Genomic DNA, 144,179 nt, shown 5'->3' with positions numbered 1-144,179 from the left:
TGTTCTTCTAATAACATCTTTTGATTTATCGCCAGTCATTCAAGGAAGATATCACACAGATGCCCTGTAAGCTATGGAAAATTATACTGCACTGTAAATATTTTCCATTCTGCATAGACTTGAACCTTGTTATTTCCCATCAAGGATTCTGCCATTCTGAAAATATAATGTAATTCTTTTATTCCTGTAAGAAGAATCCTACATTTGGCACTTGTAACATTTTCCTGTATCCAAGTCACCTGCCGATCAAGGCTGACTGACCTAAGCCCTTTATAATAGCCATTACATGATTTCTCACTACATATGTTTTGGCATTCTCTTTAGCAAATAGGATTAAAATTTATTTTCTAATTCAGTGATAAAAACTTTAAACAGGTTAGGCTAAAATACTCTCAATCATGTTCAGGAAGATAAATCATCATAGTCATTAACATAGCATATTATCCCTACGTATGTTTGCATCTAAAATCCATTACTAACTGTTTTATTATGTGGCAAAGTTGGCTTTATGTTCTTCTACTTCATCAGTCAAAATGTACTGTGAAAACCAGTCAAATAACTTACAGCACTATTTTTAAAAACGTGCTTAGATTGAAGTGCACAGCTACATGTAAAGTGTATTACCCAAGATGTAATCTAAAACCATAAAATGACAAGAGGGAGCTTATAACTGAGAATACAAGAAGTGAAAGACAACTGTATGTACAATTTAAATGCGCATATAAATTCGCTTACATGGTTACATATAAGCTTCACTATATATAATGTTGCCTGAACTCATTTTACATAAATACATTGGTTGTGATATTGAAATAGCCTTATGGATGAGTTTATAATGAAGCCACCCACAGGATTACATGATTGAAAGGATCAACAATCACCAACCTAGGTTATTAAAATACTCTCTGTCATAAAAGTTGTCACTTATGCATATAATTCCAGTATTCAGTAGTAGGTAAATATTTTTGCTAAATAAGGATCAGAATAACATACAAAATGTCTGGATGACCCGAGGAATTGCAGTAAAACTTAATTTGAGGCGTTTAAACAGAATTAAATGCAAAGTCATGCAGTAAATTTTACTTCAACATTGAATCAAGACTGTCTGCACTAAAAGTTAGAATTGAAATCACTACAGATAATAAATTGAGCAACATTGAATTAGAGACTGACTGCATTCGTTTTTTAAACTGTGCTTAAAAATAATAATTTTAGTATCAAGAAACATTTTCAATAAAGAAATATAAAGCACTAAGATCTCATCTAAAATACAAAATTATAATCACCAGTTTTCAGAAAGACTAACTGAAAGTCTGAGATGATTGAAAGAATGAAAAAATATAGAAAAATAGAAGAATTTTACATAGAACCCCCCCAAAAAAGAGTGTTGAAGAAAAATATTTTTTGTCATATATATAAGTAGAGCAAATGAGTTAAACGCTATGGAGGTTTCAGAGTTACTCAAATAAAAAATTTATCTGGTAGAGAAATCAATGGCTTACAAAGAGAACAAATTTATTATGTGACTAGAAGATTACTAAGAGTAAAGCAAAATCTACATCATGATCTCTGTCCAACTGTTCTTCAATAACAGTGCCTCTTCAGTTGAGTACAAAAAAAAAAAGTAGATTTCATGTGGAATTTCATTTGTTTACAAAATAAATATTAAAATACAAATGGTCTACAGAACTGTGCGATTGGGTTTAATGAGCCAGGAGGTCCCATTCATTATTAGTTTCCTAAGCTGCAGAGTCTAAAAAAACCTCACCAGCTGTGACCCTTGTCCACTTACTGGGGATGTATTTAATTGAAGAGCAGCAGTTAATTTCCTACACAGTAGTTACATAACTACTACTGCATGATATGATAGCCAGTTATAAAGGACAGAGACTGAATTTCATCAGGCAATTTGCAAGCAAAGTATCCCACATCCCATTAAGAATCCCATGGGCTATTTTGCGGTCCATTGTCAGTCTTTTTCCCCATTGTCGTCAAAATCTTAAAGCTTCCCAAGAGCTGCGTATCATCATATTAGTGGAGCAATTAGCGACTTAGCATTGTGTTTTCCTGGTTAATTTATGTTTGACTCCTTTTTAAAGTTGGAGTTTTAGATATCTTCAAAATAGTTGTAGATCAGCATTGGTTACATCCATTGCAATTCCAGTTTTCTAATATTTGTTGAACGGGAACTCTTTCACAGTTCCATGGCTATAGGGATTTGCTTGTGTTTCCCACCACGTTAGGTGCTTAAGTTCAATCAATCATATGCTACCTAAAGCTTAGGGCTGTGAATGACAGGCAAAAATAGTTTCTTACATTGATTCTATTTCACATTTTGAGAGCTAAGGCCCATTTAATTGTTTTTATCTCTCATATACACAACAAAATAAAATGAAGTTCAGGAAAGCCCATCTGGGAAGAAAATGTTAGTTGTTTTTTTTCCTGATCAAGAAAAATTCTATCACTGTCTGTGTCACAGACCTTTTTTCCACCATGATTGTTACAAAGCCAAACTCAAACCTGATTTAAGGAGAGTTCAGTAGACTCAGCCTTTTACAGAATCGCATTACTGATATTTTTGTTACCCAGTCTATAAACTATGCTTGTTACCCAATCTTTAAAATGAATTTTAATCTCATGACTCAGACTTGTAAGATCATACCAATGTTTCATTCATTTTGAATTTTGTAACTAGAGTTTAAATATTGATTTAAAATAAGATCATTTTGAACTACATATAAATTCTTTATTGCTTGTCAGAAACGTGTTATGCTATATACCTCTTGGAGCTACTCAGGCTTTGGAGTCAGTAAAACTCTTAGTTTTTCTGTAACATCTTTCAGATATGTTCTGGGACAGAGAAATCCTTGTTTGCACCTGAAAAACACTGTATACAACACACATGATCACAGAAAAAGGGTTGCTAATTGTATAAAACCAAAACTCAAATAACCTAGTAGACCACAACACTTTTTTAATCATTACTGTGCTAAAAAGCCAAAGTAAAAAATTTTCATGACAATTCCACCAGGAAATACAATATTCACCTAGACTATTTTGGTGTCAAATCTCACAGAATTTGTTCAGAGGAAGGGACAAAAATCAAACATGAAGCTCAATTTTAACCAAGTAGGAGCTTTATATGCAGAAAAGATCTCACCATTTTTTGGAATATTTTCCACATTATACTTTTAAGGACCATCATGGTATTATAAATTCTTCAATATTGACACATCAGGGAAAAGAATATATTTATTTTAAAAATTCTTTACAAGATGTAATTTGCCTCTAAATCTTGCCATGCAGAGAAGTTTATAGCACTAATGAAAATATAAGTGGAATAATAGTCTAGAGTTATGATCACTACATGTAGGATTTTGTGACTAAGCTACACCTACTAGTTAGTCAGTCTGGTTTTTTTAATATCTTTGAAGGAAAGAGACAGATATCTGAATTGCAAACACTTTTACATGTCTCCCAAAATACTTTTAGCTCCAGAAAAATTTCTGTAGTACAGTTTATACTTTTCAATTGCTTGATAGAAATGTAGCTGTTTTTCTTTCTAACTTCTCGCTCATGTAAAAGAAATTCTAGTGAAAAAACCAACCGAACAAACAAGAAATGACTAATAACTTCAATACATAGTACCTGCCTGGGATTGGAAAAAAATGCAAAATGTCTGTTTAAAGAAATAAAGCCTAAGAAATATTTTTTTTTCTATTAAAAGACCCCTACAGAAAGGGCTCATCAAGTGGAAAATTATCAGAAAAAGGTTGATACTTTTTGCAAGGTTGCAGCTTTTGGAGGTTGGTAAGACTTAGTAAGCATTCTATATTACAGCAACATTCATAAGCACAGTCAAATTTTGGGTCCCAATCCACTCAAGCATTGTACATGACTGAATTCCTTATGGTATGATTCTTCTGCTTTCCACCCAGCTGTCTAGACAAGTAAAAATGTGGATACACTTCTCAAATCATCATAATGCCGCTAGAAGATATGATGAAATCCTGTAGAACAGTGGCAAATAAGACTGAATATTTTCCCCCCAGTAAAGGAATTAGTGATACTGATTTTAAACTACAGTAAGATCTACTATTTACATAGGACTTTGAGAAAAACACACAGAAGGGTCTTAAAAAAAAAAGTAGTGAGAAGATAACCACAGCTTTAAAATTCAGGGCCTGAATTATCTAATTTTATCTTATAATGGATGGAGAATAGTATAGCCCTTTGCTAGCACTTGATTTGGAGCCATATAATAAGGCCAGAAAGGATATAGCTAGTGAAAATCTAGTTTTGCCATCAGTGGGGAAGACATGACCAGACCTCAACACACTGAACTTACCTTGTTTCTGATATAGGGAAGATTTCCTGATTGCTGGCAAAACATGAGTCAGGCACTCCCAATTCCTCCTACTGTGGACAAAGGGCACACACAAAACAAACACTGGTGGTATAATTTGCTCTCTTGTTTCGTCAACAGTAGCAAGTAACTCCTACCCATCCACATGTGTCTGGGCAACTACACGGTGCTCACTGAAAGTGAAGAGAGGGAGACCCCATTTATCTGTGCCCTTTGGCAGATCCACAAAGACTGAGGGGGAATTTCCAGAGCAATGAAACAGGAGCCTAGTCAAGATATTCCTCCAGGAGGCATAAAAACATAAAGGCTAAACTTACACAATTAAATACAACCACATACTTGAGGGAGAAGTCTCAGCTCACTCGGTCACCTGTAAGGAATAGGCTTGCTCTACAGTAACATTCGTCAATGGACTTCGTGGGAGTCATCCAACTACAAAATCCTACCAATTAGTAGGAATTAATCAGCTGGAAGAATTCCCTTGCCAAACAAGCTCAGCTGCACCATCAGAGTGATATGAGGCCAGAAGAGTTGCTCTAGATAAGCATCTGTGCAAGGCTATTTTTAAATGAGAGAATTAACAACATCTAGAGAAAATAATCCAGATAAGATTTTTCACATAATTATGAGATAGCCATTTCTCCTTTTATGAAGTAGATCTGTCTTCCTCTAAGCTTCAAAACTTTTCTTCAGTACCCAGTCTTATAACAGGATCTTTCAGGCATTTTCCAAGCCTTAAAAGAAGTCTCTTCTCAGTTTCAACTTGAAGAAGCAGAATATATTGAAAATGAAGTGAGACAAGATGATAAGGTTGGTGCTGCAGTTGTCTGCAATTGCTTGCAGTCTCTCACATTTTATTTTTTAACTCTTTGGAACTCTACCACAAAAAGCATTTGCTTCACAAAGCCATTTGTGAGCAAATTTAAAACAGTAAAAATATATAGAAGCCTCAATCACAGATGTCATCATGAGTATAATACATAACTACACTCTGGAATTCACTGTCCCAAAACATTACTCTGGTGCATTCTTGAAAGTAATTATATATTTGCTAATAAAAAAATCAACTTTTACAGATACCTACAGGTACAAAACTACAAGGCTTGTCAGTAACTGTGTTCCAAAGCATGAAATGGGGTCAGAAGAAAATAACGTGATGAAGTATTGCAATGAGGTGGATTGTGAGAGTAGGAGTAGAAGGGAGTGCATAAAAGTTTTGATTTCTACCATTATCCATAACATGAGACATAGCTCTAGGACTGATAATTCCACTAAGACAATTCTTATATCCCTACAAAATAAAATTTGTAGAATTCATTCTGATAATGAGAACTCTGGGAAGGAGACAGGTCATGATCTTTCTTAATGTGTGTGAGGGAAAAGTGTAATGTGAAGTAAATGGTTATAAAAAGTCTTAATAATAATTCAGTATTTAAAGATCTTTCATAGACTTGCCAATTTAGGGCTAATTTTGTACAAAAAGAAATTAAATAATACATAAAAAGGTAAGTTAGTGTCATAACCAAATCATTTTATAGTCTTCATATAAAAGATGTTATAAATCTAAGCATACTCTTACTGACAAATGATCAGAGTGATAGCTTTACCATTTGTGATTTTCTCACATGCAGCTCCTCAGTCTGTATCCTCTAGGTCATCATGCTGCTCTCACTTAGGAATTCCAAGTAGGAAACACCTCACTGTCAATAGTATTTGTATATTTCTGAAGGATTTAAATGTGGGGTTTCTTTGGTCAGAAATGCTCCTTTTTTTGTTGGTGTATTTATTTACTCTATGAAATGAACTGAATATCAGTACTAGTTTCAACTAGAGATAACGTCATCAAACTTCTTCCTAACTTTAATTCCATTCCCTTATCCATTTAAGAACCTTCCAAATAATGTTGGTACCTCTGTCTGTCTGTGCCTAAGACTGCCAGTGATCAGTCATTCATTTGCTGAGGGTTGTAGATTTTCATAGTGAATAAAGTTCACAGGCTTTCTCATCCATTTTTCTATTGAATGAAGTTTATCAGATAGATGAAACAAAGTCACTTGCACAATGCTTTCCAGGAAGCTATGTTACATTGGCTGTTTTATGATAAAAAGTGATCAAGAAATGCCTTGAAGCATGGAATTTTGTTACTGTCAAGCGCAGAAGTAACCTTATATAACACATCAAATATAATTAATACAGTAACTACATTACCTTCTCTATGATTTATACGTAACTGAAGCAGAAAGAGGACAGAGGAGCAAAGCCTTTAACTGAAGATCAGTCTGACCACTGGCACTTCCCAAAAATAAATATTCAGGACTTGATCTTGGGGGACATTTGAAACATTAACTGCAGTGTGAATCAGACCTATCTTTGAACAGAAGTTAAGCATGTTTGTCACATTTTTAACTATTATATGCAGTTTATAAATTTTTGCCTCATTTGAAAGAAACAACTTTTTCTCCAAGAGTCTTAGTGACCAAAAATTCATATCAAGTGCCTCAATACCATGATATTTAGTAGTAGTAAGGGTCTCCAGATATTTTTCCCACACCTTCACTTGATAACAAAATACTGAGTACACCCAGTAGTTCTCTGCCATGCCTAGTTAATTTTGGCATGTCAATAAAAATCATCACAAGTAAAACACTGGCCCAGAAGTGCTTTTCATTGGGAAATTTCTTCCAGTTCTATGTCAGGACTGAAATAATTACTCTATATTTTAATAATCAGGCTATACTCCTTATTGAGCAGAGTGATTATAAATAGAGAATATTTTGTAATTTTTTTCATTTATTTCATAAATAAAGAAGGTTTGTATCAAAAGACCTAGACTATTATTGTTAATTTCTCATCTTAAATGAAGGAGGGATTTTTTTGCTGAGAACATAAAGCAAATCAACAATAGCTTCATCATTTTTCAAAGTCTCTGAGCCGGATCCCAGCTCAGAAGCCTTCATCCTCTTCCTGTGAGGTCATCTCTGGACAGTCCTGGTTTTCTGCTTCTCTGAATCAGTTTGAACCCCCTGATTCCTCCCACAAATATATTCACCTCCCTACTCAAAATACTGCCTTTCAAGGCTTCCAAACCGCATAGTTTCAATTCCCCAGGAGTTTTTCATGTTGCTGTTTTAGTGGCACTGTGCTATGTTTGGGTGGGTTGTTTGTTGATGGTGTTTTGAGGCTTTTTTTGTTGTTTTATTTTTGGGTTGGGTTGGTTGTATGGGTTTTTTTAAATTAGCTTCTTTGTTTTCTTACATTTATATAAAAGAAGACTTTGTTTGCAACTGCATTTAATATAGTTTTGAATATTTATAGTACAATATCATCATAAACAAAAGGGGCTAAAAGAGACCTGAGGAGGAATTTCTTTGTGCAGTTTAAACCCCTTACTTCTTGCTCCACCCATCATGTAAACAAATAACAATTACACCCTCCTTCTCAGCAATCTTTCATGTCCTTAAAAATTGTTGACATATTTATCTTCATCTTCTATGATGTAAAATATAGCCGTTTCATTCCTGCTTTGTAGGTTATCTCCTAAGCTGTTTTCTTTGCTCTTCAACTGAGCCAGCAATCACTCAAGCAATGAGCTCAAAAGTATTCATGGCCAAAAGCCTAACCCTCGAGTTTACACTCATGCCCTCTAAACTACAGCTTTGTTCACATGTCCAGTTGGAGGCTTGCTTTTTAGCAATACCATGAGTACTTTTGACTCAGTTTGTCATCTATATTATCACCTTTTCTTGCTGATCTTGTACAAGCCTGAGGGTTTTCAGACCCTCATTGTTTTCACCTAGAAACATTGTTTTCCCTGTAAAACGGTCAAAAAAATGTTTCAGACATTATCAGAGAAAGCTCTACTCACTAAAACCAAGTATTTTCCAGAGAAAGACTGAAAAATGCTGTTTTTCTGAGTCCTAGAATTAAATCCATCACTTCTCCCAAGACTCAGAAGTAAAAATTACTTGATTTATTGACAAAAAAAAAAAAGAGTAAAAAAGTATTAAGGAACAATGAGAGACATGGCTTGTCCAACAGGACTGAACAGAGACAATGCTAATCTTAGTCCCAGTTTAATTAGGACCCAGTTTTTGTCACTATGGATATCATCTTAGATGCCTAGAATGTCCATTACTTGGTCAGGGTAAGTATCACAGTGACAATGATATCCACCTGTCTTTACGTTAAACCACTTTCAGGTGTAATAAACAGTGACAGTTGTTACAGAATTGTTTATTGCCCAGACAGTTATTCTCTACATCCCCTGTCAAAAAAGCACAATTTCGATGAAACATTTGGGTCTGTTCTGGCCTAGAGACTGACTTTAGGACTATACTGTGACGATGAACTAGATTCTAATCTTAATTGTACTCAAAACAACCCCAGAGATTTCAGGGATGTCAGCAGATTCATAGAAGCAGCAACATAGGAACCAAACCACTCCACCCCTCCCCCTGGAGCAATCTGGCTATGGCGTTCTCAGTTCCATTATCACTTGTATTCTTGCCAAAAAAATGCCAAAAATTCTTTTTTAAAAAATCACAGACATTAGTTCTCCGATAATTCCAGATGGAGTTTTGGCTCAACATCTGAAATACTTATTAACTGACCAAAACATTCTCCTACAAGACAAATATTTTTATTTTTCAATTGTAAAATGAAGTATTAAAGAAGTTTGGGATTAATGTTACGCGCTATCACAAGTTAATGAAGCAGACAAGATTTAAAATCATCCTTACTGTGAAAACATATTCATTAGTGCAGCTAAAGAAAACACATCATCCTTAATTCAGGAGTCAATTTAAAAATAAATTGGCATAACAGTTAGAAAAAATATTTCAAGCCTTAGAGGACACTCTGTTTAATGGTAGGTGTAGAAAAGAATATATTTTTATAGCAATATAATGTTCCCTAAATCTTCTAGGTTTGCAACATCAGAGAAGTAAAAATGATCCAATTAGCTTTGACACAGTGCTAGCTACACATGTACAGACTCCACTTTACTAATCCTGACCTTCAGGATGATCCAATAGCAGAAGTCCTGGGAGCTGGAGAAAATAATTCAGTTGACTTTTTTCCCAGAAGATAGACTACTGCCTACCTAAAACTCTGGAGATACTCTATCTTGTTAGTAAACAAGTTCAACCTTGCTTGTAATGAATGAAATTACAGTAGGCAAAGACACAGAAAGCATAAATGCCAAAGTTGGAGCAATGGTCTGTTAGTCCAGGATCCCAAAGACTCCACAACAATATTAGCTGGGTTTATGTTTTTAATGCTTAAAGGTCGCAATCAGATTTGCAGTTTTCATATGAAAAGATGATGTATAAGGACAGTAGCTGTTCAGCAAAACCTGCTAGAAACAATGCTCAGATGACCCTGCCTAATGACTCTGTTTCACAGTCACATCCCTCCTTTCAGCTCAGAGGAATACAACCAGAAAGGAGGATCCTTAATGGCTACAAACTATTAAACTATAAAAAAATGATAAACTGTAAGACTCTAACAAGCACTTCTGGCAAAGCAGCATCCTATCTACTTCACAGGTGCCAACTCCTCTGAAGAGGAAATCTAGGGGAAATCTAGTACTTGTGTTTTTATCACCCCACAGGTTAATCTGTGTGACGTTGTAGCACATTCATGATGTGCTACAATTCATAATTCCTCCAAGAACTGGTCATTCTTATCCTTGATTAATCACATTTCTCCAAAACTAGCTAAAATAAGGGTGGATGCTTGACTTCCTGTTGACTTGGAGGGATCACAGGAAGTCACAATGTGTGTTTCCTTCAGGATTTGAAGACACTGGTAAAATGCAAACCTCATTCAAGAAATATAGTTTTAAGAATATTAAACCAGCAAGCTACACATTAGTCCTTTAATACACAGTCAATAGCCCAAATGAGTGAGAGGAAAAAAACCCACACTTTTAGTTATTCAGACAAGCCATGACAAAAGTGACTAGGAATGAAAATATCCTCAAGTGAAGCCTCTTTCTGAAGTAACTCCAGTGGTGGCTTTTTGTAAGGGACAAGCACTACTGAACATCTCTTAAACAGAGGCCAGGAAAATCATTCTGGAAAAGGAGTTTTAAATCCTACAAATGAACTTGTAATGAAATTAGATTATCCTTCCATTTATGTTTAATAATCAATGAGGGGATAATTCACACCACTGAAACCTCAACCTGCCATAATTTCATTTGTAGTCCTTAGTGAGCCAATTACATATATTCTTTCTTACTTTTTTTCTTTAACTGACTGCCTTTACTGCATATTGATGTGATGGTATACAGTATATAAATCTGTCTCTCATCAGTGGAGAGGGAATGAAACGAAGTTTACAATTGACAAGATAAACTTCAGAAGTTTAACCTAATCAATCTAATCAAATATCACTCACACTTACTGACAAACTTTTGAAGCATCTCCTGCATTTAATTCATGAACAGTACTAACAGTCACCCCAAAACCCCTGAAGATAAAAGATATGTCTCAAGTTCAAACCCTGCGTATCCAAAGGACATGCAACAACATAAATGCAAGTGTATAATCAAAGAAAAAGTTTCACCCTGTTTCATATGGACACATAAAAAAACCAAAACCACCACCACCACCAAAATAAAAAACCAAAAAAACAAAACAAAAAACCAACCAAACAAAAAAAAAAAACAAAAACAACAACAAAAAAAAACACACACACACAAAAAAACCACTAAGTACTATACCAGTTTGTTCATAACATAGAACAATATGATGAATACAATTAATGCTTCTTCCCTGATCCAAGCTGATTAAAACTGAAGATAATTATTGTCTCATGAATAGCTGAAACTTGTAGGAAAACACTGTATTTTGCCTAGATTTCATCTTATTCATCTACCTACAACAAGCTGCAATTTACTGTCAGTGTCAGAGGTGTGATCAAGGAATGAGTGGACAGGGAAAGTCAATTCCGTTTTGTCCTATATTAAGTTTGGGATCAAAAACTCTGCAGATACTTGTGCTACCTAATATGTTCATTCTGTTATTTCTAAAACATTTTTTATAAACTGACACTTTTCCATATGAATTTAGAAAAGCCTGCTTGAAAGGAAATTTTATCTACATTTGCTTTCTAATTATGCCTCTACTAGGATGGATCACAAGTAGAAAGAGTATATTAAATAAATGTTTGTGTCAGTTGTGAACTAAATTACTCACAAATAATTCTTGACATTACTCAAGCAGTGTTAAGTCTGAGTAATGATAAAGATTGGAAGGACCTTGTTTTTAGCCGTCATGATCCATTGCTACAGCATGTATCTTTCCAAGATATTTAAGATTATCATTAACATCTCTTCCATGGCAGCTGCACTGTACTTGGTTTGAACCATTAGATATTTCCTGGAATGAATAATTACTAGTTAACACAGCCAACAACCATTTCAGGCTCTGTCCATAAAGCTCTGAAAAATAATCTCAAAAATACTTGAGCTGTTTGAATAAAATAGGGGCTTGGATTAGCTTTCAGGGAAAGTCAATGATCTCAAAGCAAAAACTAACCAAAATGCCCTTAAGAAGCAACTCCACATACAGCAAAGCAGTAAACAATTTAGGATTCATTAAGTTAATTTCAAGACTACACTCTCTCCAGAATGCTTGGAGTTTCAGATGACATTTCCAACACATAAGGGTTTTTATTAGTAGCTTTGTCTCAAGGTACCTCCAAACTTCTAGTCTCATCTTATTAGTGTTTAGGTGCACAAGCTCAGAGACAAGCTTCATGATACTGTCTAGATTTAGCTCTTACATTCATCTCAGTGCCTTAATTTTCCCTGTCTCCTCCACTAGTAGATAAAATAGTAGCTTACTAAAAAGTCTTGTACCTCCATAAGCATGGGCCATAATATTCTGCACCCTCATCATCATCACCATCATCATGGCTAGGCTTCGAGAACAAAGATTTGGGAACAGCTCCACCCACATTTGTTACAAGTGTGCTGGTGACTAAAAAGGCCAATATGAGATAGGCATGTCCGGTTGCAAAAAGCACAGCAGAAAGACTCCTTAGGAGGTATATTCTGCAAGGCATGATTCTTTCTGCGTTGTCTTTTCTCCTTGAGGGTGATCCTGCGTGCGTTCTCAAAAGAAGCAGCTGCGTTATAGATGGTGTGTTTCTAGACATCCCGATTGGAGGCCAGAATAGACCGGTTATGTTGATCAATATGGCCAAGGCTGAGATGTTTCAGGGAGTCCTTGTAGCTTCTCTTCGGGGCTCCTCTCTTGCGGCAGCCAGTGGCAAGTTCACCATAAAGCAAGATCTTAAGGAGGCGGTGGTCCTTCATCCTGGAGATGTGCCCTGCCCATCGCAGCTGTGTTCTCAGTAACGTGGCCTCAATACTTGTGACTGCTGCTTGTTCTAGAACAGATGTATTAGTGACATAATCTGACCAGTTGATGTTTAGGATTGTACGGAGACAGTGCTGATGGAAGCGTTCTAGGAGTCACAGGTGGTGGCGGTAGATGAGTTACAAAATCTCAAAATAAACAACTAAACCACCATAAGGACTAATATCAGCTCAGCTACAGATATTTTCCGGTGTCAGAGGAAGAAGGTTTCCTCTTCATGCTGAGTACATAACGTTTTGACTCATATTACCAGGAAGGCTGGAAGGAGAGGCCTCCCACAAGCTTCTGAACTCATCTGGTGTCTCCTCACACAAAGACATTGATGTTCTGAAATAAATTAGCCCCTGGAATGTTTTTGTTTTTAAAACCGTGTTCTGAAAAAGCAATGTTTGCCACACATCTGGAAAAAGTGTGCATAGGTTAAGGATGAAAATGGGAATGTCTTGAGAAAATAAAACATGAAAAGGAGCAGACTGGGTGGGAAAATTGCTGCAAACTAAGTGAGGAGGTGAAAGGGGACTATCCTATCAGGAGGATGTCTTGCAGAGAGGCTTACAAAGATAACATATTCTTCTGGGGCTTGGAGACACTTCGCTTGACACACATCACTCCCCAGCAGAGTGGGAGGACAGATAACTTGAGATTTTATATGAAAGTGAAATCTTTGAGATATAAATACATAGAGAGGACCACAGAAATTTTACACAGGGTTGATTGGGGTTTTTTTCTGGGTTTTTTGGTTGGTTGGTTTTGGTTTTGGTTTTGGTTTTTCTTAGGTTTTGTTTGTTTTGGTTGATTGGTTGGTTTGGGGTTTTTTTTGTTTGTTTTGGTTTGGTTTTGTTTTTAAGACATCCTTTTTTGCTAGAGAAATGGCTAAATGTCCTAGTCAAAACCTGGACCCAAAATAAGGACAACTTTCAAAAAATTGTTCATTTTAAGCATTGCTAGCAGGGATTGAACATCAGCTGATAATCCAGAGAAAAGGACCATTTCCTTAGATCTAATTCAGTCTGAATGATTGTTTCAACGTAAACTATCAAATTGGCAATATTCCTTCTTGCACAAGCACAGTAGGTTTTGCAAAATGAAAACTAGCATCTGTTAGTGGTTTTAAACCTGTGATAATAAGTAAACCTCAAATATTTACCTCAGCCTTGTTGGCATAGTGAAGAATATTTCACTTTGACCATGTCCATCAAGTGAATAGATTGATCACTTTTTCATGCCATCACAGAAAAATGCGAAGGACTTAAATCCATCCTCTAGCTTTAAATGCACTGGGATGCAATATATACTGGTGACTGCTTCAAATTCTCTTTAGGTATTAGTAGAGATTCAGACATAACAGTACTGACACAAGCAAGGTTCTGAGACATATATATCCACTCTGCCCCTTTTTCACTGCTATGCAGGCAGAAATAGGATTAAAGTCAATCTATCCTGCACCTCCAGAGAAAGTGTTCCTCCTCTAGCTTGCATACATGGAACATATATACCTCTTAATCATCTGTTTCTTTCCTCCACTATAGGAACACATCAAGAGCACAGCCCAATTACTCCATGCTTTAGTTACCTCCAAAAGGTACAAACAATTCTACAGAGCAGTCATAAAAAGTAGAGTTACTAAAACTTTTCCAAGGCTTAGGCAAGGACCTTAACATTTAGGGGGTTGAGTTGCAGAAGTGCTGAACACGGTCTTCCCCTGACACCAGCAGAAACAGCTCTTTCTCACTGTCTTTGAAAATTAGGTCACTGAACTGTAAATTATCATGTAATCCTTGATTATTTAAGAAAAATGATTCTTCCTTTCTTGCTTGAGACAAAAGTGATGCATTAAACAAGGGTCTGAAGGAAAACTTATTCCAGAATATAACATCAAAGGCATCAAGATTGCCCCGTCTTCTGGAGCACTGCATGGAGATGAAATTGCATACATGCACTGCACATTAGGGAGCAGCAAGGCCCAGTTGCACCCTCAGCAGCTGGGGCCAAGGGGAACAGCAGCCTAACTCAGCTGGCAAATCTAGTGCTGGCAACAGGGTCCAGCAGAGCCACCAGCACGGCAAGGGGAAAGCCCAGTCAGTGACAAAAAACACTGGGGACAGAGAGAAGGCTGGAGGTAACCCAATATACCTAAACAAGGGGTCTATGCAGGAATAACAGGTTCATCTCAGGAAAAGACTGAACTCACAAACCTGAGACCATTTCAGGGGTTAATGGCCCAGGACAGGCATGTCAGGGCCATTAAAGCCCATTATCACACTCACTGTAAGATACTGTTGCTACCTCTTACTGCAGTGGGAAGGGAAGGATTTTGGGAAAAAAATCCAACAACACAAAGAAATCCAAAAACTTCATTTTTGTGTCTTTTTCCTCTTAAGTTTAAGTTTCTGTGCTGTTCATCTTCTCTGTGCTGAGGACACAAGGTCTACATCTTCTTAGAGAAATTAAAAGGAGAACATAGGCTTAGTCCTTTAAAAAAAGAAAATCTCAAGTGCAAATAGTCCTGCAGGTCATCTCCCCAATGCCTAAATTATTTGAACAGCTGTGTATCAAAGCTAAAAGAATGAAATGCCTCCTTTAGTTAGCTATGAGCCATTATAAGTAAAAATCTGAAAATGTCATAACATTTATATTTAATCTATAAAAGTGCAGATTCAATGGGATATGTGGAGAAAATATCTCTTTTGTAATGCTCCTAATCTCTCTCTGTTTACAGTGAGCAGTTGTATGCACAGTGACTTTTTCTATACTTGGATTTTTTTGACAATTAATTACAAGTGAGTACAGTTTAACTGGTGATAACATCAATGGGAATGGCATTGTTGCCAAGGGTTTGGGAGCTTACAGTCTCATGTCTCAGTCGCTATGAGCAGTCTCAGATTACAGTTTAACCATAGTTATGGACTGTAGAGCTGCACTTTCTTAGGCATAAACAGACCCTGCCACAGTTCAGGCCACTGCTAATTTTTCCCAGCATTGTCATTGTTACAGGCGTGACTGCATGGGATTCTTGGAAGAATTCGTAGAACATGAGACAGTTCCCCACTACTATACTGTAAAGATCACTAATATTATCACAGGTGCTAAGATTTAAAAGAACTTTCACCTGTGTTTTGGTTTTGATGTGTTTTCTACTCTTAACACCCCATTTATAGCCCAGATGAGAAATACTGACCACAACCGATGTTCGAAATCAAAGAAAAAACCACAATGGTTATTGCTCCCTTTCAAAGGAGGGGTCTTGGTATAGTGTTGTATTGTCCTCTTCATGAAAGAAAACTGTATGACACCAAATCCCTGTCCATGGATCTGCAAGAGAGATGTCACTGTCCCAAGCCTCCTGGGAAAGGGAGAAGAGCAGTGGCAAAGGTTACTGACATCTTCCGTGAGAATCACAACTAATATCATGGTTGGTACTGAAGCAGAGAAAGGCAAAATTAAATTTAACACCTTTACTTTGAGGATTTTGACATATCTAAAGAAAGAACTCGCTTCTCTTGCAGCCATTCTGTGAATAACAAGAAAATTTCTGCATCTTTCTCACTTTCACAGTTGAAACCAGTTATGCTCTGGTATTATAGAATCACATAATATTCTGAGTTGGAAGAGACACACAAGGATCACAAAGTTCTGCACAGGACATCCTCAAGACTCACACCATGTGCCTGAGAGCATTGTCCAAACACTTATTGGTCTCTGTCAGGCTTGGTACTGTAACCACTTCCCTGGGGAGCCTGTTCCAGTGTCCAACCACCCTCTGAGTGAGGAACCTCTTTCTAATATCCAACCTACACCTCCCCTGACACAACTTCAGCATATTCTCTCAGGTCCTGTCACTGGTCACCACAGAGAAGAGATCAGTGCCTGCTCCTCCTTTTCCCCTCACAAGGAAGTTTCAGACAGCAATGAGGTCTCCCCTCAGTCTGCTCTTCTGTGGGCTGAACAAACCAAGTGATCTCAGCCGTTTCTTATAAGGCTTACCCTCAAGACCCTTCACCATTTTCTTTGCCCTCCTTTGGACACTCTCTAACATCTTTATATCTTTCTTATATTGTGGTGCCCAAAACTGCACACAATATTCAAGGTGAGGCTGCACCAGTGCAGAGCAGAGCGGGACAATCCCCTCCCTTGACCAACTGGCGATGCTTTGCCTGATGCCCCCCAGGACATGGTTGGCCCTCCTGGCTGCCAGGGCACTGCTGACCTATCTTCAGTTTGCCACTGACCAGGACCCCCAGGTCCCTTTCCACAGCACTGCTTTCCAGCATCTTATTCCCCAATCTATATGAACATCCAGGGTTGCTCCATGCCAGGTGCAGAATCCAGCATTATCCTTTGTTGAATTTCATATGGCTGGGGATTGCCCAGTCCTCTAATTTGTCGAAGTCTCTCTGCGGGGCCTACCTGCCTTCGAGGATGTCAACAGCAACTCCCAATTTTGTATCAACTGCACACTTGCTTAGTATTTTTAGGAGCCCTGCATCCAAGTCCCTTATGAAGATGTTGAAGAGCACAGAGCCTAAGATGGAGCCCTGCAGAACACAACTAGTGACAGATCACCTGTCTGATGTTCCCCCATTCACTATTACCCTCTGTGCTCGACCTATGATCCAATTGCTCACCCACTGCATAATGTGTTTATTCAGCTGTGTGCTGGACAGTTTGTCCAGAAGGATATCATGAAAGACAGTATCAAAATCTCTGCTGAAATTCAAGAAGATGACATAAACTGGCTTCCTTGATCAACTAGGTGGGTTACCCTGTCATAAAAGGAAGAAAAGATTTGATAATCAGAACTTTTTTCTCATTTAGCCATTCTGGCTGTGCCCAATGATTGTGTTGGCCTTCAGGTGGTTTTTAATATCTCCCAGAATAATCTTCTCCATAACTTTACCAGGCACTGAAATGAGACTAACAGGCCTGTAAAAATTAAACACAGCTGAGTTTTTCCTGACTCTGCTGTGTACTGTGTCTCAGAAGTAAACCCCTGAAATACTTTACAAAACCAGAGATAGATTTAGGTTGAATTTTGAAAGAAATGTAAATATAATACTTCATTATCACAGCATCACAGATTATGCTGAGTTGGATTGAGACAAAATTACCTTTCTATTTACAATGAAATAACAAAAATGGGGAAAGAGTAATGAAGAAAAACTAACAAGATAGAAATACTTGTATTTGGAGGGGAGAGTTCCTCTCCTCTCCTTTCCTTTCCTGTCCTGTCCTTTCCTGTCCTGTCCTGTCCTGTCCTGTCCTGTCCTGTCCTGTCCTCTCCTCTCCTCTCCTCTCCTCTTCTCTCCTTGCCTCTCCTCTCCCTCTCTTCTTTTCTTCTCTCTCTTCTTCCCTCTCTTCTTTTCTTCCCTCTTCTTTTCTTCCCTCTTCTTTTCTTCATATGAGATTACCAAAGGATTGAAAGAATCCAAGGAAGGCTAGATAGACTTCTTCAGACACTAATGCAATGGGTCTTACTATATTTTTTTCTATTCTCAACCAGTCAAAAATCAGGAGCTGGATGCTGACTTCACCAGTATTATGAAATGAGCTTTAAATCCTTCAGATGATCACTATGATATAATTGATGTACTTTGGTTTTGTTGTTTTAGGTGAGTTTTTTTGTTCTTTACCTAGTTTCTTTTTTATTTTTTTAGGATATGACAGAATTCTCAGACTTCTACTAGAGAAGTAGACTTCTACTACTTTTACTAACATCTACTAGATGTTTTTTCCCTCCTAAAAAAGCTGTAATTTACAAAATTTAATATAGCTCTGGAAGATAAATTTCTAGAACAAATAGCAAATGTTTGTGAGTTCTGTCATAAAATCTTGCAAGTATGTGTCAGTGGAGTAATGACAATCCAAGTACTTATAGGGAAAATTTTTCCTGCCTGAGCAGAAGATGATATAGGGAGTTGTGTGACATGAGTCCAGCATGCTGGTAGGTAGCTAAACTTAAAAGGAAGGAGGCTTTAATCAAATAAGGCAACGACACACTTGATTCTGAGAGGAACTATTAGAAATTCATCTTGCCATGAAGGTCATCTTAAGAGATTTCCTAATTTTTTTAATATACTGTATTCATACTACTTTTATGACAAGCACAAGAACTGACAAACTTGCTTTTTGTTATTCAGAAGTACTTTTGTGTCCAATTAGTTCGGTGCTACAGTTTTCTCTAATTAGCTGGGAAATACATATCATAGTTAATTACAGTGTACACCATTTGAGAGGCTGGAAATAATTAAATACATTTTCATTATTCAACTGACCTGGAAAAAGTATATACATTTCAATCACTAGTCCTGAAATTCTCTTTCACATACTGGCAGTTGGTTAAATCAAAATTTTCAATAAACCCTGAATAGGTTGTCAGAAATACACAAAAACAGTCAACACAATAAGCCATATGCATTCATGTGATATGTATTCTTTCCTTAAAGGAGGAGACTGTATACCTTGGTGGAACACCAAACAAAACAAAAAAAACAAAGAGACTATGTGAAAAATATAAATTTAATAAGAATGAAGAATATGTAACATATACAGCAGTATATAAGCAGTGAAGCTAACTGAAACTACATATACACAAAACTTTGAAAATCAAGCCAGAAACATTTTTTTTTCAGATTTGCCAAGTAGTAAAAATTCAACAGTTTCACTGCAAAACAGTGCATTGTGATATTTGGACAGGAGATAATCTTTGTTAAACAACTTCATTTTTTATAGTCCTGCCCTAAATGTCCTCCAATTCAGCTGCAGCTTTTTTATACTGAAGTCTTGAGTCTACAAAGGACTTAGGCAAATAAAAAAAGTGGTTACAGAAACCTCTGTGCTGAGCACGCAGCTCCCTGCAGAGCACATTCAGAGAGCCAGATCCCTCACAGCAGCACACTGAAAGGCAGCCAGGGGGCTGGAACCATTCAGTGTCCCCCAGCTCAGCAATCACTAGATGAGAATTAGTCAACAGGCAGACTCTGTGGTCAGGAACACATTAGAAATGTCACCCACGCCTGCTCAGGTGAGGGTCCCAGTGGCATGTGAGCACTTGCCATCTCTGATCTCCAGCCCTGAGTATCCTCCTGGAGGGAAAACAGGTTTCACAGAATCAGAGAATGGGTAAGGTTGGAAGGGACCACAGTGGGATCATCTGATCCAACCTCACTTTCCTTATGCTGAAGTGGGCAGATTTCATGTTTTACTTTAAAAATAATCCAGAGAACTGGGTCATCACTGTGAAGTGTAACTTTTTCATTAGGACAACCAGGTCTGTCCTGAAAAGCCTGAGATGTATATCTATGACATCCTCAGTTGGTCTGCTCACCTCTACTTCACGTGCACCAGTCACTGGACACATTGTGAGATACTCTGGCAGAATTATTGCTCTTTTACATGAAATCTGAATAGAACAGTAAAGAACTTTCAGAAAAATTGTTTGCACTGGAAGTAACTCTTAGAGCTGTGCAGGAGCTAGCAGTTCCATTTTGGGAAGAATTTCATGTATAACAAACCATCCAGACTCCAAACCCTCCAGGAAGGTAAGTTTTAGCAGGGGTGACAGACATAAGGGATGGAAAATTTCTGTTGCTGATTAAACTTATAATATCTGATTTACAGAGTGGGCAAAAAAACCAAAATAGAAATAGAAAGTAAAATGCAAGTGGTAAAATCAAAAACAAAATTTAATTGTCATGAAAATGGTAAAATGAGATTCCATCCCACTCCCCCCCAGAATGAAACCCTGCAAATTGTACCCACTATAAGAAATGTAGTTTTTGTAGAGTCATTCTTTTCAAGAGAATATGATCCCCTCAAGATTTCTTTGTACTGGACTAATTCTCAACTCTTTCAAGAGATTAATTCTGAATAGACACAAAATTTACATTTAAGCCTGCTTGTTGTCAGAGCATTTAAAAAGGTTATAAGATGAAACAGACAACTAGAAGAAAAGCTCTTTCTTTATCAGTTACTTCAAATTGTCTTTTAGAACCTAAATATCTCTGATGGTTTGTGAAACAAACATACTGTGAACATCAGCAGGAAATAATTTGCTTCAGCTTGCCTTTACAAATGAAGCAAATCAGATACAAAATCAGATAAAAAATCAGATACAAAATTTTCATTAGTGATTTTGTAAATTTGAAATAACCCATTCCTTTTTGAAGCTAAGACAAATGAAATTTAACTGCCTTAGAAATATTTTTCTATATAAAACTGTCATTTGTATGATCTGACTTTTTTTCATGACTTGACAGCTATATTAAACAAGAAGAAATTTAAACCTGAAACAAATATGTGTTCACTGTTGTAATTTGAACTTCAACCAGTAAAAAAATCAAATGTCAACAAAATGTTTTCAACCTAAAACAATATCAAGATTAGAAGAGGCATTTTCCTCTGTTCATTATGTTCATTTGATTTTCTAAACATGATTGTTTCAAGTTATTGACTTATACAAATTAAACATATTTTTACTTAATTGAAGTCATTCGTGAACCACAAAACTCTTTCAAAATTTTGCAAGGAGGCTAAAAAAGGGTTTAAGAAAATTTTTGTTTTAATTTTACTGAATCAGTGCGAAAGTATGTAAAAGCTTCCTGAACCAAAGGAAGCACATTTTGTTTAGTAAGTGAAAGCAAAATAGTCTTGCCTTAAAGATGATTCCTTTTGCTTTAAATACTTTTGTTTACTATCGCAGTCAAAATACACATCTCTGGTGACAAACCCAAAATCCAACTGAAAAGCCCACTGAAATAATTATTTTCATTGACCTCAAAGGTCAAAGTACTCTTATGGCCTAACCTGTTGATAAGAAAATGTGTTTGCTTTCACATGCAAAGCACACTGTCCATTTATAGTTATAAAAATGTGCAACAGATTTTACATAAGCTGCTTTATTTTTAAATGCAGTAGGTAGCAGCTACACACAAACTCATTTACATGTAGTAGATATATATTGGCTGTTATTTCTCTGTCCATTGATATATAGCCGAAAGATTCTAGAATTAATAGAAAAAATAGAGAGGATAGTTTCATTTTTGTAGAGTTTTCTATCTTAATAATGGTGTTGTGATTTACTATAGCAGGACTATAAATGGGTAATTTGGTGATTTCCTCTTAAATATGTAACTTAACCTGACATAACAATGCTAGATGACCTTGTTATAGTAAAAGTCACCCCATTGTATTTGTTTCTGTCATATTATATTTAAAACAAGCCAGCAAGTGACAAGAACAAATAAAAGATTTTCAGGTTCTAATTGTCCCTGAGTGGAAGGCACTTCACAAGACTTCAGACTCGCTGAACTAGTCCAGTAACACCAATCATAGCTGATTGGCAAATTTACTGACTGTCCACGTTTCCCTTGATGAAAGGAAAATGAGGACAAACTGAACATCACATTAATATATTCTAGACCAGCAGCAATATACAAAGTTAAAAACTTCAAAAGAGGAGGTTCAGAACTTGACCTCAGGCTGCAGATCATGATTTTTTACACACCTGGGAGTCCAGAGAGAGTCCATGACAAAGGCATTTACTAACACAAAGTCCTAGGTAAACAACAAAACTTTAACACTTCAGCATTAAAGAGTATTTTTCAACCCTTATTCTACTCTAAATAACAATCACATGAGCTTCCATATCTTTTAGTGCTATGGGAGATTTAGGCTAACAGCTTTTTCACTATTTTATGGTGGACTGAATATAGTGCTATTGATTTCAAGGAGCTTGGAGGACGAGAGGCTGCTGAACTGAGGCCTCTGCAACAGCAAAAGGTGGTGTTGCTGTTGGAACAAATAATACAGTAACAGCAATTTAATGAAGCATTTCTTTCTGTACATTAGTTAAAAATTAATTTAGAACCTGGGAGCCTGATTCTGATTTCAAGAAAATCAATGTTTAAACACCCACTGAATTGTACAAAAGAGAGATAAACTTCCAAATTATTGACTAATGTTGCTTATGTCATCTGTTTGCAATTCAGGTGTCTGGTTTCTTAAGGGATGTTAAGAATATTCAAAGTCTTTCCTTATCTCAAACTCTGAGCAAACTCAGACAGACTCAGACATAATCTGTACCACAGAAGGACCAGTCTGACAAACCAAGGTGATGCATCACTCCCATGACACGTTGGATTTGTTTAACACAGAGAATTACACTAAATAGCTAGCGCTTCAACTGTGCTCTCCAGCTGTTCAGAGCAAGGAGACCCAGTTCTGACTGTGCTGGATCATCACCGCCTCTCCATACAATTAACAGAATATCTTTACCTAGACAAATAGTCATGGCTCCAACTTCTTAGTCACCTTTCAGTCTGCTGGTCTTTCGGGATCTCTTTCTTTCAGTAGCATGATCACAGACATGATTGCTTAAGGCAATTCAGATTTTGCAGGAAGAGGAAATGTTTGTCATTTAAATGAATAATAGTCCAGCTTTCTGAGACAGAAAGGAAAGGCCTCTTTCTAAGTGAAAAAAAAAAAAACAAAAAAACAGTTTCTGTGTAAAAGGTTGTCTGTCCTTTCCAATTACAGTTGGTTTAGCTTCAGTTAGTGTAATAAAATTGCTTCCCCTTCAGGGTGGGTCATCACACCTATGCAACATCAGGAATTTTTGAAATAAAAGTAGTAATATTAGTATAAATCTGATATGTAGTAGCTAGGACCTTTTAGATGTAATGACATGAAATCAAATTTGCACAATTAGAACACCATATTCAGGGGCAATAAAGTCAGATTTGTTCCTCACATTTTGAAGACTCGTGCTTTAATTTTTTTTTTTCTTATTCAATTCTTTGGGTATGTGCTATTAGGATTAGGTGTACACAATTTTTAAAAATCAGGGTAGTTCTGTATCAATCACCAGAAAGGCGTATTTATGCTTACTAAGAATTTGAAGGAGATTGTAGAATTAGATGCAAAGCAAGGGAAGAAGAGACCATTTCATTGAAGAGCAGAGCATAATCAGAATCAAGGGGAAGGCCAACGAGGCTGACATCCTGGTGGGAATCTGTTATAGACCGCCCAACTAAGATGATAAGGGTGATGAATTCTACAAGCAGCTGGTAGATGTCTCAAAATTGCCAGCCCTTGTTTTTGTGGGTGACTTTAACCTGCCGGATGTCTGCTGGAAATTCAACACAGCAGAAAAGAGGCAGTCTAGGAGATTCTCAGAGTGTATAGAGGATAATTTCCTGCTTCAGCTGGCAAATGAGCCTACCAGGGGTGGGGCCCTGCTAGACCTGCTGTTGACAAACAGAGAGGGGCTGGTGGGAGATGTGGTGGTCAGAGACTGTCTGGGGCACAGTGACCATGAAATACTAGAGTTTTCAGTACTCAGGGATGCAAGGAACGCCATCAATAAAACCTCTACACTGGACTTCCGGAGGGTAGGTTTTGGTCTACCTAGAAGACTAGTTCAGAGTGTACTCTGGGAAACAACCCTTGAAAACAAAGGGGTTCAGGAGGGATGGACATGATTCAAGTAGCAAGTCTTGAATGCACAGAAGCAGGCTGTCCCAGTCTGCTGAAAGGCAAGCCGGCGGGGAAGATGGCCAGTCTGGATGAATAGGGAGATTTTAAAGGAAATTAGGGGGGAAAAGAGAGCTTACCAACTATGGAAAAAAGGTCTGGGTACTCATGAAGTGTTTAGGAATATAGTTAGGTCATGTAGAAAGAAAATTAGCCAGCTCGAAACTTGCACAGGAAACAAAGGCACAATTTGAACTCAATCTAACCACTTCTGTTAGGGATAACAAGAAGTGCTTCTTGTTGCAAATACATCAATAGCAAATTCTTTATTAGGCATGGGGGGGAACATAGTCACCAAAGATGGGGAAAAGGCTAAGGCACTTAACACATTCTTTGCCTCAGTTTTCAACAGTAAAACAGGTTGTCCTCAGGACAACTGGCTTCCGGAACTGGTAAACAGAGACAGGAAGTTGAATAGTCCCCCCATAATCCAGGAGGAAACACTTAGTGACCTGCTGAGCCACTTGGATTCCCACAAGTCTATGGGACCAGATGGGATCCACCCAAGGGTAATGAGGGAGCTGGCAGAAGAGCTCGCCAAGCCGTTCTCTATCATTTACCAACAGTCCTGGCTCACTGGGGAGGTCCCAGATGATTAGAAGTTGGCAAATGTCATACCCATCTACAAAAAGGGCCAGAAGGATGACCCAGGAAACTACAGGCCCATCAGCCTGACCTCAGTGCCTAGCAAGGTTATGGAGCAGATCATCCTAAGTGCAGTCACACAGCACCTACAGGATGGACAAGGGGGCAGACCCATCCAGCACAGGTTTAGGAAGGGCAGGTCCTGTCTGACCAATCTGATCTCCTTTTATGATCAGGTGACCTGCCTGACTGATGAGGGGAAGACTGTGAATGTATCTACCTGGACTTCAGCAAAGCCTTTGACACCATCTCCCACAGCATACTCCTGAAAAAGCTGGCAGCCCACGGCTTGGGCAGGGGTGCTCTGTGCTGGGTTAGGAACTGGCTGGAGGGCCAAGTCCAGAGAGTGGTGGTGAACGGGGCTGCATCCAGTTGGCAGCCGGTCAGTAGTGGTGTCCCCCAGGGATCAGTGTTGGGCTCAGTTCTGTTTAATATCTTTATCAATGATCTGGATGAGTGTACCATTAGCAAATTTGCAGATGACACCAAGTTGGGGGTGAGTGTCAATCAGCTGGAAGGCAGGAGGGCTCTGCAGAGGGACCTGGGCAGGCTGGAGAGTTGGACTGATTCCAATGGGATGAGGTTCAACAAGGCCAAGTGCTGGGTCCTGCACTTTGGCCACAACAACCCCAGGCAGCGCTACAGGCTGGGCACAGAGTGGCTGGAGAGCAGCCAGGCAGAAAGGGACCTGGGAAGCTGAACATGAGCCAGCAGTGTGCCCAGGTGGCCAAGAAGGCCAATGGCCTCCTGGCCTGGATCAAGAACAGTGTGGCCAGCAGGACCAGGGAAGTGATTCTTCCCTTGTACTCAGCACTGGTGAGGCCCCACCTGGAGTACTGTGTCCAGTTCTGGGCCCCTCAGTTCAGGAAGGATATTGAGGTGCTGGAGCAGGTCCAGAGAAGAGCAACGAGGCTGGTGAAGAGACTGGAGCACAAGTCCTATGAGGAGAGACTGAGGGAGCTGGGGTCGTTTAGCCCGGAGAACAGAAGGCTCAGGGGAGACCTCATCACTTTCTACAGCTACCTGAAAGGAGCTTGTAGCCAGGTGGGCATCGGTCTCTTCTCCCAGACAACCAGGAGGAGGACAAGAGGGCATGGTCTTAAGCTCTGCCAGGAGAGAATATTAGTAAAAAATTTTTTACAGAGAGAGTAATCAGACATTGGAATGGTCTGCCCAGGGAGGTGGTGGATTCTCCATGCCTGGAGGTTTTTAAGATGAGATTGGATGTGGCATTTAGTGCCATGGTCTAGTAACCACTGCAGTGTTGGATCAAGGGTTGGACTTGATGGTGTCAGAGGTCTTTTACAACCCAGTTGATTTTATGATTCTATGATTCTATGATAATAAAAATTCACTTTCTTTGTTTTATTAAAATATGCATCTTGTAAATTGTTCTTTTAGATGACTAGGTGGTGAAAGTTAAGTAAACTGACTGAGGCAAGGAGAGTATAACAAAATATCACAAAAACGATGGGAAAGGATTCTTTAATCTTTTCAATGGAGCTGGTCCAAAAATAATAATAAAATTTTAAACATAATCCAATATAGAATACGCCTTGCTGTTGTATTATCTGATTCTGCCTGTTTTAGTACTTTATCTACTATATTTTTAGTGTAATTATATGTTTAAATATCCTTACCAGCAGCTATGTTCTTACCTGCAGTGACTGCAAGTAGATATGAACAGGTGTGTAAAGAAAATGAGATTTTCTGTCTTGTAAATAGGTAGTTTGCCTTTTTATTGTTGCTTTTTAACCTTAATTCACTGCAACATGGTCAAAATTTTTCTGACAACCAAAATATTTAGTTTTGCTAAATTTTGGATGTTTGTTTAGATTTTTTGAATTCCAGAAAAAGAGTAACTTTGTTTGGTAGAATAAAAGATACATGTAATCCTGTTTCTTGCTTTCAGTACTGATCAAGGAAGGTCCAAGAAGAGTAGAGTCATCTACAGAGCACTATAGAAACACAGGAAAATCTATTAAAGACCTGCTTTCTTAGTACAATCTAACAGCTTCCTCTGATTATAAGTTCAAGGTCTTCCTGAGTGACAGGTTGTATCTTATGTTTATTGACCTTTCATAGATTATTCTTCTCTGAGTCTGCTTAATGAGTTTTTAAATTTATGTAAATTTTTGGCATAAGCAACACACTTTAACAGCAAATTGCACAGATTAATACTTTTTATGTAGGAAAAAAACAAACCAAAACATGTTGTTTGGTTTGAACCTAGTATATGAAAACTTAATTTGATTTCCATTGCTTCCTGTATTTAGAGAAATAGTCATTGCATATAAACATGCCTTCCCCAGGCAAATAATTCTGCTTTAGATCTCTTTAATTCCCCCTTTATTTATGTCTTTTCTGCCTTGTATAATTTTAATCTATTTGTATGTTCTTAATATAGAAGTCATTTGTTTCCTTAATCAGCTTTCTGTCCTTTCAATGCACCTCGTCTTTTTCACTGTATCCCATTTTAGGATAAGAAGACCAGAAATTAAATGATGTTTCCCTTTTCATACTTAGTCCCTTTCTTAATACTTCCTAACCGTCAATTGATTTAAGTATTTCTGTTTTTTTAATATCAGAACTTGACATGATTAAATATGTAAACACTTGTAAAAGACCTCCTTTGATTTCTAGGGAGGAGATAAGGAGGAATAAAGTTTGACATGAAATATTTAAAATTTAAATCTATAAGATCTTGAAGTAAAAAAAAAAAATTTTCAAATTAGAATCTTGCTATAAACAGTGATTTAAAGAAATATAAACCACAAATTATATAAATACTATATTTAATTAATTGATCGAAAACAGTTGAAAACCAACGGCATAAAATGCCCTATGCAGAATTCTTTAATCACACTGGCATTTTCAGACTAACTTTTCCTACCAATGTTGTATTTGGATATATTTTTCAGCAACTGTGATGTCTTTAATTTTTTTGCCTAACATAGGAAAGCCTTCAGTTCTCATAGGAAGTTACTGTAAACAATAAACAATAAAAAAAATGCCTTTTGTGCATTCCAAACTCCCATTTTGGAGACTGGAGTTAGATGAATTAGCTCGTGCCAACATTCTCACATCTTCACTGGGAAAAATTTATCTGTCTCACTATCCTGCCCTCTGGAGTGCTTGCTTTGCTCCTGGTCTGCCCTTCCCCACCATGGAATTTGCACCACAAGCCTGTGCATGGGGGAGCATCACCCAGGCTGTCAAAGCTGCACACATCACCCCCTGACACACACATCCACCCCCTCTTCCTGACCATCTGCCTCTCCACACCTGAAAACAAGAATGAAGCATTAGCCCCCTTGACTAATCACAATTTTTGAAATAATTGGTTCTTTTAAAGGGATTTTTTCCCTTCTAAATCTCATTCTGAACACTCTGACTTTGTGAATCCTACTTACACAGATGATATTTGAAAAGAACCACAAATGGCCTTTCCAATTTTATTTGAACCACACATTTAGCTGAAAAGGATAAAAAGATTTTGTGATTAAAAAGAAAGGGAAATTGGTTAGGTGACACTCAAGAGTTTTATCAGGTCTTCAATGATCTGTAGAAAGTTAAATATTTGTTTTGCAAAGCAAATTCCACAGCACATTCATCACCACTGCTCAGCTCTATGAGATAAAATTTAGCTGTGGGAGCATAAGAGAGAAGTCAGAGCTCTGGCACTCCACTGAAAATACAGATGCTGATTCTCCTTCTGACCTAGAAAATGTCACTTAACTTTGAGTCTTTCACCGACCAGATTTAAATAGGCAGCAATTACTTTTACCTATATCAAAAGGAGCTTGTGGAAATCATGTTTTACCTGGCTATTATGAGGGTGTGCAAAGGGAGGGGAGATATACTATTGTTTTCTTTCAGCTTCAGGATGTTTAGTCAAATTTAGTGGTGTGATATGATAGGGACAGAAACTATAGTAAATAGTCACTACACTTTATCTTGCTCATCTACCAATAATTATTATGATTATTACCTCTGCAACAAGCAAAGAGTACATTTTAATGCAAATTGAAATGGGACCAATTGATTTTTGTTTTAACATAATAGCATAAACTGAAATTGCTGGTAGATTCCAGCAGCTGAGGTGCTGACCTTGAGGTGGACAGTGCTTGCCTGTGCCTTCCACCGTATCACAGCCAGCATCCAACCACCTTTTTCTACTGAATGGGCCAGATATACCTGCTTTACTATCCTCTTATTGGAGAGGGTCTCTGTAGTTGCTGGCCACCTAAAGGTATGGGAAGCCGGTAGGTGTCCACACACATGTGTGTACACAAACACACACACACAGAGCTGCTGAACTGAGGGCATGCTTGAGCAACTGGGGAGACTGAGATAAATATTTCCCTTGCACAGTCAGAGTTATCCAGCAAAGTTGTTTTACCTTCATGATCTTTCTGAGACGGGAATCTCTAAAACAGGACAATGAAGGTCTTAATGGAACAAGCTGGCTTTTAGTTTGTATTTGCCCTAAAGCCTCAGCACACTGTTCCAGCATCATAAAAGACTATAAAAGTCAAATAAATTATAGTTACAGCCACTGTAAGGCCCCTTTATAGTATGAAAGTGACAGAAACAAGAAGCAGGTATGTTTGCAAAGTTCCTTGAAGGGAGACTTGTTTGATAAATTGGAAAGCATTGTAATCTTTCAACTCACTAGCTCTAGAAGATTTCTTCAGTCTTTCCTCCTTTTGTTGTGAGGAAAGGTTGGCTTCCAATCACTTTACACTTTTGGCTGACAAGAATATATGGATGGCACTGCCATCCATATGACAGTATCCCTACTAACCTTATGAGCATGCTGGGGAGGCTTGCTCTCAGCAGACCTTTCACCATCCCAAAGACTGTCAAACCTGTTCTCACTCACATGTTTTGGAGTGTAGCATATCCAGCATGGGGGTTGTATATGTGGGAAGCTGAAAAGTTACAAGAAATGGGAATAAATTAGGAAAAGAAGGGAAAAAAATATAAGAAGGTCTTTCTTAACAGTACCATGCAAAAAAATACAAATCATGATCCACAGAGTGCTGAAACTCCCTGATAAAGGAATTGGAAATGCTGTTGTAATGAACAGCTATACTTCAATCATATCTTTAACTTCCTTCCTTAGATTTAAAATTCTTTATTCAGTCATTAGTGCAGGTCTTGAAACTGATAGGATTTTTTTTTCTTTACTCCAGATAAAGAATTGTAAATTTGGCCTTTTGTGTCTGTATGATTCATTCCTGCAGTGTCAAACTGAAGTCTTTAATGTTTGGGTTTGATAACCTGCTGCATACAAGCAATTTATCAAATGTGTTATTAAGTTAAAGGCTAGTTGATTACAAAAGATTTTTCTATTTGATTTACCACAAGTGACACTGTAACTAAACACACATACTCCCTTGTCTGCAATTGATCTATATGACACTTTTATCTCAAAAAAAGGAACAAAAAAGGGATAAATAGATCGGACACTATGAGTTCTACTTTCCCATCAAAAGTTAAACCAAAGTGTTGCATATGGAATGAAGAAGTGCTCATGCAAATCTCCGGCACAACAGACCTGAATCTCTGCTTGCCATAATCACTACAAATTAGAGGGCAGCCAGGGAAGCCAGTATGCCAGTATCAAAGGCACAGAAGAAAGCACATCCAGAGTCCTAGTTATGTTAAAAGCAAGGTGCTATGTAGAAACCTCATCCTTAAAGGAAATCTGATATGTAAAATTGCATTTTCTTAAGAAAAGAGAACCTTGATAACTCTGTCAAGGAAGGCTGTAGATCTGGATGCTGGAAATAGGAAGCAAGGGTGGCTAAAACACCACAGTGTAGTGGTTCACGTTTCCTGTTTAACCTGTTTTACATGCTTACACAAGGACATGCAGTACCCAGAAGATCACATGCCCAGATCATTAGAAAGGCTATGCAACAAACAAACAAACAAACCAGCCAACCAGCTGTCCAGTGAAGCAACTGCCCTGAACATAAACTTACCTGAATTGTAAGTTTGTCAAAATTCCTTGGCTTAGAGGAAAAATGATATTTGCAGCAGGAGATCACATGATCCTCTCTCTGAGTAACAGGTATTTTCCTAGGAAATCTATGACTATGTAAAGATAGAACAGCAGTGAAAAAGCAGGAAACTTTCAGAAGTCATACCTTTAACTGTAAAAAGTTTCTCTGCTGTACTTTTTGTGAGCCATAACTTATCCCATTTTTTAATCACAATTATGAAATTACAATATTATTAGTTACTAAATAGCTGAGCTAATGTTGAATGCATGGTAGCATAGTCCATGAGGGGGATCCCTAGAAGACCCTTTTTGGGAGATAAGAGTGACCAGAGCTATTTAATAGGAAGGCAGAAGCAAGGAAGTGAAATGATTTATATGAATGCGTTGTATATAACTCGCTCTGCTGAGGTCCTTGACAAGTTAATATTTGCTGTTTATCTCTCTTTATCCATGCCATGTGCCAAAAGGAGCAACATTAGTGTCTAATAGCAATATCCTCAAAGGTGCTTAAGCAATTTTCTTCTCTTTTGCACTTCAGGATACAGCCAGAGATATGTAGATAAGCAGAGTGACTGATTCCTAAGGTTTGTTAAAAGTAATATTCAGATCCTATCTGTTTACTCAAGGGCATAAAAAGTTTTCTCTTGAGAAGAAGACAGTGCAGAGGTGACTCTTTGGATTTTACTTATAACTTAGGAGTTCAGCAATGCTAGGAAGAGGATTATCTCTATGGGATCAGACGTTCAGAGTAGTTTGACATACAGCTTTTGCTGCAGAAATACAGAGTTTATTTCATTTTTGCAGTACTTACTCACTGTCACAAGAACAAGACGTGAGAGCACAGCCATTGCCTGTGAAGGGAACAATGACTAGAATCACTATTTCCATCTATCTGTGGTTTATGTCTCTTACAACTGATCCCCTATTTAATTGTCCCTATACACAGAAACCGATGTTGCTCTGTTTGTAATTAACACGTATAGTGATGCTAAGCATTGCTCAAAGACAAACCAGCAAAATAAAAATTTGCATTCATAGCCACAGTTTATCTAAGCAGATTATAAAAATAGTGTACTAAGAAGGCAGAAATAACAACATCAGAAATACACTGAGCAGAGAGATTAACCTTTCAGGAGTTTTATAAATGTGTCAAGCCTTAAAAATTCAGTTACAAGTTCTTCGTGGAATAATTCTAATGAATAAATTTGTAAATATATTTTCTAACTTCTTCCTAAAACTCATGTATTATTTCTCCATTTTTCACAGATGCAAACACCAGTGAAATGATTAATGTAGTTAAGTCTATAAAACATAACTGGAAAAATCACTGCTGCAACAGTTTAGTATTTCTTTAGTTTCTCTTTCTTCCCTCTCGAAGTTAATCCTCATTAGCTCCACCCCAAAGAGAGAGAGCTTTCAGGGCTCTTGAAGCAGCTGTGGCTGTTCCTGCCACAGCATATGCTTTGTGCTAGCTGTCATCTGGTTTTGTCCTTGATAGGAGAGTTTTGTGCTTATCCTGTCATCTTTCTGAGGCAGCTTGTAACATACCAACAGGCAATAATCAGAGTTCAAATCCAAGTCAAGCCAAAATCTGAACTAATGATTTTCCAAAGTAGGCAAACAATGAAAGATGCCACCACTGACATTCACTTTACCCTATTTAAGTTTATCTGAATAGTCAAGGAGGGAAAGAGGGAAAGCACTTGTTACCTCTTCACCTGGATGTCCAGGATACACCCTGAAAACAATGAGAGCATGCTGAACGGATGGTTTCCATGCAATGCTATCGGGGTGGGATACCAGGCTACATCAACAGGCAGGCTGTACTCTCTGATTTCTGAGGTTCTCAACAATGGCTTAAGATCTGATTTACTTGGCTAGCCCACTAATTGTCTTTACAGGGAATTCCAAGGATAAGGAGATGAGTTTTAACTGCAAAATATAATGCACTTGCTTTATCTTTTGTAGATTGGTGTCACCTATTCTTTTTACTGACTGACTCGGTGATTCCTGAGGATGTAAGTTACTAGATTCATTTAAGGAAGTTATTATCAAGACTACAATTTGACTTTTTTACTGCAGAAACAGCGAGTTCCAAACTTCAGTCTTAAGCCCCATAACCCAGAACAAAGAAAACCAAAATATGATCTCAGAATCATGCAGTGATTTGGGATAGAAAGGACATCCAGGGGCCACTAGTCTGTGCTGCTGTGAAACCTGTGCCCCAATAGGGAGTCAGTGACTGACATATGGAGAGATTTGCTTGCAGTTCCATATATGCCTAGTCGTGTGTTGAAAGTGCTTTGATCAATCTTGATTGTTTCTTTTCATTCTGTTTAACAAGCTCTGTGAGCTCTCCAAACAAGGAAAAATTGTTCTCTTACGTGCCTAAGTGAAAAATACTTCATGGAGTTTTTAATGGGATTTGCTAATGCATATAGAAAATGCGTCTCTCCTAAGAACCATGTCATATCTTTCAAGCAGATATTACAGGCATAAAGGAAAGGGAGCTGGAGAGAATCATGTTCTTCTTAGTAGTGCACGGTCTTCCTTTGTTGCTTGAGAGATCAGATAAAAAAAGGAAGTTTCAGCAAGATCATAAGAGACATGGGCCCAAACCCAAAATACAGCCATCACAATCTTAGACAGGGAAAAAGATGGAGAGGAGGAAACTCAGGATACGACAGACTCATTGACTACTTCCCTTCCTTTGAAATGCAGACTCCTCCTGCTTTCCATTAAGGATCTCAATTTCTACTCCAAGAAGTGTTCATAAGCTTTCTCTTTGTGTGGGAGAGTTGATAACTTCCAATCAATTAGACTAGACCTTAGACTTCTCTCTTCCTGGCTTGCTGTGACTCTGGTCTAGGTATTTCCTAAGTCATTACTTCAATATACTTATCTTTTATTAATACGAATAGTAACCTTTACAGCTGAAGCCAAAGTACAGGTGGTGAGGCGTAACATTAATACTGCTGCTGTGGATTACCTTTTCTCATTCTATAGTATCAAATGTGAATTTATTTGATGAAAAAAGTAGCAAAATACTTGACCCAACCAAGACCTGTCAGTAACCAGGGAATGTGCTGTTTTAAATGCAGGTAGCAACATAAAATCAGGAATAACTGTGCTTAATATAAAGATCGAGAGGACATAAACTATTCATGAATCAATCAAAGAGGTCATAGCGTGAGTTGTTCACTGATTCATATGCCATTTTTATTTGATTTTGCTCTGCATTAGATACCTTTATCTGCTATTTTTAATTCTTCTTGGTTGAGAAAACTGCTCACTCAAATTTCATATGCTTCCAAAGCCAAATATAGATATGAATTTCTTTGGATTTTAGACATATGTATGGTGTGAAAATTCACAGTGATTCATGTTAGGGAAGGATTCTGTTCTCATTTCACACTCTGACAATCTGGAACACCTCCTTCTACTTCAGTGAAGACACAGTAGTTCAATCATAAGAGAATGTGGGTCCTTGACTTTAGTGTGGCTTTGTACCTTTTGAAGCTGTATTTTTCTTCACTCCAGAAATATGCATCCCATAAACAAAAACTTTGCACAACAGTCTGCCCTTTAAAGCAGAAGAACAAGAACAAATGCTTGGGATTATGTCAACCTATGTTTATACAATTATGTATAAACCTCAGGCATCAGATTTTATAGAATATTTCAAAACCTAAAGGTGTAGAAGTCTCTTAGAAAGGTGAGGTACCTTTGAAAATATCCTGGAAATGTATCTGCTTTTTAAAAACTGTTCCCAAGCAATTCAGGATCATAGTCAATTATCAGCTACACAAAAACAACTACAAATAGCTATGCATTGCCATTATAAAAAAGAACCGTAGCTTAAACATGCAGATGGATTTGGCTAATGTTGCACTTTTTACACATATATAGGATCTGCTTAAATATAAGGGTAATGTTTTAAGAAAAAGCCTAATTTACCCATGCAAAAGCTATTAAGGCTTCTACAAAGCAGAAAATTAGTTAATGCATTCAAAACCTTGTTGTCTTTAAATTACACAGTAATGCTAACAGCTTAAAGGCAGTTATGCACATTTACATTTCTTCCCATGCCTGATACCACTGGTGATAAATTCAATGAAAAAATGTTGAAGATGTTTACTTAAAGTGTGGAGAGATGAAGGTGGTCACAAATAGCTTTAAATTTTATTGGGTAAATTCTGGTATCTTCAAATTTAGCTGCTTAAAGTCTGTCAAACAGAAATGAAAAAAAAAACCCTCATTCTACAATTCAGATATACTTTTAGTCAAAATTTCCCAAGAAAATTGATTAGATGAAACAGGAAAAAGAAAAAGGATTACTAAATCTAGGCAATGAATTCTTTATGAAGTATTTTTAAGGCTTCCTCTTACAAGAGTTTATAGTCTCAATCTACTTCCTGAGCTCCTATCTTAGTCTGTGCCAAGGTGGATCTATATCTTCAGTGACTGTAGCCAAAAAAATCCATCAATTTGATTTATTTTCTGTCTTTTTTCATGTTAACTGTGAATCTTAGGGGCACAAAGTGCTATCCCCAAATATCCTGTAAAAAGCAAAAGTGCAGAAAAACAAAGAAGCAGAAAAGCTTTTTGTATACTCAGCATAACCATGACGAGAAGTATCTCCTTGGGCTACTGCCATTATCCTAGCTCTGCAGCTGACACCAAAATAGTACAGTAACTGGAGACACATAAATATCATGGATAATTATATTCCCTTTAGTTAATTCCAAAAGCACAGCCACACTTTTGAAATGTCACAGTGGCCCTGGTAAATCAACACTTTCATGTGTTTGACTGTGCTATGATGAGTTCCAGGTCAGCCAGGGCTACCCTGCGGCTGCCCCAGTCTCACCCTGTCCCAAGAGGTCCTGCTTATCACAGCCAGTGAAAGAGCCCCTGCAGAGATAGAGTACTGGTTCCTTTAGCTGCATCTACACATACAAACTCTTTCTAATACCTTGCTGGTTCATAGAAAATTGTTTCATTGACATTTGCTAAAATTTGGGGGTTTTTTTGCTGAGTCAGTTTCCCTTAAAATAAAGATTTGTTCACATGAACATCAGTAGTTAGTCCAAGTGACCTCATATTCGTTATCCTCTTTGGGGATATTCTATGTAAGCTAGCTTGCATATTTTCTCTTTCTTCTAGATTTAGTTCCTTGTACTTCATATTTCTTTTTTAAGAAAGAGCAACATAATAAACCCCTATTTTCTCTTAAGTTACAGGATGTCCCAAACTCCTCTTTTTATTTTTAATCTCAGACTTAGTGCTGTATTTAGTCTCAATTTTATTTTTTCTGTTAAAACATTTTTGTTTTAAAATATAATGCTTACTATTTTGAAATAGAAGCAGGTAGGATGAAATATTTTTTATTCGCAAGGTCAATATTTGTTTATCTGTGGGGCACAGTTTAACAATGAGATGAAAATGGACCATAACTGTGAACATCAATTAGGTAAATTTTTTGATGGCTTCATGTCTTTATTATTGAAGGAAGGACTTCATAGATGAGGTGGTGACACTAACTTACATAATTTTAAAACAAATATTACTATCAGGGAAATGTGTACGCACAAATTCAAGGGTGATTATAAGATTTCATTTAGAAACAAATGAAAAAAAGATGAAAGCACCTTCAAAATTCTAATCAAGATGAAGCTAGTTGTATAGAAAGTACGTTAATATTGAAACATATAATCACCTTAATAGGTAACAAAAAGCCACTTGCTTTGTCTTGACTACAGTTTCAGAAAGCATTAGTTGTATCCAGTCCTGCACCAAAAAAGCTTTTGGCTGCACTGCAAAATAGGGATTTGAATGCAAACTGATACAGTAATTTAATTCCAGAGTATGTTTTCTTATTGTGGTTAGCTACCTATTTACAGTTTAGCTGTGGGAAAAATAAAAATTAATTAAAAAAACCCCACGTTGTACATAAAATTATAGTTCACATAACTCTTCCTGCATATAAAATTTAACTGTACCTGTATATCATACTAGTATACTTAGCAAAATCTTATATATAGACCATTCTTATATGAATACCTTTATCATCTTGTGTAATAAAATATATAAGTACATCACTACAATGAATTGATAAAGGCTTTCTATCAAAATGTGGAATAAAAAAAAAATGGAAAAAGAAAAAACAAAAAAGTATAAAGAAAAAATGAAAGAAGGAAAAAAAGAAAAGCCAATGTTAGTTCTTTTAGCAACATAAATGACGCTTGCTGAAATATTTCTTGGCCAGAACAATCGCATCTGTTTTTGCCAGCATAGCAAAAGCTGAATAGATTTTTGTTTGTTTTGGTTTTTTTCACGCTTTATCTGACATATGTCACAAAACTTACCAGAGGAGCCCACTCTAAAGGCTTCACAGGGTCTTAACTAGGATAGCTTATATCTCTACTACTCCTCTTCCTTTACTCCCTGTATCTGTTCCTTATGCTTCCAATTTGTTTTAAACTTGAGTTTTGCTTATGTTATAACCATGATCTTAGGGTATGTATTTTGGTCAGTATTTTTCTTTAATTATTAATTTTTTGTATTATCAAGAGAGTTTTATAAGGCAATAGAAACTGAGATTAGTAGATTTGTGGTTCTTTATCCTGCAGGAATTGCCTCCGTACTGGTAGTGTTTCAAGAGACATGTTTCAAGTGGTACAATTCTGGGAGCTGGCAAGGTTTTACATAGCTCACTTGGCAAAAGAGCAACTTACCGCAGGGTAAGAGTGTGAAATTACAGCAACCTGGTAGCTGCCAGGTGCATGTTCTTATCCCACAGAAAGCATGGTGGAGCTTTCCTCTTACCTGCCAGCTTGTCAAACAAGGCATTGGGCCTCAACATGCAGCATGCACTGGATGTAAAAATCTTACCGATAGAAAGAAGAGCAAACACCGTAGATGAGAAATCTTCAGTTATTACAAGCAACTACAAAATTGCTGGGTTTGTAGCTAACTACAAAGAGGAATGTGAACCAGACTCTTTAGTTACTTACTTATAAACCCTATACTCACCTCTCAGCACACAACTTTTATCACACTTCTTATGTTTCATCAGTGCCTTTGGCCCAGAAAGTCTCCTGAATGCACAGCAGCTTAAGCAGTCAAATGCAAAAGTCTTTACTCAGGGGTACAGAGAAGTAGCAAGAAAACCAGCTGAAAATTAGAAAATGCTCATACAAAGTCTATTCCCTTCTATAGGTAATACCTTCTCACTCTGCCAGCTCCTCCACATGTAAATCACATCAGTTTACACTCCATTTCACTGACTTATACTCTAGTAAGCGAATGTAAGTAGGCCTTAAGGTGTCTAACTGGGCATAAAGGACACTAAATTACACATTTTAAGTGTCACCTCTGAACTTAGCTCATAGGTTTTAAACAAAAGCAGAGTAATAAATTGATAGTTTGGAGGAGGGAGGACACAAAATGTATGTCCATTTTGGTTTCTTGAGGTTATCACTGTATTTAATCAAAACTAATAAAAAGGTCCTGAATTTTTACTTGAAACCTTATTGAACTCAAATTGAGACATGCACTAAACTCTTTAAGCAATTATCTAAGCAAGTAACAAAAATAGAAAAACATGAAGACACTAAATAAATCAGATTTTGAGTTGTTTTTTCTGTTTTTTTTTTCCGTTTTTTTTTTTCTTTCTCAATTCTGATCTACCCCTGAAAGAAAAAGTTTCAGAGAAATGTATATTATTTTCTGGTTTGGCCATTGGTCTGAAATCTCTATTGTTAAACTTCATTCTGATTTACTATCAGTTCTACAATGCAATATGCATTTAAGCAAATTGGTAATGAAATTTGTGACAAAGCTACAAAGCTATGAATAGCATCTCAGAGTCACTGAAATAGTATTTAGAAAGAGTGGAATCTATTTATTACCAAATTACTTACTCCTGAGGTCAATTATTGCTACAAACATTTAATTACATGGTGATGTAAATTTGATGAGTCTACTCAGTAGAAGCCAGGCCTGTTCTGCACTTTGAAAAGGTGAATAACAGAACTGTCCCTCCATCATTCCAGTTAAAATTAATTGGTCTCTTGGAAGTCTAGTTATACAAAATATGCAAATTCTTTGGTTCATCTTCCCCAGAATATTATCTCCATTAACTTAAAAATGTACTGCGAATGAGGTTTCTCAAAGCAGAATAAAAAAATAATGTGACTTACTTTACTAATGGGAAAAAAATCCTGAGGGTTATATCTTGTTAAGGAGGGTTTTTGGAGTGTGGTTTTTGTTGCTTTTTTTTTCCCTGAGCTAGGGGGAGAGTTTCTTTAAGGTATGGTGTGGAGCTGAAAGGGAAATAGTATTTAAGCCAAGAAAGCTGTTATTATTAGTTCTCTGCATCCACAGTTTTAAAAACAGATTCTGGTACTTATAAGAATGGGGAATTGCATTCCTCTGTGACTTCCTCCCTGATAACAAGTTAATTAGATGCCAAGTGCTAAATTCAGGATTCAATGCATTCAAAGGGGCACTTACAAAAGCAAAAGAATTTGGCATCTGAATAGCCTGTGTTTACTTCTGGAAACATTTGTTTATTTTAGGGCTTCAAAATAATGACAATCTGCAGAATACAGCACTAACATTTTAGAGCACATATTTCCTCACAAAGACCTTTTATTTCAGTTTTAATATAATTCATATATTAATGATAATTATATGCCAAGTTCACCCTGCCAGTGCCACCCTGCTAGCTATGAAATCGAAAGACTCACTTTTGTGCATTTGCTGAACCAAAAATTTTCTTGAAATCCCTTTGTTGAAAGACTGCCCAGTGTTATGAATGACAAAATCTTTTGGTCTTCATACAGGCAACATTTTCAGTAAAATAAAAGACAGCCCATTAATTTACCTTTAGTTCAAATCACTTCAGCCAGTCAGTTAAGAACAGTTAGGGGAGAGACTTTGTGAGTGTCAGAACCAGAAAGACCCAATGAATCAACTGCATTCTTGAAACACAAATGTTGCATATGTATCTGTCTTGTAGTGCCTCTAACAATAACCTGAAGGAGGTGATGAAGTGCCCTTTCTTCAAGTTTGCAGGTGACACCAAGAAGGGGGACAAACAGTTGATACGGTTGAGGGTGGAGGGACCCAGACCTGCTGAAAGAATGGGGCCAACAGGAGCCTTATCAAATTCAGCAAAAAAAATGTAAAGTCCTGTACATGGGAAATAGAGCCTCTTGCAGTGTTACAGGCTGGGAATGTACTGGTTTCAGGCAATTCTGCTGAAAAGTTCATGGAGGTTGTAGTGGCCAACAAGCTGAGTAGGAGTCATCACTCTGTACCTGCAACAGCAAGGGCCAACTGCATCCTGACCTGTAGGAATAAGAGGAGAACACATTCAAGAAATCAAGAGAATTGTTTATTCCTATTTATATTCCACTCTTTAGAACACTATAAAACTACTTTGTCCAGTTTTAGCCTACTCCACATAGTAAAGACATTGAAGAATGATAGAATTATTAAATCATAGAATCACAGAATGGTGACTCACAGAATCACAGACTAGATATCATCTAGTTCCAAGCCCTGTTGCTGTAAGCAGGGATGCCATAGACTAAATCAGATTATTCAGGGCCACATCCAGTGATGAACACTGCCAAGGATGGGGCATCCACCCTCACAGTAAAGAATTTATTCCAAACATCTAACCTAAATCTCTCTTCTTTTTGTTTAAAACCATTTGCCCTTGTCCTGTCACTATCCCCTCTATTTCACAAGCACCCTCTAAGTATCTAAAGCTTGCATTGAGGTCTCCCCAGGAGACTTCTCCAGGGAGAACAACTCCAGCTATCTCAGCCTCTCTTCACAGGAGAGGTGCTCCAGTCCTCTGATCATCTTTGTGGTCCTCCTCTGGACCTGCTTCACCAGGTCCAAGTCTTTTTAGCACTGAGGATCCCAGAGCTGGATGCAGTACTCCAGGTGGGGTCTCAAGAGAGCAGAGTAGAGGAGGACAATCACCTCCCTCAACCTGCTGGTCACACCTCTTTTGATGCAGCCCAGGATATTGTTGGCTTTCTGGGCTGCGAACATACACTGTTGGCTCATGTCCACCAGAAATTCCAAGTCCTTCTCCTCAGGGCTACTCTCCATGACTTCTTCTCCCAGTCTGTACTCATGTCTGGGATTGCCTTGGCCCAGGTGCAGCACCTTGCACTTGTACCTCATTAGGTTCTTGTTTGCCCACATCTCAAGTTTTGTCCAGGTGCCCCTGACTGGCATCACATCTTTTTGTGTCAATCACACCACTCAGCTTCTTGTTATCTACAAACTTGCTGAGGGTGCACTCAATCTCACTGTCTATGTTATTGATAAATATATTAAAAAGTTACAGTCCCAAGATGAGCCCTGAGGGACACCACTCATTGCTAGCCTCTCAGGTACAGAGGTGAGGCTCCCCAGTTCGTAGTTCCCTGGGTCTTTTTTTCTACACTTTTTAAAATAAGAGTGATAGTTCTCTTTTTCCGGTCACCACAGGCTTCACACTCATGGCTAGGCTTCGCGAACGAAGATTTGGGAAGGCTCTATCCACATTTGCTGCAGGCACGCTGGTGGCTTATGAGGCCAATACGTGACAGACAAATCCAATTGCAAAAGGCACAGCAGAAAGACTCCTTAGATGGTGTATTCTGCAATACACGGTTCTTTCTGCGTTGCCTTTTCTCCTCAAGAGTGATCCTGCGTGTGTTCTCGAAGGAGACAGCTGCGTTATAGATGGTGTGTCTCCAGGCCTCCCGATTGAGGCCAGCGTAGACCCGTTATGGTGATCACTATGCCAAGGCTGCGATGTTTTTTTCAGGGAGTTCCTTGTATCTTTCTTCTGGGCTCCTCTATGCGGCGCCCGTGGCCAAGTTCCACCGTTCTACGCACGGATTTAGGGGGCGTGGTGGGTGGTCCTCATCCTGGAGAATGACCTGCCCAACGCAGCTGTGTTCTCATCAGCATGGCCTCGATACTTGTGATAGCTGCTTGCTCTAGAACAGATGTATTGGTCACATAGTCTGACCAGTGGATGTTTAGAATTGTACGGAGGCAGCGTTGATGGAAGCGTTCTAAGAGACGCAGGTGGTGGCGGTAGATGACCCATGATTCAGATCCATATAAGAGAGTAGACAACACTATGGCTTTGTAAACACTGATCTTGGTGCTTTTCTTCAAGTGTTTATTACGCCATACTCTTTTATGGAGTTTTCCAAAAGCACTATATGCCTTTGCTAATCTGTTGTCTATCTCTCCGTCAATCTTACCATCTGAGGAGATGAGGCTACCGAGGTAATTAAACTGTTGGACTGATTTGAGCTCTGATTGACCAATGGTGATGTGGGGATGATGGGGGACATCCTGAGGTGCTGTCTTCTTTAGCATGATGCTCCAAAGGGCCACAGCAGACCTCAATGATCAGGACGGTATCTACATTCGATACCGTACTGATGGAAGTCTATTCAATCTAAGGCGACTGAAGGCCCACACTAAGACCTTAAACCATCTTGTCCGGGAGCTGCTTTATGCTGATGACGCCGCCCTTGTTGCCCACACAGAAGCAGCTCTGCAGCGTTTAACATCCTGCTTTGCAGATGCTGCTGAGCTCTTTGGTCTGGAGGTCAGCTTAAAGAAGACAGAGGCTTCACACTACCACCCTGACTTTTCGAGTATCATGAAGAGTGGCTTGGCAACTATATCAGCCAATTCCCAGAAGACATCAGGATGGATCTCATCAGGCCCCATAGACTTGTGGTTATTCAGCTTCATCAGGTGGTCTCAAACCTGTTTTTCACTTACAGTGGGAGGCACTTCTCTCCTCAGCCTTCATCTAGAAGTTCAGGGACTTGAGAGACATACGAGGGTTGACTGAGGAGAAGAACTCGTTGAGTACCTCAGCCTTCTCCGTATCTGTTGTCTCCAGTTCTCCTTCTCATTTATCAGGGGGGGTACACTCTTCTTGGGCTTTCTTGTCTTATCTATGTATTTATAGAATCTTCTTGTTATTCCTCACATCCCTTGTCAAATCCCATTCAATCCATGCCTTAGCCTTCCTAATTCCACCCCTATACACTCAGATGGAGAAGACTGAGTCTGCAGAGGGGACCAATGTGATTGGGGACTGGACCCCTTGTCCTGGAAAGAGAGGTTGAGGGACCAGGTCTTGTTCAGCCTGGAGAAAAAGGTGGTCTCAGGGTGCTCTAACACCTGCATGGAGGATGTTGAGAAGACAGAACCAACCTCTTCACAGTAAAGCATAAACTGAAAGAAGAGTGATTCTCATAATATAGGGAAAAACTTTCTTCCAAAAAATGCAGTCAAGATTAAATAGGTTGCCATTGGAAGTTTTCCTTGGAAAGTTTCCTTTCCTTGGAAGTTTTCACATTCTGACAGCATAAAACCCTGAACAACTTCATCTGACAATGAATTGACCCTATATTCATCAATGTGTTGAACTAGAGGGAAGAAGTACTGTAGTAACAGAGAAAAGAAAACCTCTGAAAGAGAAGAATTATCCCAAGTGTCGAGTTGTCAAGGATTTTGTTCTGAATGTCTATATCACTTGTTCAAGGTACTACTAGAGTTAATACACATCAATCTGAATAAAATCTACTCTTACTCTTTCATGCTAATTTCCACCAAGGAAAACAAGCTATTCAGCACATTTTGGAATGACTATGTCAAAAGCTTTTGTGCTAGCCAAGCTGTACCTAGTGGCCATGAACTTCGTAATATCTTTGTCCATCAGAAACATATTTCATAAATATTTGTGATCTCTGATCTCAGAGATCTGGTTTACTGAATTTATATTAAATGTACCTCTTTCCCTTTGGTTTTGTCACATTTGGGTTTTTTAAGTGTGAGTTATCTTAATAAGCAAGCAAATGAAATTAAGGTAAAGCCTTGTTTATGGCTTTTCAGCCTATTTCTTTTCCATTAGAATGAAGGAGGGGATTATTTAAGAGGTTAGGTAGTAATTGCTGAAAATTCGTATCATGCACCATGAGTCTACCAGGTAAACATACTCAAGAAACTCATTTAAACATCCTTAATAGTAATTAGCCTATTTCTCCCTTAATACTATGAAACTATTATTGGAATGCTTTAAGAAATGCATTTTATTCATCCAATAAACCATTATTCTACATTGTGTAAATACATATCCAGTCATGTAATGATGTTCTTCTATTTGCTCATATTGTATATTTTACACTTTTTTGAACTCTGTTTACTTTTCAGCTACAAGTCCAGTATACCTATGAAAAGCAATGGTAAACCTGGAGATTGCTGCAAACCTCCAGAAGTGTGCACAAACTTCCAGTAGGTACACAATTAATCACTGGATCTGCTGATATCACTGCAGCAACTTGTTCATAGTTCAACTTTTTGCTTACCAGTGCCAAAAATACTGGCATACTGCACCCATATGCATGTTTTTATGAGATCTAAAACTAATGCAGTTGCTACCAATGTAAACCCTTTTCTGAGATGTGGAGGATGCAGAACATCTGCTATCTGCTTTGCAGCAGGTATAACTGAAACTAAGGATTACATCAGTGAGAACAACAGCCTCGTTAAAAGAAATTCAGAATGAAAGGGTGAAGGACTATCTCTGAGAAAATATCAAACCTTTGCAATATCATTTATGTGAGTCTTTTCCAACTTTTAAGAGATGATATCACCAATTGCTCTGAAAATAGCTACTGCTCTTAAGTCAGAAACAAAACACAGGAAAAGCAAGCAGGCAATCAGACTGATGTCATTTTTATGACTTGAGAGTTCAGGGCCTTCAAGAAAACTTGAAGTTTTTGGGGTTTCAGCACAGCAAGACATCTACTGCCACCCATGACGACTTGTGATTTGTATGGAGTCTTTTGAAAGAATGGAGTCCATGAGGGTTTACCTTCAGCTAATCATTGTCTTCTGAGAAGATAGGAGAGGGGGAATTTCCATCCTGATAATACCTAGAGACTCCTTCCCCACTCAACATTTAATGATTAACCACTGAGTAAGACATCCACAGTAGATGCTCTGTGATTCACATTGGTTTAAAAAGGGCGTTGGTCTTTGAACACTGTCCAGACAGCTTTGGGATTTGTAAAAGGCTGTCATATAATTTGACAATTTCCAATAACCTCAGCAAGAGACAGTCCTGTGGTGAAAGGATCCCTTTACAGAGCACTAACACCAGGTAAGTAATGGAAAAGACTGTGTCGACATGTTCATCTGGAGTAGGACACGTCAGGAAGTGATCTTTTGTCTTCTTAGCACTTCCAAAATCATATCCCAGATGTACGAGCTGTGCAGGGTGGGATGGGAGAGTGTCTGACCTTTTCTTAGTGTGCCAGTTTTGCTTAGTTGGCAGCTAGGGTTAAATCATGACAATTAGAAAGCTGCAGACTTGCTTAATCTAAACATACTAGGATAATACGGAGCGACAAGTTGTATAGAAGTTGAATTTTGCTTAAAGATTGTATCAGCACAGGAAAATCCCTGGCTATGTAAATATATTTATTTGTGTATACATGCATTTGTACACTACAGACTATATATGAAGATCCCTGCCTATGTTAGAAAGAACTGAAGAAAAATTATTTTTATGAAATATTGCATTGCAAAAGGTAATAAAGCAAATAACCTTAATTTGCATTTGACACTGAAATAATAACGGTTTGCCCTGTTGTTTCATGATTTGAGAAATACATCCAAATGAAAATAAAAAATAAAAAATAAAGAAATTGCAGGCTGCTGGTTAACAACACACCAAATCTAGATTAGTATGAAACAGCATTCAGATACCCACTGCTTCCAAAACTTTCCTTCACCCCTCCCTCACACATTTCAGTTTTCATAACTTTTATTTTCCTTTCAGCCTTCCTCTCACACTTCCACTGAAGGTTGCACAAATAGTGTAAATTAGAGTTTTCCCTGCAGCTTTTTCTTTAGAGGATTCTTTTTGCTAAAGCTTTCAAATTAAGTATGGTGCCATGAGTCATCTTGTCACTCTTTCACTCTGGAGAAAGGAGCTGATGATAAGTGAGGGGTCACAGAAATGCAGAAAATACAATATAAGGTAGATGAATTATTTGGATTAAAGCAGTGGGAGTTGATTAACTTCAGAGGGGTTTCATAATACTTCCTCAACACACGACCAAAATATGGCCATTGCATTCCCAAAATGTAAAGTAGCTCACAGCCTTCTTTATTTCCAAAATGGTTTTGTGCTCTGGTGGATGACCAGAAGGTCTCTATTGAGTTTCAGAGATAGCATATACCAGAAGATAGGGAAGGATTTAAGATATGTGACCTAAAACACTGCTGGACCCATTCCAGTTAAAAATTCTTTCACCTCAATTTAACTCACGAGGAAGAATCTTGGTGGCAGTTCCATAGAGTGGTAGACCCTCTTCTTGATCACGAATTGTGCCACAAGGTCCCAAATGCAGTCAGTCTGCCTCTGCTTCCATACCTCCTTAGCTTACAGCTGTCTCAGGCCAGTTCCTCTCATAAATTTACCTGGCAGTACTATGGCAGGAGTAGGAGGGCCAAAAACCATTGCAGTTACAGTCAGGTGGAGAGGCTGAAGCAATAACCAGTCAAGCACACAATAGCTCTAAATGATGCTGTCAGATATACAAACTGGAACAGAGTTTTTTCTTTCACCTGCCATTACTAAGCAGAACTGCGAATGAAAACTGATGTCGTCCCTGGTATACTGTGCGCTGTGTTTAGATAGAACAAAACCCCAGTGGTAACACAGGAGGAGAAAATTTTAAAAGAAGATACAGGTTGTGAGCAGGGAAAATCAAACAAACAAACAAACATAAATATGTCATATCTAGAAGATTTCTATAAGGTATTTCATTTTATCCTCCACTTCATATTTTCTTTGCCAATGGGTAGGTTGGGGTGATGTTGGAAGTTGGCAGCTTTTGCTCTCTGTCCTGCAGGGGCAAAAGTGGCTTTATAAAAAGTGGCTTTATAAGAGGAGAGATTAATGGGGGCATTTTCCCTGACCCTTTTTCATTTTCTTTTGTAAGTTATAACAGCATAGCCACTCATGCTTATTACATTCCACTTTGTGATTTAGGGCTTGAAATTCTGTGCTAAGATAAGGGGAAGTTAAGAAATGAAAGGGCAGGGGAAAGCAGGAGGGAAAAGGAGCACAAGACGAGAAAATCAGGCAGCATGAGAAGAGTTAGGTCCTTTGAAGCAATAAATAAGTCAAAGTTAAGAACTAATACTAAGAAATAATTAATCCACAGCATACTTCAGCATAGATAAATAAAATAACAACCTCAATTACACAAGTGGCAGCAGTGGAGCAGCCAATCCATTGGCAGAGAGGAGGTATAGGCTAGCAAAGGGGATTAAATGGCAGCAAAGAAGAATCAGTGTGCTATAGCTTTTAGCATGACAAATTATATGGCAGGAACAAGCAATCTATAAAATGGCTGGACAAAAAAGTGACAGAATTTTCCACAGAACACCAGAGATGCAGAGAACATGGGAAGTCAGAGGTAAAGACTTGTCTGTAGCTCTGAGGGCCAGGAAAATGGATTTCTTCTGGCTGCAGCAGTAGGAAATCAGTTTTTCACCAGCTGCCTAGGCAAAACTACAAACTTGTTCCATTCAGATTGTGTGACTATCTGCTTCTAGTGGAAGGTCAGAAGTTTCTCCAGAGCCATGTTATGTTTTATGCTGATGAGGATCAAGAAATAGACCAGAACTAGAATTCTTCAATCTTGCAAACATGGATAGGTGACAGGAGTCTTGGCTAAGTACCTATTTCTTGATTGTTTCTTGAGAATGAGTGGCAGCATTGATAACAGGTGATGTATTCTGCTGTTTTGGATGGAAAATGAGAGAGTGGCAGCTGGGATGTGTAGGTGGGTGATGCTGTAGTTGACAAGGAACTGGTAACCAACAAAAGAGTGGAAAAGAGAAAAAAAATATTTTGTTACTTAAGGGAATTAAGGAGATGAATCCATTTTGTTTGTGATGAGAAGGTTCATAAGTCATTTGATCAAGTAGCCGCATGAAGAAAATAATATATAATCTGTAGTAGGGTTCAATAGCTGAAAATTCAGGATAGACAAACTCAAATGCATAATTGGCTTTGAAGATAATTAACCATCATGATGGATTGTCTGGTTATATTTTCAAGCTATATATTTTTATTCGCAGTTAAAACTTACTATAATATTAAAAATATTTTAAAATCAAATTAGACGTACTCTAGCAATGCTTCATAGATGCCTTACATGATTGTATTGCTACTTTAAAAATATAACACCTGTTAAAGATTGATTTGCTTAATTTCATGGTACAGAGTGTATACAGATATAAATTATTTCTAGTATTTACAAAATTAATTGCAATCAAAAGTATATAAAAAGTTAAGAAGGTTGGTGAAGTATTTTTCTCTTTTGACTTGGTTTCTGCTCTACTTAATGCTATTTAATAGTTTGCATACACTACCACAAATTTCAGTTTTAGTGAAAGTATGAAAATTAATTACACAGATATGAAAGTAAACTGAGTCTTAGCAGATTTCTTGTGGCTTGGTACTATTACTAGTCTAAAGAATACTGAGCACTAAATAGTGCGTTTTTCACCTGAGCTCAAGTAAATAAAGTTCCTAGGCCTCTGAAAGCAGCCTGCACTATGTAATGATACTACAGTTAGATCTGCCTGAATCTCTGCTAAATGCATAAACAAATAAACAAGACCATATACATATGTTTTCCTTTTATATAAACCGCTATAGTTTCATTGATTCCATTTAAGCTTACAGAGTTCACAGAATATTTTGAGTAAGAAGGGACCCACGAGGATCACCATGTCCAAACCTTAAGTGAATGGCCCATACAGGGATTAAAACTATAACCTTGGCTTTATTAGCACCATACTTATACCAATGTACAACAGCTAAGAATCTGAACCACAAAGTGTGTACCATTTTATCCTTCTACAGGAATCTTCTGTCTCGTAGCCTTACCCTGCTCATGAGAAGGATTTCCTTGGGAAGGAAAGCATGCTCCTTTGTCCCATTTTACAGATAAGGAATACAGTATCTGTACACCCCATAATTAATGTTTTGACATTTATTTCTTGCAAAGCAGCCCTCCAAAATTTGGGTTCTTCATCTAATTTACAAAGCACCCTCTGGAACCCAGCTCTGCCAGGTCTTTCAAAATAAGATGTAATGAATGATGAAACAAGTACCTAGGAGGAAAAAGATCTCAGAGATATGCATAAGCAGTTGTATGATAAGGAAAAAAAAGGGACTATTTTAATTAAATAAAAATAAAACATGATGCGTAATAAATCCAAGAAGAAACAAAAATCATCAGCAACAGTACTTACCCACTTCCGGCCACCAATCTAGTCATTATCAGCTAATGACTGATAATTTTACATCACAGAAGAAATTATTTACAACAAGGGATTTGGAATGCTTTTGAGTTTTAGTCTATGTCAAGGACAATGTCCAGAGCATATAAAATAGACTAGGAAAAAGTCTGTAAGCAACTGTGGGGTATAACAGATCCTGAATACTGATATTTATCCTGCCTTGCTCTGGCACTTTGGTCTTATAGATAAACACTAGTGTTGAGTGCAAACACTTGCTAAATGTGTTTAAAAAAAATTAAAAGCAGAAAGCAGTTAGCAAGCAGTAATGGATGATCTAGGAAGAGCAAATCATGAATAAAAATGCAGACAAGTGCGGAAAGACATATAGAGCATTCAAAATGCTGATGGATGACAGACAGTTCAATGTAGATAAATGAAATGTAATTATGACTTTGATGAGCCTTCATGGCACAAGACTACTCTTTGTTCGAGGTAAAATATGAGGAACATAGATGAAAACAGATGAAAAAAAGGGGAGACAAGTCATTGTGCATCATTAATGACTGATAAGAAAAAGAAAGAAAAAGACAAATCAATGCAATTAATGAGTCTTAGTAGTCCAATTGTATGTGTCTGTGGATTAGTATGTGCATGCTTCATGAAATATGATAATTTAGAAAAATAGTGAGAAACAAAAGGGAGCTTTTTCATATACTGTTAAATAGAAGGTGTCTAACTGAGCACTCGACTACAGAAAGATTATCAGTTTCCCTGACTTCTGCTTCTTCATCCATAACTTTTTTAATCAAGATATGTAACTTGAACAATTGGCCAGGTGGTTTATGGATTTTTTGCACATTTCTCTAAAGTGTCAAACAATGTCATGGCCAGAAGTAGCAGGGTGTTGGCACAGCTACACCAATTCTTTGATTCATGGCATCAAAAGTTGTACAGTAAGTCTGATCTGACTCAGCTGACTCAACAGAGTTTGCTCTGTAATAGCAAGAGACATTTTTTGTCCATCTCCAAGTATAGAATTCCAGATTTGTGATATTAACCAAACACATAGGAAGCAATTTCATGCTCTTTCTTTTAGTACAACTACAGAAGAGATATACCCAAAGGATCTACTCCCATGTCTCCAAGAACAGATTGCCTAGTAGATAATAAATTTGATCTTATCCCCTGCAAATCTAGAATAAGCCTAGCTAAGTCAAATAATGCAATCAGAGGATAAGTAAGTGGCAGTAGACCGCGTCCTGAGGATACGGGCAGTGAAGAGCTCACAGCTACTGACCGTGATGCACTCCTTATCTCATATATCACATGGCACAAGTATGAAACAGCATTTCCAGACATTTTAGAATATGGAAAGAAAGAAAAAAAAAAGGGTGGGGGCAGAATCAAAACAAACAATCCTAAGCAAATAAATGCAACCTTTGAAGTAACAAGAAGTGAGATAAAACCAAAGTGTTGGCTCCAAGCTTCTCTCAGTCACAAAACTGGAAATCATGAGATTCAAAATCTGCATTTCTATTGGAAAGTATAATGGCAATCTACAACATGATCTGGAAATCTAACCTGATATTGACTAAGAATTTATTTTTTCCAATAATTATCTTGTTTATTTACAAATAAACAATGTATTGGTTGGTTGGTGGGTTTGTTGGCTTTTTTTTAATTATTTTTTCTAGTTTGAGGGTTCTTGAAAGTTAAAGGGTTGGGTTTTTCATTTTGGTTTGTTTTTTGTTTATTGGGGTTTTTTTGTTTTGTTTTGGGTTTTTTTGTTTCTTTGTTTTGTTTTTTTACATTAAATTAGAGCTGTGATTAATCACTCATTTGTAGTGGAGGATCAAGTAGAGCTGGTTAAATTTATTATCTCTCCTAGTTTTCCACTCATCTCTTTCCTCATTTTCCCTCAACAGGAAGAGCTTTCTTAGACTAACAGCGACTCCTGATAGTTAGCAGTTTACAGCCAAGCATAAAAAAGAAAGCTGGAAATTGACCCTGGTCAGTGCCAGTACAGATTTTGCTGTCATCTGCAGAGGTTCAAGAATACATCTCAGTAATAACTTCTGCACAAAAAGTACCTGCAGGAGCACAGAAAAAAACTTTGATCAATAATTGCTTAAACCACCTCAGTTTAGGTGACTGCAAAAGTCTGTATGTCTCAAGCAATCACCTAACTGTGGAAATATCTCTGTCAAATTATCAACAATTATAAGGAAAATTATAAACCAATTGTTTAAAATGGTAATAGTGCATCTCCTCTGTGAGACTGTTCAATCTCATATACAGCAATGAGAACAACTATGAAAGGAGAAGCACTGATATCACCTTCAATGAGCTTGAAACTTTCTCACATGTAGATGAAACATCCTATCTTTCAAATACATAATGCATTAGACGATCCAGTATGGATTGGTAAAATTACCTACTGTCTGAAGAAAGAACTGGAGCTTCTTTGTGATCTTATGATATAGCCCTTCAGAGAGTTGATGTTATGTATTAATCAAGTATTAGATGTTCTTAGTAAGTCAAGTGTGCAGTTACTGGTGGTTACTGTCATAAATGTCAGAGTTCTGGGGACACCCATAGGCCCTGACTGGGTCCATCCTCCCATGGGAGCTCCCCCCCCCCCCCTTCTACGCTGGTGCAGGGGCTCCATGTCAGTTTGGGGTTGGCGCCTAGACCCAATCTGGTCACTGCTGGAGGTGTGCAGGTCTCGAGTCCTGTCTTCTGGATGGACCCTGGACACACATAATAGCCTTCATTCCAGACCCGTCTCCAGTCCTGAGTGACACATGAGCCTGCCTTTCCACCCTGATGTGTCTGAGACTGTTAATGGACCCTGTCCCAAGCACCTTTCTCTGCCCACCCTACCTCACTTCTGCAGGACTGGCTGTGAGCACTGCCTCTTTCTGGGGTCACCCTTGACTTCCAGCTCATCCTCCCTTGTTCTTGCTGTTCCCCACATTAAGTCTAGCAATAAGCCGAAAATTAAGAGAATTCTAAGACTGGTCATAACAGTGTTCAATAGCCAACAAAGAGCCAGAGACCAGAGAAATGCAAAAACAATGACAATAGAAGTATATAATTAGCCTATTTTGTTCAATATTGGTTGAGACAAATTGCGTTCAGCAAATGCACGGAACTCCAAAGATGTACCTATAATGAAAACCCAGCTTCTCTGAGCCTGCATAAATCTCTATGATGAACAAACAGTGAAAAACATACCTATGCTTCAAAATTAAAAATGAATGAGCCAAATCCTGAAAACTCTCCTCTCCTTAACTCACTGTGTTTGAATATACTAAAATTCACCAATAAACTATTACACAGTCAAGCTGCTTCATTCTCTTCAGGGAGGATTTCACTGTCTTCTCTAACCCTACCAAAAAGAATAGCTTAACTTCTTAGCATTCTTTTTGCCTGAGGTACAGAAAAGAAGGTCATTTTATGATGCATGTAAAATGTTCAGTTTATCCTGGAGGTACAATCTTCACTCTTCTTCATAAGTACTCCACCTAGGACATTTTAAGTATGGTATGTTTAACTAAATAATCTCGCAGTTGATTGCAAGTGAAATTTGTCACCACCAAGTAAGGAGAATTAACTGAATAGAAAACTCATCAAGAATTGAGGAAGGTTATGTTTGAGTGGAAAGCAAAGAGGAAGAAGACCACAATTACTTACTTATTAATTCTGCAAGACAATTAAATATATAAATATGATTCAAAATAACAACTTCCCATGTGCTGCTATCTTTGCATATACCTGGGGGTTTTTATGCAAAATATTCAATACTCTTTCAGAGGCTGAATGAATATGGTATATATAAAGGTGATATAGGTCATACCTCAGGGACTGTTCAAGCCCTTGAGAATAGCAAAGACTGCAAAATGGAAAACACAAGAATACCTCTAGAGGAGTGGAATTTCCTAGCAATGGCTCCAAGCTCAATCAAACTCCCTCTAAATTTGTAATCCTGGTGCAATTCTGCAGGTGGGTTTTCTCACCAGAAGGTTCCCTCAGCATCCCATAAGGGAAAAAAATTTAGAATCTTTCCCAGTTCTGCTATAGATAGTATGAATGAAATTAAGAAAAAAATCTGCTAGCACCAACCAATAAATACTCTTCATGGCAGCTGTTAGTAAGTAGCCTTACACCTTTCAGCAATGTATTTCTATTATCTCATAGCACACAACCCTTATATTTCTCTGTCAGCAGGCCATGGTTACCTGGATGGGTGCTGAATCTTTCACTGGTTCAGCAGATCTAGTGAGATCCTTGTTCCTTCTGACAACATTTCCCTTAAATGTAGAAGGCAATGCCTTCTTGTTCATAAAGAGATTATTGAAATGACATAAGCTCTCTTTTACTAGATAGTAAGAAAGAGCTTGAGGTCTGAACAAAATTAATCTGGTGCCCTACATTTTGAAACAGTTGAAGAGTTGTTGACTGCTGTGACAACTTTCCTGTCCCCTTCAGTCCATCAATCTCTGACGTCCAGTGCTTTGCACTGCTGAAGAACAAGAGAAATGGTTTCACAAGACATTTTCACTGCCTCAAAATCCTCTCAAAGACCTGAACACTTACTAACAATTTATTAGGATTCAAAACAGATACCATCTGTCTAGTCATTCTGCCTGTTCTGGTTTTTTTTCTTTCCTTTCAGGTAACTAGTCTGTACCACGTTGACATGTTTTTCTGCCCTCTAGTAATAGCCTCTGAAAATGGGACTTCCTGGTGCAGCAGCATGCAAAGATTTGCTCATATATATATGAGTATATATGGAGGTGTAATCATGTAGCCTCTGCTTCTTAACCCTGATGGTCAGGGTAATGGCTTTATATCTTCTTCTTTAGGTAATTGAAACCAATTTTCCTTTTCACCTACCTTTGACTTTTACAACAATATGTTCTAAAATAAATAAACAGAAAAATTTAGAAAGGGCTTTACAAAATGGTGTTACCAATTTATCAGAATATAGAGATTAATTCAGAAAATTCAAAAATCAATAAATTTCAATCAAAAATTTGCATTCTATTTTGTATCTTATTACATATAATTAGCTGATACTGAAATTGGAAGAGAGTTAACAACAGGCATCAGATAGAGCTCAAAGTATTTTTAAAAACTGTAGAACAGAGTTTGCTAGTCTTGTGTAAAGTCTTGCATGGAAATTAAGCTAATATAAATCTATAAAAGCTATGCCATGAGCCTGAGGTCTATATTATAAATTGTAGCATTTTTTTATGTTATCTCTTTAAATAATATTGAGAGACTTTGACCAGGCTAAATGTTTAAAAATAATTTTCTCCTGTTCAAATTTTATGTATTCTGATAATTCTAATGTTCATTCATGTTTATTGAGCTGAAAAAAACTGGCTCCTCTTAGATCATTTAGAGACACTCTCTCAAAATTGTAACCATCCCCTTGCAAATACAAAAAGTTACAGAAATGGACTCAACAGAGACAAAAGTGAAAGAATTATTGGAGATTGACGAACATGTGGATAGGAAAGTACAAATGAATCTCATTTTTTAATCAGTAGAAAATTAGAATGAGTGAGCTTTTGAGGTCCCTTGGGAGACAGGCTAGATGGCCTTGTGATCAGAAAGTGATGCTTTCTCTAGAGCAGATTGATAGTCTGCCTTCTAGCCTTCTCCACTTAGAATAGAAGAAGCACGATCAATGCATAAGGGGCAACTTATTGAATCCTGTGTGACTTTCACTGAGGTGTTTCAGCCCTACATAGTGCAGCAATAGTATGTCTGATAGAAGTGTGTGTATTTTTTTCCAGAAGCATAACAGTTCAGTGATACAACCAGAGATGGAAAATATTGTTTATTTTCAAAGCTGGCTATGACAATGAAAAGGACCTTAATGATTTTACTTAAAAAATGCAAAAGGAAAAACTTATGTCAGCTCTTTGTATGCTATTCAGAAGATTTTATTTATGCCTTCCACATTCACCATGGTAAGCAGTTAGGTCAATCATAAATTAACTTTTCTTTTCATACTTGTGTTGATTTCAGCTTTTCTCATTATTCTATTTTCCCCTTACGTTTTGCATACCTGAAAAAAAAACCACAAACGAACCAAAAACCAGCCCAAAGAAGCAATGTATAAGAATGTTTAATGACTGCTGGACTCTTATATCCTTTATAATTTAGTCACTTCAATTACCTTATCAAGTTCAATTAACTGTTTGTTGGACTAATCTGTAGTTGTATAACTGTTGTCAACACGAAAACTAAGTTGAGAAACAGCAATGTAGGTATAGAATTTTATCTTTCCTATAGATTTTTTAATTAAAATAAGATGGCATAATATCTGAAGTAATTTTTCATAGTTTGGTCAAAAGACATGGTCAAAAAAGTATAATTTTTATTGTTTAAAATATAATAAAATGTGTCAGTCCAGTCTTCCTGTCTTACCTATTTAACTATTTCTAACATGTCTATTGGCTGTCATCTGGGTAGATCTGTTTTGATTTGAACAAAATGTGACATGGTATTTAGAATGGAAGGGGAAAAAAAAAGATTTTCAACAGATTTTAAGCAGTTTATTTCCTAGTTTTATTGGAAATCAACTTGATAAATAGGGTCCAAACAGAAAACCTTGGAACATCCTCCTCAGTCTCGATAACAAAAAAAAAAATCTATAAGACTCAGAGATTTCTGTGTCTCCTGGGACAAAGCAGTGAAGGATGGCCAAAGGCAAGCCACAGAAATAGTTTATCATGACACTGTCAAATGCTAAATGCAAAAATCCCTTGGACTAAGGCAGGCTGAACCTCTACTATGTCAAGGCTACAACATGCAGCAACCCAAACTATTATGCATACTCTCACAAGGTTACACTTAAGAACATACACAACTCATAAAAAGAAGGTAACAAGGGCGGAATGGAAAGGTAGAGGGAGGAAAGAGCTAATGAGAAACATCACAAACATGAATAGCTAAGTTTTATAACTAATTTTATTCAGAGATAAAATCCAATCCCTACACTCCAAAATGGTAGAATTTTACTATTTGAGTCAGTCAACAAACTCTATCAAAGTTTGTTTCAGAAACAGTATGGCATTTTCATGTTAAACTCACCTTAGAAGTGAGAGCTCAGAGAAAGTACATATTGGGTATGAATGCTTTTCAGTCTAAACTAATTCTAGTCAAGTGCTTCATTTCTTCATTGAAGTGCAGAGGAAAGGAATAGAGGAAAAACAGGCAAAACCGTCAGCTTGTCGAGTAAGGCAATGACAAGAGGAAAAAAGAGAGGAAAGAAAGCAAGGGCGGAGAGGCGAACAGATAGAAGGAAAGGACGTACGGCAGGAAGGAAACGGAAAGGTGGTGAAATCGGGGGGGGACACGAGCGTGAAAGCGGGGGAAACAACCAAGAAAGGGCCAGGGCAAGTCGGTACTAGGAAGCCATGGGGGACTCTAGGCACGGCGCGACTGCAACAGGGAAAGGCTAAAGGCACGCCCTCACGGTCCCGTAACTGCCCGGCCCGGCCCGACGGGCACGGGCCCGGAAGTATCAGGCTACGTCCCTCCAGGACCGTCAATTGAACGTCCCGTCATAGGCCCTTCACTTTCCCTTCCATTCCCTTCCCTTCCCTTCCCTTCCCTTCCCTTCCCTTCCCTTCTTCCCTTCCCTTCCCTTCCCGAACCTTCCCTTCCCGAACCTTCCCGAACCTTCCCGAACCTTCCCGAACCTTCCCTTCCCGAACCTTCCCTTCCCGAACCTTCCCTTCCCGAACCTTCCCTTCCCTTTTCCCTGTTCTCCTTTCCCCTTTCCTTGCCTTGCCTCACCTTGCCTCCCCTCCTCTCCCCTTCCCTCCCTTCCCCTCCCCCTTCCCCTTTCCTTTCGGTCCCTTTGCATCCCTTTTCTTCCCTTTTCTCTTCCCCTTTCCCTTTCCCCTTCCCTTCCCCTTCCCTTTCCTTCCTCAAAACCTTTTTTTAAGAAGCTCATTTCACAAAATTTGATGAAGAATGTACATAGTGACTTTTTTCCTTCTGTCAGCTGCATGAACTTAAGGCCTGAAGTAAAATTTTACATTACTGACAAAAATTGAGATTATTCAGTATGACTTAGACCAGCCTTCCACTTACAGAATAATTTCCATCTCCTTTTACCCTCTCTCTTGCAAGCTTCAGAAATCATTCTAACAATATAGCTGGGAGGAAGAAAAGTATGAAAAAGACACTTCCATTTTTCTAATATATTTTAATGTTATCCCATTTCATATTCTCTTTAAAATAAGTGAGGTCATATTACAGATCAGCGGACCATCACTCCAGGCTGGCCATCTTGTATGATCACAGGCAATTTACAGACAGTATATTTCTATACTCTCAGTTTACAGGCTTTTTACTAGGCAAAGCAGTTTGCTAGCAAATAAATAAATACATGCCTGACACATTCATAGTGTGGTAATGGCGGGGGGGGGGGGGGGGGGACGACTGTCGAAATTGTTTGAAGTCGAAGTAATCAGACTATAACCACGATTAACGGGGGGTGGGGGAGCGTTTGTAAGGAGTGTGCATCAGTTTAAACAGAGAGCGTTGGAAGGAGAGGATGGGGGAAGTTTCCCCCCGCTGGCCGGCCGCCGAGCATCCTACCGCTGTGCTCTGCTGCCACCTTGGCCGCGCCGTGGGACGTGCAGGCGGCCCCGCTCCGCGACTGCGGAGCTCCCGCTGCGCACCTGCGGCAGCGCTTCTTCTGCCCACGGAACCACACTCGGCCAGGACTAGTCGCGCTCCCCACTCGCGTCACATGCTCTTACAATCAGGACAAGGATGCATGCGATGCCTAAATGGTCTGGGGGGTTTTTGGGGTTTTTTTGAGCGGGGCTGGGAGTTATTCTTCAAAGGAAATTTATTTGCCTGCTGTGCTTAAAATCAGAGCTTAGGAATGTGGTTGGGAGGAGAATAACTTTTTTTTCTGTCCTTTTTGCTTTTTGTAGGATTCTTCTCCTCCCGTGCCCAGCCTTATCTTACATATTTGATGAAGAAAGCACTCAAATTCCCATTCATACGGCACCTACCTGCCTCTGTGTCCTTCCTGCTATGTGACCACTCTGCTCTGGAAAGAACTCGCGACAGCCCAGCCCACGAATGAGCTCTCGGTGGCGTTCAACTGCAGTTAGAGGTCGCGTCCCCACTTTTTTTTTTTTTTTTGGTGGGTGGGAGGGGGGGCAGAGAAGGTGACAGACACATCATAAAGCACTGAAAAAATATATAAATTAATATTAGAAAACCAGTGGAGTTTACTAATTTTGTTTCCTCCTCTACATCTTTGTGTTACAAGTGCTAATTCATTGTCCTGACATCAGGCTCTGAGCTAGTGGTACTGACTTTGAAAAGCTTTCACGCACTTCATTTCATCTTTGAATTGCACATGCTTTTCTCTCATTTTTAAGGCTTTCTTGCGCTTTGGAGGAAACATGTTCTGACATGCTGGAGTTTGGTGATGGTAAATATTTCCTTTGACTACAAAGTGCATGTGTGAAAAAAACTTTTTTTTTTTTTCTCTCATGGAAATATGGTTCTCACTCACTCCTGTCTCCGTTGTAGTTAATAACCTGTAAACGAGCTGAATCTGGAGGTCTGAGTGAAATAGCACTTTTGGAACTGTACTTTTTGTCATAACACGCTGAGGAAAGTGCAGAAGCTCTGTATATGCACGTATGAGAGGGATTCATGCCACGCATATGACAATTTGCATACTAGACTCTGGTGACAAAGAGGGACCGCAGGTGAATCCCCAGCGATCTGCTTTGTGGAGAGGATTTTTTCCAGCCCCTAATCACAGAGAAGTATCCAGCTCTCCATCTGCTTCCCAGAGCTGGCGGTTCTGATTTGTTTCAAGTGAAAATAACCAAGAATAGAAAATGGCACGTAATAAAGAGTCCCAAGCCAAGCAGCCGCGTTGTCCTGTTCTTCTCTTTAAACCAGCACTCCCCCCCGTGCTGAGGGCTCGGTGCCCGAACGACAGAAAGGGCTGCAAAGGGTTAAGACGCTGATTGCTTGGTAGGCAAAGTTTGAGGAAGAATATGTTTGAGTCTGAGTACGCTGCAGCCCGGCGTTTGAAATCTGTCACCCTCACTTACGAGCACTGCATCTGTGGTTGTCACCCGTGAATAATGATCGCACGGCGATAAGATCGCTCTGCGGCGGTGCACCGGGGCCGTCGGGGGAAGAAAAGGAAATTACGAGGCGTTTAGCCTCTTCAGCGGGGTGTTCTTCAGTGTCATCGGTGGGTGTCAGGGTCAAATGACCGGCTGGAAAGCAGCTTGGGAAGAAAGTTTCCTTCCTCCTTTCTTTGAGAGAAACCTTCGGTGGTGGTGATCAGTGACAGCTATGGAAAACAGAGACCTCCGTGGTGAACCTTAGAAACAGTACCATGCCGGAGCCCAGCTGTTCTGTCACTTTCTCCCCTTTCAACCTGCCGGACCCAGTGGGCTTTGGGTGACCTACCAAGGAGGACCCATCTCCACAGGAGCAGGTAATGCCCGATTAAGTAATTTTCTGGATTGACATGATCTTGATTTGATGATAAAATTACCTGAGTATCTTCCACTGACTTGAAGGGTAGACTGCCTGAGGGTCCAGAGGCAGGGAGAGAAACAGGAATGATTCTGTTTAATCCCTCTGAGACTGTGGGGCAGGGAAACTTTCTGCAGTCTTGCAGAACTTTTTAACATTCCCACTTTCTTCCGTGACTGGGGGCACAGAGAGCAGAAATACCTGCAATCGACAATGGTCTGCTCTGCCTTATATGTTGGCGACAGGTTTATAAATACCGGGAGCATGGAGAACGGAGGGATGGGTGGATTGAGGATAAGAAAGTGGGGTTTTTTCACTAGAAAATGCACTGGTTGTCCATCAGCTTCAGGAAGGAGATATGAATTATTGTCAAATAAGTGCTCTGAAAAGTATGCAGAGGCTTAAAGAAAGAAAAAATAGAAAGAAAAAGAACAGATTTTAAAAAGTAAAAAAAAACAAAAACAAAAAAACCAACAACAACCTAGAACAGTCTTTGGAAAGGGGTATTCATTTGCCTTTGGACTCTACGGGGCTCCTGGTCCTTTCATCTCTCGGAACCTGCTGGGAGTTACAGGCAGACTCCACTACAGGGTAGCCCCTGCTCCAAGCCAGGGATGCAGGCTCTCCCCGCGGGTCTGACCCGTGCCAGACCTGCTTCTTCCTGTCGGCTAAGACCCGCAGAGGGCCCCCGGCTGCCTCCCCTCCATCCCGGGGGCGCAGAACAGACCCCGGCCCCCCAGAGGGGAGCGGGGTCTCGTCCTCCACTCCTTTCCGTTCCCTGAGTCTCCTGAGGAATGTCGGGCTACCTGCGCTCCTCCTTCCACGTCCACCGCCCCCCCCGCCCCCTTCCCGCCCCCCGCCATCACTCCGCGTAGGTGAGGACGCAACTCCTTTTCCGAGCGGGCAGGCAGCGCGGCGCAGCTCAGTTTGGCTCCGGGCAATCCATAGGCGGGGGCACTCCGGAGCCCCCTTGGAGGGCAGGGGGAGGAAGCCAGGGCGGGTGCGGCGGGGCGGGAGCTGCGCCGGCCTGACCCTTGCCGGGGTTCGGCGGCTGGCTCCTCGGTACGGCTTTATTGAGCCTTTGAAGTCGTGAGTAGTTTAGCCCCCCCAAGCGAAGGGTGAAGGAGGCGCGGAGCTAATGGCGAGTGATTCAGCTTTTGAGGTAGGGCTGAGCAAATACAAGCCACTGAGCAGCCAGGGGTGAGGGGGAAGCAAACCCCGAGGCATTTCGGTTGCCATTTCTGTTTCCTCGACACATGGCATTGATCAGCTCCCTCTCGTTCATCCCTCCCCAGCCCGTCTCTTAAAGTAACTCGCAGCAAAAGCCATATTGTGAATGTTTTTTACTAATGGAGGAGTTTGAGGCAAATTCTCTTCGCAAATTCCACGTCCTATCTTGACGCTCAAGTATCCTATCACTCAAATGCTCCTCAGTATTAAACAGTCTTGCCTGTAAGTGGACTTGTCAGGACACGGCAGTAGCCTACTAGGGAGCTTGGCGGCGGGGGAAGGGTTACCCCGAAACAAGCGCAGACAGCCCGGGATGCACTAACACACACACACTCATACGGACACACAGTGAATGTGCGTTGGAGACATGGGCGGAGGGGGAGGTGGGGGTGGTGGGGGAGTTGTTACCGCTTTAGGGCAAAAGGCGGTTTCTCCAGCGGTTTTAAAGTCTTTCTGACTGATGATGGAAATCAGAATACTAAAGGAGGTCCGTCTCTTCCCTGAGGGTTGGAGATTCTTTTATTTTGTGTTACATTTGTTGCGCACTGTTACTACCTACCTAAAAGTTCGCAAGGGAGGGAGGAAGGAGAGGGAAAGGAGAGGGAAAGAAGAGGGTGGGGGAGGCGGGCTTGTCGACGGCTGCACATGAAATATCGCCATGTTGGTGGAGAGCACGGCTGTAATTACTGCCAGCGAGGGCATCTCCCAGGACCGCAGCTCGGGGAGTTTTTCAGCTCACTTCCCGGTTTCCCTTCCGATACACCCTGAGAGTCCCCGGAGCGGCGGTGCCGGGGCAGTCCCACCGCGAAGGGCGGCGATACCCCCACCTCCCTCTCCCGCAGCGCCGGCCCGGCGCTGAGGCGGGGCGGGGGTCGGGGGTCTGCGCAGCCCACACACACCCTCGGGCAGAGCCGCCCGCTTGGTTCCCCTCACTGAAAGCAGAGACGGAGGGCGAGTCCAAAGGGACGGAGCTCGCTAAACTGTCCTCAGCAAGCAAGGGGTTAAAAGCGGGCAGGGGGACAAGAGGGGGGGAATAAGGAAGAAAAAATCTAGCCTGACTTTGCCTCTTGGAAAGCTTTAGGTTGCAGTCCTGCCTTCCAAGCATTCTTTAAACTAGAAATGTGGGAGGGACTCCAGGAGAGAGAGAGAGAGATGGCTATCAACTGAATTCATTACTGTAAACATCTCCCTGGGGTGTCAGGCAGGGAGGAAAAAAAGGCACGACTTACATTAGCAGGGAATAGTGAGATCTGAGGCATCATTACTGCTAAGATCAGCCTGCAATCCCGGCTGGAGGCAGGCTCAGGACTTGGAGAGAGCCAGACACATACATACACACATACTCACATATATGTGCCCGATGCCTTCTCCGACTTCGGAGGGTCCTGGGTCGCCGTGCCTGCTCCTCATGTGATCCTTTCATCATTTCCAGAGGACAGAAAAAAAAAAAAAAGGAAAGAAAGAAACCCCAAGACCAAGCGTAGCCGCGGTCCCTTCTGGTTTATTTTTTTACCGGAGAAGGAGGAACGGCAGGGGGAAGAGAGAGCGAGGAGAGGAGAGAAAGTGCGTTGGGGATGCCAGAGCCGTGGGCTGCGCGCCGGAGGAGGAGGTGGCGGATCAGGGGGGAGGACGATGCCGCCGCCTCGTAAGGGCGGAGGAAGGCGCGGGGGTCGCTCGGAGCGGAGGCTGCCGGTGGGGCACGGGCCCACGGGGCCGGCCGGGAGCGGCACCGGGCGGAGGGCGGTGAAGGCTACCACCGAAGAGCGGCGGCGGCAAAGTTTTGGTGTGAGGGGCCAGAGGCGCAGAGGGGGAGTACGATCGGTGCCGCCGAGGGATTCCCAGACGCCGCCAGGTACAGTTGGGGTTTCATTTCTCTCTCTTTTCCTTCCTGGTAATTCTAGCCCCGGGCGATTTAAAGCCGCGGTGCCCTTTGCCTTCTCCGAGATGGCAAAGTTGAGGAGCCAGGATCAGTTTGTGTCAAAAATATCGCCTCCGCCTCGTTAGAGCCCCATATCCGCGGCGCCGGGCACGCACACGCATGGATTTATGAATGGCCGGCGGCAAGTGCTAGGAGGGTCCCCGGGATATTTTACGCCAGCGTGTGGCTCAGAAGCGGGACGCGGAGCTGGCAGCTGCAGCCGGGTCCCGGGTGCCCGCGTTCCTGGTCGCATTTCAGTGGCGAGCGAGAGGGTGCCGAGCCTGGCCCCCACCCCGTGGGGAGGGCAGAGCCGAGCACTACCCCTGCGGCAGGGGGACCGGCAGGGCGCCTGTGTGAGCACCACCAGCAGTACTATTTGGGAGGTGGTTCGGAGAAACGGGATCTTTAGAGGTGAGCGTTGCTTGGAAGAGGCGGTCGGCTTAGCTCGGCGCTGCCAAGTATTAAGGAACCTACGTGGAGAGTCGGGAGCTGCGCCCGGCGGGAGGATCCATCAGATCCCCAACAGCAGTCTCCGGAGCGGGGCTGGCGGTGAGTGGGTGGGGGCGAGGTTAAGAGAATCGGATCAGGACTTCGGAATACAAAGGAGCCACTCAGAGACCTGAGGAGTTACATGGTGATCTGACAAAATAAGGACAAATACTGCGGGGATTGGGGTGTGTGTGTGTGTGTGTGAGTGGGTGGGTGGGGATGGTGTATGAACAAAAAATAACAGGTCGCAAAAAGAAGTCAAGCAGCTGAAATGACCTCTCTTGAACATGATATAATACCCTATAAAAGATAAATAAACAATCAGCAAAGTAGGAGAATAATACTCTCCACCTTCTTTTTGGAGTGGGAATCAGTCAACAGGAGCTTTTAATTAATTTTAATGGAGGAAATCTGTTTTAAGGCTTACAGTAAGCTAATAAATCCAAGGCACAAATCCGTGTAAATTCCTGTACTGTGTATGGAAGGTACTGATTAGATTTCTTCATATGCTACTTTTTGCAATGCAGAGCTCAGCTAAATAGAAAGGGAGAGGTTCCTTGCATGAGGAGCAGGAAACGATACTAAAGCAAGTCAGACCTCTCCTTCTCTCTCCCCCTTGCTCCTCTCTCTCTCTCTTGAAGACACGATGTATATTAAAGAGAGGTTTATTTCCTGCATCTAACTTTACAGTGCTTGCAGGGAAATTAAACCACTTTAGAGGTTGAGATTGATCACTGCTTGGGTTTAAAAAACCAAACTAACCATACAAAAACTCCTACAAATTTCCATGGACTTAATTCCTTGCTTCATTCATTGACACGGTCTTTCACCAAGAGCAATTTTATAAATTTGTAGTTTTAGAGGAAACTAGTGAATTGGTTTCAGATATGTGTATTTTTGGGAGGAGAAAAATATGTCCTGGCATTTTTTCAAAACATCTAAAACATCTCTATCTACTTTTCTTTCCTTTCTTCCCTTAAAGAGTCAATATATGCAATCTTTGAGACATAAACTTTGCATAATTAAAAAGATATAACAGGTGTAATTTTAGAGGCACCATTTCTCCATGATAAAAGTGATGTTAAATGTTAATCTTGTTTCTGAAAATGATGTGAGAGATTTCAAGAGGCCTGCTATTTAAATGGTCATCCTCTATCCTGATACAGTAACAAGGCTGTTGAGTGCAGGCCTGGAGTACTGTAGGTGAAATAAGTCAGAGCACTGTGTAAATACAGTGTCTGTAAAACTACCTGTGACTAGAACAGTTATCAGTGTCTTTCAAAGTCCAAGGTTTTAGCAAGAAGTCGTGCTGGAATGCACCCACTGTTCTTAAGAGTCGCTCCTCACATACGTATACACTCTATATTTTGTATAAGGTGATGTTGTCTGTGTTTGCTTTTGAGAAGTCTGGATCTAATTTGAGCCACTATTACAAGTCACATTTATATCCTGACCTGCTGGATAGTTTGATTTAGAACGTAGACATATCTCCTTTACGCAACCCTACACCCTCCCAGTTGGAATCTGCATTACATAGGGTATACTTTCCTTCAAGAATCAAGAATGTACTTGCATTTAACTCTTAAAATAGCAGTATCTAAAATGTGGGATGTCATTAGGGCTGACTTCCCTACCCTTCCCACAGCAAAGAAGGAGAGAAGACATAGTTTTACCAAGTGAAGAAAACAAGTACCACTATCAGGCTTTTCCTGTACTGCACTTTCCATTTAAAGAACTAGAAAGAAGGCACAGTTAAGATAATATTGTTTCCAGGAAGGTGAGGGCTTTATTTCTTAATCATTTCTGCTACCTCTTTAATCTCAAAATGAGTTCATTTTTGTGTAGGATACTTTCATGTAACTTTCAGGCTCTAAGCAGACAGATTCAAATCTAGTCCATTAGTGACCTCTATCTGTAAAAAGTGTATAGTCAATGTTTTTTTTTTCCCTTTTTCTTCACCAGAGTGGATTGGAAACACAGACTATACATTGTTTTGGTGTTTTATACTTGCAAATTACCTAGTTTGTCAGATTATCAATCTCATAACCATTACAGATAATGTGATTTCCTAGTGTTTTAAACAGGAAAATAAGAAAAGCAAACTCCAGTCCAAACGTGAATCCAGAACTTTGAAAGAGCTTTGTACCTATTCCAGCTATTCCAGTGATAATATGATGAATATTTGCAAGAATCAGAAAAATATGAAGTGGTACATCTAGTGGTATTGAACATCATTACTAAAGGGATTGCATTTATGTCTGTCTCATGTTTTGATACTTACTCTAAAGCAGGCTGAACTTGTGTGACATTTTATTGCCCCTCAGTGCTTACATAATAACTGAAACCTGAGACAAACACTCAGACCAGATATACTATAAGTAGAGTTTATAGTAGCAGGGTGTTTCAAAAATGTAAAAAAAAAATAAAAAAAAAAATCCAGCTGTGTCTACATTAGGAATGCATGTCAGAGATCAAGGAAAAAGGGGTCTTTATAAACAGATGGACTCTTTTAGGGGATTATTAAACCCAGCTTCCCAGTACTAATTTGTCTCTTGTTTATATCCACAGCTATAGTCCATGTTTTTGTTAGTGATTGTAAATGGCAGTTAAGGACTTGATCAGCAAAATCTTTGGGTAGATGAATACCACTGTTTGACATTTACCAAATTGTAGTTGATTACCTCAGCACATGGTAATATGATGTCTTTAGGTGTTTCCTTTGCTCCCTCTTGGGCAGTCTTTTTAGGAGTCTTTCTGACAATGCTATTTATTTATTTCCTCAAGAAACCAAAAGAGTTGGAACTTGCCCCAGAGGTGTAAAAATGTCTTCTTCTTTTCTTTTTGTAAAACAAATATTTGTATTTTTCGCTTATTAAAAAAAAAAACAGTAGAAAAGAATAATATATAGTTGTTATTTTTTGTAAAGGTCTAATTTAACATACACTGAAGATATGAGCTTTAGTTCCCCTACAGTTATATGTAACCTACACTTTCCAAGTAATTGACTTCTTTTAAAGAAAAACAACCACAAAAAGATCATCATTAAAATATGTTTCTCAACAGGTATGTTTTATTCATTTATTTTAAACAAACCTAAACCGTAATCCATAGATGATAGGAAATAATTTTTTGAAGCAAAAACTGTTCTCTGTTTAACAATTTATATTCTAGTCACATCAAGCAATATGCCTCAGGAACAGTGCAATTTAATCTGATGTTTTCAGCCACTGGTGAAAGTGTTGGGACCTTCTTATACCTTTTTTTTTTTTTAATTGGTGATTTACCCAGTTCACAGATTTTTGTTTGGTTGGCTGTTTTTTTTCCGTCTTTGATTCTTTCTTCTGACATGGCCCCTTGAACTGAACCAAAATTAAATACTAGCAACAACTTAAAACCAATCCATCATGCTCTATTCAGCATTCCGGAAAACTTAATGATGCAGAACGAGATCCATAAAGTATCCCTTCTAAAAAGAAATCTTATGTTATCTCTCAGCTCTACCTATAAACAATCTCCTGTATATTTTACTTCAAGCTATAACTGCTTTATTTAGTATATTTTATTTAAAAATAAACTGTTTTCTAACCTAGTTTAATGCAAGGATGTATTTATAAAGACATATGCTGCTGAAAATTGTTGATCATTCAAAGGTACTGTCATTGAAACTGATTCTCAAATCCTTGCAGACAAAACTCAGTAGGTTTTTGATGTACAGGATCAGATCATTGCTAGACTTGGTCCTGCGAAGTGATGGTTTTACTTTGGCCCCAGGTGAGAGGTGACTTGCTTCCTACAGGTCCTGGTCAGTATTTTGTAGGATCTGCTCCTTACTAAGCAGAATATTAAAGGTCACTGATAATATTATGGCCTTTAAGTGAACAGGCCGCTTTCCTAACTCCTAAACATCAGCTAACTATTCACACTATAAATTATCATTGTAATTTTCTGCAACAGTTGTGGATTAAAGACTGCAAAACATCATGAAGAAAAAGAATAATTTTGAGAGGTAGTTAGGGCAATAATCTGTAGATTACTGTAATGGTCTTCAGTGTGGTTTTTCAAATCCCGGCCCAGGCAGAGATATGTCTTGAACCACAGAATACAGTATTTACTTCCTTTTATCCTCATTTATTTGTGAATATATCACAGTGAAAATGTTTGGATGAAGGGACAGAAGTCAAACTTCCTTACTTTGTCCAAGTTGTCATTGGTAATGTAATTATCTTAAAATATCTTATAGACATCAAACTAATTCTTTCCTGAAAACATGCTAGATGAGTAAATTAATCTGAAACTTTTCCACAGTCTCTCTTCAGACAAAACTGTCAAGACTTTTTTAATGTTGGGAATCTTGAGGGAGAATTACAAGCAAAAGACGTTGGGATTCCATATCTGATTTATTAGCCATTCACTGTCATGTACTTCTGTGTTCAGGAAGGTCTGGGCAGGCTAGACACTTCTCTTGTAGTAAATACTGTAAACTGTGTGGAAGTACTACATGACCTGTTAAGAGCAGGAAAGGTCAGAGCTCTGAATCAAAAGCTTCACCAGCACCTCCAGAGAACTGAAATCAGCGTGTGGCAGCGTCACTTTCAGTTCCCACTGGCAGCTTTTGTCATTCCTCCATCAACAGCAACAGGGGAAATTAAATTAAAGAGTAGAGCTTTTCCTGACAGTACTTCAGTCCTGCCCCACATAGCAACACTAGTAGCTCATACGTCACCAAGCTGTTCCATAAGTTAGACAAGAGACATCATGTTAAAAAGCGTTGCCTTTGTGGGGAAGGGACACAGCGTTGTCCTAGCACTGCTGGGAGACTTTGGTGATGCTCATGCACAGTCTTCAATCTTCACGCAGGTTGCAGAGGATCAAACCATGGTCAAGCTGCAGTGATAGGATCATCAACTGCAGACTTGTAGGTTGAGAGTAACAAACATTTATTTCTCTTAAGATTTCCTGCATAAGAAGGTGACATTCACAATGTCATTGGAAACTAATATAACAAAAATAATAATTATATTAATATTCTACTGATAGAACAAAAGATTTAACATGCATTTTTGAAAAAGAAGTGCAGATTTTATACATATATAAATGCATATATACAGTTTGTGTATGTGTTACATATATAGATGACTGTGACTTTGTCTGTAGTCACAAAGGTCTCCCTCAGCCCCTTCAAAGTGTATATAATTAATTTTAAATTGATTTTGTTGGTGAACTGCAAATCAAATTAAACAATAGGAAAAACTTACATTTTTCCTCCAGTGTTAGAAGTTTCTGTACTGGGTAAAAAAGCCGAGGTGCTCCCAAGATGTATTTCTCCCAAGATGTATTGTTCCCAAGGTCAGTGGAAAGAGTCTGTAGCAAACTTACCTGTGCTTGTGAAATAGAACTTCACGGCTGTAATACTGCATTTTAAGTTAATGTATTTGATTCCAGACTCAATCATTCTTTCTTTCACTGGCAAGTTAATTTCACAGGCACTCTTCTCATGATTAGAGATTACTCATGTGAGTAATAATTTGAATACCCAAAAGTGATGTCATGGAGCTGTAATTGAAGATGATACAACCCCAAGAGTGTGTCTATGGTTATAGTAGTGTATATATGCTTTCATTAGTAGTTTCTTCATGTGTGTATGAGAAAACAAGCTATGTAGGTACAAGTAGTTTAAATTACTAGGATTACATCTCTATTAGGATTATAGCAGTGTATGTGTTTGTTACAGGCACAGCCTGCATAGGTATACTTCTTTAAAAACTATCTGTAGACTAGGCATCAGGTGAGCATATCACTTAATGAATTTTGGTAAGTGAGGTGGTTTTAGTGAGCATGTTGCATGCCTGAAATGCTAATTGAAACCATATGAGGTGTCTCTAAATGAAGGATATTTGTTAGTAGTACATTATAATTTAATTTGTGATCTAGGAAGTTTTTCCTAGGTGGTGCTTCTTGTGTCATTGAGACATTTGCATCCAACTAAATGTACTCTGTTTAACAGTCCTGTTCGTCTGGTTTCACAGGCCACCTCATTGGCTCATCTAGGTTTAACTTATCTTTAACCACTTATCTTTGGAGTTAGTTGCAAATGCTCCAAGACTAAACATTATTTCTTGAGTCGTATCAGTTGAAAACTTGCTGACAAGTTTCATAATTTGTTACAATTATGTAAAAAAAAAAAAATCACTTTGATACCTGAATTGGTGTTATCTTGGATCAGGTGGATCAATTTAATACTTTATTGCTCTGTATGCATATTGCATCATGCGTACTGTAAGCCTCCACATTATTTATTGAAGAGAAATTGGAGGTAGAAAAGACATACAAGGCTAACCAACAGCTCACAATTACTTCCCTAGTACACTCATAACATTTTCATTCTTGATTTAAATGTTTTCAATATTTTGTCATTTTATCCCTTGAACTGCCCATAGAAAATTAATCTCCAACACAAAATAAACTAAACAAACAAAAACTGCCATTATTCAGCCTGTAAATTTCTCCTCTTTTAAAACAAATTTAGTAGTCTAACAACAAATTTCCTCACACTGCAGATGAGTATACAGTTAGGGACTGCTAAAATTTAACAGAACATGATCACATAGACACATAGAGTCATTCCCAACTACATTGCTAAATCCTGTAAATCAAATTGGTATATGCCTGACAGTGATTTTTGAAATAGCTCATTCTGGCCCTGTGCCATGCTGTTCAGTGAAGAGCTGCTTCTTGCAACAGTTCAACAGTAAATTGAAAATGCATTTTGTCAGTAGAAGTCTCTTTTTCTTTTTTTTTTTATTTGAGAAATTACTTTTACTGTATGACAAAATCAGTTTTAAAACTTATTCTTTAGAAGTCGTGCAACAGAATAACAGGGACAGATGTGTCTACCTCTATAGCTTTGAAAATATTTAGAAATTAATTAGGAAAGAAGCATACTGGATACCTCTCATTCTTTTAACAATGTACACTTTGAATGCCACAGACAGAGCCAAGTCCCTTTTAGTTGCCCACAGATGCCTAAACATCTGTGGCAGAGCATCTGACAGTAGGGTTACTCCAATTGCTTTATCTGTGTTGTGCACTATAAAAATAAAAATTTGCTTTTGAGAAAGCACGCAGGATCACCCTTGAGGAGAAAAGGCAATGCAGAAAGAATCGTGCCTTGCAGAATATACCATCTAAGGAGTCTTTCTGCTGTGCCTTTTGCGACCGGACATGCCTGTCTCGTATTGGCCTTTTCAGCCACCAACGCGCTTGCGACAAACGTGGGTAGAGCCCTTCCCAAATCTTCGTTCGCGAAGCCCAGCCATGATGACTATAAAAATCTCTTTTTTAACATCTCTTTTTTATTCATGTGATATTACGTATTTATAATTATAAAAATGCACATTGATGCATACAGGGACACCCACAAACAAAATGTAAAAAAAAAAAAAAAAAAAAGATTTCAAGATAATTAGAATGTCAAAAGGTCGTTTAGCAAAATCTATTTCCTTCTGAAGTTTAGTTAGCATTTTCCTTTTTTTTTTATTATTTAACTAGGTAGTAGGGAAATCAGTGGTACTGCAGAACTTTGAAATAGAAATTATATATGAGTTTTTCTAGTTTGTTTGTTTTCTACCCTAGTGCTTTTCTTCCGCAGTTAATAGAGAACAGTTTTCACAAGTAGTACTCTGTTCAATGCAGTTTTAAAAGTTTGTGTGATACACCAGAACCTTAATTTTTAATTATTCCAGTAAAATGCAGTGATTGAAAATTAAATAAAGATGAAGAAAATAGCCAACACCTCCCCCCCAACAAAACAAAACCAAACCAAGAGCAAAGTTGAAGAAAACCCAAGCCCACAGCTCAGGAACTATGGGAATGTCAATGCCAACAAGATGGTTGTTTTCTGACCCACAGTGGATAATCTTATCGGTATCTATTTAACTTTATATTTAGTACGATATACAGGTTTCAACTAGATAGTCTATTATCACAGAAGTCAAACCCTCAGCTCTCTCCTCAGATCAGCACAGTGGACCTTTATAAATCTGGAATAAATGAAATGTTAGAGGTGCTGCCAGCAGCTCTGGCAACAGAACTGTTGATCTGCCCAGATTCTCTTTCCTGCAAAAATGTCTTATCGGCAGATCCACACATCCTACATGGTATGACTGTGAATTTACAGATAAGAGGACAGAATGACTGAAAGTATATGGATGACATGAGCATAAATAGGTCATGAGTTACCAACTGTGGAGCTTGATCCTGAGCACCAAGAGAGGCAATTATAAATTTCGGAACCCCTCAAAGGATAAGGAACTCTCTATGTAGAAGGGTTTTGCTTTAATTCTTCAGCCTTCATTTGTCCAAAGTTGAAAGTACATAAATCAGTCTGTACAAGGAGAGATGACTGTGAAATTCATAACCACTCATCTCTGTGACATTGATGGAAATGCTATTGGATCAAATGCATAGGTATTCTAATTATAAACTTCTGATATTCAGAACTTCCTTTAGACCATCAATATCTCATATGCAATCATATTTTACAAGCTGCTGAATGATTGTCTGGTTATGCATGTACTGACTGAGAGAAGTCCTCCTACAGTCTAGCCAAGCAGCTGCAGAAAGATGATCCTGTTTAAGCACTAAGAGAATAAACACCTTTAAATTTCGGATAACATCAGTGTCAGTTCACAGGTTGCTTAGGTCTTGTGAAGAAATATTTGGCAGTCTTGGGAAGGGGTGCTTAAATATAGCATTGTAGATTGTTTGTGTTGATCGATAGTCATGTTTGTCAAAAGGCATTCTTTTTAACTCCTTCAATGCTGCACTAAAAGATCATCTCCTGCTTATTGCAAGAAGAAATAACGCAAAGATATGGAGCCTTACTATGAAACTTACACTCCCATTGCCTTTTATTGACATACATTTATATTCTTTCCTGTTTCTCTCTCTCTCACTGTCTCTTTATTTTTCAAATACATGCAGCAGCATAGGCCGAATCAGAATTTTTAGTTAGCTCTTCAGCTAAGAAGGATCTCTCTTTTAAGCTGGAGTTCATCCTCTTATGTCTGTCATGTCAGGTGCATTGAGGACACAAGTATCCTAAAGATACTATCAAAACTGAAATAATAATGCTCATGGAAGATTTTATTTTCATTTAAATATTTCTCATATCATTTTTGAAGGTCAAGCATTGCAGTATTGTGCGAAGGGATGATAAAAGCAGGAAAGGGAAAGTGACTAGAAAATAACTGTGGGGAAACAGGATGAAAGTGAGTAATCGAAATTGTTCAGACTAAATGAAGTGCAGAGATAAACAACTCTCTGTGCAACAGAACAGGAAATTGGAGCTTCCTAATCATCACAGTTTTAACCTAAGCTGTTATTCATCTGAGAAGAAGACAGCTGACATGAGAGGGAGAGGTAGGACAATGCACCATCTAGGGGAGAAGCTGAGGCAAGAGGAAAGGATTTGTGGCATTCCTCCAGTTGTTTCTCTGGTGCGCATGGCACATTGGAATTATCACAAAGAGCTAATGCTGTCTTAGAGTGTATTACTTCTAGAACAGAAGCTTTACGGGTTTTGTGAGTCTGGGTTGTTGCTCTTCAGCCTATTCCCTCAATATTAGTCCATGTTCTCATTTTTGTGACCTTAGAAACTGTGCATGTTAACCATGGGGTGGATAAAGCAATTAGTGAGAAACTAGTCTCAAATTTTCCTCTCAGAAGTAGATTTATACACAGAATGTCTGCTTTACATGGATATATCAAGAGAAAATAATTAATATTATTTGTTATTTAAAATATAATATAGGTCCTAGCAGCTTTCTTTTTGTTTTTAGACCTCTCATCTGAGAGAGATAGAGAACCTTCATGTGACAAAAAAAGACTGAGTTAGAGGAACCATGGGGACAATGCTATAGGAGCAAATGACATTGAAGTGGGTCTTTATTATTGTTGCTTATAAGAAAAATGCTGAAGGAAGTGTTCATTGTGCACTGTAACATACAGAATTGTGATGTTTCTTCTGTGTCATCAGCGCATTCATGCTGTCCTGTTGATTAAATCACTGGCTAGGTCAAACATTGATCAAACTCTATGTTATGGTCTGCAAGGCAGAATTCAGCACTGGATTCTGAAAAGAGAGAGGGAACAAGAAGTGGTACACACTGAGGACTAAACTGGCAATGGCTGCAGAAACTCCCTTTGCAAGTACATATGGGAGGGTTGGCATTTCTCTTCCCCCAGGCACACCAAATGCCCACAATCATCATCAGCACCAAGTCTGAGCACTTAATATGAAGGAAGGAGATAATTTATGGTGAAGGTTATACTAAAGATAGATGTCCTTGCTTTGTTAGTGAGGGTATGCAATTTTTTTTAAAATATCAACCTTCTCCATGAGTGTTCTGGTAGCAATAATACTTGGAACAATATGTAACTCTAGCTGTTTGCTTTCTTGTAATCTTTCAGAAAGTCTAGTAAAGAATCTGACTAGAATTCAGTTACTTTGACTATAAAAGAGAAGAAAAAGCTCAGTGTAAAAATGGCACTGTATGAGTTAACGTTAGCCCTTAATTCTTTCAAATCAAGCTTCCTGTGAGTAATAAAACACAAGGCAAATGAAGTTGGCTGGTCTCAGTCAAGCCTCTCATGGATAGTTGCCCACACGGGAATAACTACCGCATAGATTAGCTGTGTGAATAGTTCCAGGACAGGTGTGGGACTGAACTGCACTGGCAAAACTGTACCACGGAACTTGTGTGCAATGCTTCACTCAGTGGTGTCTGTCTTCCTTTTTAATGACCACTAAAATTTAGCTAAACATGTTTTTTAAGTAATCGTTTTTAGGAAATTGGAGAAAACTCAAATTTTGTCAGATTTGCAGTTATTTTATTAGACAATTCAGAAAAAAATGAAGTACAAGTGAAAATTAAAATACCTTGAATTATTTCTTACTAGTCAACATTTAATTTCTGAGAACAGGAACGATGTTATGGCTTCTGATCCATCTTTCCTAACAGTCTAAAAAAATTAACAAAAAAAGTGCAGTGTTTATAAAGCTTATGAGGAGACAGAAGGACACAGGGTTTGTCCTACTGAATACGAAGTATTTTTGTTGCTATTTGAAATCCAGGCATAGTTTTCCATGATCTATGTGAAATGATATGTGGACTCAGGTAAACCTACCACTATTAGCAGAGCCTTATTTTTCCAGTCCTGGTCAGAAGTGAAAAGATTTGTTAGGTAAGGAGGACGAACTGCGCTTTTACCTCCGCATGCTCTTCTTCTTCTGTTTTTACAAAGTAGAAGTAAGCCTAAGTCACACTGTACAAGTCATTGTAAAAAGCACATTATCAGAAACAAACTCTGCACTATTTTTCCCGGCATAAAAATAAACAGAAGATAGGAGGAAGAGTTAATAACAGCATTCAGTCAAGGAATTCTGACGCATAAGCAGATTCGGAAGGCTGCTTGATATTAGATGTGTAGCACTTGCATAAATCAGGGCTCGACCTGTTTGCAACAGCTGAATATCCACAACATAAAACAGAAAACTTCTCTGTTGAGCTCCTTGTTGAATCATGACTCTAGGCCAGCCTTCCTTTCTTTAGCAATAAGGGGAAGGGATTGCAGTCTGGGAGCCGACACTGCTGTTTGTGCCCTGGCTGCCTCAGAATCAATAGAGGACCCTGCTCTTCAAATCTCTCACACAGAGTAAATATTTCTTTTCTTGATTTAACTGGTGATTTAAGGAAATGCTTGGTCATACCACTACCTAAAGTCAGGTTTACAGTACTGCTCTAGTTATTTGCCACATAGTTTGGAGTTTCAGAGTCATATGTGAACACAGTTAAGTAATTTATTGAGACATCTGTTTATACTGCAGTTATGTTTCTTATATGTCTCATAGCAATCGCTATGCCCATTGTGACTGACATGTTTTCCACGACATTTTTCATGCATTCCACCATCACTGTATCTAATGAAGCTTGATTTTCACATGCATATGACCATTGTGGGCCTGTAATATGGCTCTAAAAATTTACCAGCCTAACCCTCACCTCCTTCTTCTAGAGAACTACAAACATAATAGTTTTATGAATGCAACTCTAGGCTTTTGGTGCTTGCATTGAATTTCAAACCTACCAGTTTTAATGAATTAAATAATTTCTCTTGCTGCAGGAACTCTTTACTGCGGGAGTAGGGAGAATAATGACAGAGGTCCTCTATTATTTTGCTGTTTTTAAATTTCAGCTATGCTTATAGTTGTGCATAGTCTGATGATGGTATCGTCTAAGAAAGATAAGAACAGCATGAGAAAATTGCTATAATGTTACTGGAGATAATTTAGTACTGCTGCTTTGCAGGGGAATATTTACCTCCAGAATTTAAAGTGAGACTTTACACTCTTGACTCCAAACAGAAATGGGCAGCAAAGTGTGTGGAGCTTTGCTAGCTGGTAACTGGTGACGCCTTTTCATTCAGGATTTAGCGACCTTTTTCCAGTACAAATTTCCGTAGTACCCCAGAGACAGTTAATGTCTAAGAATAAATGTATCCGTTTTGATAGTAGTTTCCTTTATAGAAACTAATATAGTGTTTTACAACTAGAATATAAAACAATGTGAATAATAATGAGCTATGTTCTATTCTGTTCTGTGTGATCTTACTCTGCTCATTGCTGTAGTAGCCTACCATCAATATGTAAAACTTCAGTGAAAACTGCCATGACAAAAGAATTCTGAAGTGTTTGATAATATCAAATGTCTTTATGTCATGCCGAGAATTATTAATACACAACATGAGACCTGGTCAGTCAGAATTGTAAAGCTTTAAATTCCTTTCTGATCATGAAATTCAGGGCAATGGTTTGTACACCTTGTTGTTTACAAGTGCATTGATCATATTTATGGCTTCACTGACTTTATACGTATGCACAATCTAGATAAGTAATTAGCAAAATGACATCAATTGTCCTGCATATTCCAACTGCAAATGGCACTGTTGCAAAAGTTACTCTGAAGGGATTGTTCTTCTAGAAATGTAATGTACAGCATCTCTCACCCTTGCTCTCTTTCTCTGTGTCTCTGTAACTACCATTGTAACCTCTAATGCTTAAAAGTCTAGATATATTGAAACCTAGGTCTTCCCACCAAGATTAGTGTGTTGCACTTTCATGGTCCTGTGATTCTATCTTATTTTAAGATCTTCTATCAGAGAGAGCTGCTTTAGGAAGGAGTCTACAGGTTCGCTACTAGATATCAGTACAAAGCTGTCATTTTAGACTGTGGGAAGATGAGATTAGAGCTGATCTAACAAGAAGCAAATCTCCCTTTCCTTTCTCCCAGGTAATTAGACAAGTTGAATTCATGAGCCCAGTACATTGCCTGCTTTTCAGGCAGTTTCCAGTAGGAAGATTCTCCTTAATATAAATAAGTACCTATGCTCTATAATTGCTGACAGTCATATGGGGAAGCTGCATTCTTTCCCTTATATGAATTGCTATGCTGCAAATAAAATAATGTAAACCAGTATTTAAGTAGAGGAGATTCTTTCTGATAATTTTTCAGTGTTTAAGTCTTCTTGTGGTGTATCACTACTGATAAGGGAAAAGGAATTATAAAACCTGAAACAGAAAGAACTAATGTGTGACTCATCACACTTTCACCACAGATTTTTCTCCAGTATAAATATAGGTTTATTCTTCTAAATTCTGGAATTATTTTACATCTATATAACTGAAAATGAAGAGACTTACTCCTTGTTTCAAATCTTCATGCATAGACTAAAGTATAAAGAAAATGAACATCCTTGTATCAGACCAATTGACGGTGTCACTGCAAAACATACTTAAGGCTGTAAACAATGAGAAACACAGTGCATGTGCAGACCTTTGTGAAATGCCTGAAGTAGAGAGTGGTGATGGTTTATGAGTCAGTGCTTAGATACCAGTAAATTAACAAATCAAATGGGTAACTACAGTGATCTGCCTATTTGTGCATGCTACCTATATCCATATTAGTTTAAAAAGCAATTGCAAAAGTCAACAAAAGGATATGTCCAAAAATCCATTTTTTAAAGTGTATTAGATTTTCATTAAAAACACTATTAGGGAAATGAAAAAGAATCCTCTACTTTTTAATATAAACTGTAAAAAAATTGCATTCCATAAACTGCAAAATTATCACACTGTTTGAGCAAAGCTTCTTGATTTATTTTGATGATTAGCATGCCATCCTGTAGAGAAACTCATACATGTGCTTAGTGTGTGGCCATTTTGGTACTTGAGTATGTGGGGCCCAGGAGAACAATAAAAATAAATCCAGTAAAACGATTGCCTGCTTCCAGCCCAAGTACAAACGTTAAAAATGCTACTATAATCAGATAATTCCTAAGGAAGCTGCAGCTTCAAAAATATCTGATTTTTCCATATACAAACTGAATTTGGACTAAGGATGGGAAGGTCATTTTAAGGCTGTCCATAAAGTACAGTGAAAATCTAAAGAATACTGTAGCAAAGAAACTATACCTGTTGCAACTTCTGTATATATCAATTTTTACAGAGATCTTCAGACAGCCATGACTGACTTCTAAGGGCCTTGCTCTCCATTGTAGCAATGTAAGTCAGGAATATTTTCTCATGAGTATCTCTGTGCATATTGCTCCTGAAGGCAGTTGACTTCACATTACTTGATTAACAATTACTTAACTACATTACTCACTCAGCGGTATCTAAGATTGTGGGTTTTTTCCCCCAAAGCTTGAAAATCGTGCAGCTGTACTGCTGTCCTTTCATGCTAAAACAATAAAAGTTTTTTTGATGTCTTCCCTACCTTCCCACTGTCTCCCAAAAGTGACCAAGATGTTTTTCCTGTGAAATGCAGGCCTCTGTTTTTTGCTACATATGACATTGGCTTCTTCTGTTTCTAGCTTAATGAAAAATAAATTTGTAAAGCAGTCCCCCTTCCGCAGCTGAGGTCAAGATCTTCGGAATTCTTTATACTTTCAGTCCCAGTTAAAGTCTATAGGTTTTGAACATGATAACCATTTTGCAGGCTCTCCACATATATTTAAACACATAGAAATGTATTGCAACTATCTCCATTAGAAGGTTCAAGAAGCACCACCAATTACATTTTCATGTTTTTGAGTGAGAAAGATTTAATTTCAAAACATAGTATGACCTAAAATATAAATCTGAGACAGTTTGAAGTAAAAGCCCTTTCTGAAGCTCAAGTTTTCTCGTGGTGACTTTTTTAAAATTTTTTTTATATTTAAATTGTAGCCATATTGCCTGCAAAGTCCACAAAACAAAAGCAATAAGTAACGAAAGTGATAAGAATAGGCAGCAGGTTGTCTGGCATGCAATGAGAATTAAAACAAAGACCAATCTCCCTTGGTAAATGTTGATATGAATAATTAAATGAACAGTAGTAACATACAGTCTGACAAAACCAGTTTCCTTCAAGAGACTTGGGAGGAATTAAGATTTATTTCAAAGGAAAGCTTTTATGCACGTCTCCAACTTCTTGGTTTCCTTGAATTGCAGAGTTTGTTTCTGTGTTAAAACTTCCTAAGCTAATTTCCCAAATAAAGAATGTTGGAATAATTTTTGCAGTTTCTGAATTTTCTTTCTCAAGTGTTTCCTGAAGAGAAAATACTGCAGTATTGTAGTGGGTGAGATTCAGTGGGCTAAAAGAATGGCATCCAGTTATTGGTTTGATAATTAGCATATCTGACAATGCTAGAATAGAATATATACTCTGTAATTTGAACATGCAGGTCTGCTCCTCAGTTGGTCTTCATTGTCTTATCATTAGATTAATTGTGCTGGTTCAGGACTTGAATCAAGGAGTGAATAGTCTACTAGATGATCTGATCTGATTAGCTTTCCAGGGTAACAAAAAATTAAAGTGAATGTAAGATATCAATGATAAATCCATTCCTCTTGAATTTAACTCAGTCATAAGTTTTCCTTCCCATATTATGTTCATAGTTAGCTGAAAATTTTAGAAATATTTAAATAAATTTCAAATTAAATAAATTTCAGAAAAAACATTTTGATGTGGTGGAACAGATATCTAAAGTGATGCAGAATTACTTATTTGGTGTCCTAAGTACTATTTCAAGCTGCATAAAACTCTGAAATTTAATAGCAGTCCATTGTTACAGGTAATTGATTAGTTTGAATGTAGTCCATTTTTAGGTACTTCTGTGACTTAATAGCACCAAAATAGATAAGAATCTGTGTTTTAATATAAGTGACTAAAGTTCCTGAAGTCAAAGACTTAGGTGAGGGTTTGGCCTTCAGCAAAATCAATAGAAATAATTCCCACTGACATCAAAGGAATGGGGTAACTTCTTCTGACTACCCTTTCCATATCCCTTATTAAGAATTCATTCAAGCACATAATTGAGTAGTTGCTAAAACTTTTAATATGCTTATGAGGTCTATATGCTTCCTCTCATGTAAAGGACTATCCATCCAACAAATGGCAATATATTTTTTATTTAATTGCTAGTTTTAACTCTACTGTAAAGTCCTACAAGCCACCTGGAACGAGATGTATTCCTTTTCTTCTTTCTCAGTGCACCAGTGGAACATGGGAACTGAGACAGAAATGCATCCCAAAGGGAGACAAAAAAATACTATACGGGCACCTGGAATGTAAGCTAATACATAGAAGTTCTGAGTATAATTCAGGCTCAGTACTGCATGTTAGCATTTTTTATCAAAACCATAAAAATTACTTAAATGATCTAAAGAAAGTTTGTAAAACCAGGTTCCAATACATATATATGTATTTTTCAGATATATATTGTAACATTCAGGCTTGAATTCTTCACAGACCCTTAAAAACTGACTTTCTTTAATGTGTTTGTTTCCAGATAATTAGACAAAAAACCAGTGAGAGATGCTTAGTATCATTTGAGAAACTGAAAATCATGATACTTATCCTACTAGCTGGAATGGAATGCCATTTTTACTCTTTTAGCCTTTGTCTCAAATAAACAGAACATCAGGATATTTTTCTAAAAGCAAACATTATTAGACAATCTCCAAGAAATTATGTAAGCCTCATTTCTATGCACATATGGAATTAGCTTTGATAAAGTACTGATATATTAGTGTTGAAAATATATCTGCAGTGATGGAGTAGGTACAGTTGACATAAGGAAACCTTCTTGTTACTTAAGATAATTTAATTAACTGATTTTGGTGGTTTGGAATAGCAAAAAAGGATTGACTAGAGTTGAGCTTTATTGTAGGCTCTGTCTTTTGACAGAGAATGCACTGACTACAACATCGCTTTCTTCAATTGGAACTTGGGTGAGTAATTAAGAAGAACACATGGCACTGAATAACAGTAATAACCTATTGAACACTTGCAGGCTTTTTGTCCACACATCTATTCATAAGTTCTCTTATGTGTATGCTCCAGGTCTTATATCTGTAGACCTTACTTGCTAAACCCTTACAAATGTTTAAATTTACACTCATTTCAGGAAACCACATTCACATAAGAGAAGCGCATATATTGCAGCCAACAGTTAAAATTGTATATTGTAGAAATCTCTAGAAAGATGCTATGATAATTTGTTATTGGACTCTGCATGCCTCTGGTTCTTTTTTCTTTTCCTGGTCCTCTGTTACTCCCATTGTACATCTCCTCAATCTCCTTTTCCTTCCTGATGGACTTCAGTGCAGTAAATCAGTTTAAAATAAAACATTGCAAGAGAAGCAATGCCTTGCTGACATAAACTGCTACATTGCACACAAGATAGGGAGGTATATTTTATACTTGATTACTTTAGGTGGATACTTTAGATGGCATTAATAACATCAATATTTATATTGCCATAAGCTTAGCTTGCACTAGAATGTCATTTATATAGTGTTATATTTCCTGGAAGTATTCTTCCTGTCACATTAATTTCTGGCTTCTGAAGGTAAACATACAGCAGAACAAAGCCATGTGTATGGAGTTTCCAGTACTTTTAATGTTATAGCTATTAAAATAATGACCTTTATGCAGCCATCTGCGGCTCTATGCAATGCCTTCAAACTCAGAGGTTCTTTGAGATTATTAATAGCAATAACATTATCTGAGTAATGTGAGAACTGTGGCTGTCCAGATTGAATGTCACGGGTAAAATTGCATTGGAAAATATGCCCATCTGAATTGGTTAAAAATATAGGCATTAAATCAAAGAATCACTTCTTCCATTTCAATATTTCTTGAGCATTTTGAGCAAAATTCTGGAGAGTTTCTGTTATCAGAAAATTATTAGGATTATCAAGAAAGTATTGAAGATATCCAGGCTAAGCTTTCACTAATTTTTGAGTGTTGCTGCAAAAACACTAAAAGCAATCAGTGTTTACAAATTTTTCTGATAAGCTTATTGAGTAGAGTAATGATTTAAAAAAAAAGTTATTTTAAGCAAATATCTGAATAGCTTTGTCACTCTTAAAAGAAGGAAGATTTATATCTGCTGGGCTATTCAAGGTTCTCCAGACTGATCAAAAATAGTTTTATTTCATTTTCTTTGTTTCACAGTTTCCAAAGATTTAGGATAGAAAATGTGATCATTGTTATTAGTAAGAGTCCCATACATGTAAACAAGAGTTGATAAAGGGTTTCCAGATCAAGTACACAAATATTGTATGTCATCATCATGTTCTGTGATGCAAATAGCCTGAAATAAGATCTGTCTTTTTTCAGGAATTTTGTTTATAGTTTACTTGATTCAATTTCCATATTATAATGTCATTTTCATTCTCTATAATAAGTTAATGCTATGCTGGAACTATTTAAAGGGATTATAGTGTCAGTAAATTTTAAATCGTGTTGCTTGCCTAAGCTTATATTACTGAAATAATGATTGATAAGCACTTTTGTGAAATCATGTGAAATCGAGTACATGAGAGGGCAAAAACTATCACCAGCACCACCAACAAAACAACCTTTAAAAGTTTAGTAACTGAAGAGTTTAAAAATTTAGTAACTGAAGAACCACTTAGAGCTGTTGTGTTTTAGTGATTAGAGGAGGCAGAATCATATTACAGAAACTGAAGTGAAATCCTGGCTATGCAGAAAATGTTGGGAAAATTATGTTGCCTTCAAAAAGATGAGATTTTGTTCCTGAGGCTTATTCCTTCTGCGTCTGCTGCTGACTCACTGAGTTTACTTGGTCAAGTCATTTAACCTTTGGTCCGATTTGGTTAAAAATTCTGACCAATCCCAGAAATTTTGTTCCAAACTGTGTCAGTGAATCATCTTTTGTCTCTAAAACACTTAAAGATAATGCAGTGAAAGATGATCTTTGTATAAAATGTCCCATAAAAATCTAGATATCTCAATTTCTTCAAAATCATAGTCAAAAGCAAGAGAGGTTTTTTGTTTGGTCTTATTGCTTTTATTTTTTTTTTCCCCCGAAGGAAACATGCATTTTTCCCAACCAAATTTGTTAGTATTGTGAGGAGACACTACAGAAAGGAGATATATTTAGCTCAGAAAGAAGATGTCCAAAAGTAGCTGATATTATATTACAAAACTATTAGATGGATAGGGAGAAATAAAATATTCTAAAGTGTCTTTTTCCTTAGATCAAGGGTCTGCAAGAAACTACATACTAGAGTGATTGTATTCTCCATAGTTAGGCACTGTCCTGCTGAACTAAGTGCTACAGAACATCCATAAAGTCAAAAATTTATGGTCAGAACAAGTACCAGCTATTTATAGGGATAACAGGACATTCTTGGATGTGAAAAAGAAATAAAAATTTATAGTTCTACGTGCCCTTGTACAGGAGTCAATAAGATAGCTGTTATTCATTCAAGAGTTAGGCACAAGCTCAGAAACTTGTTTACAAAGGTGAACAATTAAGAGTTTATGATCTCTTTAATGTTTAGGATCTCTTTCCAAAGCATTTGGTGATGGCCACTGCTTTTGACTGGTCTAGTTTGTCCTTTTTCTCCCTTCTGTGACTTATAGCATGTATTTTCCGTATAAAAAAATTATTTTTTCCACTCAGAACCTTGCCATTTACCATATTGTTAAAGAAGTTACACTATGTTCTTTTTCATGTATTTTTAGCACTAATCCTCTCATTCTGTCTAATACCATGTGGCCTTTCCAGTATTTACTTGCCAGGTTAGAACTGATTAAAATGAATTTATCTAAGATACCAGCCTATGTTACTGAGCTGTATTTTACAGAGATTTTTTGCATTACTTATATTTCTGATTTTAATTTTTCAACCTGTGCAGCATTTTCTGCTTCTTGTTTGCTTTAATGAATTACAAAGATATTGTAATAAATCTGTAACAATTTTTGCCACTGTAGGATTAGTCTGTAACAATAGTAATGATATAATAACTTATTATCATAGCACAACAGACTGTAATGATTTAATCTAGATGGGCTCCTAGAAAATGCCTAGTGTGAGAGTTTTTCATCCAGAAGAATTTGCGAGAGACCCAAAAGGCTTAGCATTTGGACCCTTAGGGTATGATATCTCAGTGTCATTTACTGGAGATACAACAGTGCCGTAAACATTTTTTTATTTCTAAAACAACATATAAATATAAACAAAATGAATCTGCTCTGAGTGACATAAATTTCATTATCCCTATTGTAGGGAAACAGATGAGAGAATTTTTTATAACTCATTCCAAGTAAGTTAAATTAGTTTTAGTGTCAGGGTTAGAACTCTCTTATTGAGTTTTCAGTGGAGATGACACTGAAAAACACAAAGGCAGACAGAAGGTCTAGCAGAAGCATGTATGAAAAAACTGATGTTTCTTCATCTGAGAATGCAGCAAGTGTTAAGGGTGCATAAATTTCACCCTGGAAACCTGGAAGATTTGAAACAGTAACTCCTGAAGCATCCTTCATTAATTGGAGAGATATGAAAAGGAAGGAAAAGAAAAGAAGGAAGTGATCATCTTTGTTAGTGTGGCTGAAGGGTCTTTGTCATAAGTAAGGATTTGAAACTCATTTTGAGGCAAATATTTAAGAACATAAATATCTGTGTAAAATGGGATGGAATACAATCTGCATTAGCCAAAGATAAAGGGTGGAGTCATGCTAGAGTAGCCTGATAGCTGTATTTAACAAGATTACTGGTTTTCTTGAAGAAAATTATAGTGTACCTTTTTCATCTGAACTTCAAGAGAATATGTTGGTGATATGATGAAATTATTTAGCTTGAGGAAGAGACTTAGAGACTTACAAGGCTTGAAACAGTTAGTTTTGTAAGTCTTAAACAACTAAAGGGAAGAAAGCTAAAAAGATGAGTAATTTGTCTCCAGAAATATTATTATTAGAATTCCTCTAACATTATCTTTGGTACTGACAATTATTAGCATTTTCATTTAGAAATTTATTTTATTAGAATAAAATTAACCAATGACACAAATATGAGATAAATTCTCATTAGAGTACTGCAGTAATGTCTGAAAATTCTTTGACTGTTCTAAGACAACAGTTATGATGAAATTAAGTAAAACAAACATTTTAGGTATTGGTATATTTTTATTGTTACTTAATAAAAGACTTGTAGGCTAGGAGAACAAGAGCTGAGAAGGCACGCTTGAATTCATGAGTCAATCACAAAACACTTGAGGGCTTTGGCTATGACAGAGAGAGGGAAAGAGAAAGGAAAGAAAGACAGGAAGAGAGAACGAGAGGAGGAAAGCATCTCATATATATGAAGTGAAGTATTTCCAGTAGGTAATGAAACTTTGATGGTTAGTAGTAGGAAGGGTTAAAACTATTTGGCGCATTATAGAGAGTATTAAAAAAAATGTATTTGAACTGGAACAGGTACACAGACCAGCTGCTTTTACATGAGGGGACTGAAAGAACTGGATTTAGCCTAGCAAAATAATAGCTGAGAAAAAGTATGATTGCTTTCTATAAATAAATGAGGGGCATGAGGAGGATGAGTTATCTTTGCTAAAGGACAGGGTTGCATGGGAACAAATGAATATCAACTAGCTACGAATGCATTTATTCTGCAGATTCATAAAAAGGGTTTTAAGATGGAGCTCAAATGAGATGAATGGGATTATATGACATGATTACTTATGATAGCTGGGAATTGGATTCACTGACCCAGGATGCCTCCCCTAGTTTTACAGCATGTGCTCGTACAAATCGCAGTTCTGTTCTCGGACTAGTAGATCACCTATTTTTGTGATTAGTTGCTTCCTCTGCTGAGATCCTGTTCAGATTCAATTTTTGTTTCCAGCAGTGATGCAGTTAGAGAGTTGGGTTTAGATTTTTTCTTTTTTTTTTTTTTCTTTTTCTTGCACTGTCCGCCCCCCCCACCTCTCTCTGTTTTTAATGTATAAGGGAAATAATGCTATGCTTCTGCATTTCCCAGTATTTTTGGCAGAAAAACAGATCAGGGTGAGTGAAGGCAAAAAAGTACATGAAAGGTAGTTTTAAACTTTCTGAGCAGGAGTTATGTATACGTAGGTATGAAAAACAACCAGTTTTACAGCTACTGTAGCACTATTTCAAATATCAGCACTAATGTATAAATGCATGTCACATTTTAATGTTGGTATAAAAATATTAACAGTTACTTTGATTTAACATTAAAGAAGTATTTTATTTCACAGACATATAGAAAATTCACATATAGAAATACAACTATTTCTTTGGAGATTTTTTTTTGGTATAAGTTCCACTGATTCCACAGAAAGTTCTTGCTCTCTCAGATCACTGAGCTGATTTTGTGAGTGACCTGATGCCTTGAAGTGCCACATTGGCTTAGGTGACCTAATTGGCTCGGGTGACTTAGATGATTAAGGTGCATCTGCTCATGGTGACTCACATTTCTTTTTTGATGGGTGGGGTAGACAGAATTATCTTTTCAAGAACAGGCATTGTTGATAATTTACCTAGAAGGACACGTGTGTAAGCCTCTATAGTCATTGGCTATGATGTTGCAAGAGCTTGTTAGCCAAAGAAAATGATGAGCAACTGTTAAAGTGCCATATATAAAAAAATCTCTTTAGTAGATGAAAGTTTCTCTTTGCCTTTCATTTTATTTTGAAAAATAAGTACAGATATCTTTGTAGTACAGCTGAATGATTTGGGAAAGTGGTAGCAGAAAGAAAGGAAATTTTGGGAAGACTTAAACAAGTGCTCAATTTTTTATTCATTCACTGTGAGTTGTGAGGGCTGGTAGTCAGACAAAATGGTTAATCAGTCATAATGTCCAGAATTGCAGCTCCATCTTCCTGAGCATGTGCTGGGTCTGACTGTGGTATTGTCAGGCATGTTAGACAAATATCAAAGGAGTGTGAGAGCAGCAATGCAGAAAAATTCAAACTTGTGTTACATTATGCCCTGTCAGTCACAGTGAATGTGGCCTGACACAGCATGGTATTTGTGCCCAGATGGTCTCAAGGGCTTAACATTCTTAAAAGGAAAGTTTCTTGTGAGCTAGGTTATTAAGAGTTTCATCTGAATAAGGAATGAAGGTTGTGGCCCTTTAGGAACAACAGTGTCCTAAGAGATTCCTATGTCTTTGTCAATTTAAAATGATGGCAAGCAGTAGCATCATACTTATTGTATAGCAGTATTTATATTAATAGCCACCACACAACAGCTGAAAAACATTCCTTTTCTATCTGGGCATGTCGCCTTAGTACATTAGCAAAGGTTCAAGAACAGAAGATGACAGGCTTTCATAGAGAATCATGCTGTTAAAATAACATTCTCTCCTGTGCCATAGCTTCTGGCACTAGAACCCACCATCTTGTTATAAATTGCTGATATCAGTGTAGTACAGCATTAATATTATGCCTTTAACCCTTTTGATACCATTTCTCTGAGTAAACCTGTATCATATTTAGAAGGAAGAGAAAAAACTTCAAAGGAAAATGTACCCATATACATACATACACACATACAGTGTATTATTTACAGACAAATTTCAGAACACAGACTTCATATTTTCTTTAGAACTCTCATCACTTTTACAAAATGATGACATTAATGATGATAGTTCTTTTCATGTATAAGTGAAAGAAAACTTAGATTCTGTATATTTAAAATATCGTCTTTCAGAAATTCCTAATAAACTCGGTCCACATCAATGTGTTAATTTCAGTACTAGAAGAGTTTAATGGAGAAGAAGGAACAGCACTCCTTAGCTGTTCCAGTGGTATTTTCTTTTATTTTGGTTGCTGTAACTCCTTTCACTATACCAATCATAAATCACAGTTCTTCTCTATTTAATGCTATGCAACTTTTAGATTACATCTATTACTGCGAGGCATGGTCTTTATCATTTTTTGTAAATGTTTTGTTCTGCTTATTCTTTATTCATAAAGGAATACATATCACTATAGATATAACTGAATGCAAAGTAAGAAGACAAGTAGAATGGACACAGATTTAACCAAAGCTTCTTGATTTGCAATGGATTCATACTGTTTGAAATGTCAATTTACAACTTATGGATAAATTTCTGAACTTCACTACAGCTGAAAGCAGAGTAAAACCAAGCTGTGGTTAGTGACTTGAATAAGTATAGAAGGGTTTTGAACATTTTTTGGAAACAGGCAACACTGGTCACAAAAATGTTGGCCAAATCTGAGTTTCTTAACCTAGAATGACAGTGCTAATCACAACTCAGAGAGAAGTCTCTAATATGTTAATTTAATAATTTAATACCTTAATTCTTCCTGTTCAACTTCTTAAGAAGCCATCCTTTTTCTAGAACACATGGTAAATGAAATCTTTATTCATTTTGTCTGCCCTGCATAAGTACACTGTTCTGCAGCACATCTCTTTCAGGTATAAAACTATCTCATACCACATAGTGGAGATCCCTGGCTACACTGGGTCAGACTGTTTTAAATTCAGCTTCTTTTCTGCCTTTCAAATGGTTATTTAATTTAAAATCTATATTTTTGCAGCCCCCCATGGAATGGAAATCATATGTTCTGACTTTCGCTTGTCTATAGTTAAATTCAAAGGTGATAACATAATAAAAAATTTATTAGATTTTCTGTTCCTGTGACCAAATTCACTGGCAGAAATTCTATTATATGCAGTTTGACCCAAAAGTATTCTTGGTATAATTCCATTAAATCTTGCTTTCTGTTTACATCAAATTCTTCTCTTATGTAGGGGGTCTGATTTGATATGGGATTTAACTTACAACATGTGGGATCAAAGAACAGAAGTTGTTATAAGATACAACAGCTTAGATTGCCAGGACTGACATATTCACCCCTGATTGTGTCTCATTTTCTTTCGGTGCACGTGCAGTGTGAAGGGACAGGAAAACTGAAAGAATGAATTTTTATGCTGCAAATTTGTATTTAGTATACAGCCACCTCTAATAAGAACTCATCTGACTTAAAATATTATTTTGACTTTTGTTTGCTTGGAAAAGCACAGGGTTGTTCCTATATATCTTCTTCCATGTTGCCTTTGCTGAAGTAAGGATGGATAAATTTCTTTCCATGAAACCAATTACCCACTAACAAAACACAGCACACAAACGGAAAGTATCACTTTGATTCATCCCTGGAAAATAATACCATATCTTCCATTCTGCACCATCATGGAGGCATATGTCACTATTTCTGGAGGTGATGATAGGCTACTGGACTCGGACTTCTTTCTCTCCTCCTTGAACCAGCTCTGTTTTTATCACTTCAAGATCCTGTTAGAATCCAGCAACCCCACTCCTTTGCAAACTACAAACTTCTGCAGTGTTTTTGCTGTCCCCTATTATCCAGTTACTGGTTTATTTCTGCTGATTTTTTTTCATGTTTGTTAGGTCTAACTCCACAATCTTTTCAGTTCTTCCCTAAATTATAAAGTGTAGGTGTCTGCTGCAGGGCATGGGGGTTTAGCTAAAGGCTGCCATCAATGTTAATGGTAATTGTGCTTAAATCTGTGTTCGGCATAGAGAAGTTTTTCCCTTCTTTCTTTATTTTGGTGGAGGGTGATGTGAGTATGATTATTTTTTCTTTGATACCGTATTAAGAAGGTTAAGAATAAAGACATTTAAATGATTTCTCATTTTAATACAGAGTAGAAAATATACCAAGATGCCCGTACATTCTGCTGTATTTGCCCATCTTGTCATTTTAATGAGTAAAAAAGATTTAGTTTCAACTTCTTCAATTAGTAATTATTGTAGTGCTGGTTTATCAGACTGAAAATCTTGAACACTGAAAGTCTCTATTCATAGAAGAAGTACAGCACAAGCTCTATGGAAGCATGAGCCATGTTTTCATCCTCCTTTCATACATAAATGTTGTTTCACTCTGTCCCTCATCTTAGCCTAGAGGGACCTTCTAGTGAATAACTGGATAGTTTCATCTCCATTATTATTCGGATTTTGGTTTGGCCTCATAAGGGCCCAGTTACTCCAAATTGGAATTGTGATTTTTGCTGTGCGCAGTGATACCTGCACTGGAATCTGCTTCCTTATTTCACACAGAACTGCCATCAGTTGGTCAGGTGCCAACAGCTGTCAGGTCCAGCTGAGATTGATTGGAAATAATATGCCAAAGTTTGGAGTATCTTCTCATCTATTTTTGAGTTTTTCAACCAAATAATTTCTCATAATTATATTAATCTAATAACATGAATACAATCCGTGTTCTTTTTGGGACGTTATTTCCAATCTGTAGTTTTATAGGATGAAGCTATGAGCAGGTCATGCAGAAAGTCTTATAGATCTGTCTGACTTTGATGTGGAAGGTAGGGCTAATTGCATTTGACCCCTACTGCTTTGGGGCAAATCTGATCTAAATCAGATCTAAATCCTGATAATTTTCTATTTGTACCTCTAAAACAATCTGTGAAAATGAGAATTATGTTGAATTTTATAATTTTTAAATATGCTTTTTGTCTAATAGTAATGACAAATAGAATTCTTGAGATTTTCCAAAGCATCTTATCTCAGCCTTAATAAAAACTATTTTTTTTTCCAGACTTGCTAGATACTTAAAGCTAGTTCATCTGTCACTGCTAGCTGTGAGACTTGGACTTGGCTATGTGAATATGACTATGGCAGCTTATTGTCAGAATATATGCCCAGAAGAAATACTGAATCCTCTTCTGTGCACATTCAGATCCACCTCTTCTACCTTCCTGGGAGGCAGCATGGGTTATGGGAACCTGGCCAGGAGGAGGTGAAGTGGCTGATTATCTTTTCCCTGTGCAAAAAAGTGTGAGATTGGTTGGAATCAACCCTCAGAGTTGTTTCAGATCAGTAGTAGGAAGATGGTAGTTTGCATGAGCAATGAAAATATCAGCTGTGTTCTTGAATCCAATTTACGATTAAAAATCTAATGATAACAATACAGTACATAACTTTGTAATGTCATTGATTCAGGATTTTTCATCAGAAAATACACACTGCCGAAAAATCCATACCAGTCAAGTACTAAACATCTAAAATCCTTTTAGAAGTCAAGCTACCTGTGGTTGCTTATAATCTGCAAAATACAGCTCTCCATTTTTCTGCCTCAGCTAGTTTGTCTATAGTATTTATCTACCCTACAGAAAATTTTGGTGACTTGTTCATGCTTACAACATGCTTTTAAATGTAGAAAGGCATGTAAATCAAATGTCATTGTGATTCATGCACTGCTAGCAATACTTATTCTGAAAAATTTCCTGATCTCACTCAGTGCTTGCCTGCCGTACCTTTAAGCTTCATTAATTTTTGACAGTTCTTCCTGAGTTGAGATCTTATTTTCTTTGTATAATCGCAGTCTCTTAAATGGTGGGTATAATAATTTGGCATTTAGAAAATACTCACGTACTAATATTGTTATGATTATGTGCTTGAAAATGGTGAACGTTATTAAAATACTCAAACAAGTTTTCGAATGTAGTCCTAGGATTAGTTATCTCTAACTTTTTATTGAATATAGCTAGAGAATTTTATTTTCATGTCTATTATTCCCATTTGGATTTTGACTCAATAATTATAGTGGGAGCTAATTGCAAATTTTATACTTAGGTTGGCTCCAATTCCTTTACAAACAACTGCAGTGATGTCTTCTTTCAGAAACTTTCATATCTGTCTTAATTACTGCAGACATCTGATATTAGTCAAGAGATAGCCACATGGCTTTTTCCCGAGCTATTCAGTCTCTGATCGGCTTGTAATACAAAGTGTTAAACATTGTAATTGTTGTTCTCCTTCTTATATAATCAGTATTATCAGACAAAGTACAGACTACACATTTTCCAATCTGTCATTGTAAACTCCTGGTAATGGTCTGAGAACATTCTTCATTTTTGATAGTGGTTATAATAGTTGGGGTGGGGAGGAAGGCCAGAGCCTCCACATACATACATCCTTTTCTCCCCATTAGTTCAAGAGGAGGCAGTTGTGCTGAACATCCCATCACTTGGGGACACACTTGAGCCCTCCCTATAAACTCCACCATCTGACATATGTCTTCATGCTGTTCTGCTGACCCTGTCAGTGAAACAAATGAAATAGAAGCTCCTGCATGGCTCTAACAATGGAATAGCTAAATTGTCTCAGTGGGCAAGAGCTGAAAGTAAATCTCTCTCAACAAGATTCATGGGCTAGGAAGAAACTGGAAGTAGTGCATTGTCCCTCCTAGGAAACTCATGAGCCAGAGCCCGGGTACTGTCACCACTAGTCCCATCACCTGTTATGTGAAAAAAAGTGGGAAAAAAGAAATCTCTGTGGGGAAGCAGTGCATTGTTATCAAATTAATTTATGGACACCTATGTAGCATCCTTTGAGCAGTTCTTCATATGCAATACATTAAATGCTTCAATGATTTCTGATGCATATATTGTTTACCCTGTAGAGAATGTTCTGAATTTGTCTTGCAATCCAGCTTCGCTCTGGCCGAACAAAGTAGTACTAAGTAGTACTCCTTATTCCCACTTGACAATTCCATCACTAGCCTGGTCGCAAAAAAATGGATTACCCTGGGGGTCAGATGGGCCAGAGCCAATGGTTTACCAGAGGCAATCACCTGGCATCTGCTTACAATTGCTCTCAGATGGCAAATAGTTGTATAGATGCTGCTACCAGCTAGAAGGGTATAGGGCAATATCAAGTGCCTCTAAATTTTGCAAGTACAGGAGCTACCTTGAAGCAACAGGTCAGGCATTATCATAGAGCAGAGATCATCAGAGCATAGGTCATCTGAGAAACTGGGATTTGCAAAGTCTTTGTGGCAACATTTTGCTTGGTACAGATGTGAGGAGAATATTGATTCTGAACCAGTATCCTTACTGGAAGGAATCTTGCAATCATTCACATCATTTGCTTTGCCTACTATCATAAGCTACAGGTCAGAAATTATGTGTTAAAGCCCAGTTTAAGCTGAAAAGTCAAAACAGTTCTGGCAATAGGAGTAATATGGGAATCACAAATAAGAGCAACCTCTTACTTATGAATTTATTAGGAAACCCCCCATGTGAGCATAGGAAATAGAACACTACCTGCACTAGGAAGGACCACAAATAATGCCCTCTCTCAAAAAATAACTGGGAGTGAGAAAATGATTGCTTTTAAACCCAAACTTGACAAGAGGTTTAACTGTGAAAGCATTTTTTTCATCTACATCAAATGTGCACTTGAGAGACCATACTGCTGCAAGGAACACAGAACAGTGCCAAGAAATAAGGGGAAGGTGCATCCACTCCTTCTCTCCTTCACAAGTGTTGTCCAGCAGCCAATAGTAGAAAATGTACCAAAACCTGAATTTTTCACCTAAACAGGTGGATAAATATATACAATACAAGACCATCGGAGCCCTTGAAAAAATACAATGCAATCAAGAAATTGATTTAATCTGTTCAAACCCCTGTGGGTAGTAAATTCTAGATTATCAGGAGTCTTATCACAAGTTTATGTTGTTTTTATGTAGAATTTGTCTGTTCTGGTTAGAGACCTTATTAAAGTACAGTTTATTTTCTGTTTTACACATTTTTGCATTTATCCTAATTATGGTTGTGCAGGGAAGTCTATTTGTAGATATTTTACTTGTAACCATAACAGATGTTTCATAGCGTGCTGTTCTTTCCATATTTTTTGAGTCCTTGACTATTTGACTCCTAAACTCACCATCTGCAATGTTTTCACAGTAAATGGTCACTTACCAGTGTTTAATAGTAATTTTACTAATGTCTTTGTTAACTTATTACAAGCAAATATATTCAGTTAGGTGTTGCCTACTTGCTGGTATCCAGTCCTCCTTCTTTGATACTTAGCCTCCCCAAACCTAGACATTTAATTATAAAGAAGCATTTGAAACAAGTGTTTTATTACAATCAGTAGGTCAAGAGAACCTTTGCACACTTGGCCCTCAGCAGAGGATTGTCTGCTAGATATTATTTTACTTAGAGCTGAAATCAAGTCAGACCAAATTTAATGAACTGGCCTAGCTGCATGTCGGTGGTTTTATAGGTTTTCCAATGTTAATTTTTTCTTGATTATGCCTTTGCTGTTTTTCTGTTGGACTGGAGTTTCATTACTTGATGTTTCTACTCAAGAGATGAAAAGTCATTTAGCAGAGACGTACATTTACTATAAGTGTTAAATGCTCTTGTTATCTCCTATGGGTAGAGATAAGACATCCTTAAATCCATTTCTTTAGCAGAGAGAACCTCTTGCAAGAAAAATAGGTTTATTTCCTATGCTCTTTTCATTGATGCTGTTTTGGAAAAGTATCAGCACACTAAAGGAAACAAAAAGTTCAGCTCACCAGTCTAGGGGGAACTTGGAGCTGCTGAGACCCAATTATTTTGATATTTAAGAGGGAGAAAAAAACACCTTAGAAATTCTGTTTGAACAATTAAGAATCAAAGGAGTATTCATTTTCCAACCAAATACAGGTCTTTCAAAAATCTGAATGCCGTTTAATTCATTTAAGTCACGGGAGGGAGAGAACATCAGTCAGAAGCCAGTCCACACTTGCTGAAATCCACAGAAACCTTCTGCAGTGGATTGTACTTCACCTTGGGGAGTGCGGAGATGAGGGAGGAAGAATGTAGAACAAATGTGCAGTAGAGAAAAAGGAAAAGAAAAGGTGGAAATACAGACGTGTGCATGGGAACTTAGGTCATTGTTACAGAATAGAGAAAAAAAATCCAGTACATGGTTCCATTTGAGTTCATTACACTGGTACCAATGAGATCTTCATTAAGATAGACATATGGGAGTATCCATTGATGTTTTCAGGATAAAAGTGAAAAAATAGCAATGCCTGTAATGAGTTAAAGTTCTGGCTGGCATTTGTTAGTGAAACTGATGTAACATGCAGTGGTGTTTTTATCTCTGCTTCAAATTAAATCAAACCGTGGCTGCTAGATTTTACACAGTGCATGATGTTGCACTGCATCACCAGCTGAAACTTTAGGATAAATTTTCATTTTGGAAAGTGAATTAGACACTTAAATATCCCATGAAACTGATAGAGCCCATTATCTTGTTTGTTATTCAGGTCTTTAAAAAATCCCTTGATGCAGCAATAATTGCTTGCCTGAATCAACTGAATTTATGTAAAACAAAGTTTCAGCTACTTTCTTCAAAATATTTCTCTCAAGCTTGTTACACTAAATGTCATTCAGAACAGTCCCAAGAAACTTGGAGAAAATTGCCTTTTTGCTTTTTTTTCCCCTAATGTACTGAAACTACTCTCTTGCAGTTTTATGTCCTTGTCATTCCACAAAGTATTAACTGTGTCTTTCTACTGAGCTGCCATTGTTAGCAATGTAACTATTGCATAAGCTGCAGAGCTGCATATCTTGAATTATAAAGTGGGATGGAGAAATCAAGTGAAGTGATTGGCATTCTGTGCAGTTAAGAGAAAATAGCAGTATAAGTGAAAATGTTTGGTCCAGCCTTCCAGGCTCATTGACTTCAGTAATTCTCTCTATTCATGGGCATACAAATTCTTTCAGGGACACACCCAAGGTCAAATCACGGGAACTTGAAAATAGGAAACTTTAAAAAATACTTCTGAAGATAAAACAAAGAGCCAACTGAAACTACTGGGAAATTTTCCATTGACTTCAAAAGGCAGTAAAATAGAATCAGAGCCATGAAACTTCATACGTGGAAAAGGAATCCATAACTATGATTTTGTACTAGTTTCTCAAAATTGTACTTTTATCATACCAGTTTCTTTTTCATACCATACTTCTTCTACCAGTTTTAAAAATTTCTGGCTTCTTTTGAAATAAAGCACATAGTCTTGCACCCTACTGCAAATAAACCTATCTCTACTTCAAAAATATAAAATACGAGAAATAAAGCATTATAGAACTTGAATATTCAAAATCAAGCAATAAAATAACTATCACTCACAGTAAAGTCATTTTTATGCTCTACTAACAATACCAATACTAATTTAGTTGAGAAAGCATACAGGGCTAGATGGTATTCTGACATATTAGCATATGATATTGGAAAGAAAGTTACAATGGAGAGGGTGTTTTTTGTTTGTTTGTTTTTAAGGAAGGAAGAACATTCACATTCTCAAACTTCGTTATCAGAGTGTGGCATCAGTTCTAAAATATAAATATTTCTCCACAAACCTTAGATGCGTTTAGAAACAAACCAGGAAAAAAAGAAAAAGAACCTTTGTAAGGTGCTGAGAATTATACATCTCCTTTTCTCTCATTTCTTAAAATGTCCATGTAATTTCTTAAAATCAGACTTTAGTTTGAAATGTCAAAATACTGTACAGAATGTTCTCAGGGAGACAAGCACAATAAAATGGCTCATTTTCATCGATGGGAAATTTGACCCTGGAAGCAGAAATTCCTGAAACTGGGAGAGATGCATTTGCATTCCTGTTTCCTTGTTTGGGCAGATTTACATGAGTTTTGAGAAGGCTTTAAAAAGTGAATTGTAAGCTGTTGTGTTGAGTTTGTCTTACGTATCTTTCTATGAACATTTCCATCAGAAAAGCAATTCTAGGAATTATGAACACTGAACATGAAACCAAACGCCTTCCACATGACTAGTGTGACCAACTGCAATTAATGACACTTTCAATAATAAGCCATCTCATAGCTGTAATTTGCAAAATATTTTATTGTTCAATTCCAAATGATTAATATACTTTAGAAAATCATAATATTTCTATCAAGAGCACCCCAGGAACAGAATAAGAGGTGTTGTTTTCAATTCATTATTACAATTTCTTTTTTTCAATTTGAGGACTAAGATGCCTCATTCAATCCAATGAATAGTTGAAAGAATTGCAAGTGGTGAAAGACACAAAGATTATTTAAGTTTGGCACAGACTTGTCTACATAATGTTGAATCAAGAGATTGGGGTAATCTGCTGTCATTAGCAACATGAGGTTTCTTTTTTTGCTCCTGTAGTAAAATAACTGCCATGAATTCTACCATGTCTCATTCAGATCACATAAAAACCTGAATGCTGTAAAATATAGGCCCTTCAATTCATGTGCGTCTCAATATTCCATGTTTATATTTCTTTTGCTTTCTTCTGTGCATATTTGACATAGTATGTGCAATTATTCTTTCTGGCTTTTGCTCTACATTGTCATTCAAAAACCAAGAAGACAGACTCCCTCTGCAATTCAGAAAAGGCAGACTTGCAACTTCTCAGCATTTCAAAGGCCTTTTGTCACCCACTGTCAGAGCGAACAAGGTAAAACCAGCATGGTCACTTTAATAGTTGGTATTTAAAACAAAGATGGATTTGAATAGTTACTGTGGGTTTCTACAGTGTGTGTTTGTGCTGTTCTGTCACACAGCACAATAGTTTCCAAGCTGTCTTAACCACAGCATCAGGGGAAGTTGTGTACTTGTTTCCCTGTAACCTTGTAAATCATACTGTCATTTACATGCTTTCAAGAAACAAAAGAATTTCTACAAGTGCTTTCCTTAAATCGAGTTCCCCACTGTGACACCAGTTTTCTTCCATCTGTTTGCATTGAAGGACTCTGTCTGAGGTTGGTAGTAAAGGCTCAAGGGAGAAAACCAAACCAAAATAACAAAGCTGGAACAGTCAAACCTCAGGCCATTAAGGGCCGTGTCTTCAAAGCTGTATGTCTAAGTAGAGAGGACATGTGGTTTCATTGATTGAATGCAGACTGGGAGACAGGAACTTGTAATTTTAATTTTACTTGTGCTTCCGTCTCACTTTGGAACCCTTAAGCAACTTTATTTAACCCTGCAGAAGACCTAGCATTGTCTTTTGTAGAGTCACAACACCAATCCCAATGGCCAAGGGACATTTAAGACACACTTTGAGTTGTCCTCATTCTGGTCTGCTCCAAAGGGGCAAGAAGGCATCCTGAAGGAAGCTCATAATAACCTCCAAACTAGTACACTTACGTGTATTAAACCACACTTATGTATGATCCTAAAGCCCTTGACCTTACTCCTTTACATCCCATATGCTGGGTCTTATCCTGCGTTTCCTGGAAAAGTCTGAGGTGGTTTTGCTATTGTCTGTGCCAGAGCAGATTCCTCTTAGACTAAAGGTTTTCTACAGTACCTATATTCTGCCACAAAGCTGTATGCAGTCTACAGCTGAACCCAAAATATGCAGCCCTTGTGTCTCAATTTCTCAATCTAAACTGAAAAATAGAAATGCTTTTTGAATTCCAGAAGGAGGCTAATGATGCTTGTCATTCTGTGACTTAGCAAGGGATCATTAACTAACCCTGGGAGCAAAAGCAGCTGAAGCGAGAGACCTTATCTCCCAGGAGAAAATGGGGAGGGCCATGAAAGGATTCACAGCAGGAAGAACAAGCCATACATCAGCTCCTAGCCAAGGTATTACCTTTCAGTGACAGAGTTGCCTGCAATAGTAGGGGTCTGGACTCCGTGACTCAGGAGGTCAGTCCCTGGCCCATGTTCCCATAACATACAAATGAACCAGGGAATTAGCTCAACTCCTGCTGACAGCCATCTGGACAGCAACACAGTCAGTGCTGCTGTTCTAGGACGGAGCTCTCAAACTCCAAACTGACATGAGTAGAGTGAGATAATTAACTGTATCTGGTGTTAGCAAAAAATACCTTCACAAAACCAGCACATGACCATATGACGCTTGAGATTTTGATTCCTTATTTTGTGGATGGAAATCCAAAACCTTAAAAGTTTCAAAAAAAGTATCAGGAAAGGAAAATGTCATCTGTTTCTACTAGGACACTGGCTCAGTGAAGCCTGAGATACTGTTACAAACCCTGTTTCTTTGCCTGTTGAACACAAGGAGCGGCGAACACTTTGTCTTGTTTATTTTCATTACCTTTGTAGTGAGATATAGGGGACAGCCTACCCACACAGCTTGGTGGAGAATGCTGGTTTTAGGTGCTTGGCTTTATGTTACCTTCTGTTATGCTCGGAAGAGATAGAGTCATCATAAATATTCAAGTGGGAAGCCAGATAGGATAATTGAATTAATCAGTCATATTTACTTAATGCTCCCATTGAGTTTAAGAAACACATCCACTGGTATTATGCCTGATTATAGGTTTTGACTTGAAACCTGATTTGACTGTGAATCTTAAGACACTTGGCATTTCTTTTATGGCTCCTTCTCCTGGAACCTGTGGGTCCAGAAATACTTAAGCTTATCTTTCCTGAGAGACAAGACTTTGTGATTACAGGTACGTGAATAAGGCTTGAAAATATGAATTCTAATAAATGTCCAGGCCACCGCAGCATTTCCTGAAAAATTAATTACTTCATCAATAAACAACACCGTTTAGAGCTTATCAGGGTGCAGGGGTATTCTGCTTCCCATACATTAGGAAGATGGTCTCATTTTCCATCCTGTCTTCATATACTGCTTCTAACTGTAAGACAGTTTTTATCCAAAGAGCTTGTCACAGAAAAATCAGTGTCTACCAAGAAGAGAGACTGAAAAGTGGAGGTTTTTTCCTATCAGTGAAGTGACACTAATCTCTCCAAGCTTCCCTTTTAGATGTATGCCTGACTGCTCCTGGATCAGTAATTAATCAAAGATTTGGTGTCAGGAAGAAGAAACTATCACAGGTATATTGCCTTCTCTTCACACCATTTCAGACTCTACTTCTGAGGAATAATCTTAAGTTGCCACCTCATTTTTCACCATACTCATCACCCACTCTAATGAGTGATGGCTGGACACTACTGCTGTAGTCTGGATTTGAAAGGACAATCAGAGGGTGAACAGTGATGTGTATAATGAGAAGTACAACTGTGCCAAACAGATCGCAGTACGTAATTATGCTTTAGAAATAAAGCAATACTTGAACTTTCATGGCTGTGTTAACAATGTAAGATCATGTTCACTATGTCCTGCAATAGCTGATGCGAAAGCTGAGCTGACTCTCTCAGAGAGAGGCTGCAAATGCAACGTGGAAAGGAAGTTGTTTTATGCGATCACAAATTTGTAACTGCATTTTTTTGTAGAGAAGAAGAAAATAAGCAAGCCTTGTTTGCTGTTACCAAAAATTTACTAACTGCCAATGCCAAAGCTGTCAAGAGACTATCTCTGGATTTTATTTTATTTAGTTTTAAGACATTCAAACAGCAGAAATATAGTGCTTTCTTAGAAAATAGACTTTAAAAAGTGTGATTGTTATTACTTAGGTTAACAGTGGCAGAGGAGAGTGGAAGTTTTTGAAGTGTTCGTCCACCAAAAGGGTAGAAGAATTGATCAGGATGGGTGCTGAGGTATTTTGGATGGTGGTGGAACGAAACTGAGTGCAGAATCTGAAGAAGCAAAGTTGTGGTTATCCTCTGATTTTGTTTCTCTTTACCACTATGTTTATTCTGAAATTTTATTTCTGATAAGTATCTAATTTAGAAAGGGAGACATTTTTGCTAAACTGTTCTTACATTGAAGCACAAGCAAAGTTGCAGATTCTATAGGTTAGTGAAAGATGAGGATCTTTCTAAATATCTTAGCTCAAAGGACATGAAGTGAGCTAGTGAGCAAGTCTTTTTTCGAAGGACTGTGTTTGACAATCTTCTCAACAGTCAAAAAGAAAACGACATAACCTAGAAAGTTCACAGACTTCATAGAGACTTTATATAGCAACTGGTCTAATGACCTCTTTCACCAAAGTTTGGGTAGGAGACTGAGAAGAAAGATCCCATCTAGATCATACAAAGAATACAAATGGAGTTGGAAAAAAAGAAATATTGAAGTTTATGCAAAAATTAGATAAATAAAACTTGCAGGTGTGTTCTAACTAGAACACTAGATTCAGAACAGTCTGAGCTTCAAGGCAATGCAATTCTATATACAGACATCGTGGCTTGGGCTTTTCTCTACCGGAAAGGTTCAGAGGTCACCGAAGGAAAGAGCCCAAAACATGATGATATGTTTCTGTTCATTCTGTGGTCACCACTTTATAAAGTTTCCAGCCCTTTAAAGCTGAAGCAGAACATTGCTATTTAGGGAACTAAAACTTACCGGAGCCCCCCTGTGCCTGGAAGCACATTTTTGCACAATCATTTTACCATTTTATTTTTGTACTCACCTTAAAAACGCATGACCTCAAAAGCAGAATAGACCAGTAAAGTCTCCCTTTTTGTTGCATCTGGAAATCTCAGGAGTAAATAACAATTGCTTGGCAATACATTATTTGGTCAGTTTATGTTTAATATTATATTTATGGTCATTAGCAACTATCCGTAGTTTCAAAATGCAGAATATGAGCTGTGTCAATGCCTTATAAGCTATCACATACATTACAGGGTGGCACCATATCTAATTTTCTGACTCAAATACTCTGCAAATGTAATGGACAGGTCCACGCATTTCTGTTCTTGTACTCAGTCCCTAGTTCTGACTGTAAGACGTGACTAACTAAAATATAAGAAATTCTCAGCTGGCACGGATCAATAGTCCATCTAGCTTAGTGTTTTGTCCCCAGCAAAGACAAGAAATTGTTGGAGTTGCTTTTGCCGTCCAGGTTCCCACTGTATGCACCCAGCAGTGCCTGAAATGGTGGAACTAGACATATTAGAGGGTGCATCCCTTTCTCTTCTCTTTAAGGGAACCTGCTTAAAGATCAATAAATTGTGGAATCCTTTCCACAGAAATTTTCACTTCACTGTCTACTGTGCAAAGGAATACTTTTTTTATCTCTTTTAAACAGATATCTTACTAATTTTAATGAATCTCAGTGTCTCTTGGTATTAAAAATATTATTTTCATGCAAGAATTTTCCTAATTCAATGCTTCTTGTTGGGCAGTGGGAGCCAGGAGCTTCCCGCATGAAGACTGGTATTTGCAGTTGATTTGCTACAGGTACCTATTCAAATCATTGTAAATTTTCTTTTGTAACAGTGTAGCTCAATGATATGTGGGAATTGAACTCAGAAAGTGACCAGAACAGCCACAATGAATGTGTTTAAACATTCAGTGCTTAGTCAGTCCTCATCTGTGCTGTAAAAGTAGTTAGTTATTAGTAATAATAATGAACACTATTGGTTTGGCAAGCCTTCCTCCTTCGTATAAGGCCTACACAGAAAATTTGAATAAATTATTTTTGGTGAAGAGAGTTAATGCTAACAATTTTTTTTCTCTTGAATACAAGTTAATTTTCTGCTTCACTGTAACAGAGGAGGGCAATATCTCCCAAGAGGCTCAAAAACCTTGAAGATAGTTGCTGCCAGGATGGGTTAGTTTGAGCATGTTTTTGGGTAGAGCATACGGCAGCATCTCTCAGGATGATGGTATTAGGAAATGCAGTTTATTTTGATTGAACTAGCAAGGAAAGAATTTATAAAATAATATTTTATAATTAACAAACTTGACTGCTGTGGTCTGAGCTTATTTGAGCTTGTATGAGTCAGTAAGTCTTATCCCTTGGAATAACTGCAACTATTATTTTTTTTGTCCTTTACTACTTCATACCACTTTTTGAATTAAGATCAGCTATTTACTATAGTGGGTCAGAGATGCCTAGATAGATTTGAAGTGAAATCTTTGATATATTCTTGCCAAATCCAAACTGGGAGTAGTGTGGTCGTGAAGGTGGGTGAAGGCTCAGACGCCTTCCTCCCTTCTTATTTATTCTAATCCTCAATGCCACTTTGTTTTCTAATCTGTGTATTCTGCATAACACAATACAGATGCAGTAGCCCAAAGACAGAGGTGGAGTAAAAGGGGATTTGCACTATAAGAAAATTTCCTTTGTGTAATCAAAGCAACATCTGCAGTTACTCAAGTTCACAAAATCCTTTTTCCAGGTTGCTGTTGAGGTCAGAACAGATGAGCAGAGATAAAATTGCTGAAAATAGCATGGATTGCATGTAAAGCTAACACTGTCTTTACACCTTACACCAGTAGGTTACAACAGCTATATGTCTTATTAGCAAAAGTATAACTAAAGAACTGTGCTTTTAGTATCTAAAAATTTGGTATAGACATATACCAAGATTCAAGATTTCCCATGCTTACAAAGATACTAGTATTAGGGACCTACCTCAGTTTTTAGTCCAAAGAAAAACACATCAGCAAACCCCTAAATCCCTTATCAGATCTTTGTATGAGGTTCATCTAAAGTACCCAGAGGTCTACGTGGAACATATGAGTGTCTTCTTATTTGATTCATGCAGTGACCTGAATAGATAGAGTGCTTTGCAAAAAGAAGAAAACAAAAATTGCATTTTTGAGCAGGCATATTTTGCTGCCTGTAGAATAGCTTAAAACTGTCTCACTTTTTTTAAAATATATTTCTCCCTTTGGCCCTCTCTCAGGTTTTGTTGTGCACTTTTGTTGGCCTCTCTGCCTTCCTGAACTCATTTGGGATGTCTAGTTTTGTCTGAGCACTAAATACTGATAAGAATACTGTTGTGATTCTGTGCTGAAAAGTAGCCCAAGGACACATATTGATAAGGACTCTGTTGCCTAAAATTATTTAGCACATGTTAGCTGGAATTTGCTTTTGGGCTGAAGGCCAACTCAAGGCTTCTGCACCTCTTAGGATGCACTTAAAAGCTATTAAGAGACTTTAAGTGGTGTATGAGTCTCTTGTTGGCTATCTGCACATGGCTAAAGATCACCCGCTGAGAAGTATTAATGGTAGAGGACTATGTTTTTTTGCTTTGCTTTAGGTGTCTCTGTGGGCCTCCTGGCAATTTTGATGTCACTGATGCAACCACACACAGACCTCGAAGGTAAAGGGGAGAAGTGGAAAAATAAAGCAGAATTGCTTTCTGTGCTCTCTTCCATCTTTGTGAGGATTTATACAAGATGAGAGCTTTTAACTTCGTTAGTGAACTAAGCTTAGGTGAGCTCTTTAAAAAATATTTTAGATCCGTTATTGAGAAAATGTAATAGCAGAAACTTTAAGACAGAATACCAGGGGTTTATTCTGAGCTGAACTCTTTCTTCATAGACACACAGAGATGACAGGCTCTTTCCTCTCTAAGTACTCTGTACGTTGTGGACAAAATTAGACCTACTGTCATTGCTGTGTCCTCTTTCCTCTGTTCATGGTCAGAAGACTTGTGAGTCTGTATGTTGTGAAACTGTTCACACAGAACGTGCTGTCATGTAGTCATCAGCATGGGGCAGAAGAAAAATTGGCTGGAGCAGCACTGGAAATTATGTCCATTTGACTCTGCTTTGTCTTTGAGCCCCCTCTGTTTTGGCAGCATCTCTGCTCCTTCAAGGAAAGAGTATAGCAGAAGGAAGAGTGAGAAGTGACTTTAATCATAACTGCAGATGTAAACACCATTTCTTTTTCTGCTGTCTCTTCTATCACAGGGAACTGAGCTGCTGCCAGAAAGGGAAGGTAGCTAGTAGTTTCTTGGTTTATGTAAACTCTTGCAGCCAGTGTTTAAACATATAATCGGTACTCCTTCGTCCTGCAGGAACAGTGCTCTTGCTGGCTAACACTGTCTTCATGTATTATTTTGTGATCCCTGAAGACTTCTCATGAGATTCTTGTGGTTTTAATTCTGCAGCTGAGAATCACTGGGTTAGAAATGTCTATTTACTATTTCTAGCTTGTTCTTATTTCTGCTTGTACCTAAAACTGAAGCTGCCCCATGTTAAGTTCTGTGCAATCCCATGCAACCTTCTTTCCACAAAGAGCTTTCAAGTTAAATGGGAACTCTGAGTGACTGTTGGGGAAAAGTAGGTATTGTACTCTTTCACTAAAGGAGAACCGAACCAGAGCCAAGTGAAAAAAGTTTGCTCTCTCTCAGAATCAGGACCTGGGGATTCACTATCATTTTCTTCAGACATTTTAATTCTCACATGTGTACATTCCTAGGATATGTGCTTGACCATCAATGCTGAAAAGGGACAACAGGACCCTCTCATTAAAAAGTTATCATACAGAGTTACTGGAATCCCGAATTAAAATTAGAAAAAAATAAATGGCAGAATCAAACAAAAATAACTGAGGGAAAAAAAAAATCTGTTACTGGTGTGTATCCTTGATAAACTGTTCTCTGCTACTGTGTCTGGTGTTTCTTTCCTCTCTGTACTCTTAAGAAAAGTCACTGATTTTACTGGTGCCCAGATAAACCATGGATTTTGAAAGACTGCCTCCACATGATGGACATTTTTGTATTGCTATAAAATAGTTACAGCTATATCTTTAGTGTTCTATATTGATGATTATTTTTTTATTCTGATGATATGTGGGAGCACAAGTTGTTTCCTGTATGAAGTGCTCTGTGTCATATCTGCAGTAGTGAGATTATTGCACTTTCTCCACCTGTGCATACAGAAAAGTGTAATTGGATTGTCAGGAAAAGATGACATGTCCAGATCCCCAGACTCTTGTCAGGCAGTGTTGATGCTGAGATATTGTACAGTCAATAAATAATGCAGCTATTTAGCTGAATAGGGATTTCAGAGGATTAGCTGTATGTTCTTCATTCATCATTTTAATATCTTTCCCATTTTCTGTTAACTGGCTATCTGATGGCAATTATTTAAAAATTTTGTTTGATAACCTTCTATTTGCCTGTTACAGGGGCTGTGTCATATAAGCAAGATTTGTTCTACAGCTGGGGAACTGGTCCCATAAGTGACTACACTACACATCACAGGTTCTTTGAACCAGTTAAGAGTGCAAACAACTTTATTAATCTTTCTTGATAGCTCCTTAGCAATGTTTATGGAGTTTAGTGCTGTGAGAGAGCAGCATGCTAAGTAATATTAAAAGAGGATGGAGAGATCTCCATCTGCCTTTGTTGGAAAGATGAAGTATGATGACACTTTCAATTTTATTTATATCAAAGTGCCTAAGAAGTTGAGGGGCAGGTAGTGTCATATTTTCTCTCTGGGCCATATGCTACAAGTGTGGAAGATAAGAATATGGCAGCCCACGCTCATTTGCCTAATATCCTAAATGAGTGATACCACACAAGGTAATGTGACACGGTGCAGAATCTCATCGATGATGTAGCACCATGCAACACATTTAAAACGTGTCAAGATTTTGTCTCCACAGAAGCAGTACTTAGTCACTTAGGTCACTAAAAGCATCTTTTTCAAATTCTCCACAGACGTTTTGCCAGGCTGCCCACATATCTCTGGATAAAAGCAAACTGTTTGCTTCACAGTGTAGAATAATTTATAGGTAGGGACCAATTTGCTTGCAAAGAAACAGCAGGTTGTCATCATTTTTTCTTAGTACAAAGTGCATTATGCTAAGTGCAGTACAGAACATATGTGTTCCAAAGGGGGAATTATTTTATATTAGTTTAGTATTATTAGCTTTTCTCAAACAGTCGTGTCCAGTTTTGTCAAGGAAAGCTGTAAGCCCTCTGGAAAAGGGTCAAGAAGGCAAAGAAAGAATATCTTTCTTTTTCTTTCATTGTGCTAAGTGCAGCTGTTCAGAGGCAGATAATTCCACAACAACTTTCATGGTTTTAAAATTTGGAATGTAAACACTATTTTACAAATTCTTTCATGAAACGGAATTGTGTCTAAACTTACCTTTTGGGTAAAAAATTCATTTTTTCTTCCTCTATCCTTTTTCTCTCTCTGTTTCTGGACACAAATGATCAGAGAGTATTGGACCTCAGGCACATTTCCTATTGAAAACGTTATCAAAACTGACAAATCTCCATGCAAGGTTTTGGCTTCAGTAAAATTATATATTTTAATGTAAATGTGTTCTGTTGAAATGTTCTGGATAGCTGCTCATGTGAAATTCTTTTCATCTGCTGTTTCCAACTTTCTCGATCCAACTTTACATCATCACATAGTACATTGCTGAGTTTATGGACTCCTAGATGAGATCCATCAAAACTATTTCACCTAAGATATGAGATCAGTTCTTTGGGGATGAAAGACTAGGGAATTAATTCACTGCCATACTAAATAGATCCTTCTCACTTTTTGATAAATTTGACAAGTTTTGAACACTGCAGCATTAAACTGGTGAGAAATTAGACTAGGCCTTGGGGGAAGGTTAATAAAGACACCAATAACCCTTTGCTAGAAGGTGCAAAACTCCATTTAATATGAGTCCTTGAGGACATCATCTGTTCCTCTTTGCCCACTGGAGTGAAAATAGCATGATGGTCACCATCTGGAGTAAATTTTTAACAATCAGCAATTTTAAAATGAAAGCAAGGATATTTTCTTATAAACAGATGCTTGGACTATCAATGACTTTGGGCTGCCTTGAAGTCCTACACAACTCAGAAGTTAGTTAAAAACCTGGAGTTTTGCACGTTTTCTTTTCCCATGTGTTCTGTGAGGGAGTCCTGTCTGCTTGTGCATAGGCAATTAAAAGATTTTGCTTTTTAATTTGCCATGTGTGTCCTCATTACCTTTTACTCTAACAGCTGCAATTAGTTGAAATAGTAAGTTTTGATGTTTCCTACATTAGAGTTCAGAACTCAACAGGCAGGATGTCCTTAGTGGCAGTTTTCCATTTCTAGAACTCTCCTTCCGGGTCTACCAGAAGCTGAAATTATCAATTGCATAGGTTGATTTAAGATTAATCCATGCAGACAGTCATTAAGATTGGACTGGATGGTGTGAAAAAAACAAAAGATAAATTTGGATGGATATGTTTTCCATTAGATGTTCTACAGTATATAATTTTTGCTTTTTATTACTAAAAATAATCTTATTTTTAAGACTATTTAATGACAAAATTTATATTGACCTGTATGGCATCTGTGTTCATGAGCAAGGATGAATATTTTTTTGCCACTGACTGGAAACACAGATGTTTCTGGGATCAGAGGTTTGTTAATTGTCACAGGTGATGTAGTCTTGATGAAGTTGTGCAACATCAACTTTTAAGAATAACTTCCTTCTGTTAAAAATCAATAACTGTTAAACACAGAAATGAAGATAATGTATGTTAGTCTAGGCAGTCTGTATTCTCCAAACCTGAACTTTGGCACTTCAACGCCCAGTTATGCAGCTGAGCAGGCAGGGTGTGTGGCTCATCTCAGTTGCCAGCACGATGACTGGCAGCCTTGAGTTCATGGCCCCACCTGAGACATCAGTGTTATTGATCTTGTAGCTATTTCAGCCCTGCTTCCTGGAGTACAGCGGTCAAACTACTGATTACGTCTTGTAGTATGTTCTCTCTTTTGACCTGTTACTGGTTTCTGTTAATCTGTACAAGGAGAAAAATCTGCCCTACCTGAGCTTTTTCTCCCCCAAACCTATCTTTTTTCCATTACTAGCTCTCTTTCTCCCCCTCCCTCTTGCATGCCTCCTCATGCTTATGAAATAACTGCACTCTGTAGTAACTCATGAGTAAAAAACTCTGGAACCATGAAGCACGTAAAATTCAAGCTGGGAATAATGCTTTTAAAAGAATACAGAAATATTATTTTTCCCAGTAACAAAGTGCTATACTGCTCAGTTTGTCATGCACCAAACAAGTCAGCAATCACAGACATCTGCGAGGAAAGAAAAGTGAGGGCATGTGTGTGTGGACAAAGTGCAAAGAAAACGAGTCCCACATTTATTAATTTATTTGTTTATTCAAGGCAAGAAAGTTTCCTGCTGGCTTAGCTCCCCCTCCTGGCAGTCAGGAATTGGTCTCTAGCAGATTCCTGTAGAACCTGTACAATACCGAAATTTCCAAAGGCAAAACTTTTGTTGATTATATCATGCCTTTTAAAGAGGGATTTCCTGAAGCCTCCATCCTTCTATGCAATGTGTCTGCATAATAACTTGCAGGAATGTAGCTAGAAAGATACAAAAGGCTTGGAGAAGCAGAAGGATACAGAATAACGAGGAGAAGGATGGCAAATGATGTCTTCACACCCATTTTGACAATATGAACCACTCTAAACTTTCTCCTGTCTCCACCAAGGCAGATCCAAATCAATTTCATTTGCCTCCTCAGGCTGCCTGATCTAAGCTTTTGAGAGTAATTATAAGCGCAAATTGAGAGGCAAAACCAGAAACGTCCTGATCAGAGTAGAAAAAAGCACAACAGTTCACTTTTGTACATTTGCCGAATCATTTTGCTAACAGTATTGCAAAGGCAATAATGTCTTTCTCTGACAAAATCTGTCCTTATAGACTTCACTGTGTCTGTAACAGTGTACAGACAGAGGTGCTTTAAGGTTTCCTTCGTGTACTAGCTACTGATCACTATCCTGTCATCAATATTCACTTTAGAAGAGGACACCAACGATAGTTTCTTCTCCTCATCGTCATCCCTTTTTTCTTCACCTCTCCTTCTTCTTCCTTACTTTTTTCATACATAATACACACCCATAACTATGAAGCAGTCAGACCAGCAGGCATGCAAAAGGGCTTCCTGTAAAGGCATTTTGATTCCTTTGGGTCATTTTCCCCATACCTTTGATGTAGAGATTATAGACTCATATTAAAATTTGAGCTCAAAGTTCAAACCCAAGCAACTCATAGAGAAACATATACAGTAAACCATCATCTAAGGCTCCTAAACAGTTAAAAAAAAAAGGCAGGATGTTCATTCATGTGTAGATACGAATTCTACTTCTGTGAAAAAAAGAGATTTGTCAGGTATTATTCCATAATCTTTTTTATTACCAGTTGATAGAAAAACAGGGACATTTTTCTGAAGCACTAGGAACTCTATATACTAGGTTTCATAGGAATGGAGTTAGATTTCTTTTCAGTTTGTCATTCAATTCCAGACATAATAGCCTTGTACTTACTGTATATTATAATTATGCAGAGTAAGATTATGACTTGATTATAACCTCTGTCTGCAGTATAGCCAAGAAAATTTATGCCAAATGGTTTAGTGCTAAGTAAGAGTCACTGGCTGGTAGCAGGGAAAAGAGTGACTGTTTAGGTTTGGTTTTGCTTGCCTTTCAATTTATGTTGCGTGGCACTCAGGTTCAGATAAATGGTGAACTGCTAGGAAAAATGGTGCTGAGTGGTTAGAATATCAGAGAAAAAAACCGACTTGGATTGCTATGACTTCTTTTTGATTATTTTCACAATTCCTTGAAGAAAAGAATAGCCAAGCATCGTTCACTTTATGCCTTCTAAAAAATTTATGGCCTTAATATAAACCATGGGAAGACTAATGAAGACAGACAGCCTGGCTTTAGGAGCACAACAAAACTGTGCTTATAACATAGGGCTGTAAGTATTCCTATGAAGGCTTGGATTCCTATGCTATTTCCTCCCTTTATTCTCTGTTATCTCCCTTGAATATCACTAGGTTCTCAGGTTGCCCTTGACTGCAAGTTTGAAAGACTGCATAATGAAAGGTGGGAAGGATGGCCCTGAGGGCAGCTTTGGAGCTTCTTTAGACACCATAGGCACAGCCACTGAGACAGTATAGTGGTCAGCGAGGTAGGAAAGAGTTCCACAAGTAGCCTGCTAGTGAGTTGATGTTTGCCCCCTGGATACCACAAATTTATAATAATATTAAGTATTTCAGGGCTATGCACAGTGAAATGACTAAAGCTGGAAGTTGTATGGATGATTCTGACCAGTAAAGGTGAGACTAATAAAACTTTCACCTTCCAACTTGCAGCCAGATGTTTCAACCTTTAAATATCTTTAATCAAAATACCTTATGTTTTATCGAGTACACAAAGCCAGAATTGTTCTTCTCCAGCTAGCATCAGTCATGCCAAAAGGGAATTTTTACAAGGCAGGTTTGAAAAAAGGCAGTGAGATAAAAATGTTGATTAGAAATGCCTCTTAAGATATGAAAAGAAACATTTCTATTGATGTCAGGAACTCAGGCCACTAAGCCAACTTTTCAGACCTGGCCTCCTAAAACATGTGATATGTTCTCATCTATTTCAATGCACTTTTCTCAACTTCATTGTACCATTCCTTAAATTCTAATGGGATTTAATATCCTGGCTGCAGTAAGGCAGGAAATGTCTTATACACTTGGAAGATGTGACTTGTGCTCTAAGTGAGAAATAATAGAAATCAAGTGTACAGGGTAGGAAATAGAAACAAAGATGACCAAGGTGATGATGGACAGATGTGTTATTATTGAGGCATTTGCGTGTTGATTTCTTTAATTTTAAGTTAATCGTGACAGCTTGCCTTCTTCTCTTCATAGATTGGTTTATAGAACCTTCTGGCTTCACAATAAGCAAAGTTACTGCCATCTATTGTTTGAGTCAACTCACAAGATATACAATCACAATAAGTAAGGAATGCCCACAGTTCCTCCACTTCCAAAATTCTGCTTCTGCAAATGATCAGTAAATTTGCAGAGACTCAGTTCAGTACTTGCAATCATATTGAAAATAGAGAACTTGCTTTAGAGAGCCAGAATGCCAGGGTTGGGGGAAAGCTCAATGACTCTACCTGCCTTCAGTTTTGGCAGTTTGCTAAAAACAAACTGTTTAAGTTTTTCCAGCCTTCTAGAATTTGCAGACAATACTTTTCCTTCACAGAGTTTCTTTTTTTTTTTTTTTTTTTTTTTTTTTTTTTTTTTTTTAAATCAAGCAGGCTGTTCAGTTCTTCAGTCTTTTTAATATCTTTGAGGTAGAAATTTCTAACACAGAGACACAATTTACCTTTGCATTAGGGTCCCTGAGATTTGCTGACAAATACCGCAGCTATGATCCCTGTTATAAGTTACTGTTAAACAGTTATGAAAGACTACTGAGCTAAAACTTTTCCCCCAAAAAATATTTAAGCACATTCAGTTATATCCTTGCTTCCTCTCTCCTTCCCTCTCTCACACCACACTCAACCCTGAAGTCATAAATATCTTGTTAGATATGTCCTTGTGCTCTTGCTTAGTACAATCGATAGTAGTTCCAATGTGTATTATCCTAACTGGTTTTTATTAAATCGGTTTATTATAGACTGATATCTAGAGATCAGGATACTGGCATTAATAAAAGGACTCCCTTTCTCATCATCACAAGGGGAGAAAATATTAGGAGATCTCTTTTAATGGATTTCTAAGGTCAAAATCCATGTAACAATAAAAAGAAGATCAACTTCGGAGTCTGCTTAAGTGACTGGCCAGTCAGAGCTCTTTTATTTGTACTATCTAATGAGAAGTGCTGTGCCTGTGACCCACTTTGCTTGAATTATTACTGAAATCTTTTATTCAGGTTCCATGTTTATTTAGGTAAGAGGTACACTGGGCAGAGTCCTAGAATAAGGTGAATGCATAAATCAGTTTTAATATGACAGTCCCTTCTTAGGACATTCCGAGCAAACCAGGAACAGCAGCTGCCTGTGGCTGCATGTCCTCAGCTGTGCTTTCTATTATACCCAGGAGTCAAATAAAACCTAATCAGCAATCAGACTTACTATCAGAAACGAGCTAGTGGAGGGTATTGGCTCTGTTAGAAGGTACAGACTGTCTCTCTCCAGTGATGGAAAAGGAACAAGAGAACCACTATTAGTACCCTGTGTGGTCCCAAGCATCTCAGAGGAGGCTCTGCATGTTCATTCATTTTTTAAAAAGGGAGTGTCATGACAGATCAGAGTGCTATGATCTAGATGGGAGCCAGGCCATGTTAAAGGCGGATAAACTGTCACACTTAGGCTCGTTAGAATGTAATCCTGTTAAGAGTTTCTCCGCAGCATCACATCATCTGACATAATTGAAAAGAAATCACTCTTGATTGAAATACACCTGCAAGAGAGAAAACCATGAAGAGTGGGGGAGTGACTATTACTGTTTCTATAAAAGGACAATAAACAGTATAGGCAGCACTACAGTATAATTTGCACTGCCTTTATAATTTGAATTTGTAATGATAAACTACAGGATTTCTTGCTTTTTATTTCCAATTTTTTGAACCTTGAGGCTGATACCTGCTGATGCTCTAAATAAATACAGTAATCTGCAAGTGCAAGGTTGCAGGGTTATAACAGTTTGACTTCCAAAGAGACTTTCTGCACTGTCAGTCCATAGGATTCCTAAAAGCAGCATTTGGGACATATTGTAAACTGCACCGCTGTATCAGAAGAACAGGTTTCATGCACTCCTGAATTACATTTCTTCCCGAATTACCTGGATGATGCTTAAACTGTTTAAATAACTCAAAAGAAAAAGCAAAACAAAACCAAAAACCAACCAACCAAACAAACAAAAGCAAAAGAAGCCCACCATTTTTAAGCAGGATTTCTGTTCACTGAAATTCTGTTTCCTTGAAATCCTAGCAAATGAATTTTGATCTGGGTAAACAAAACCTGGAAAATAACTGTGCTCGTGTCACTGCAATCCCAGAGCCTGATATCTACACATGCTTAGTATTTGCCAAGGTTTATATCCTTCCCTTGGTTCAAGTATGTAAAATGCAGTATTTTTTACTTATTTTTTCCCAGACATTGGAAACAAGATATAATAAGACAAGATAACATCAAACAACACATACTTTCATTGCAAACTGTAGAGAATGGGTATGTTTGGTTATAGATCTGAATAATAAATAGTAACTGAATAGAACTCATCCATACTAACGCTAATGAACTTGTTTATGTAGCCATGCACAGACAACTGTATAGCAGAATTAAAAGAAGTGTGTAACCTTTATGGTTTCAAAGAAAGTGTTCTACAAAACTGCTGTAGTTTGAGCTGATCTCCTAAAACAATAACTTAGCAGATGTGGACCTTTTCATCTAGTGGAAAGCAAGTTCTGAAATCTATTGACAGTACACAGTTCAGATCAGAACCAATGTAAAGATGATAGGTTTGTGGATTACCATACTTTAGAGTTTAAAAGGCTCTACTTTTAAGTTTCTGATTCACTCTACTGAGGTACAATAATATGGCAGTGTGCATCAAATTGGAGAATATACATAATGGCATTACAGAAATAGAAGCAGAACATTCCAGAGTCTGGTAGGAAATAAACATAGAGTGTGATTAAATAATACATACCGGAGTCTACTCTGTCAGGCATCAGTGAATAGCATTCATTGAAGACAGTGGTTCTGCCAAAGAAAAAAATAATTACCTAAGTAAAAATTTCCACTTAAACTGTTTAGTTTTAGAATTTTAAACAGACTGTGAGAGGATGAAGACTGGCGTTACGGTACGCAAACACAAGTGATAGATCTAGCCTTCACTGAAGTCAATGAAAGTCCTTCAATCACTGCAATGACTTTGCATCAAATCTATTTCAAGACTATTTAACAGTAATATTAAGCTAATGTTCAATATTAATGTCTTTTTTTCCTTTTTTTTCCCCAGAAATCCATAAAGAGCTCAACCTTAGAATAGTCTTCCAATGGACTTGATCTTCCCTATTAAACATTTCATGCTATTCAGCTTTTTCTTTTCTCTTTTCTTTTACAGGCAGGCCAGATCTGGCAGATAGCTGATATGAGGACTTTTCTGAGTTCAGAAAGCTGAGTGTGACACCAACAGACTTCAGTGAAAGAAAATATCCCTGCAAGCACAGAGACTTTTGATATCTAAATTCATCAGCAAAGTCATGGCTACTGTTTCTTGCAGCACACATGGAAGAAGGCAACAAACTTTGTAACCCTGGCTAACAAGACTGTGTTTTTCTTATCAAAAGTAGGAGGTAGGCCAATTATAAAAAGATTATTTTATACTTAGCCTCCAGGACTTGAACTCTGGCCTGAACACTGGACATTAATAGAAGCCAATTTTAATGACCTGATATTTTGCTACCTGTGCTTTATTATTGTTATCAGTTCTTAAACACTTTGGTACTTTATTTCTTTAGATTAGAAATGGGTTCGTGGACTAAAATGTGGCCCACAGATTGGACTCTTCTCATGAAATCATGGCTTATCTTTTCCCTGGGGCTCTGCATGCAGGTCTCCAAAACTTTGACCTGCCCAAAAGTGTGCCGCTGTGATCGAAACTTTGTCTACTGTAATGAGCGAAGCTTGACCTCAGTGCCTCTTGGGATACCAGAGGGTGTAACCGTCCTCTACCTCCATAATAACCAAATTAATAATGCTGGATTTCCTGCAGAGTTGCACAATGTCCAGTCTGTGCACACAGTCTACCTGTATGGCAACCAATTGGATGAATTCCCCATGAACCTGCCGAAGAATGTCAGGGTTCTCCACCTGCAGGAAAACAACATTCAGACCATTTCTCGTGCTGCTCTTGCTCAGCTTTTGAAGCTGGAAGAACTGCACCTAGATGACAACTCCATCTCCACTGTTGGCGTTGAGGATGGGGCATTCCAGGAAGCCATCAGCCTCAAGCTTCTGTTCTTGTCCAAGAATCATTTAAGCAGTGTACCAGTAGGCCTTCCGCTGGACTTACAAGAACTTCGAGTAGACGAAAACCGAATTGCTGTCATTTCAGACTTGGCCTTCCAAAATCTTACAAGTCTGGAGCGTCTGATCGTAGATGGCAATCTCCTTACTAATAAAGGCATAGCTGAAGGCACCTTTAGCCACCTCTCCAAGCTCAAGGAATTCTCAATAGTTCGGAATTCACTGACCTACCCTCCTCCCGATCTTCCAGGGACACATCTGCTGAGGCTTTACTTGCAGGACAACCAGATAACCCATATACCACTTACAGCCTTTTCAAACCTCCACAAACTGGAACGTCTTGATATTTCCAACAATCAGCTTCGGATGTTGACAAAGGGAGTATTTGATAATCTCCACAGCCTGAGACAACTTACTGTAAGGAATAATCCCTGGTTATGTGACTGCAGTATTAAGTGGGTCACTGAATGGCTCAAATTTATTCCTTCTTCCATCAATGTACGGGGTTTTATGTGCCAGGGACCAGAGCAGGTCCGAGGTATGGCAGTCAGGGAGCTCAATATGAATATGTTGTCATGCCCCACCACCACCCCTGGTCTGCCACTTATCATCACCCCAGTCCCAGCTACAACCATGCCAACTACATTAATTCCCACCTCATCGTTTCCCCCCCCAAGTAGCAAATATAATCCTCTCACTCCCATCATAGCCACACTCCCCACTGTGCCTGACAGGGAGGACAGAGAAAGGGTGACACCTCCTTTATCCGAAGGGATTCAACTCTTCATCCATTTTGTTAATGACACTTGCATCCAAGTCAACTGGATGTCACTTTTTACCGTAATGGCATATAAACTCACATGGGTTAAAATGGGCCATAGTCTGGTAGGAGGAATTGTTCATGAACGAATAGTTAGTGGTGAGAAGCAGCAATCAAGCTTGGTAAATCTGGAGCCCAAATCCACTTATCGGATTTGTTTGGTTCCACTGGATACTTATAACAGTTACCGAACTGGAGAAGACACTGTCTGTTCAGAAGCCACAACCAAGGCTTCCTTTTTGAGCAATGGCAGCAACATCCCTTCCAGTCACGAGCAGACAACTTCTCAGAACCTAGGCTCCCCATTTCTGCTGGCAGGGTTGATTGGGGGTGCAGTGATATTTGTCCTTGTGGTCCTGCTCAGCATTTTTTGCTGGCATATGCACAAAAAAGGTCGTTACACCTCCCAGAAGTGGAAATATAACCGAGGCCGTCGGAAAGATGATTACTGTGAGGCAGGGACCAAGAAGGACAACTCCATCCTGGAGATGACGGAAACCAGCTTCCAGATTGTCTCCTTAAATAATGATCAGCTCCTTAAAGGAGATTTCAGACTGCAGCCCATTTATACCCCAAATGGGGGCATTAACTACACAGACTGCCACATCCCCAACAACATGCGATACTGCAACAGCAACGTCTCAGACCTGGAGCACTGTCATACGTGATGGTGAGGGAAGATGGGGGTATCTAGGACAAAGAGGAAAAAACTCTAGAAAAAATAAGACCCCCAGCAACAATGAAAAGAATTACATTTGATAAATGTTACAAAGATGCATTTATGCATTTGAATACTCTGTAATTTATACGGTGTACTATATAATGGGATTTAAAAAAAGTGCTATCTTTTCTATTTCAAGTTAATTGCAAATGGTTTTGTAACTCTTTGCTTTTTAAATCTTTAAAAAATGTTGCTGAGTACTGTACAGGGTTGTACAATAAGAACCCAATGTCATGGCAAAGGAAAGAATGACTCATTCTTCAAACATTAACCACTTTGCTGTCGAAGCTGTCTGAGGGATGTTAAGTTTCTAAGTGTCCTCAATACAGGAAAATAAGTGCGTATTAAAACGGTCACTAGGAACAGACAAAAGCAATTCAGATAAAATGGGTACAACCCTTCTGACTGCAACAGTAGTTGCTGTTGAGCTTCAAACAATTGGAAATACATGTGTTGCCCTTTGTCAGTTCTGCATTTCCTACCTCCAACTGAAAGCTGGAGTTCTGAGTGCTGCCAAAAAGACTACTTTCTTGTTTGATTAGTTTTCTCCCAATATATCTGGAATAGGAAAGGTAGACAGAGTCAAACTCAAAGTGACCTTGACTCCTATTTGCAAAAACTACTCTGAAAATGTCCCCCAATACTATGTACTTTTATCATAGAAAATCTTTCTGCTTTTCATTGTGATTTAAGAAGCTTTAGGCATTCTCTGACCCTTCTCAGTGGGAGGTGAAGGTTATCAGAATGTAACAGAGAACTGTCATTAAGTTGCACGTCTCTTTAATAGAGCAGCATTTGTTGACACAGCGTGTTCAGGTAAAGCCTGAGTGAGAAAAATTCTGAGCTGCTCCCAGTTCTGCAGTATTCATTTACAATTTGGAATCTAAAAGTGTATATTGCTGAAAACATGGTGCAAAATATAATACCAATGGAAAGGTTGCTATTGATTTTTATGGTTCAAGCTATGTTTGACTTAGGAGTCTGAGTTATGTTCAGTATGGAGAAATAGAAGAAAAAAGACAGAAAGAGAAAACAAATAAGAAATGTATTGTAAAAGTTTATTTAGTACTGGAACTCCAGGCATATTATAAATTGAGTTACCCCTCTTCTATCTTAAGTTTTCCATAATGATCTGTGCTTTACAAGCACTAGGTGGGCTTAGAATTTGCTTTTTTATTCTCTCAAATTCTTTAGCTGCAATACCTTCTGAGTCTTTGAGCTTTACATGCACTATGCAAAATGTCATGTTTGTATTAAAACCAGGATGCAGCTCTCCAAATTTTGCAATGTTCCAGCCATTCTACTGACTCAATGACTGCCAGAAACTCTGGATTTCTTGCCAGCTCAGTGGTGGAATCTAATTCTTTGGTCTTTTTCAGTTTGTTTGTTTTTTGATGCGGCTCATTTTCTCCTGAGCTTGGGACAAGCTAAAGTTCACATCAAAATGAAAAAAAAAAAAGTAAAAAGATGGAGACAAAACTTCCCTGAGGGAGTAGGGAACCAAAGAGAAAACATTTTACAGTGACCAACTAGGAACAAGGAGAAGTTGTAGCAAGTGGATTGAAGCAAAGGGTGAAGCACTTTCACTGTGGAATGCTTAGACTTTTCACTTTATGAGGCTCCTTATGTTGGGAGAGAGGGTTTTAATCCTTTCCTTTGCTCATTTCACTCAACCCATTCTTGAAACTCAGCAGTCCATGAGCATGCAGTTTCTGAAGTTCAAATCACATGATAACACTCATTTTCTGCAATGGTGAAATGAACCTAGTTATGATTGATGGCATTTTATAAGGAATCACATCCTCCCACCAACAACTTTTGTAATCACAGTTTGAAATTCCACTCTATATTCTATATATTTGCTATTTTCTCCAGATATAGCAGGTATTTTAGACAAGCTGTGTGTCTATTGTAATAGTAAAGTCATTTAAATTGTGCTGAGTAAAAGGCTGCCATATGATTTGAAATGGTGTCATTCTAAGTAGAAATGTCTATGCAAAGTGGGTTTTTTTCTGTGATTTCTTTACTGAAGATGATGATGATAAGGTTGATATTTTTGCTTTTTTTGGTTAATATGGTTTAGGTGCCACAGCTCAAAAGACAAGCAGCAAATAGTTGTGCTTCTGCACACTTCCACTGCATTGGAGTTTGCTTGAAATTAAGTAAAGCATAGATCCCATTGGGTGTGGACATAGTATTTAATTTCACTGAAATAACTAGTTGTACATTTGATTTCAAAAGGCATCCTTTGAAAGTACATGCTTATTAGTATTTTGTACTTCAATGACTGATGCAGGAGAAATCTTCTGTTCTAGACCTCAGGATATCATAGTTTCAAGATAAGCAAGGCACCTTATTTTTAACAATTGACTTATTCAGGGAGTTTGACTGTACTGCGGGTGAATGATCCACAAGCCCAAACTAATGACAGCAAATGTTACTGACCTAATAGATCGAAAAATCAAAATTATATTAAAGATAGCATAGTTAATGCTTCATGTCAGTATGAATAATAATATATATATTGGTATGGGATACTGGCAAAAGTTTATTTTCTATAAATACTTCTCTGAAAAAAACTTAGCAAACCACTTATACAAAAATTTGTGGATAGAGCTGGGAGTATTACCTAAAAAAAAATCAGATTTGTAGTCAACTGAAAGATCACGTTTCATTTGAAGAATGTTTCTCCCAATTCCAGTTGTTCTTTTGCTGCAAAACAGTTAATGTATTTCAACCTACAGCAGAGTTTGTGACTTCTTAAAGTGCCAGTCACACAAATATCTGAGACTTCATTTCAGATCGCATCTGGATAAGTACATAATGGGAAAATTTCACTAGGTAAAGTATTTAGAAAAAGAGTTTAAAATGGACAATGATCTTTTGACAATGTAAAGTTTAAGATTAGTAGCTTTTTCCTTAGGCTTTGTAAAAATGGGGTCATCTTCACTTAGTGCAAATATCTGACCACCTATAATAACTAAAGGCTATAGAGCAGAAGTCCCAAATGTGTGTATATACAACTCATCCAAAATGTTCACTTCAAAGTCCTAATTTGAACAGGTTCATTGGACCTGGGGAAAAATTATTTTTTTACAATCAAAATCTCACTCATCTTCCATTGTATACTGCTAGTAGCTGACATAGATGTGCAGAAAGATTGGTTAGGGGAAAAAAATAAGACTGTAATTGAAATTATGCTAAAGAAGTATCACAACACTGCTGTACCCCGTTCTTGGGTTCCTTCTGAAGACTCACTTATTTGCAGACAGGTTCTTATTTTCACAGATTCTGTTGCTGGCAGAAACAAACACCTGATTAATGCATGGACTTTGTGTTAACAAGTTCTTATTGGAAACATTAGTAATGAATTTATTCATAAAAATATTAAGGGATGAAGTTACTTTGGACTGAAAAGATAGCAGTTTTCCCTGTAAGCCAATAAAGGGGCTGTTTTACCTGACAGTGAATGCCACGTAAAACAGAGAAAATTAAGTACCACATGCTATTTGCTACTAGAGTAGTTCAACTGCATTTTTCTCTCAATCATTTTCTTTTTTCATGAGAAAAAATTTCTCCCTCTGGGAAAATTATTGATTTCAGTTTTGCAAACAAAAGAACCTTATGCATATTGTATTGTTATTATGGTTTTAAGGGTCTACATAAGGCACTTTATTAATGGTATTAAAATAAAAGTTCAGTCTCAGCTTCTGACAGTAAAGTGGTTAATTCTCATTGAATTCTACATTTATAGTACTTCTTCACCTTAAATTTAACATGGAAATATTAAATCTTTTTTCTTTAGAACTCGAGAATAATGGTTTTATGCATGACTTAACTTCACAGCTCAGTGGAAAAACAAAACACGAGTGCCAAACCCAAAAGTTACTGGCTCTGAGCCTCATCAAATCCTGCCTGATGCTCTCTTCTAAACACAGAGGTAATCCTAGGAAACTGATGATCACTCCTTCCCTGAACTCTACTGAACAGGGCACTTTGTATCCCAGATGATACTACAGGCAATATTAAAACATTTGACATTAAATTTTTGTACAGCAGTAGCTCTTTTAAAGGACGCTGGCTAGTAGTCCATATGGAAAACTAGCACAGAAGAGATTTGGCAACCTTTTATTATACTGGGGCTCTGTGGAAATGTGCCTCATGAGAGCTGAATTCTGATCCTCTCAGAAACAAATAAGCTACTAAACAAATTGTTATCATCAGTTGATCCCAAGTATCTGAAGATGATGTTTCATAAAATTGATTTTAACTGAGACATGCACACTTGATTCTGTTCTGTGTTTGGTATACTTTCTGTCTTTAACATGGAAAAATAGATGGTTTGAAGTCTGCATTATCTGTTTTCTGCAATCTGCCATGTTGCACGCATTGTTAACTTCAAAACCTCACTATACACTATATATTATCTTGTTGACATATTCAGTAAAGTTATTTAAAAAAATACATCAATCTTGCTGTATTTATATGAGCAAGTTAATTAAAATAAGGATGTGGGTATCCGAAAGGGACAAAAAAGTATCAATCTTCTGTACTTGCATTCCTGGTAATATTTTCAGTTGTTCTACTGTCTGTTCACCCTCTATTCAGTTTCTAAAAGACAAATATCATCTTTTGTCTCTCAAAGAGTTAAATAATTTGTTACCTCAATTTCTCAGATTTAGTCTTAATCTTTATAAGATTATCTCTTTCTGATATACATATAGGAAAGCACTGTAAAACGAGAACAGACTGTATTCCAGTGTTTACAATTATTAGGTACACTTAAGCAGCTACACACGGCTATAACAACTATATATATGTGGAATCTGTGACTCATTATATGCACAGTCATTTGATAAATGCATTTGACATTCATCCTTGATAATCTTGAACCTGTCTTTTAAGTATTATTATCTATTTAATCTGTTTCCTTGACATGAAATGTGATTTTTTTTTTCCATTCTCCCTTCAAAATTGTTCTTGAATTTTCAGAATGCACAACATTCAGACATAAGCCTTAATAAATTTTTGTATAAAATAAATCTTATACATAAGATATATGTTAATATATGCACTATATATAAAGAGACGCTTTAGTTACTTAGAAATGAAAATGATGCCTCTTCTACTTACATATATTTTTGCTTTGCCAGAAAGTGAGGTATTGAATGTTACAAGTTGTGTCTCTTCAAAGCTTAGAAATGTAATACTGCTGAGTGTCACAATTCCTCAAAAAATTATCTTACTCTCTGTCTTAAACCCTGAATATCATGTAAAACTACTGACGGCTCTGTACCATACATCCACATCAAGTCCTGCTGCCTTTCCCCCTTAATAGGTTTTCGCTGCATTTGATGCTTCTACTGAACCATATTAGACCCCGGTAACTAAACCTTCTTGCCTTACTACAAGAAGGTGGACAATAGAGCTAATGTAGATGAGAAACACCATCATTTATGTATTTCTGACAATAATGACATAATAATTTTCAATTGAAAACATTGTTTTCTGTCAAAAAAAAATTGGCAAACACCGACTTCATCAGATAATCTTTTAATATCCCAATTTTTTTTATTGTAGTACAGATAAAACTTTATATTTCTTTTTGATACTTTTAAGCCCACTTACCTGGAGCTGTTCAGACACACAAGTGTGTATAAATTTCTGGGCTTGCTTATAGAGGATTTAGCTACAAGGATCTCCCAAAACAAACACATGGAGGAGCATTTTTCTCTATTGTTCAGTCAAAATTTTTCAGTATTTCACTTTAAAAAGAGTTCTTCCATCTAAGAAGAGTACCATATGGAGAAACAGCATTCCACCATTAAAGTATGAAACAAACATTTTAATGCTGGTTGAAGTGCTACTGTCAGTGAAGGTTGAAAAAATCACTAAAATACTTCCATTACATAGAGAGAGGCTTGATGAATTTTTTAACAATAATTTACGTTTCTAAAACAAATTAGTACATTTTAAGGTGAAGTCCTGACCCCACTGATTTCAACTATAAATCACAATATTTACAGGAATAATACATCAGAAGGATTATTTAAAACATGCAGTATAACATGTCATACCATGTACCCCCAAATGAAATACATCAATTAAGGAGTAGCGTATCTGTCTCTCAAAAAACTAGGGGAGCTGTGAAATAGACTGCAGAAAACGAGGGGTGAGATAAATATGTACTGAGTAACATTGTCCAATATAAAGCCATACAAGATAAGGGCATTTAAAGCCACAAACATGCCACTGAGCATAGCAAGAATGTTCTTTTACACGAAGACACATACATTTTCTGCTTATAACTCCATATTATGGCTAACATGTGACTGCAAAAATGCATGTATGAATATTCAGAGTTTATAGTATAGTTACGCTTTGGTGGGGACGTGTTATACAGAATAAGAAGAACCTGGACATTGCGCACTGGGTCTGTTATTTACCTTCTCTGTATAGAAAGGATTCGATTGAAGAACAAAAGTCATGTTGATAGCACTATCCTGTTTTTCTAACCGTAGAATGCCTCAAAGTGTTAAGACAGTATAGAAACTATTATGCAAACATCCAGCTCAGATGCCCATGTATGTTTACAACTTCAGCATGCTGTGTGCAAAAGCAAGAAGTCTAGCGTTGAGCTGAACACAACCATTCTTGAAAAGCACAACTGCCAGAAAGATCCTGTATTTCTTGAGAGAAATCAGTATATTCACTTCTATAAACCTTGAACAGGTGACCACACACATAAATAAAATTCTTTCTGATGAGGATTGAAGTAATGTGTCTAAAGATGGAATACTGTAATTTTCCTACTTTGAAAATACCTGTTTGTGATGAAGAAAAGGCAGATTTTGTTATGTGAAGATGAAATATAGTAATAATGATGTAAATGCAGACATACTCCTCTTTAATGACATTTTATGGACATGAAAAAAGACACACACATATACTATATACATATATATTTGTGATATAATTTTAAAATTCCCTGAAAATTATCAGACTCTTCAGATGAGATCCACTTCCAGCACATGTGCAATATTACAAAATATTTAAATCTTCATAAATGATTGCAATGCCTTTCAGTTAATAGAAACAATAAAATGTGATAAAATTAGTATTTACAGAAATAATGCACAGTATTAGCTCAAAGACTTAGCTGTGGTAGAAAGAGAGAAAGAGAAAAAAGAAAGAAAAGAAAAAAGGAAGGAAGGAAGGAAAATTGAAAAATAAGAAAGAAGGAAGGGAGGGAACAGGAGTTGTCTAACTTACATCTGCACGCAAAGTGCATTCTGTAAAGTGAAGGAAACTGGATCCTATGTACCCAGTGTATAATTCTGACCTCACATAACTCCACAAACAGGTTTAAGTATTTAAAGGTGAGGAACCAATACATAATTCATTGGTCCCTGACTTATGATGCAAATGTTAAGAATTTTTTAAGAAGAATTGAGAGTTGGTATGAAGTCCAGTTCTGCATTATCTGCTAAAGTGAATATTAATCAAGCAGGGCAGTAGAATGTCGTTGTGAGGACTGCAGAAACAAGGCAAGCACATTATTAATTTTCACGAAAATACTACTCCTAGCTGGCAAAAAGCACGTGTGAGTTATCAAACATATATGACTTAGAAAAATAAAGAAATGGAAACCTGAGAAAGGGGTGATATTCCAAATTATTATAGTTGGTTTAATAGTATTCAGTTGAGTAGGCAATTAAAGAATTAGTTCATAAATGTATTGAAGTTTTTCATATTTAAGGCCCCAGGGAGTATATATTCTATTTCCCATTCACAAGAAATGAGTTTAGGCAGCTTTTTACTTACATCTGCACTGGGGGTTAGTTTTGAAGTCAGTGTTTGCTTTTCTAATTGGTGATGTTGTTCATTGGAACTCTGTGCATGCACCGATTTACTTTGTCATCTGTGAATAATTTGAGGGATAGTCTATTTTATGTGCAACACTTGCCTTCTTGAGAAATATATAGTTAACTATATATCCATACCTTTCTGCTTTTGTTTTGGCTTTCCATTTTATAATTTAACTTTACAAAAATGGAGGAAATTTGAAGTAGAGCAAATTTAAATTTTTTTCTGCTACAATTACAGCAAGGGTAAGGCTGTGTCTTTTTAGCAGAAGACAAAAATTAAGAATACTAAGTTAAGAAAGAAATTATCTTAAAGAATTTTGCTATCAATTTTAAGTTAAATTAATTCTTTTTCAACATTTAGTTATAATAGCGATGCTGGGAAGTTGAGCTAGGAATATCGAGTAAATTCAGGTTTGTGGTTATAGGACCTTTGTGTCCCTGGGTTCACTTTTACAGATTATTACTAGTAGCTGCACAAAGAGAAGGAAAAAAAATGTTTTTTCTTCCTTACTCACGTATATCAGATTTCTTTTTGTAGTGATCAAAGAGGAACACAGCTACTTCACAAAGATCTCCCTCAAAAAAAACGGTGTCCAGAACAGAAAGAAAATACGTGGAGTCATGGCAGAAGTAGATCTGGATCATGTTATGAGGGAGGCAGCAAATTACAGATGCTCTGCAGCATTATATAGGACCTTTAGTTCATCCAGGGCCCTACTAAGGTACCTTCATTGAGATTCATGCTCTTGGAGGTATTCTGTCAAAAGGCACAATCCATGCCTTTAAAAGCTGGGAAGGATCTGAGTTCTATTTCATTTTGTGGGCCTTTAGTTACCATTTCTGGAGGGCCAGGTACACTGCTATTTTCAAGAAGGAGTGTGAAACAAGGCAAGTTTGAAAGGTGACATTTTCAATCACTCTCCTCACTCTCCTTTTATAAATGCAAATTTTATTAAGGTCCTTGAAGGCAAATTTCCAAACTATGACACATACGATCATTGTGTCAGCCTCAGATCAGACACTCCTATTTTCAGTTTAGATGCCTATTACATTCCTCCATCATTCCTCAACTAATAAATTGTTTTCTTAATGTCTGAAACTAAGCAGTTTGTACTATTGCTTATTTGTCACAAGATAAGGAAAAAATCTACAAAATAATTTTACCCGCAAACTGTGATGACTACTCAACAAAGCTAAGCTACAGAAATGCTGGCAGTACAGTGAACCATTTGTCATGAAGTAATGATCTTCTACTGTGTTATCAATTCAATTTATATCCAGACTATGAAAAATCCAGAGGCACCAATGTCACAATTTCCATTGCTTTTGCCTCATTTCTTCTATGACACATCAACCTTCCATAGCATGATTGGTTTAGAGGACAGATTGCTGTTTTATGCCTCATATGATTATGTCATAAGTGTTTACATTTAAGATGGAAATAAGAAAAACAAAGCTCTTTCTGATTGCCTGCATTTTTTGGCTGCTCTAGTAGTAATTTACTCTGTATCTGTCCACTGCACTATTTGTTTCTCAGTATTTTTACACGTTCAGACACACACATAAATGTGACAATCACACTGTATTTATACATTTTTATGTTTATATTCAAGTACTCAAACATACATATACACATATATATAGACATATGCTATGTGTATCTGTAGGTGTAAATATGGATTGCTCTACTGAGTCCATTACAGCTCTTACACATCAATTCAGTTCTCCCCTTTCTGAGACATCTCTAATTCAGTTCCATTTAAGCTTGTGAGAGAGAGTGATGTCGAATAGCATGATTTTTTTTTAAACAAACTGTGTTGTTAGTATTAGTGAGAGTACCTTTTCAATAATGTATGTGCTTTGGCAGCCTGTGCACTAACACTTGAAAACTACAGAGGAGATTATCATAGCTGCTGGGGGTGGATAGTGTGCACCTTCTGAAACACACTTCCGAATGCACAAAGCCCATCTGAGGAATCAGTTTATAGCAGGACTGTGTGGTCCCTAAATAAACTGCAGACAGAGAAGAATGTGGGAGGAGACTATGTAACTAAAACCCAGTATGAACAAGAAGGGAAAAATCCAGATATTTCTACATCATTAGCATTACAGTTGACTTTCTATGTAATTTTATTCTCTGTGGCATATATTTCTTTCCTGGTAATTGACAGTCTTTCATTGTCATGTGAACTGTCTTTTAAATTATTCTTTACCTTCTACTTCAAGAAGAACCTGATTTTTTATATGGGATTTTTGTGGAATGCCTAAAAGTGAGTGCCTCTGTCATACATGAGGGAATGGATTTGTGTGTAGCAGCCCAAATGGACAGTGTTCATTGCTGCTCATCCTCCTCAATTCATTTATCTAACTATTTGAAAAAAGATGAACAACACAACCAGTTTACTATCACAGGAAGACTTAGAGGTTTGCTATGAAACTTCCAGTGTTTAATTTTGCAGATTCTCTATTTGTAGCAAACATGCAAAGAAATTTGTGTGCTGCACCAGCAGCAGCACCTCTGCCTTGGTTCCCTGCTATTCCACTTACATTTGACTTGAAATAGGAAAAGCTCACAGCTTGTTTCTGTTGCTCATACATAGCTTAGGTATCCTGACTCCATAATTAAAAGGCATGAACAGTCACGTATCAAATTCAAGGCTTAGGAGCTACAGGGCTTAGGACCATGAGCGTGTGCCTGAACATGTAGTAGCATACAATTTAAGTCCTCTGTGCTCCATACATGGCTCCTGTCATCTCTGCTGCTCCTTTCTGAGACATCTCTTATGTAGAAAGAAGATAACTTCCTTTTAGGTCAATAAACATATCCCTTCTATACAGTTTATGACCTTTCAGAGATCATAAATTGTAATATAAGTATTATTTCTCCCAAGGTGAGGAGGAAAGAATGAGATATGTGTCCATCCATTCTTCATGGGTGAAGGGCAAGTCATCTGTCGAATGATCTGACAGACTCCCTTACTGACTCTATGCTTTCTCCTTGTGCTAACCAGGCTCCATGTTTTGTAGTACTCCCATCTACTCTCTTTCTGTCAAATATCATGGAATCATAGAATCATAGAATATGACGAGTTGGAAGGAACCCATCGGGATCATCAAGTCCAACTTGATATATGTTAATATGTTAACTATGTAGTAAAATATATGCCTGTCCATGCTTATGCTGCAGTTCTGATCATTCAGAACTCTATGCTTTACTGTAATTTTTAGTCATTAGTTTACATATTCTGTTTTTGATAGGACTCTTATCTTAGTTGTTGCTCAAGATGTAAACAAAGAAGGGCAGGTTATTTCATGCAGGTTTGTGAACCTGACAGTCCCCTCTTTTAAATACCTATCCTTGCAAATTAAAGCATATTTTACCGTGATTTTGCAGGATTTGTTTTAATACATAATATTACATACATATTGCTTAATATATATATCTCATATTCAGAAATACAAAAGGACAAAAAGTGCACATTATCCTAGAACTTGTCAGTAAACTTATTGTTTTTCAGTTACAGATCATCTATAATAGTAAATTAACTGATACAAGTAATGAAGTTCCTTCTAGTTTCTGAAGTTCCTGTAACAGACTACTCTGAACTTCAGAGTTATTTGGGTCAGGTATGGAGAAAGAGATAGGGATTTGAAGGACAGAAGTTGTGCCAATACAAAATGTTTTTAAATAAATATGGGCCAAAATAAGAGTTCTGTTCAGACCTGGAGTATATAAATACAATTGTGATAAAGATGCAAACTATTTTTTTTTTTTTTTAGTGAGCAGTGTTTTCTATTTCTGGGATTTAATTTTAAGTGAAAGAATTAGAAGATCATTAATTATTTTTTTGTCTGAATTGAGAAAAAAAATCTTTGTTTTATGCATTTTGCCAACTACTCTTTTTTTAAAAATTTGAATAACTCCTGTTTCTTTTTCCATTTTTCTCCCCAAGGTCTGCTAAGTTGCAGTGAATTTGGGAAGCTGAATGTTTGTCAGTCAACACAAAACAAACCAAAAATATCACAGCAGATATTCCCCCATCTTGCTATAGAAGATGAACTGTTTAGACATAAACTTCTGCAAACCTCAATAATCAGCTAACTGTTTGATCAGGGGAAAAAAAATTATCTGTGTTTGAAAGGCTGACATTAATTTGAAGTTGTAAAGAAATTCACTGTCAGGTGAATGCCCTCTCTGCTTTGATTCTAAAAGATGACATGTACTCATTTGAATTTAGCTTTAGACAGCTGATGAAGAATGAGTGAAATAACCATAACATAGAGCAAAGTTATGACTAAAACGCTAATAGGATTAGTTTGGTGCAGAGTATTATATGCCTAAAATTACATGAATTTTCTCAAGTTAGAATTTACTGCTTACTGTAAAACACAGGTGTGTTTTTTAATGAACATTATGGCCTTCCAAATTTAATGATAAGGATATTTCTCATAATTATTCAAAAATTATATTTCAGAAGCCATCCTTCAGAAAGATCTTTCAGCTGGGCTAAATAGCAGTCTTCTGGTGTATTAATTGCTTCCAGCCCTGACAGGTCTTTAGTAATGCTTTTTTGGACTTGCTTGCAGGTTTTTTCCTTTTGTTTTTTCTGCTTGACTACCCTGGCTGGAGCCAATTGCGTGAAGTATATGCCATATATTTCCGTGTGCAGGTTTTTCTCAGGGCAGTCAGGCAATAGGGAAGAGGCAAAATAGGACAGATCCTTTCGGTGCTCTGATGGTGACCCACAAGCAGTTTGCCACACAGTTTCACCTGTATGGCTTAACACAGAGCCCTCAGCAGGTGCTGTGAAGGGGGAGAATTACAAGAGCATGATGGACCATTGCCATGTCTGTCAACCTCTCAGCATTGCACTGCCTGCTGTGTGTTCCTCCAGCATTCAATCTAACGCACATGTATCAGCAAATGGATCCCTGCTGAATGATCTCTAGTGTGTTTATGAGCCTGTTGAACAACACGACCGGCACAGAAGGGACTTAGACCTGGTTTTTGAGTTTAGCTCCATATTCTTCAGTTTCTTTCACCAACTATATACATTTCATTCTTGGAAAAATGATAGAATTATAAGCTAAACTGACATAAGCAAAACATTTTGTAACTTACAGCAAATTCTGAGTTAATACTGAAGTCTCTAGTTTTACCTATTATATAAGAATTTATATAAATGTTTTTAATAGGATATACACATCCTTAAAGAGCACTTGGATGTGTCTCTTTATAAAACAAAGATTAACAAAATGTAATTTTCATGGGAGTTTAAAAGGACTGACATAATCTGTGGATCCTGTTATACTCTTCTTCATAGGGAATTATTCTAACAGTTTCAAGTTCTAGAACAAATCTTGAAGAATATCTTTAGCCAAAAACCTTATAAATCCACCGTCAGATTAGAATAATTTATGTGGAAGGCCATCTAGGTCACTTATGGTTTCTTCTGTAGATCCACATCTACCATTTCTAACCTTCAGTGTCATCTAGTGCATAGAAAATACAAATTCTGACCCCAAAATGCTAATGATCCTGAGTCTGCATACCTGTTGATTCTTGCTTATAATGGGAAAAATGATACCTCCTTTACTGACCTAATGGAGATAGGCTCTATGAAAAAGCTAGGCATTATTACTATTTTACAATATGCAGCTTTACTGAAAAACAATAGGTTTACCTGTAGGCATTACCATTTTGACAGCTTTCTTTAACTTAACGTATGAACTCTACAGGAATTCAATAATATTCAAAATACAATGGAATTACGTCATCACAATATCCACACTTCTGCTTAAAAACATTATGGGTAAAAGGGAAACAATGATTAAATGTAAAACCAGGAGTTCGTTATAGCTGAAATCTTAACAGTCTAATTAGAGAGCTACCCAACATCTAACTCTAACAGAAAATGAAGAAAATAAAGAACAAAAAGAAGAGGATACCACCATAGCAAAAACCCGAAACCAAACCAAAGTAAAAAAATAAAGGCAAACCAACCCTAAATAACAATACAGTTAGAAATGTATCACATATCCTAGGTGCTAACAGTTTTGCTGGTAGTGTGCTTGTCTTCTGCTGCCCTTTGGGATCCTTCCATCTGTTGGGGTAGCATATGGTAAATCAGTAGCACCCAAACTACTTAACAGGGAAGACTATGATGTAATTGTTGGTTTCTTCTTCACTTCAAGATCTGCGGGGATAATTTTTGTTTCTTTGCTAGTAGACTTTCATACCTTGCTTTTTCTTCATTGCTTTGCAAGTCCACAGTACATTAAATTTACTACGTATGATGCATTTATACTCCAAAACCCAATTTTGTTCACATCTGCATTTCTTCAACTAACTGTTGATGAGTTGTTCATAGCCGTGGAATTTCCAGTGTCAGGCTGTGACTTAGCTCTTATCCCCCATCAGGATTTCTCTGTACTGCTTCCTGTTCTTCCTTTCCTCAACCAACATACTGGGCCTGTAATTCTCTCCACTGCATCATTCCATTAGAGTCCCAAATATCTCATTTTATACAGAACAGATACTTTTTACAATTATATATAAAACTATGGCTATACCATGAGAAGACAAGCCATATTAAGACCAATTAAATATGGTCATGTGGTTATGAGAGAAAAATACTCTTACAGCTAAACTGGGTCAAAGCAAAGTTCCAGGCAGATTGAAACAAGGTCAGACAAAGTAAGCTGGACAAACCATAGTCCTGAGGCCTCATAAACTAAGTAGATATCCTGTGGCCTATTTCTAGGAATGAAAATACATGTTAAAAATGCTGTACTAAAGTTCCTGTACATGCTCTGTAACCTAGTTTAGAGACTAGTACCTGGACTATTGAAGGAAAGAATCTGCTAAAGATTAAAAAGCATTATCTTAGTTGTAGGAGTACCTATAAAGTTGCTTAAAGTGCTTAAAGACATAATTTAGCGTGTGGTTTAAAAAAACTGGTTGTTTTTAGCTTTCTACTACTACTGCTCTACAATTTAAGGTCAATGATTTGGTCTAACCAAAATTTCTGAAAGAGAATGTACTATGGGAGCCCATAACAAAGTAAGTAATACTTTCTGCAGTGATTCAGCAACTTTAACTTAGATAGGGAAAATCTGATTTTGAGATGTCTTTACAAGCTGTCAATTCCATTTTAGAAGACACTGTCCTTCTCAGTGTGATGGTTAGCTTCTCTAATAAACTTACATTTCTCATAAGACTTTCCTAAAGTCTTATTCTTATGCTCTGGCTTATTTTTTTTTCTGACCAGATTCTGAATCTTTAACCTTACCAACACTTAAAATAATTGTTTAATTAAGTCTCATATTGAGATATAGCTCTCTAAGCGAAAAATGTAGGGAATCATTGCTTATTCTTAAGTGGATAGATATTCCAGATCACTCAATACTTCTCTAGGAAGCATAGATTTATGTGATTGTGTTTTACATGTCAATTCCTCACTCATCTAAAGGGATAAGGATCTGAAATCTAGCATAAAGTCAAATGCATTACTAAACAGATATTTAAGGGAGTTATATTCAAATGGGATAATTTAGTGCATATCTGTTGTACAGGACACTTTCCATATTTTTATTACTTAAATACTTTATTAATTAAATAGAATACTTAGTATACTTTCAGTAGATACGATCTGGTTCTGATTTCTTATTTTCTTCTTTTTTGAAAGGCAATCTTTCCCTTATCTCTTTCTTGTTTCGTGAACATCTAATTATATCTGTCTTACAGAATAATGTGGCTACTCGATGCATTTGTAAATTTATAGCAGGGTTATAGGCTTTTTTTAAAATCTAATTAAGGGTTATCAGATGGTTAAATCAATTGTTGCCTTTACAGCAATTAAAAAACTTCCTTTCTTAAAGGAGGAAAACCCAGTTTCAAAAGAAAATATAATTTCATTATTGCTACATATTCACAGACTTTCTGCTGTTAAATAATACATCACTGAATAGATAGTACTGAAATGAGTAAACCTTCATAATAACTGTTTTCTGTTGAATTTTCAAACAGCTAATATAACTGAAGGCATATTTGTACTTTAGCTCTAAAATTCCATACATTGATTTTTTTAAAAAATGCTAACGAAAGAGAATGCCAATATAAATTGATTGAAAAGCCTACCAGTGTTGTTTACTCCTCAAATGATCAAATGAAACAATTTGAAGTTGTTTTCAAAACAGGCTTTTAATATAGCAAAAACAAGCTCCTGAATATGCTGCTTTGCCTCTGATCATTGCTCAGCTGAATGTCCCCTGTATGCCTTTTTTTATTCTTGAATGTCACTCGTTTTTCTAGCGCAGATATGATACAAAAACAGGTTTTTTTAAGCTGACAGAATTCTGTTTTTAACCAGTGGAAGAATGCATTCTAGTCACACTTCTGTGCCCTTCCCATCCATCCAAATATGACTATAAACAGCATTAGATAGTTTTGTCAATTTATCTGGCAAGGGTTTTTTTCCAAAGCTTTACTTAATTTTAAGTATTTCTCAACATGTTTCTGTAGCTAAATGTTAGCTATTTTAGCTGTTTTGCTTTTCTTAAAGAAAAAATCTGTTTATTAAAAAAGTTTCCCTTTTGATACTTCCATAATTTCCCTTATGCTTAGTGTTCACGCAGTTATTTGTGAAAGACATAGTATTTCAGGTATAGAGAAGTATTACAAGTCTGTATCTGTTTCTCTTTATACTTTTGTTCTTTCCCTTTCCCCATTTCTTTATCGCTTCTCTTAATTAATCCTAATTCTGTAGAATCTTTAAATGAACATATCACAGAATTCTTCCCCAAAATCTGTCACAAGCTGCTGAAAAGCACAAGTTCCCACACAGAGTTCTCCATGATAAAGTTGTTGCATGAGCAATTGATGAAGCTGACGTGCTATGAATTTATTTAATATGTCCTGTATCCTTCTCAACTCTTTCCTCTTTTTTCATGTCCATTTCAACTTTGTCCTTTCCTTTGATTCATTCAGTTCTCACCTCTAGAGTAAATATCTCTGTTTTGACTGCACAGCACTTTTAGCTCTTTCTGTATTATTTACCACAATTTAAATATGAATCTAACTGGTTAATAGGCAAAAGATGCTGTAGGTGACTGAGAGTAGTGATGCAGAGTTGTAATGGTAAGCTAGTGCAGGGATTGACCAGCTGGTTGAGATCTATCTAGCTTTCCCAGAGCAGTTACAGAGTCTTTGCAATCTACCCCACCACCAATTTTCACGCATTTTCTTGCATCTGGCTGTCCCTGAGACCCTTTTATTTTACTGTTTGCTAATAACAAGCAAAAAATTGAAACCAAACAAACACAAAACAAAACAACAAAGCAACACAAACAGATGTGACCAAATCTGACAGGCAGACACAGGATAGAAAATGTTTATGTTCTAAATAAAGAAATCAAAAAATGGTGAAGTGATGCTGCAACAAAATCACCTAAGGAATTACACTAGACCGACTGAATAGGGAATAACAGTGTATTGCTATGATAAAAGAATAAAAAAATTGAACAAGTTGCATTTAGGGTTGTGTTAACAGCAATGTCATGTTTAGATAAAACAGGGTGATTGCATAAGCCTCACTTAGGGATAGAGTCTGAAGATTTTAAACCCAGAAAGGATAAGAAGAATAAGGGAAAATAAGAGGATGTAATTCACCTAGTGCCTCACTTTATTCTTCTGTTAAATAATTAGCGAGTGGACAGCATTCATGAAAGCCCCTTTACGCTTTAAAAGATGTCTTTGGAAAGAAACTTCATAGCCTATACTTTGATATAAGTTAAGCAAAACAGATGTTCCCCAAATGGTAAGATTTAAATGTAGATTTTAATTAACCTGGGTGTTGAAGAACCTCTCAACAGAGGTTTGATTTGAGGCTTTGCTGTAAGCTTGCTTATTATACTATGTTGTATAACACAGCATTGAATGAAAGCCTATTTTTCTGTATTCCAGAATATTTTCTAATTTATTTAAACTTCAGTCTAATAACGGCATTTCTAAAGAAATGCAAACAAATCATTATGCTATTTTTTTACAATTTCTAGAGGAACTAAACTGCATTTTATATCTGCCATAGTGTTTCAGGAGGCTTGGAGGATCTCGATCTGGGATGGAATGAGCTCATTTAGTGAAACATTACTTAGTCTATAGATTAAAAAACTATGTATCAAGCCATCAAATACCAAACTTAAGTATAAAAATAATGAAAATTTTGAAAATATACATTTTGCCGGATCCTTCTTTTATTTGTGCTGTGGAGTATTTGGTAATCAGACAGATTTTCAGACATTTTTGCACAGACAATTTTAAATTTAGGAAAAAAATATTATGTCAATTACATACTTTTACTTGGTTCTGAGTTTTAAAGATGGCAAAATTGTCACTTATGCCGCTGGTGACAAAATCAGAAGATTTATAAAACCAAAAAATTTTCAGAAGAGAATAAAATACTGATTTCCTTGTTAACCAGAACTCATTCCATGGAAGGAAAGCCTAGAAATGTGGAGAAAAAGTAAATTCTGGTCTCAAAGGACATATATGAATTTCAGTACTTTGATGCATCTTAAATGAAGATGGGATGCTGAAACTTTTAATTTACATCAATCCACAGAAATATCTAAGAAAGTTAAAAAAAATCAATCCCACAACAACATCTTTTGATTCTGATCTTACTTTACTGTCCTACTTTCACAGCTTTGTTTGTTTCTACAGTTACATAAGGTGAATTTCACATTTATTTTGGCCAAAAATATTCCAGCAATAAAGGTCTATAAAAAAATGAGTAAGAACAATATGTTCCTATGTCATTCCTCCAATATCCACACTCCTCAGCATAGTTTAACAGTCCAAAGAAATTTCTTAGTCACTGATTTCTGCCTTTCAGATTTTTACCCGATCCACTGTGGAAAGTGCCTGAGGACTAGGAGGGCATTTCATCTGGTGGCCCCAGTGATTACCAGTGAATGCATAAGACACACAGGTTTTCTAATAATAGGTTTTAGTTTTACAAAGACAACTCCAACCAGTTCTGTGTATTTTTTGTAACTGCTTCTGTAAATGATTGGCACCAAGATAATCTGTTTGATTGTTTTCTGAAATGGAAATTCTGCCCTGAACAGACCAGGAAACAGTATCTTGATCTCTCAAATTGTCTGTGACTTGAACATTTTAAGCAGAATCTGACAATATAAACTGACTGAAACCCAATGGAAGTTTGGTTGGTGAATCAGTTCAAAGTTACCAGCAATTTTCACTTGAAGTACCTTCAAAAAAGGAAGTAAGTGAGAAATTGTCATTGTGCTAAACTGTTGCCAAGTCATATGGAAAATGCATTTTCAAAATGTCCTTACTGTGTCTCAAGGGTTACTTAACTTTCCCCAGTCCTTGTTTCCAGTGCCCAAAACTCCCTGACTTCATACTACTGGCTGCAACTTTGTGTGATAGGTTCTTTGTCATAGCCTTCAATTTTATCAGAAACATTTTTCTATTGATTTTGTAAAATGTGGCTTTTTAGAAAGAAACACCTCCCAGAGCAGGATGATATTCTTGAATGAGTATTCCTTTCATTGCTGGTGAGTATATCTGACAGAAGAAGGGTTTTGAATGCCTCCTCTTTCCTATAAACCATGTTTATAACCTCTTTACATCTGTAACAGACTTTCAAACTATTATTGTGCACAGTTTGTAGTACAGCCTGACTGTGTAATTTCCTGTCATTGTAAGTAGATTCATTAGCCTGTCTATTTCCTTAAAGGCTTCCCTCCCAAGAATTTTGCATCTTAAAGCAGTTTTCAAGGATTAAGGGTAGCACCAAGTGCTCCACTTCAAAAGAACTCTTGAAACTATTCTGGCTGTACCACATCTTCTAGACCCTTTGGCCTTTGATCATTTATTGTTGTGTCAAATGTAATGTGGATTTTAAATCATCACATAACACTCTGCATATATGAAGGTCCTCCTTCAATCTGCTTCACAAAAACATATCCATTGAGATCTGAAGATTTATGTTTTATCTCTCTGTACGGTTGTATACACTGATGAACCACACAAATTCCTGAAGTATCTTGTAGTAGCCGGGAGTAAATGAGGTAATACTATGCTGCCATTGCAATCTCTTTGGTTGTATATATTTCAATTTAGTCTTAAGCATTTTGATGAAAATGCATATTAAATAATTTATTTCTGGACAATAGGAGACAAATATCATCATTCTGTAATTCTTTAAAAGATCATGAAAATTGTTTTTTTCCATTGTTATCTGAAAGGGCAAAGAACTTGCTTCAAGATATTAGGTAGTCTTGCCAGGACTAGAGACAGGGTATTTTTCTCCATCTAGTCTGATCCATAAGAGCACCCACAATGATGATGAAGAGCATTCAAAATGGCTTCTGGACCATCTGAGAGAGTAACTTAGTGGGACTTCTCTGGAAGAAAATACTCTTTTCAGATTTTGAGCTCTGGTCACAGAAGCAGCAGCAGTCGTACTTCACTATGCCTTGTAGGATGAAGAAGAATAATTTTTTTAATGACAATCCTAATGTGATACCTGAAAAGTATAGTGTGTGTCTAACAATCTGCAGATCTATCTCTGATGAAGCCCCTCGTCTTTGTGATATCTCTCTGTATAGAAACATTTTTCCATGAACTATTTCTTTTTTATTTTATGCCTGCAATGGCATGTTAAGACAAGATCTTCTACATAGACTTTCTTTTCTGACACATAAAGTCTTCTTGTGGTGTGTGATGGTGCATCCCACCCCTCCTATAGGCTGCACTATGATCTGAAGGGCTGATCTCCACACCATAACTCCTCTGACTTCCCAGTATTTGTATTAGTGAGTGAATGCTTGGTTTGGATGCTCTTAGCTTGCTGGCAGTTGCAGTTCTATCTGTGCTGTCATCCAAAATTTCTCTGGTTTTAGCCATTCAATGTTTATCATGGAAGAAGAGACATAATTTCAATCAGTGTGCTTGCAAGGAGGCAGTAACTCCCACTAGTGAGTCCCCACACTACTCCCACTCAAAGATAAATTTTTGCTTTTCCCCAGCCAATACCTGCAACTATTGTCTTAATAACACTCCCCATTCCTCATGATGTATTCTTGGATATAAAAACTTTTGTCTATTCTGGTTTTTTATTCTCCCTCACAGTCCTATATTCTACATCTATGTTCTCAATAGACATATTATGTCTTGCTTAGCTGTCATCAAAGCAACCAGTTGTTTCTCTTTGTGCAGCTGCAGCTCTGACTGTGACCATTCTCTTGGGTAAAACATTTCCCAGTCAGGCAGAAGATTTTTTTATTTTGCAAATTCCCTGTGCTATCTTGTCTTTTAATCTCTGGTAAAAATGTACTGATTGAACCTTACTGGTTTTTTCTTACCTGTTCAGTGAAGTGAGCATCTCTCCTTGATAGTACCTTCAAAACAAGTGTTTTTGTTTAATAGACTAAGATTCAAGTGACCAGGCAGTAGAAACAGAAGATACCTTGGCTGCAGCACTCTTGAACGATTCCTTTGGGACCTTCAGGTTTAGTTGTACTGTTCACATCTTTCTCTCTCAATCTTCTGATATAGACTCTTATCCTTGCAGCTTAAAGAGTAGACTTTTACTTTTGGAATTTCTTGCATCAATATTTAGGGAAGCTTTGAACTTGATAAAACCCCAGTTTTAAGGATCTCGACATCTGTTGATTTAAAAAAGCATTCTGCTAACTGAATGTATTTTAATGTACACAATCTGAACCAGATTATGGGAAAATGCAAAAAAGTATTTAAACCTTTAAATATACAATGTTATAGATACTTGTAAAGGACAGGTAACAAATGAACACTACTTTACTGAATTGTACTAACATCAGATTTTTCTGTCTGTTGCCAGATTTAGTTGAAGACTGTCATTCAAGATGGATCTCCATCTTAGAGCATAACTACTTCTTAAGGGCTTCTTCACGAACAATAAAATGTTCTCTTTAAGACACACTGAGCTTTGCCTGTTTGTTTTGTTTTTGTTAGTGTAAATTTTCTCCTAGGAAGTCTTCAAGCCCAAAATTTCTTGGGATTACATGTCTTTCCTTATGAAATAATTTTCTCTACCCAAAGCTTTATTTTACCTATGAGGATCTAGAGATACTTTTGATATTCTTCCTATTAAATTACAGTCCCTTTTTTTTTAATTCTTTGAAAATGAAAAGTCACCTGTTCTAGAATTGCCTATTAACATTTCTTGAATTCTTTTAGTAGTAAAGTGCTCTCTTCCCCATTTGATTACTAAATGTGTACATTCCAATGTAAAACATCTCCACTAAAAAGCCTTCAATATGATACTAACTTGCAAAACATACTTAATGCAGGGTTATAGTTGGAAAAAATGCCTGTCATTCATTACCAGCTCTTAGCTGAGACTAGGCATGACATTATTCAGCACTTTGAAATAATGATGGCTTGGGATAAATGCTGCCTAAACTAGTTTAGAGGAATACTGTAGTAACTCCCAACAAGCATTGGCGCAGTGTTTTCCCATGAAAAAACAGCAATATTTTGTTGGAAATTTTATACTTAAAGTCATTACCAAATATTGTAAATCTATTGAGGTTAGGTACTTAGCTTAAAATTCCTGAAACAGAATTCAAAAAGTGAGCATATAATTATTGAATCACAGAAAATTAGTTTGGGAAGGATATTCTAAGCCCTGTAATCCTTCTCTTTCTTCTACCTGATGACATTCCAGGTAGATGTCCATCCAGTGCTTTATATTTAGTGATAAATACCATGTCCCAAAGAACTGTATTTGGAGTTCAGTTAAAGTTTTCCAACGCCTTGTCTAACAATTGCTGACAAATACCTTATTACTTATCCTATTAGCCCTGGACATGGAGAATGAAATGACACTTATTACTTGTTTCTACATGACCTCTTTGATTTTTAGAACTACTAGTTTTTCTAACCTCTGTCATGTCTTGACTAAGCAAGGTCAGATCCTTCAATCGTTGTTCATGCTTCTAAGATCTTTTATTTTTCTTCTTTTCTTTCCTCATGAATCTGTCCAAGAATTTTTTTTTTTTTGGAGTGCATTACAAAAAAACAACATTTAATATTGAGATGCAGCCAGTGCTAAGGAAATCAGAGTTACCTTTCTCTTAGAGCTGTTGCCCAACTTTGGCATTATCCATTTTACAACCCAGCATTGCAAAATTGATTCCTGTCAGCTTGTGATAGCATCCTCTTCTCATGCTTTATCCATGTGTTAAGTGGTCCTTGAAAGACTTCTGGTGGTTCTGTGAGACCCAAAATTTCGTTTTTAGAAATTATACTGACCTTACCATGACATTATATTCATTATTAATTCTATTTATTTTTATGTTTTGTTTTCCAGCATGAAAGTCAGACATGCTGATCCTTAGTTGTGTATGTCCCTAAGGGCACCTTTTTAAATTATTTGTATTTATTTCTGTGAAGCATCTTTCAAAATTATTGGATTTTTTACTACCTTTCAGAAATTTAATTTCTGAGTCCCTGTAGGACTCAGAAATTAATATTGCATGGCTAGGCTATTTATCTGTTTATTCTAAAAACTCAATTTGATGCTCAAGTTAAAAAAGTTCTGTGATTTCCGAGAAGTTTCTGAACTCTGTTCTTCTGAACCTTCTAAACTATATTCTTGTCTGTGTGTCATGAATACAAATACAGATATGAAACTGCTGCATTCATGCAAATTCCCACTGTGCCACTTCACCCCTCTTTAAGCTTTGTAAGTTTGTAAAATTGTAGAATGGTTTGGGTTGGAAAGGGGGCTCGAAGATCTAGTTCCAGCCCCTCTGCTGTGGGCAGGGATACCTTCAACTAGATCAGGTTGCTCAGAGCCCCATCCAACCTGGCCTTGAACACTTCCAGGGACGGGGCATCCACAACTTCTCTGGGCAACCTGTTCCAGTGCCTCACCACCCTCGCAGTAAAGAATTTTTTCCTAATATCTAATCTAAACCTACCCTGTTTCAATTTGAACCCATTTCCCCTTGTCCTGTCACTACATGCTCTTGTAAATTGTCTTCCCTGTAATTTTTCTGTAATTTTAGTTCAGGTACTGGAAGGCCACAATTAGGTCACCCTGAAGCCTTCTCTTTCCCAGGCTGAACAATCCCAATTCTCTCAGCCTTTCCTCATAAGAGAGGTGCTCCATTTCTCTGATCAGCTTGTTGACTTCTTCTGGACTTGCTCCAAGAGGTCAATGGCCTTCCTGCATTGGGAATGCAGCACTTCAGGTGGGAATCTCACCAGAGTAGAGTACAGGGCCAGAATCCCCTCCCTTGACCTGCTGGCCACACTGCTTTTGATGCAGTACAGGATACAATTAGCTCTCTGGGCTACAAGTGCACATTGCCAGCTCATGTCCAACCTCTCATCCACCAGCAACCCCAAGTCCTTCTCACTTTGATCTGTTCGTCTCCCAGCCTGTACTGATGCTGGGGATTGCCCCAACCCAGGTGCAGTACCTTGCACTTGTGAAATCTCATGATGTTTCTATGGGCCCACTTCTTGAGCTTGCCCAGGTTCCTCTGGATGGCATCCTGTCCTTCAGTTATTGATGACCCAGCATGGAACTAGTTTTTCTCCTGTACAAGGTTCTGTTATATATCACTAATTTATTCACGAAAATGCCATATGAGACAAAAGCTTCACAGAAAACAGACTGTATGACTTCTACAGCTTCATATCATAGAAATGAGACTGACTTGTTGCTGTTTGTGCTTTATGGTCAAGTTGGCCCATATTCATCATAAGTTTTCCCCTAGTGCTTACAAATCTGTTTTGTTTGCTGACCTATTCAAACCAATAGAAACTAAACTGATTGTTCTACTATCCTCAAATTATCCTTTGCCGTTTTGTAGTTTAAAGATGTGTGGAAAAGAATAATTTTAATAAGATTTACAGCTTCTACAGCATGTATGTAATAACAAGAGGAATTTTCATTAATTTTTTCCTACATTAATGTCCTTTCACAGATACCTGAGGGTCATGACTTTTAAAATGATTGTAAATATCCCAATCTTTAGTTTTAGGTCTCATCTGAATATTGAGAACTCAACTCTTTTATAATCTACCTGCAGTAAACCACATTGGCACCATTGTCTGTGGAGACAGAGACCAGATGGGATGTGAGCACCAAGTGCACCTTCAGCTGTTTCTTTTTAAGTCTTCTAATGACTTAATGGAAAATGGTTTCTTTGTAAGACCCTTTAGAAATGGGCATGGGAGACAATTCTCTGTTGCTTGCTCACTGCTTTGTGAAGTAGGTACAATGAAAATTTGCAAGATTCTGAGTAAATTTTTTTCTGTCAGAACTCAACCCTGGATTTTATTTCATTTAGTCCCCTGGCACCTAAAAATAGAAGGGCAAAATCTCCCCCTAGGCAGAGTATAAAACAGACCCTCTATTTATAAGAGATAAGGCCTTTCTGATATTTCTACAGGCCTGGTAGATGAGGTTGTCATTCAAGCTTTACTGATCTGAAGGGGTAAAAGGCATAGTTTTGGGTATGTGTTGTCTTATTTGTGGTAAAAACTATAAATCACAGTCTGCATTCAAGCTTCAGTTTCTGGAGCAGTTCCAAACAGGAAGTACGAAAGCAGGCAGTTAGCTTATTTTGCACTGGAAAAAAAAGGGAAGATAATATGTCTGTCAGATTCTTACACTGTAAAATGTTGGAGTGAAATCCTCATCCTTTGGAAGTCAAAAAGAATTTAATACAGAGATATTTTTTGTTAAGTCCTAACAGACTTTAGTAAAACTGAGATTGCATGAAGAAAAAAATTCTGGAACTGAACTGCTGTGCTAGATTGTATGAATTTATTTTGTCCATTTTAAAGGCAAAGTAACTTTAATAACGAATAATCTTGAACATAGTTTAATCTAACTCATTCTCTTTAAGACTGAGAGAGGATTCAAGTGGGCACATCATCTGTTACCACCACTCAGATTTAACTTCCATTAAAGACATAATATCAGATAATCATGTGGGCCATGACTTCAGCATCTAAAACTGTTGTGATTGTAGATGCAGTAGCACATAGGAGTTGTTACTGAGTTATTATTGATCACGTTAGAACTTAAATAAACCCAACAGAGAACTGAATCCATTTGAAAATGCTGATCCATGTGTCAAAGTTCTTTGATACAGAAATTAAGGAAGGGCTAATTCTGTTCTTAAAAGTACAGGAGTCTCATAGGAGATTGTGTTCTAACTTCCAAAAACACAGACTCCTTCCTGAGAGAGATTTCATTCTTTCAGGGCTAGAAATAGCTTGGTGAATTTTTGGAATCAAAGGTTTGGATGTTGGCAAGTCTCACACCCATTAGACAGAAAGTAGGCCCACAAAGCTATTTTGTAACTTTCTTTGAATTATACTAATTAAACTTTATTTTTTGTCTTAAAAAATACAATTTAAAAACCCCTGCATGATCCAAACTGCATGCTTAATGCTTATATAGCAACAGAAAATGTTCCTCTAGATAAGTGATTAAATTTCAGAAGCTGTTTTTAAACTGCATATTTTCATTAATAGCATATTTCTATGAAATGCAGATGCTAAATTTCCACAGTGTAGAATTAACACAATAATTGGCTAGAGCTGTGTTAGTTTTGTCTTTCTTAAGATTATATTGGGGGACAGTTTAGCAGATGTCTGAATGACACATTGTTAATAAAAAAGGCAATGCACTGTTTGAAGAGATGTTTTTAGAATTCATTTTTGGATTAAACCCTATACAAACTGAACACAAGCCTTAGGCAAATCCAAGGAATAAAATGGGAAATAAATTGTATATAAAGGCCCATATGCTGTGTACAAATCAGGTCTATTATCTTTGCTTACCTTATGGCAGAGATAGCATTTATAAGCTATCTTTATATCTGAGCAGAGATAAAAACTCTATGTTAACAGTACATTGTAGCTTATCTCTCACAAACAGGTGAGGAGTCAGCTCTTTCTTTAGGAAGAAATAACCACCAAACTCCACAAAACTAGGTGTGTATATTTAGCATGTTTATTTAATTGCAACACAGTGCAAACATAACTAACAAGAAAGATCAGCTGCTTCTTCCCAGAACAAACTATCCCATCTGCTCAGCCTGAACAATACCAGCTAAGCACCTGCCATGTCTCCACACATACCTGAGCATTAGAATTCAATCACACCACTTAATTATTAAGTCAAAAAGCCAGAAGGGTCAAAAGTAATATTCCTTGAGGTTGTAAAATGTCCAGGCTAGATAAAAGTCTGGTGACTTGAAATATATTTTGATTATTAGGATGAATTTTGGGTTAGTTTTTTTTTTCATTTCTTTGATTGTTTTAAAATAACTTTTCTGTGACTGCAAAAGGCTTCCTACTTTCAGATGTGCTGTTGAATATGGGAAATGTTCCTGCTCATACATATGAGAAAATCAAATTCATCCAAGCTTTGCTGATGGTGTTTTAATGTGATACTATTTTCACTATCATCCTCATTATTTAAAGTTAATCGTGGTTGGTGATATACATTGGGAGTTTATATTTTTCATTTTTTTCATTAGAATAGGTAGACCTTGTGGTTAAAAAAGCACAAAATGTAAAAAAAAAAAAAAAAAA

At 37.5% G+C, this 144,179-nt stretch overlaps 1 protein-coding gene and 1 long non-coding RNA gene across 4 annotated transcripts; one reads left to right on the top strand and one right to left on the bottom strand.

Annotated features, from left to right (window-relative positions):
* Nucleotides 1-39,495: 39,495 nt before the first annotated feature.
* LOC120325000 lies at nt 39,496-56,529 on the bottom strand. The gene is made up of 2 exons (XR_005566749.1): nt 56,432-56,529; nt 39,496-40,300 (listed from the first exon to the last, which is right to left on the bottom strand). It is a non-coding gene; the product is annotated as an uncharacterized LOC120325000 (long non-coding RNA).
* A 1,522-nt stretch (nt 56,530-58,051) lies between these two features.
* On the top strand, nt 58,052-121,136 carry FLRT2 (fibronectin leucine rich transmembrane protein 2). 3 transcript variants are annotated; one of them, XM_027739689.2, is made up of 5 exons: nt 58,052-58,146; nt 58,294-58,478; nt 58,750-58,802; nt 58,904-59,834; nt 114,227-121,136. In XM_027739689.2, the coding sequence occupies exon 5, from the start codon at nt 114,631-114,633 to the stop codon at nt 116,617-116,619; it is 1,989 nt and encodes a 662-aa protein (XP_027595490.1). In that variant the 5' UTR covers nt 58,052-58,146; nt 58,294-58,478; nt 58,750-58,802; nt 58,904-59,834; nt 114,227-114,630; the 3' UTR covers nt 116,620-121,136. The 3 variants fall into 3 exon arrangements, with proteins under 3 accessions (XP_027595490.1, XP_027595491.1, XP_027595494.1); XM_027739690.2 differs by lacking the exons at nt 58,052-58,146; nt 58,294-58,478; nt 58,750-58,802; nt 58,904-59,834 and adding an exon at nt 62,880-62,957; XM_027739693.2 differs by lacking the exons at nt 58,052-58,146; nt 58,294-58,478; nt 58,750-58,802; nt 58,904-59,834 and adding an exon at nt 63,294-63,572.
* Nucleotides 121,137-144,179: the final 23,043 nt, after the last annotated feature.

The sequence above is a fragment of the Pipra filicauda genome, unplaced genomic scaffold, assembly GCF_003945595.2.
Source record: "Pipra filicauda isolate LSUMZ 115617 unplaced genomic scaffold, ASM394559v2 scaffold79_size2787110_pilon, whole genome shotgun sequence".
Classification (NCBI taxonomy): Eukaryota; Metazoa; Chordata; class Aves; order Passeriformes; family Pipridae; genus Pipra; species Pipra filicauda.
This window is presented reverse-complemented; position numbering and strand designations above follow the sequence as displayed.

What these genes read in the sequence shown, in the direction of transcription:
- FLRT2 (XM_027739689.2), top strand. Translation starts at nt 114,631, where the DNA reads ATGGGTTCGTGGACTAAAATGTGGCCCACAGATTGGACTCTTCTCATG.